The sequence below is a fragment of the Peromyscus maniculatus genome, chromosome 2 (genome assembly GCF_049852395.1).
Source record: "Peromyscus maniculatus bairdii isolate BWxNUB_F1_BW_parent chromosome 2, HU_Pman_BW_mat_3.1, whole genome shotgun sequence".
NCBI classification, from domain to species: domain Eukaryota; kingdom Metazoa; phylum Chordata; class Mammalia; order Rodentia; family Cricetidae; genus Peromyscus; species Peromyscus maniculatus.
In genome coordinates, this window is record NC_134853.1 from 137,866,984 (window position 1) to 138,011,162 (window position 144,179).

The 144,179-nt window shown below is 41.9% G+C and overlaps 2 protein-coding genes, 1 long non-coding RNA gene and 5 pseudogenes across 3 annotated transcripts; 1 reads left to right on the top strand and 7 right to left on the bottom strand.

Moving 5' to 3' along the window:
- Nucleotides 1–12,795: 12,795 nt before the first annotated feature.
- LOC102921037 (olfactory receptor 2A12-like) lies at nucleotides 12,796–16,144 on the bottom strand. The gene is made up of 2 exons (XM_076563572.1): nucleotides 16,129–16,144; nucleotides 12,796–13,734 (listed from the first exon to the last, which is right to left on the bottom strand). Exons 1-2 carry the CDS (start codon nucleotides 16,142–16,144, stop codon nucleotides 12,806–12,808), a joined length of 945 nt encoding a protein of 314 aa, XP_076419687.1. The 3' UTR covers nucleotides 12,796–12,805.
- Nucleotides 16,145–19,291: 3,147 nt separating this feature from the next.
- LOC143271687 (pterin-4-alpha-carbinolamine dehydratase 2) lies at nucleotides 19,292–19,871 on the bottom strand. Its single transcript, XM_076563573.1, has one exon. It carries the CDS (start codon nucleotides 19,869–19,871, stop codon nucleotides 19,473–19,475), a length of 399 nt encoding a protein of 132 aa, XP_076419688.1. The 3' UTR covers nucleotides 19,292–19,472.
- A 27,387-nt stretch (nucleotides 19,872–47,258) lies between these two features.
- On the bottom strand, nucleotides 47,259–48,252 carry LOC102926295 (olfactory receptor 2A12-like; annotated as a pseudogene).
- Nucleotides 48,253–49,342: 1,090 nt separating this feature from the next.
- LOC143271688 (uncharacterized) lies at nucleotides 49,343–50,344 on the top strand. The gene is made up of 3 exons (XR_013048882.1): nucleotides 49,343–49,407; nucleotides 49,825–49,927; nucleotides 50,224–50,344. It is a non-coding gene; the product is annotated as an uncharacterized LOC143271688 (long non-coding RNA).
- A 15,514-nt stretch (nucleotides 50,345–65,858) lies between these two features.
- On the bottom strand, nucleotides 65,859–66,852 carry LOC121827636 (olfactory receptor 2A12-like; annotated as a pseudogene).
- A 14,157-nt stretch (nucleotides 66,853–81,009) lies between these two features.
- On the bottom strand, nucleotides 81,010–82,003 carry LOC121826316 (olfactory receptor 2A12-like; annotated as a pseudogene).
- Nucleotides 82,004–115,213: 33,210 nt separating this feature from the next.
- Nucleotides 115,214–117,183, bottom strand: LOC121826307 (olfactory receptor 2A12-like; annotated as a pseudogene).
- Nucleotides 117,184–140,176: 22,993 nt separating this feature from the next.
- LOC143271690 (olfactory receptor 2A12-like) lies at nucleotides 140,177–141,170 on the bottom strand (annotated as a pseudogene).
- Between the last annotated feature and the right edge of the window lie 3,009 nt (nucleotides 141,171–144,179).

The window sequence follows — 144,179 nt, forward strand, 5'->3', positions numbered from 1 at the left end:
GGTCCGTTGCCTAGATAATGTACAATGACCCAAAAAATCTTAGTGATTTGGCAATGATCACCCATCTAGTGAATGGTAGAACCAACTCCAGGGCCTGCCCACAAACCTTTGGAGTGAGGCTGAATCTGCCATGTCTATAACATGCTTGATTGTTTGAGTTCAAGCTAATGACAGTACCTGTGGTCTAAAAAAAAACCACTCCTGCTCTTCAGAGCTGGGCCTACTCCAAGGAGGTCATGGGACCATCCCAGAGGTCAACATGAAGGGAAAGTCAAACTTTAGAGGTTTCCATCTATACCAGGTGAACCCACAGGCCTAAAGGTGAAGATGGCAAGTTTGGAGGAAGGAGAAGTAGATCCACAGCTCTTACATCCAAGGACTCCTTAATTGGTCCCCCCCATAGGCAATGCTTCATTAATTGATCATGTGAGAACTGGATCATTTGGTAAAATGAATAGTTCACATGGTTTTCTGGTTTTATATCCAGAGAAGGAAGTGAAGATGACCATGACAGTCAGGGAGAGGATGGCCAGGAAAGGGTTGACAGGGTGTCTTCAGAGAATGCCATCCCATCCTCTCACTTCTTCATAGCCTGTCCTTTTAATGACACCCTTTATGAGAATTCACATGGGACAAAAACATCTTCACATTTTTTTGCAATTCCTAAGGTTACCCACAGATCTCTACACACTTATTCTCTCCAATTTTACAATTCTATTCCATGGCTGTTCACAACCATGTAACCAACCCATGGGCTACAATGCACTCACAATTATAGACTCTTAACTAGAAGACATTTCTCCTTCCAAGAAAAGGGATAACCAAATGTCCTGCACAGTGTTCTCTTCCATGGATTGGTTTCTCCTCACCACTGTTTTCAGCATATCCAGAAACAGCACACAGTGCTCTGCTGTCCACTTTCAGGTTTGACAGCCAGGTACACACAACCATAGCATGAGTTTGTTCCTCTTCCTCAATACAGCATAGAGAACTGCCCTTGGGGACCACAGACTCAGGCTGTGGAAAGGATGTAGCCACAGTAAACCACAAGAGCCATTTGCTTGTGTAAGCTACTTGTGCCTTTGTGGACTACTAGAGATTCCTGTGGGTACACACTGACATTGATTATGTCAGCTTTGAGACCCAGTAATTGGGTGCTCAGTTAAGTATGGGTACAGATGGGAAAAAAGAATGATAAAATGAAACATAAGAGTTATGGAACAATCTTTTTAATACTATGAATATTTATTAATCTCATTGCCTAATAAAGAGCTGATGGCCAATACCTAGGCTGGATTTTGGGGCGAGAGAGGATTCTGAGAAGAGAAAGAGTCCAGGAGTCTCAGGAGTCTCATGGAGATGAAGAGGTAACAGGAGATCCATGCTGGGATAAGGTACTGAGCCTCACGATAAAATATAGATAAGAACATGGGTTAATTTAATATGTAAGAGCTACTTAGTAACAAGCCTAAGCTATTTGCCAAGCATTTATAATTAATAATAAATCTTTGTGGTTACTTTGGAGCCAGCTGGTAGACAGAGCTGAACATTGGTCCCAATGAAAAGCTCTACTTACACAGAAGAATTTTCATCCACTAAAATATCTTGTTGTTTTTAATTTATTTTTAAAATTACACTCATGATATTAATCACATTTTTGGTATTCATAAATTACATTCGCAGTATTGATTCAAATATATATATATATAATTTTAAATGTTGAATGTCATTTCTTGAAGGGGTAGGAGGTCTTAATTAGAGGCTTACAGCACAATGGGAGGACCCCAGATGGCAGAAGTTCGCTACTGATGTTTTACAATCTTGCATCTAAGCTGTTAATGCCCATTATTCAGGATACACAGACAAGGAACTTCCCTTAGGCATTCAGGAGGGTGGAACCTGGCAGGGAATTAGCACTGGGAGGATATCAAGTCAAGGTCTGCAAGCAAGGCAACAGTTACCCAAAACGGGGTCAGACCACTGCAGGTCCTCCTTTTATTAAAAAATGAGCTTCTGACTTGGGTCGCGTGGGATGTAAGCAAGTCACCTTACCCGTCATGGAGATGCCTGCCCAGGCCACACAGGTCCTCTGTCTTAGGTTGGTGAGTGCCCCCCAGGCATTACCTGTCTCTGGATCCTCATTATCATACCGGCTCAATCGTGTGTGAGCTGCATGGTTAATTGCTGCCAAAGATCTCAAAGTGACAATGGGCTTGCAATCAGTGTGTTCGATACAGAATAGACCAATAGAGGTCCTATCTCACCCATAGCCAGTAGGGATAGTATCCCAAAATCAACTGGAACTTGAGTTTATAAATTTATAATTTTCAAAGCCAATCAAGATGTATATAATTTAAAAAAATTATATAACTACTGAATTAAATTTATCATCCCCAATAGAATGAAAGATTAACTAACTGTAGTAGCTACTTTTATTGCCAGGGTCTCCACTGTGCTAGCGATAGTAAGCCATTATGAAATGGTAATCCCAGAAACAGTAGCTGTGGTGTGCACCATTGTTATAACAGCAACAGCGCCAGCAGCAATGTCAGATTCTCTTCTGGAATGTGTGGACATCCACTGGCATGGATACAACTCCAGGAACATGAGCCGCCAAGGCCCGTTTTTCTTGATCCGAGCATGACTTTGGCTGGCAGCACTTCTGGAGAATCCAATCTCATGGCTAGAGTACCTAGGCTTACATTAATGCTTGCCAAAGCTGGCCATATTGGGCTCTCAATCTCCATTGGCATCAGAAGGGTAGATTTTTTCATGATGACCCATTAGGTCTCTGTCATGTGGGGCTTCAGCAGCAGCCACAGGGTGCGTTCAGTGCTCAGGAATCTAAAGAGGAACCTCATTGTCCTGAGGAAAGACATAAACCAAACTCCGGGGCCACACCAACACTAGATCTGGTCTCCTCCACGTGCTAGTAGAAAAACCTTCCATTGCTCCAGAGGGTGATTTGCAACAGGAGCTCTCCAGTGCTTATCTGCATCAGATTATCCAGCAGAATCCACCGATAAACTCCAGCAGAATACACCGATAAAAATATTTAAAATATATAAAACAAGGGAAAGAATAGAATGTGGAGAGGAATGATGAGTCCCTAGTTCTCCTTTTTTTAACTTTAGTAAAATGTTTGTTTGTTTGTTTTGTTTAATATTTCAAATAATTCTATTCTATTCATTTTTTATTGTTTAAAATTAATTAATTAATTTATTTTTCTATTATAATCTTGATAGAGTATGTATTCTTATCTTAATGGTGTTTTTTTCTAGTTCCATCCATTTGCCTACAAATTTCATGCTTTCATTGTTTGTCTCTGCTGAGTATTACTCCATTGTGTATATGTATCACATTTTTTTCATCCATTCTTCCATTGACGGGCATCTAGGTTGTTTCTAGGTTCTGGTTATTACAAATAGTGCTGCTATGAACATAGCTAAGCATGTATCTTTATGGTATGAATCAGTATTCCTTGGGTATATGCCCAAGAGTGGGATGGCTGGGTCTTGAGGTTGTTCGATTCCTAATTTTCTGAGAAACCACCATACTCATACTGATTTCCACAGTGGTTGTACAAGTTTACATTCCCACCAACAGTGGAGGAGTGTTCCCTTTGCTCCGCATCCTCTCCAACATTGACTGTCATTGGTGTTTTTGATCGTAGCCATTCTGACAGGTGTAAGGTGGTATCTCAAAGTCATTTTGATTTGCATTTCTCTGATGATTAAGGATGTTGAGCATTTCTTTAAATGTCTTTCAGCCATTTGTAGTTCTTGTTTTGTGAATTCTCCGTTTAGCTCTTTAGCCCATATTTTAATTGGACTGTTTAGTATTTTGATGTCTAGTTTCTTGAGTTCTTTATATACTGTGGAGATCAATCCTCTGTCAGATGTGGGGTTGCTGAAGATCTTTTCCCATACTGTTGGCTGTCTTTTTGTCTTATTGACTGTGTCTTTTGTCCTGCAAAAGCTTCTAAATTTCGAGAGGTCCCATTTATTAATTGTTGTGCTCAGGGTCTGTGCTGTTGGTGTTTTTTTAGAAAATGGTCTCTGGTGCCAATGCATTCGAGAGTGCTTCCTACTTTCTTTTCTATTAAGTTTAGTGTAACTGGATTTATGTTCAGGTCTTTGATCCACTTGGACTTGAGTTTTGTGCATGGTGACAGATATGGATCTATTTGTAATCTTTTACATATTGACATCCAGTTATGCTAGCACTATTTCTTGAAGATACTTTCTTTTTTCCATTGTATAGTTTTGGCTCCTTTGTCAAAAACCAGGTGTTCATATGTGCATGGATTAATGTCAGGGTCTTCAATTCATTTCCATTGGTCCGTATGTTGGTTTTTATACCAGTGCCAAGCTGTTTTTATTACTATAGCTCTATAGTAGAGTTTGAGGTCAGGGATGGTGATGCCTCCAAAGGTTGCTTTATCGTATAGGATTCTTTTAGCTATCCTGGGTCTTTTGTTTTTCCATATGAAGTTGAGTATTTTTCTTTCCAAGTCTGTGAAGAATTGTGTTGGGATTTTGATGGGGATTGCATTGAATCTGTAGATTGCTTTTGGTAAGATTGCCATTTTTACTATGTTAATCCTACCTATCCATGAGCATGGGAGATCCTTCCATTTTCTGATATCTTCTTCAATTTCTTTCTTTAGAGATTTAAATTTCTTATCAAAAAGGTCCTTCACTTGTTTAGTTAGTGTTATCCCAAAGTATTTTACATTATTTGTGGCTATTGTAAAGGGTGATGTTTCTCTGACTTCTTTCTCAGCCCTTTTATCATTTGTGTATAGGAGGGCTACTGATTTTTTTGAGTTGATCTTGTATCCTGCCACTTTACTGAAGGAGTTTATCAGCTGTTGAAGTTCCCTGGTAGAGGTTTTGGGGTCACTTATGTATACTATCATATCATCTGCAAATAGTGAGAGTTTGACTTCTTCCTTGCCAATTTGTATCCCTTTGATCTCCTTTTGTTGTCTTATTGCTCTTGCTAGAACTTCTAGTACTATATTGAATAAATATGGGGAGAGTGGACAGCCTTGTCTTGTTCCTGAATTTAGTGGTATCGCTTTGAGTTTCTCTCCGTTTAATTTGATGTTTGCTGTTGGCTTGCTATATATTGCCGTTATTATGTTTAGAAAGGTTCCTTGTATTTCTGATCTTTCTAAGACCTTTATCATGAAGGGGTGTTGGATTTTGTCAAAGGCTTTTTCAGCATCTAGTGAGATGATCATATGGTTTTTTTCTTTCAGTTTGTTTATATGGTGTATTACATTGACTGATTTTCGTATGTTGAACCATCCTTGCATCCCTGAGATGACTCCTACTTGGTCGTGATGGATAATTGTTTTGATGTATTCTTGGATTCAGTTTGCCAATATTTTGTTGAGTATTTTTGCATCAATGTTCATGAGGGAGATTGGTCTGTAGTTCTCTTTCTTTGTTGCATCTTTGTGTGGTTTGGGTATCAGGGTAATTGTAGCCTCATAAATAGAGTTTGGTAGTGTTCCTTCTGTTTCTATTGTGTGGAACACTTTGAAGAGTATTGGTATTAGTTCTTCTGTGAATGTCTGGTAGAATTCTGCACTGAAACCATCTGGTTCTGGGCTTTTTTTGGTTGGGAGATTTTTGATGACTGTTTGTATTTCTTTAGGGGTTATTGGTCTGTTTAAATGGTTTATCTGGTCTTGGTTTAATTTTGCTATGTGGTATTTATCCAGAAAATTGTCCATTTCTTCCTGTTTTTCCATTTTTGTGGATTACAGGTTTTTTAAGTAGATCTGATGATTCTCTGGATTTCCTCGTTGTCTGTTGTTATGTCTCCCTTTTCATTTCTGATTTTGTGAATTTGGGTGCTCTCTCTTTGCCTTTTGGTTAATTTGGCTAGGGGTTTGTCTATCTTGTTGATTTTTTTCAAAGAACCAACTCTTTGTTTCATTGATTTTTTGTATTGTTTTCTTGTTTTCTATTTTGTTGATTTCAGCCCTCAATTTGATTATTTCCTGGCATCTATTTCTCATGGATGAGTTTGTTTCTTTTTGTTCTAGAGCTTTCAGTTGTGCTGTTAATTCATTGGTATGGGATTGCTCCATCTTCTTTATGTGTGCATTTAGAGCTATAAATTTTCCTCTTAGCACTGCTTTCACAGTGTCCCATAAGTTTGGGTATGTTGTACTTTCATTTGCATTGAATTATAGGAAATCTTTAATTTCTTTATTTCTTCCTTGACCCATTGATGTTTCAGGTGGGCATTATTCAGTTTCCATGAGTTTGTAGGTTTTCTATAATTTTTGTTGTTGTTGAGGTCTAACTTTAAGGCATGGTGGTCTGAAAAGATACAGGAGGTTATTCCAATTTTTTTGTATCTGTTGAGATTTGTTTTGTGTCCAAGCATGTGGTCAGTTTTTGAGAAGGTTCCATGGGGTGCTGAGAAGAAGGTATATTCTTTTGTGTTAGGATGGAATGTTCTGTAGAAATCTATTAAATCCATTTGAGTCATAACATCTGTTAGGTCCTTTATTTCTTTGTTAAGTTTCAGTCTGGTAGATCTGTCTTTTGGTGAGAGTGTTGTGTTAAAATCTCCCACTACTAATGTGTGGGGTTTGATGTGTATTTTAAACTTTAGTAGTGTTTCTCTTATGAATGTGGGTGCTTTTGTATTTGGAGCATAAATGTTTAGAATTGAGACTTCATCTTGGTGGATTTTTCCTGTGATAAATATGTAATGTCCATCCTGATCTCCTTTGATTGATTTTAGTTTGAAGTCTATCTTATTAGATATTAGGATAGCTACACCAGCTTGTTTCTTGGGTCCATTTGCTTGGAAAGCCTTTTCCCAGCCCTTTACTCGGAGGTAGTGTCTCTCTTTGAAGGTGTGTTTCTTGTATATAGCAGATGTAGCCTATTCGGTGTTCTGTAAGTTTCTTGTATCTTCATAGGTATTTCTTTCTTTAGGTTAGGAAAGTTTTCTTCTATGATTTTGTTGAATATATTTTCTTTGCCTTTGAGTTGGTATTCTTCTCCTTCTTCTATCCCTATTATTCTTAGTTTTGGTATTTTCATGGTGTCTCAAATTGTTTGGACGTTTTGTGTTACGACTTTTTTGTCTTTAGTGTTTTCTTTAACTGACCAATCTATTTTCTGTACTGTGTCTTCAGTGTCAGAGATTCTCTGTTCCATCTCTTGCAATCGGTTGGTTATGCTTGTTTCTGTAGTTCCTGTTCGTTTAATCATGATTTCTATTTCCAGCATTCCTTCAGCATGTGTTTTCTTTATTGTCTCAAATTCATTTTTCAGATCTTAGAATGTTTCTTTCATCTGTTGAATTGCTTTTTCTTGGCTTTCTATGATTTCTTCCCATTTGTTGTTCGTTTTTTCTTCCATTTCTTTAAGGGTTTTTTTTTTATTTTCTTTTTAATGGAGTTTTTCATTTCCTCTTTAAGTGGGCATAGTAATTTCACCAATATCAGCTCAGTTGGTAGACCATGAGACTCTTAATCTCAGCTTCCTGGGTTCGTGCCTCATTTTGGTTGCCAGATATTGGTGAAATTATTATGGCCACTCCACATAGTTAAAAGGAAGATTTATTTAGTGGGTAACTTACAAAAAAGGGAAAGGTAGGTGGTGGGGTCTGGGGAAGGTGTATATAAGTCCAGTGGTGTTCTCTGGAGCTTTGCTCGGTCAGCTTCCACCGTTGAGGGTCCAGGAACAAAGAGTGTGCTGGCCCACCTAGATCTCGGTTCTCCCGGCACCTCCCTTGGCCCTGGAGTGTAGTTGTGACAGTTGCTGAAGCCTCAATGGGGGTTTGAATTTCCAGATCAAAGCTGGAATGGCTACCCACTACAAATATTACTTTAAGGTTTATTGATTACCTAGGTTCCAAGGTGGCTTTGTTATGTCCAGCGTGGGATATCAGGGAAAACAATCTACATACACTATATTCTTATGTCTGTTAACTTTATTCCTCTAAGACAAAATTACATCAATTCAGCTATAGTTCCACCAAGTATTCAAGAGAGGAATAACTCTAGACATTACAAGCTCTATATCCATCTACTTTATTTCTCTGGAATGAAATCTTGTCTCCATAACTACAGTTCTTTCTAGTTCCCTAGCTCATAGTCCAGCTAACGACTAACTCCTATGCTTTCAACCTCATCTTCATCCTCTGTATCCTCTTTCTCCATCTCTGCTACTCTCTACTCCTGGCACTCAGAAAACTCTACTCAAGATCTATTTACCCCCTATGGAACTTCTGTCATCCTCTTCTCTCTCCCCATGCTGTTCTCTCTCTGTCTACAGAAAATACCTGCCTTTTCTTTCCCTGGGCACCTTGTTCCCTGCCTCTTCAGGAATGTTGTTTTACCTCTCACCTTGATATGTAAAAACCTCCTTTGTTTTTAGTCAAAGTGCTCTAGAGAACCACTAGGCCTCCTCAAGGGAGGGGATAGTCTGAGCTTCATTAGCACAGGGTTTGTCTCCTGCCAGCTTGTCTCCTAAGCTCAGCAGGGCAGTTAGTAACTTAGTAGGTTAAGCAGATCTGGGGAGCTGAACTGTTTACCAATAGGTCTGGGCACACAAGGATTTCATAGCAGAAGACTGCTGAAATATTAAACGCTGGGTAACACCAAATATTTTAAAATAAATGGCTTTGCCTTTTGACAGACCCTTGGCCAAAGTTCAGCTTTAATACACAGCTGGATCTCTATGATATATTCTTACAGCCTGCAAGAAAGGTTGTTACTGTTGTTTATGTTTCATTCGTTTAACTCTGTGAAACTGTGTTACTGTGCCTGTCTAAAGCACCTGATGGTCTAATAAAGAGCTGAATAGCCAATAGCAAGGCAGGAGAAAGAAATAGATGGGACTGGCAGACAGAGGATAAATAGAAGGAGAAATCTGGGAGAATAAGAAGAAGGAGAGAGAAAAGGAGGAGAAAAATCTAGTGGGCGACCCATCCAGCCACACAGTGAAAGTAAGATATACAGAAGTAAGAAAAGGAAAAAGCCCAGAGCCAAAAGGGAAATGGGATAATTTAAGTTAAGAAAAGTTGGCTAGAAATAAGCCAAGCTAAGGCCTGGCTTTTATAAGTAGTAACAAGACTCTGTGTATTTATTTGAAAGCTGGGTAGAGGGCCCTCAGAGACCAAAGAACAAAGAGCCAAAAGAAAAGAGCAAAAACAAGCAACTACAGTTTTTGTCATTTGATGGGTTGTGGATGTTAATCATTGTTTAGGTGAGTTGGTTGCAAGTTATTGTTGGTCATGGTTAGGATAAAAACTAAAAAACCACAATTAGATTCAGGGATCTCCTTCTGAAAAGATAAAAAAGGGGGACATAGGAATGGTAGAATAAAAAGGTAGATTACTGAATCTACTTTTAAACTAGAAAGCAACTATTAATCACAGATATTTTACATTGGTATGGATTTTTGTATATTGATGTAATTTAAAGTTAGAACATACTGCATATATGTTTCTACTCTTGTTTAAGAGATTTTTGTATATTAAAACAAATTTCAGGTTATTTTGTTTTAACATACTGTATGTATCTACCATTGTTTAAGGTATTGTACCTATGCAGCTCATTAAAAAATGTAATGTATAGTTCAAAACCTTGAATGTTATAACAAACTATTTAAGATACTAATTAAATACAGGTTAGTGGTTACTATCTATAACAATCAAACTTATAGTCATGTTAGGTATGTTTTCAGGGTCAAACAGAGATATATTTTAGATAGGTAAGTGGTCTTCAAACACTTCAAAGACCTACTTAATTTGGCATTTCAGATGTTTTCATAGCATAAGGCTTTTTATAACAAGGAGATATGTCTGCTCCTGGCAGCACCAATCTACTTCAAAAAGGATAATGGGCATTGAAGAACCTCCATATGGATTTTGCTTTCATTGTGGCAAATTTAGCTACTCAGCAAGAAACTTTCCTTGCCTCAATTGCTCAGAGTATGCTGTCCAAATTGGACAAGCAGGACACAAAAGAACGTGACTGACAAACTTTGCCAAGACAAGGTAGGATAGTCCTTCAAAACTTCCTGCTTCACAAAAAAGTTTGTCAGATAGTCTAGGCCTGTAGGCCAAAAATGGATGCCCCAAGGTTGCAGAGGAACCTTGGGTGACTCTCCAGACAGCCAGTGGTCCATGTCATTTCTATAGTTTTAGATATTGTTTGTTCTTCATTTTCTGATTATCAGATAAAATTTTATCTCCCTTGTGTCTCTGATGAGGGTTGAAGACTAGATAGTTACACCTTTGTATTACTAGGTAGTTATACCTATGGTTCCTTTGTTACTATATTCAGAAAAGAAACTTGCAAAAGAGATGCAAAGTTTATGAGGTTGAGAGACTTAAAAGCTCATGTTGTTTTTCTAAGAAAATGGTTTAAGGTCTAAAAAGATATTTTTAGGTAATTCATTATGATAGAAAGTAGTTTAGGTATAAGACTTTGGACTCGTCAAGATAGGATAGATAATGTCTCTGAATTTGCCAAATACTAATGGACTGGACATTGTAAATGTAATTTCATTTAACAATTGTTCTTATTCTATAAAGTTTTATTGTGTTAGAGTTAAACCCTTTCTTTTTCATTTAGGGGGAAATATGGGATATTTGATCGCCTCATATAAAAGGTGCCTTCTGATTGGCTTAATAAAGAGCTGATTTGCCAGTAGTTTGTCAGGGGAAAATTGACAGAACTTCTGGGGAAAGAGAGGAAGTTGGGATGAATCTAGGCTTACGAGGGTGATGCCAGCAAGATGCTGAGCAAGTCTGACATACCAAATGCAAGAGAGGTAAAAACCTCACATGGCAGAGTTTACATTAATAGAATCAATTAATTTAAGCTATAAGAGCTAGTTAAGAACAAACCTAAGCTAAAGGCCAAACTTTCATAATCAGTAATAAGGCTCCATGTCATTGTTTGAGGGCTGGTGGTCCAAGAGAGTCTGAAGAGAAGTCTGACTATGTACACAGATATCCACATAAAAAACGAATGTAAATGGGCCCTTCCCACATATCATACAAAATAATTCATTCAGAAAGGATCAAAATCTAAAAGTAACATATTTTCATGATATTGGATAAAGATATAATTTTTTTAGGTCTATTGTAAAATGACAAGAGACAAAAGTGCTTGGTCAGGTGGTGTGAAGTATGCCTTTAAATCTAGCACTACTAGGTCAGAGATTGGAGGATCTCTGCATTTGATGCCAGCCTGCTCTTCAGTGAGTTCCAGAAGAGATTGGGCTACCTAAGTAAAATCCATCTATATTTTTTTTAAAAGTATATGAATTATATTATATCAAAGTAAAAACTTTTATAACACAAAGGACATCATCAAAGAAGCAAAAATTCTCCTCTGTATGGTGTCCCATCCTATAATCACAGCACTGCAGAGGAGAATAAAGAAAGACTGAAAGTTAAAGGCTATCTTCAGGAATATGAAAAGTTCCTGGATAGTCTAGGAAATGGGAGATTTCTCAAAAAAAAACAAATGTATAAGCCGGGCGATGGTGGCTGATGCCTTTAATCCCAGCACTCGGGAGGCAGAGCCAGGCAGATCTCTGTGAGTTCAAGGCCAGCCTGGGCTACAGAGTGAACTCCAGGGAAGGCGCAAAGCTACGCAGAGAAACCCTGTCTTGAAAAACCAATATATATGTGTGTGTGTGTGTGTGTGTGTGTGTGTGTGTGTGTGTGTGTGTGTGTATAATAGTAATGAGGATAAACTATTAAAAACATATGTGACGCCAGAATAAAACTGGAGGGCCTGAGTCTCCCCTAGGAAAGAATAATTCAGGCACTAAATGAGAGAGGAATCTGCTGATTGGTCAGGTAAGAGCTACTCTGGAGATGAGAGGTAATCCATACCCACCACCAGGAAAGGGTAGAAAGGAACCAGCTGTCATAGTCAACAGTTGGACATGCCCTTGGCTTCTGCCTGTGAGGAGAAAAGTTGGGAAGTCTCTTAGAAGAACCCAGCTTTCTTCATTCTAGAGTGGTCTTTTGACAGATGAGGTCATCATGTTTCCCCATAGACCACACTGAATTCATGTGTGTAGTTTGTTCTCTGAGTTATATTACTGCTGTTCCACAATCTATCACCTTACTTCTGTCATGAAAATACACACTGTGTTAGCATATAGGTCTCAGCCTTCTGCTGTCTCTACTGTCATGTTATCCACAGTTTGCATGTTTTGGGTTGGTTTATAGGTATGCTGTTATTTTCTAAAATATTCCTGGCTACATAATGAATACTACTTGCTGTCTTCTAAGTAGAGCAGCCAACATATCAGACCACGGCCACAGAACTTGAATTACTTCTGTCTAGACAAAAAACTTTCCACCTGCTGCTGTCAGGCTGGACCATACTACATGCTTTGGCCAAAAGAATATGTGGACAGAGAAGCAGGTCACTCTTGGGAGCTGAGTCATTGTGAGTTTGTCCACGGTTCCTCTCCTTCTGTTCTAGGGTGATCATGTTGGATATAACATTCCTACTTCAGGATGGATGTGAGAGGTCAGAATGTCATTCCCAACCTACAGCTAAGATAGAGCAAAAAATGGTTCTTTGCAGCAATGATCGAGTAAGATTACTGAGGTTTTGGAATTGTACCTTAGTGTAGCCTGTCAATCAAGATAGCCACCTTGGTTTCAGAGTGGATTGACCTAGTTATCAAGTGCTATGTTGGTCAAATGCATAGAACAGCTAATTAAATAAAGATGTTGTCCCTTTACCAAAAAGGGATAATCACTCCAACTTCCCCTGGATTGAGGTTAACTAATCTACCCTAACGTGCCCCATCACCTTGAGAAATGCCCTCTTGATGTCTTTGTTTCTCAGACTGTAGACCACGGGGTTGAGCAAGGCTGTAAAGGCATTGTAAAAGAGTGAGACCTGCTTGTCTCGCTCAGGGGAGTAGCTGGAGTTGGGCCTAATGTAGATGTAAGTGGCTGGAACATAGAAGAGTGTGACCACAGTCAGGTGGGAGGCACAGGTAGAAAAAGCCTTACAACGGCCCTGGGTGGACTTGATCTTCATAATTGCCATGGCAATATGAACATAGGAGGCCACAATGAGGGAAATTGGAATAATACCCATAAAAACAGTCAAGAGCTGGTCTACCATCTCGATGATATGGGTATCCATACAAGCCAGGCTGCGCACTGCAGGGCCTTCACAGAAGTAGTGGTTGACCTTGTTGGGCCCACAATATGGCAGACTCATGGTGAAGAAAGTATGTAAAAAAGCAGAAAGAAAACCACAGACCCATGTCCCAGCTGCCAACTGTATGCACAGTCCCCAGTTGAGGATGACAGTATAACGCAGTGGGTAGCAAATGGCCACATATCTGTCATAAGCCATGACAACAAAGAAGATGCACTCAGTTATACCCAGAGCACCAAACACAAACATCTGCAGCCAGCAGCCAGCAAAGGAGATGGTCTGGGATTGAGCAAGAAGATGCACCAACATCTGGGGCATGGTGGTGGTGACATAGCACATATCCAACAGGGCAAGTATACAGAGGAAGAAGTACATGGGAGTGTGCAGCTGTGTGTCCAGGCAGATCAGCATGATGATGAGCCCATTGCCCAGGACTGAGCTCAGGTAGATGAGAAGGAACATAATGAAGAGGATGCTGTTGGTTGTGGGGTCACTGGAGAAGCCAAGCAGGATAAATTCAGAAACCCAGCTTTGGTTCTGCCCTGGAATCATCCACATGGTGGGGCCTGTAAGAGAATCACATTCATCTATGTATCATCTGACACATGGCATCTATAAATGCAGAAAGGGAAGATACAGGCTGGTGAGATTGTTCTGAGTGTAAGAGCACTGACTGCTATTACAGGGAAGCAGCTAGTTCAGAGTTGCCTGTGCCTCCAGTTCCAGGGGATCTGACCCTTTCCTCTCATCTCCACAGGCAAGAGATAGACATGGTGCACAAACATGTATGTAGGCAAAAACTTATACACATCAAATTAAAAAAAAATAATACTTTTTAATTAAAAAAAAAGAAAGGCTGGGATGTGGGTTCTGAGCACACTGTTCAGTTTCCATGTGTACTTCTCAAGTTACTGAATCCCAGTCTCTTCATCTATCAAGTGAGGCTGATGACACCCATGTCTCAGGACTATGATGAATATCTAAAGCCTCTCTCAGAACTCCTGGAAACACCATATAACACATGACATGTTGCATGCAGTCTCACATTCTCATTCCATCCCTGGGAAGGGAGAGAAGAGATCCTCACATTAAGAGGCTCCTAGCTACACCAACTGAAATGAGAAGCTCTGGGGCCAACCGTCTCAATGATTAGGTGAGAGCAATTGAGGAATGATCCCCAATCAGTCTCTGAACACACACACACACACACACACACACACACACACACACAAACATATGCAAAATATAGTAAACATTAGGCCAGGCTGTAGTGGGGCACGCCTATAATCCCAGCACTCAGGAGGCATAGGCAGGCAGATCTTCGTGAGTTTGAGGCCAGTCTGGTCTACAGAGCAAGATCTACGAAAGGTACAATGCAACACGAGAAAATTTGTCTCAAAAAAGGAGAGAGAGAGAGAGAGAGAGAGAGAGAGAGAGAGAGAGAGAGAGAGAGAGAGAGAGAGAAAGCATTAGATGAAGACAGAATACATGTCATTCAGACACAGGCCCTCACACATACAGTCCTATGAGTAATTGATAGGGAATCACAACAGCCCCAATGGTTGGCATGTTTTGCAGACCTCCTTCTCCAAGAAATTATTCCTCGGTTTGGGGTTCCTGCTTCTCTTCAGTCTGACAATGGCCCGGAGTTCACCTCTCAGGTTTCTCAGACACTAGCTAAGGCTCTGAACATTCCTTGGCATTTTCACATCCCATACCAACCTCAATCCTCAGGAAAAATAGAGGGTACCAACCTGTCTTTAAAAACCATTCTTACTAAGATGTCACAGGAACTTCACCTTGACTGGGTAAGATTATTGCCCCTAGCTCTTCTCAGGTTCTGGGCTCTTCCTAAAAAGCCTCTTTCAATTTCTCCATTTGAACTAATGTATGGAAGGCCAGTTCTAATACCAGGTCTTTTATCCGACCCTCCAACTGTTCCAGATAGCCTGTTAACTCCCCTTTTATGTCACCTAAGGTCTATGCTATGGAGCTTTACAGACTGTTCATTACCTCAGCCATGTGACAATAATTGCCTACCTCCAGTCCACATGGGGATCAGGTTCTTCTCTTCCCTCCAGGCCAGCGCCCTTCACCCCTTCCTCCTAAGTGGCAGGGACCCTTCAATGTAATTCTTGTGACTCCTATAGCTGCTAAACTCGAGGGCTTTCCTCACAGGGTCCACCTGTCTCATCTAAAACCTTTTCTCTCACCTCCATCCCAGGAAAATCTCTCTTTATATACAGTAAAACAAGCAGGGCCTTGTACTCTCAAGCTCCAGAGGACCTCAGGAACCACTGCCTTATCACCAATTCCGAGGAATAAGGTATCACCTCTTCCTTTCCCAACTAGGGCCACACAGAGCTGGGGGCAAAAGGACCATCAGAGATATCCAGGCAGTAAGGAAAAATGTAATATAACAGTCTATCATTGTTCAATACTCAGCAACTGATCACATGCGTTTCCTAAATGCTAAACTAATGAAGGGAACAGGTGTCTTAAATAAATTACCTCTAATAAAGCTTGTCTCAGGTAAAAATTAAGTAGAGTACTAAGGCCAGATCTACCTCAGATAAATGTCAACTCCAAAAAAAAGTAATAATGAATCTTTTTTCTCTAAGCTTTTTCTCTGTCACCAGTATCTTGTCAGACAAGAGGCTCCCAGCCACACCACAAAGGATGGACAGCTGCAGAACAAGGGGCTGGCAGAACTTCATTCCAGGACTCCCATCATCATCCCAGGACTTCAGAAGCCACCTTCTCCTTTTCCCCAAGAGCCAACCAACGCCCATCATTCAGCCAGAAGCAGTGTTTGAGAGAACCAACACCCTATCCCCACTCATCTGCTATTTAAAACAAACAAACAAACAAACAAACAACAAACAAACAAACAAACAAACAAACAAGAGTCCGGGATGATAGGGATTCACAACAGCACCCATGGTTGTTCATGTTTGCACATGCCCGGTGGACCTAGTGACTTCTGCCTAGCCATTTCCAGGTCAAAACATTTCGCGGGACCAGGACCCCATGGCTTTTCGTGGTTGCATAAAGCACACAGCCCAACCATGTGATCTACGCGCATGTGTGGAATAGCCACATGGGCCTGTGTGTGCAGGTGTGGCCAGCCTTTATAAGCCTGTGCCATGTTTCCAACTCCATCTTTATTCACATGTCTTTTCACAGGCCTGTCACATCTGTCTCTCTTTCCTATCTCAATAAAATTCTTGTTAGTGGATTCTGTCATGTTTCATGACATTTCCTCGCAGGGTAAGAGCGCTGCCAAATAACTAACAGTAATGACAGAGGTTCACGTGTGCAATGCACTGGAGACACTGGAGTCTTCCCAGGGAAGGCTGATGAACCATGTGGAAAAGGGAGCAGCAACATCATTTCTTCCCTGTTTACTCCTACCTCCCTCTGCACACAGATGATCAATTCTGGGTGTACTGAGGGCTTGAGTTTAATCTAAAGCAATCAATTTTGAAATCAAATTGATAAATATATTTATCATTTTAAGGGAAACAAAGGTAAGACTTCTTTAAAAGAGCACTTTCCTTGGAGGGAAAGATAATAATCTAGCATAAGCAAAGTGAGTACTCAAAATATTTATTCAAAGGATTAGAAAAGCACAAACATAACAACAGATGCTCCAATGGAACAGTGAACAATATTTAAAGGGCATTACACAAGGCAGCTGTCTAGTGAGCACTGATGAGGCTCAGGTCCTCAGCACCATTTCTCATCTGGAAATTGCTGGAGAACACCACAGTGCTAACGCCCAACCTCCTCTTCTCCATCTCACATCCCCACACACCTACCAGCATGGCTACAGTCACAGAGATCTAGTGTTGACGAGAGTAACTGGATCTGATGGGAGAGTAAATTAAAATGATCCCCTTAGTGTGTGCCTGGCTGTGTTCCCTAACGTTGAACACACTTAAGGCATTGCCCAGCAATACATATGTTAACTACAGTTCTGAATCAATGTGTAAAACACAAAGGCACATAGAAACACATGCTCAGGGAAAGACATGTAAAGGAAATTTCCAACCACTATTCACAAAAGTCCAAACTAAGACACCACTCATGCGCTAACCAGCAAGACAATGGTTAAGGTGGGAATTGCTTTTCATGGCAGTAGAAATATGAAAGAGACTTCTAGACATCCTCAGTCTTCTCTTCCCCTGTTTTCATTCCCTCTCCTGACCACTCTACTGCTCATGACCCTGCCCTCTGTCCTTCCTTTCAGCCCAGGTCAGGAGCCCATCATCTCTGCCAGCAGTTCTGCATCAGCATCTCCACCTACTATGGTGGTATTTTATTTGTACTGAAATGTGATTTTAATTGTATGATAATAAAGTTGCCTGGGGTCAGAGCTATTAGAGCCATAGCAAGAGCGAGGCGGTGGTGGTACACGCCTTTAATATCAGCACTTGGTAGGCAGAGCTAGGTAAGTCTCTGTGTGTTCACGGATACAGCCAGCATTGGAGACATATGCCTTTAAACCTGGATGGCTGTACTTACAGGCAGTGATGAATCAGTCATGTGTTTGGGTTTACAACCAATGAGAAGGCAGAACAGAAAGACTATCTAAAGACAAACACACAGGAAGTAGGTCTCTTTCAGAGAGGTAGAGGCACCACAGGAGGAAGGGTAAGATTTTAGCTCTGAGCTCTGACCTCTTGGCTTTCTCTTTTACATAGGTTCTGTGTTTCTTATTTAATAAGATGGTTGGTTACATCTACATTTGGTGCCCAAACTGTTGGCAGGAGTTTCCACCTAAAACCTGAGAAAAGATTCTAAAACGGAGCTAAAAACAGCTTCCTAATTGTCTCTTTCAAATGAGCGGCAGTTGCTGGTTTGAGCTACTGGTGCATTCCTAGCGTGTGTGCTCAATCTGCCTTATGGCAGGAATGAGGCCCCTGCAAGCTGCATGGTGGATTTAGCCTTTGCTAGTAAAAAAAAAAAAAAAAAAAAAAAAAAAAAAAAAAAGAGGATTCTGGGCTACACGCTGCTTGGATAAAAGCATAGACCCACGATAGCTCCCAGAGCTGACGTTAAACTACCACTGCCATGTTGGGAAGCTGAGGTGGGCGGAGCCAGGAGCCATAGTGCTGTTTAGGCTTACAAATGCTGCAGTTTAAAGCAATAGATTCACAATAAGACAGATTCAGATGGAATAAGACTTTAAATGCTTTACAATGTGTGTAAAAACGTACATAGGCTTGGAAGAGAGAGGAAAAGGAACATAGACAGTTATATAAAGAAATAGAAAGTTTTAAAAAAATAAAGTCTTTATAGAGAAAGTAAAAGTAATATAAAAAAAATAAGCTATGTAAAGATGGATATCACACAGAGAGTCTGGATTATATTGTCTTTGAGATTTTTAACTGCAGAAAAACATTTGATCGTAAAAGATGTTGAGTTAAACCAATATGTATATATTAAAGATTCCTTGAATTCAAAATTTGGATATAAGGATGTGTTACTTTGGAAAGGAGACTCTGCTTTTGTTTTCACAGAAAGCAAGAGGCTATGGATTTGTTCCAGATTAAGATACATCAGGTTTGACCAGCCAAGACCCCCTGAAAGGTCTCCGATGACACCATGGCCCAGATGATCCAACATCCAGAACGGACTGAAGGCAATTGGCTCAGACAATACAGCCTCATGGACTATTCTATAATGCTAAAATTTTCTTTGTATTCCCATAAGATACAGCACCCCCCTCCAGCAGGGAGTAGTAAGAAAAGCTACACCCAAATTCCCAAATTATATGTAATTTTACTTTGTTAAGGTTAAAACCTTCTTTTTGAAAAAAAAAAAAAAAGGCGGGGCAGTGCTGTGGATGTTCTATATGTCCTGTGGGAGCCTGTTTTGGGAATCCTTGTACCTTTACCCAGCAGGTCCGAATAGAGGATGATTAGGACCACGGGCCTGAGTGCAGATGTCTGAGATGGTCTGCACTTGGCTGTGCTGTGGGATGGTCTGTATGTCAAGTTGCTCTGATTGGTCAATAAATAAAACCTGACTGGCCGTGGCTAGGCAGGAAGTATAGGCAGGACTAACAGAAAGGAGAAATTTTTTTTTTTTTTTTTTTTTTTTTTTTTTTTTTTTTTTTTTCAGGTTCAAATCATTCTGTATTTAAGCACCAACTATACAAAAATGTATGTATGTAAAAACAAACTAATTTATGACTTAATTTATTCACATAAATGGCCTTCAAAAACACTGCAGACAGTCCAGGTGTTAGATCTTTACGTGCGTTTCAAAGAGATCACAGAGAAGCAGCAGCATTTTCAATGAACTGGGCCAGCTTCACGTCCCGTTTGGTCAAACCTCCACAGTCATGTGAGGTGAGAGTTATCTGGACCTTGTTGTACACGTTGAACCATTCTGGGTGATGATTCATCTTCTCTGCTTGTAGGGCAACCCTGGACATAAAGCCAAAGGCCTGATTAAAATTTTTGAAGATGAACTCTTTGTAGATGGCATCTCTCTCACTTAATTCCGACCATCCTGCTGCTTTCAAGCCAGGAATGAGTTGGTTCCTCTCCTCGGCTGTCAGCCACTGTGCACCTGAAGACATGGCCGCCCGGCTCGCACCCCGGCCGCGCAGCGCCGCCAACCCCCGGAGGACGCCGCTCGCTCCCGCCGCCGCCGCCACCGCCGCCATGGCCCCCCAGAAAGGAGAAATTAAAGAACAGGAAGGCAGAAGGAGTCACTGCCAGCCATCACTCTGACAAACAGCATGAAAAGATGCTGGTAAGCCACAAGCCACATGACAGGGTATAGATTTGTGGGAATGGATTAATTTAAGCTATAAGAACAGTTAGCAAGAAGCCTGCCACAGCCATACAGTTTGTAACCAATAGAAATCTCTGTGTTTACTTGGTTGGGTCTGAGCGGCTGTGGGACTGGCGGGTAACAAAGATTTGTCCTGACTGTGGGCAAGGCAGGAGAACTCTAGCTACAACCTACCCTTTGCCTCTGTTTTTCTCCTCAATACTGTCTTTTCTTTTTTTTTTTTTAATTTTAAAAAATTATTTTCATATAATATAAGTTGAGCATGTCTCTCCTTTCCCCAACTTCTCCCAGACCCTCTCCACTCAATCTCATGCTCTTTTCCCTCCCACACTTTCTTTCAAGACAAAACAAAGCAAAACAAGCTACAGAAACAACAACAACAACAACAAACCTAAGAGAAAGAAATCAAACAAACAAAAAATACCAAACCAAAACCAAATCCATGGAGAAAGTCTCCTGTTGGCCAACTGCTTTCGAGCATGTGGCCAGCCATAGAATGTACCTGATATGTGCAGTGACACTCTATTGAAGAAAACTGTTTTTCCCTTTCCTGATCGGGATCAATTGGAAATAAGTTCTTGTTTAGGGGCAGGACTTTGTGTCCACTTCCCTTTCTCAGTACTGGGCATTTGTCTTCCTCAACATGTTCTTCATGTGAGCCCTGTAGTGGTTTTTTCAAAGTCTTCATATTGTTCCTACTGGTCCCTGCTGAAAGCCTTCTAAGAGCTCCCAAACCCTGTCATTTGAGGCCGGTTCACAGGTCATTCCTAAATCTCCTGCTCTGTGGAGTCTAAGCCTCAGCACACAGCTGTCTCTTCCATCTCCTCTCTCTATGAACAAAATTCCCATCCTTACTCCCAGGATTCTGCATGCCTCTGACTCTCTCATATTAGGAAATTCCTACCTTCTCATCATGGAGGGGGACCACCATGCTCACTGTGGTGCCCAATGGTGGTCACAGCAGGACTCAGACAGACCAGGAAGCCTTCCCTGTTGTGCTACAACCTCCCTCCCCAACACTTGTAGGATACACCCTGCATTTTTTGTTCACTGACTGGCTGCAATTGGAAGAATCCTAGGAGGGTCTGATATCAATTTTGATACCAAAAACACTTGGGCAAACCCTTTGTTTCTCTCTTGTTAACTGAAACCCCACACAACTAAGGAAGAGTTATCTCTGAAGGAATATGGCTGTATGGGAGACTTTCTAACCTTTGTAATAATAAAAAAGAACTAATATTGGCTCAATTGTACATTCAAGCTATTGTTGCACTAACTTTAGTTTAACGTCACAAAAGTTCACTGAAGGAAGTATTCTTACCTGTGTGTTACAGGTGAACACCTAAGGCCTGGAGAGGGAAGTTTGTTTCAGATTGAAAGCTCAGCATGGGAGAAGTGGGGTTGAGAGGTGTGTCCTCAGAGCTGGGCTCTCAGTCACCTTCTCTGCTTCTGGCACACAGGCTCTGAGTGGGGAGGTGAGGAAGGCAAAGTCTACACATTGTCCATGTAGTTGAGTTTATTGAGACTCAGCACAGGCCAGAGCCCTCCTAGGAGAGAGTTGGAAGACTAGCTACAGACCAGCTCTCCTGATGACATTTCCCCTCACGTCTGAATGTGGGAGACCCTGAGATATACTGAAAGTAGAAGGATGCAAGGATAGAGGATTTAGGGGTGATTTCTACCGCATGGGGACAATATTTAGTCACCACAGCCTCTTATTTCTCCCAGCCCAGTGGTCTCTGACTTTGCTTACAGTGTCCCACCAGACCTGCTTGCCCAACTCTGTAAGCCCAACATCACAAACACAGACATCAGGACTGAGTTCCAAGCCAGAAAAGACTACACGTGGGAGTCCAACCTAGGAAGCAGGCACCTGGAAGGTTGAGGATGAGGAGTCCTAGGAAATACTCAGCTGTATAGTGAGTTTAAAGCCAAACTAGGCTACAACAGACGTACACCCCCATAGGAAAAAATCAAAAACAAATCCTTGATTGTTCTGCTCAGAAAGTGCATCAAGCTGTGTCCTGATGGGGTGGGAAGACTCCTTCAAAGACATTAACTGCTCTCTCAGGGATATGGATTTTTGCTTCACATGAGACTTTTCAACTAAGGACTTCAAATCCTTTATTTTTAAACATGTTAGAAAGAATCAAACTCTCCATATATATTTATTAAATTAATAAATAGAGAAAGGAAAAGGAGTTGAGAAGAAAAGAAAAAAGAGCAGGTGATGAGGGAAGAGATCTGTGGAATCTGAGTTGTAACACAAAGGACCTGAGATGGAGGGCTTGACTAATTATTATATCTAGACCCTTTTTCATGAACCTCTCCCACAAGCCAAGCACCAGTGACCATCTTCCTACCTGTAAATCAGGGAATGTGTCACTGAGTGGCTATTATGAGGAAGTCCCATAAAGTAATTGAGTCCAGGGAGTTGGGATTCTAGGCAGCTCAATCTCCAGAAAAATTCCAAGGTGCTGTAGAGTTTGAGGGACTGAATATCTTGCTTCCTCTGCAAGTAGCCCAGCCCTGACTCCTGAAGATGGCATCTATTAAAGCCTGCTTAACAAAGACAAGCTCAGACATCTTCACATCTTCCCATTGGGACCAAAGGCTGAGGTTTTATGGCCCTGCCTCCTCTCTGAGCCTCCCCAGGAGAGCTGGGAAAGGGCCATTTCTGTTCCCAGTAGGGATGCTAAGATGATCCCTGGATGATGTCAACAAGAGCACTTCAGTGAGACCCTTGGGGGCAGAGCAGGAGGAAACAACCCACAGGAGGAGGAGTGGTGACCTGTTCCCTTCTCTAGACTAATTGGGAATAAGAGCAGCTCAGAGAAGGGGAGGTGGGACCTGGTCACCTGAGACACAGGTCAGGGACTTGAGTTCTCATTCTGATTCCTCCTTTACAGCCCAAACCCTGAGCCCTGACACTCATGAGACCATGTTTGAGTTCACACTCCTCTTCCTTCCTCAAGTACCTTGGGGTAGATCTCAGTCCTCTCTTCACTACAGTGTAACACCTGAACATGTTAGGTCTTGTGGAGTAATCTTTTTGTACACTGTGAAGATGTGTCACTCAAACTGAGGTAATGAAAAGCTGAATGGCCATAGCCAGATAGAATATTTTAGGGTAGAGAGGGCACTAGGAAGGAGAAGGATGGAGATGCCAAGAGGTGGAGAACAAGCAAAACATGCGGGAGGGGAGGTAACTGCTAGGACTCACTTGGCAGCATGTAGGTGAAGAGACATGGGTTAATTTAAGGTATAAGGGCTAGGTAGAAACAAGCCTAAGCCTAGGTATTGGCCAAGCTTTCATCATTAATAAAGAGCCTCGGAACCGTGACTTGGGAGCTGGCTGGCAGGACCGAGAAAGAGTTGCAACCGTTACCCGGACACTCTGGAGCTAAGGAAGAGTCAACAACGATGGGGGCTGGGAGGCGGCTGTGAGGAAAAGGGGGTTTGCTGCTCTTGAGGAAGACCCAGTTTGGTTCCCAGTTTGGCAGCTCACAACCATCTCTATCTCCAGTTCTAGAGGATCTGGTGACCTCTGCTGGCCTCCCCAGGAACAAGGCATGCATGTGTTATATATATGCAAAATGTTGATGCACATAAAAAAACAAACAAAAAGAGTCAAGCACTACATACCAACATGGAAGTCAGCAGTGACATCTCATGACAGTAGAGTGAGAAAACTCTCTGAGGGGCTCATGTCTCTTGGATACATATTAGACTTTGGGTCCAAATATCAAGCTCTGGGTGTGCTCTCTTGAGCTTGCTGTATTTCTGCCTCAGTTGCCTCTTCTGTAGAAATCCAATAGGAATCTCTTCCCTTCTAGGCTGGCTAGAGGATAAATGTGACAATGTCAGCACCCTGACACAAGTTCTGGCCAGTGTTCCATGATCTCGAATCTTCATCCCCTTCCTTCTGTCTATGTCTTAGTTTCCAAATGATTCAAAGGAGAAGACGAGACTATAAAGTCTTCCTGCAGAGAGTGATTGATGATAAGGGGTTGGAGTCTGTGAGCTGCTCCTTCAACACAGCCAACAGTAACAGTTCATTATAAAATGACAACTAAATAAATTGTAGGGAAACAAAGGCAGAGTGTCTAGGAATGTGGCTCAGCTGTATAGCACCCGAGTAAATAGAATGCTCGAGGCTAGAGTTTGAGTCACAGCACTAATAAAAGTGAAGCAACACAGGCTCTGAACTCTGCACAGCCTGGTGAGCACCTCATTGTCCTGTGCCCTGTGCTCCAGCAGTTGTTCACTGTGGCGCCTTTGCTGCTGGAAACAATGAGCAATGACATGTGATCTCAACTGCTGTTCAGAGGACTGTGTTGCCACCATGACACTGCCATGATGGGTGGACTTGCACCTTAGTAATTGGCCATCAGCAACAGTCAGAAGCACTTGACACAGCCCTGACCCCTGCAGTGCTGTTTCTCAGCCTTGTCCCACAGCTCTGACCCCAACTCTTCCCACTCCTGCTCTTGGTCCTCATCAGCTCTGGAGAGGCAGTGGAGTCCAGGCAGAAGTTCTTCTCCACCAGCATAGATGAGATAATTAAACAGGTTCAGAGAGAAGCAGACAGAACCCATTGAGTGTCACGTGCAGAATAACACAGTCACCCTGGCTCTGCTGGATTTAGTCTTGGATATTTTATAATAGATTTATTGGTTGGAGCTCCAGAAAGACACACACACACACACACACACACACACACACACACACACACACACACCATTTGAGTTAGACATAGATGTCAGCAACGTGGCAGAAAATAGTCACATGATAGGGACAAATCTTAGAAAAAGTGAAAAAGCCCAAAGTCCCAGAGAAGGCATCTTTGGGATCTGTCAAAAGAAAGAGACGGGGGAGACTGCATACCCTGGTTTTTTTAAATTACTGCAGCTACAAGAGATTGCCAAGCATGGTCCTGCATGCCTATTACACAGATAATGTTCAATGACCCAGAAAATCTTAGTGATTTGACAAAGGTCATCCAACTAGTGAATGGCAGAACCAAATCCAGGGCCTGGCTACTTGCCTCTGGGTTGAGGCTGAATATGCCATGTCTATCACATACTTGATTGTGTGTGAGTTCAAGCTAATGGGTGAACCTGGGCTCTAACAAAAATACTCCTGCTGTTCAGAACTGGACCTACTTCATAGTGGTCATGGGAACACCCCAGATGAAAGCATGAAGGAAAAGTTAAACTCTAGAAATTTCATTCCACACCAGAAGGCCTTACATGCCTAAAGGAGAAGATGGCGAGCTTGGAGATGGGAAAATCCAGCCAATCTACAGCTCTTACATCCAGGGACTCCTTAATTGGCCCCCAGCTTACAACGCCTCATTAATGGACCATGTGAGAAATGGCTCATTTGGTAAAATGTGTAGTTCACATGATTTTGTGGTTTTTGTATCTGGAGAAGAAAATGAAGATGACCATGACAATCAGTGAGAGGATGGCCAGGGAAAGGGTTGACAGGTATCCTCAGAGAATGTCATCCCATCCACTTAATTCTTCATATCTTGTCCTCTTGAGGACACCTTTCATGAGAATTCACATGAGACAGAATTATCTTCACATTCTTTCTGATTTCCAAGAAGGCTACTCACAGATCTTTCCACACTCATTCTATCCAATTTTACAATTCTATTCCATGGATGTTCATGACCATGTAACCGTGGGCCACAATGCACTCATCAAAACAGAATGATACCTGGAAGACATTTCTCTTTCTAAACCAAAGGAGCAATAAATGTGTGGACAGTGTTTTATCCTCTGGAAGTGTTTCTCCCAACTACTGTCTTCAGGCACGTCCTGAAACAGAACACAGTGTTCTGCTGTCCACTTTCAGGTTTGACAGCATGTCACACAGAACCATGTGTAATCAGCACGAGTTTGCTCTTCCTCCTCAACCCACCCTAGGGAACTGCCTATGGGGACCACAAGCTCAGGCTGTGAAAGGGGAGTAACCAGAGTAGACCACCTTGGCCATTTCCTCGTGTAACCTACTTGTGCCTTCATGAACTGCTAGAGATATCTGTGTGTGCACTTTGACATTTGATAATGACAGATTTGACACAACACATTGGGTGCCCAGGTAATTATGAGCATCAGTGAAAAAACAGAATATTAAATGGAAACAAAAAAGCATTTGTATCCATTAAAAATATCCATTAAATGAATAAAAATATATAAGATATATTAATAGATTATATATATCTATATGCACTGAGTTCACATGGTTATTTGAAGACAGGTGGTTTATGTATCAAAAGAACATATTAATAAGATGTCAGTACATATTAAACAGATACTCAGATTCAACAAGCCTCTATCATATTCCTAGCATAGTTCCTCTTTTGAAATTGCCAAATGGATCCTCAAGTTCAGTGGGAAGTGCAAAGGACTAGGAAGAGGCCTGTGGTGGTTTAATAAGGATGGTCTCATAGGCTCTTATATTTGAATGCTTAGTCAGTAGGGAGTGGAACTCTTTGGAAGGATTAGAAGGATTAGGAGGCATGACCTTGTTGGAGGAAGTGTGTCACTGGAGGTGGGCTTTGAGATTTCAAAATTCCATGCCAAGTCCAGTGTCTCTCTGCCTGTGAATCAGGATGTAGCTTTCAGCTACTGCTCCATTTCCATGAGTGTTGCCATACCCCTGCCATGATGATGGACTAAACCTCTGAAGCTGTAAGCAAGCCGCCAATCACATGCTTTCCTCTATAAGAGTTGTGGTGGCCATGGTGATTCCTCAGACAAGTTCAAACAATTTTGTAAAAGAAGAACAAAATGCAAGAACTCATATTTCCCATTTTTGAATCCATCCACAAAACCACCGAAAACAAGAAAAGAATGACACCCGTCTGGGATTGACATAGAATTTAATGGACTAGGATTGTCACTCCAGACCCAAACACTAAACTGTATTGGCTGAAAATTTCAGTTAAAGGCATAAAGATCATTTGATAACATTTTCTAAAAATGTGGATGAGACACATGGGTATCCTCATGAAAAAGAATGTAATTGGGCTCTTGCCACATACTGTAAGACCCAAAATTAACCTCTTAGCCCCACCCATCCAAAGACCAGGTAAATTCCTGGAATGCTGAGAATTGTAGTTCTTGGAAAATATCAAAGCCACATGGGAAAATATGGTAGCTGGATGGCTTTTGTCCTTAAAAGGCTCTACAACGAGTGGTTGGAGCCATTCACTGGAAATCCCAGACAGTGGTCCTGACCAAAGTCCATCTTGGTCAATATTTAATTTAATTTAATTAAAGGTTGCTTCAAATTTGGTTGTGCAACTAGGTTTTCTCTTGTGACTCTCAGGATTAACATTAGAAGCCCCCCCCCCCAGCAAGATAATAAAGGCCATTCCACCCCAAATTCTGGAGCTCAGCTCTTCACTCTGGCTCTAGGGAGCCCCTCACCCCCACCCCACCTTAACACAGAGTTGATGGTTAAAGTCTGAGCATAGTTCATCTAAAATGAACCACAGGACATAATTTTATTTTGGTTTATCAGCAGCATGTGGCCTGCTGCCTTTGGTAGTCACATGATTGGTAGCCATATTTACTAGGGTTGCTTCACTGCCATCTTGATTAATGGCAACTTATGTAAAACAGTGGGAGAGAGACCTTGGTGGGTTGGAGCCAGGCTACCCCATAGTGGATAAGAGACAGAGACATGCCATGCAGACTGCAAAGGTGGAGAGTTTTACTAGTGGTGAAGGGGGAAGGGAGAGGGAGAGGGAAATGGAGCACAGAGCTGCTTCATGGGAAGAGAGAGGGAAAGAGAGTGGGTGGGGCCTGAGCAGAGAAGAGAGAAGAGAGAGAAGGTGGGCAGGACCCCAACCTTTATGAGGGGACTTCAAGCATTCACAGAGAGACCAATATGCACATGATGTTGTCAGGACCCTGAGCAGGCCAAGGTAGTGCCTGCATAGTGGCCAGGTCCCAAGGGACAGGTCTGAATGCTAACATTCCTCCCTTTTGATCATTGTGAAAAGGGTGAGCTATGGATGGGAAGTGGAGCAAGAATGAGAGTCCCCAAAATCTCAAGATGGCTTCTTGTTGATTTGGGACAAAGTGGGGAGGAGAAGTTGGAAGTTGGGGTCACACACATCAAAAGGTGTGAGTGAAAAAGTATTCAGCTAGCTGTCATCCTGAAGACCTCAGACATCTGTTCTTTGAGGGAGCTGAGAAGGCTGGTTGCTAGGAGGAAAAATAGATTGTTATCATCAGCCCTGTGAGAGAGGCTAGCCATGGGAAGAGTGATAACTGCCAAAAAGAATGGAACAGAGAAGTTCCCTGGTTGTACAGAAGAGACAGTTGTGCATTGGGACATCTTGGAAAACCACCTTTCAGTTGCTGGGTAGGTGTCTTCTTGAGCCTGGAAAGGTGGTACCAGCAGTGAAGTCTCAGGAGCTTGGGGAGATGGTATGTCAAATTGAGGGATGGTGTGTCCTTCAGGAGTACCTGAGCCATCACATCTTCTGTTTCCCTGGAGGTTAGGAGTGCATCCGTCCTGTAAAGTGTCAATAAGGATTAGAAGATGGGGAGCCTTATTGTGATTGGACATGTGGGTGAAGTCGACTTGTCAGTGTTCAACCAGTTAGTGTCCTCAGAGCTGGTACAGGGGCTGGTGTATTTGGAGGGCCCCTGTGAGTTTGGCCTTAGCATGAGTCTGGCAGGAGGGATGGAGCTATGAAGGAACCTGCATGTGTCTATAAAACAGCTGGAAAAGATTTATATCTTGGTGTCATAGCAAAAAGCTGGGAGGCTTCCATACCCTCTCTAATGTGGGAGGTGGAGAGCTGTTTACTGGCAAATCTATTAGTACTCTGGCCACCAAACATCTTCAGATCAGAGAAGGATAAGTAAATGAGCAGAAGAGAATCAGCTTTCCTATCTTCACATAATCTTACTTGCTGGCTACCTAGACAGCTGCCCCAGGGTCCTCTGTGTTCACTGAGAGCACAAGTCTCAGGACAACAACATCTGTTCCTTGGCTGCCAAGTCTAGGCCTGCCAGGCCTCAGAAGATCCAACAGTTGTGGAGTAGGAACTTATGGGGCAGACCAGCCTACCTTGTCTAGGCAAAAGTGAGGCAATGGATTCCCTGGAGTCCTGTTGTCTGTGGTCTGAAGAAGGCCCTGGCAGCAGTCAAGACAAAAGGCAGTTTTGCTCAGTGGCTGGAATTGCCATTCTGGAGCAAATTCTTGGTGGAGGTTCTTCTGTGACCATCCATCTTCTTTGGAGGAAATAAGGGTGCTATCAGGAGCTGGCATGTCTCTCTCTCACAAAAAGCTTTTTAATGAAACATTTTAGATACCTTATTCTGCAGATCTCTGAGCATCTGAGGACTGTCTGTCTATTAGATATGAATGACTATCAACAGTCATTCAATATGTTCCCCAACAGTCTACAATATGTTAGCAGCTGTCATAAGACTAGGACTTACATTCCATTTCTGTCAGGGTTAGCCTTAAAAATATGATTTTGAATAAAGAAACCAAAGTAGCCATTTAGTTGGTAAAAATAGAACAAGTTGGTACCAAACAGGAAAAGCTTTCTCCTGAGAAGGCAAGGAAAGTGACATGGGAAACATCATGAGGGCCAAATGGGAACAGGAGACAAGGGGGCTTGTGAGTTGGGGTGTGGCCCAACTCTGAGAAAAGGACCCTCTCAGGAGACCAGAAACTCCATTATAGAATAAATATCTTATTTATAAATATATACCTTATTTATCAAACATATGCCACCATTTATTTGAATTCTCCAGAAGCTTGGTATGAATTTGGCAAAGACATAGGTATGAATCTCTAAGTTAGCTTTTGTTAATCTGAGTAGATCTTTATATCTTTAAATTTCTACTGTCATATAGAGTATACTATAGACCAGAGTTGAATCAAATATAGAAGGAGATAAAATGACAGAGGTCTTTAAACTTAGCAAACTTCGGTAAAAGATGGCTGCCAGGCATGTGGCAGTCTACATCACAATGAAATTGGGGAAAAAATTCAAATGTTATTTATCCTTAACATTGAGAGCATACATAAGTTAAATCTGGACATACAGTTTTCCCAATTAGTTACAGCTTACCAGTACTTGTAAAAGTGAAAATTTAGGCATATATTCTTAAATTGGTCTTAGTTAGTCTGAATAGACCTTAGATAAGGAGAGGCCCTTTATTAGAGTGCATAGATATTATCAAATAGAATATATCAGTCTCTGGTGTTCAGCTGTGGTCTTAAGATATAATAAGGGAAAACCAAGTTTTAACATTGTAAACAATTTAGTTCCTCTAAAAATCAATTATCAAAACCAGCATTGTTTTAAATCCCATCTCTTATATATATATTTTTTTTTAGGACAGGACAGGAATTGTCAGACAGGAATCTATCTGATAAAATGAACAGAGAAGTCTGTAATTTTACTAAACATTGGTCAAGAAGCAACTGCTCATGTGGTTGCCCTTATCAAATATGGCGTTGAAGTCATATGACCTGTCTTTGGCCTTAGTCAAGATAGTGCTTGCCCACATGGTCACATGGTATTTTTCCCCCAAGACATATGGAACACATAATCTGAAGCATTCAAAAATCAGTCAGAAACACAATCATGTAGCCACATCAGTCAGACATTTCCACCTGCACGTATCAAATAGACTTTTGAACAGAAAGACAGACAAAACTTTTCCTGGGAACCTTTCATGCTTCATGACGGGAGCGTGGAGAAGGTGCTGTAGAGAAGTTTAGCAGAGCAGCCAGGCAGGAAAGAGAGAACCCCAGACTGCAGCATGGAGGTAGCAGCAGCAGCAGGAGGGAGCCATTGGACAGAGACAGAACAAATAGAAGAACGGGACATTTTGAGTGAAACCATGAGATGCCAGCAGGTACAGAAGCACGGAGCAGGAGATGAGATGAGGGAGGCATCCAGTGGGCTAGAGCCCAAGCCATGGATCTCCCAGGCTGCTGGGAGAGGAGAGGAAGCAGGACACAGATGACTAACAAGAGCTGCAAAAGTTCTGTGAAATACTAGGGTAAGGTGTGCCAGCAAGCAGCCATTTGCATTTATATCTAAGGGGTATTGGGCAAAAGTGGGTAAGTTTAGGCACATTTTCCATGAGTGAGGTAGAAGTAAGATCCAAGGGCTGAAATCTAGCCCAGAAATTCAGTGAGGACCGAAGGGAAGGCACAAGCTGCTAAGTGATTTGCCTAACATAGAGCAGGAGCCTGAAGGATGCTTGGGTCTGAAAATGAGAAGGCACAAGCTGTCCAGTGTGTCATCATGCAAAAGGCAGGGGCCAAAGGGCTAAGATCCCCAGTGAGACAGTTACCTGGTACCAGGACTTCGAGAAAAGCCAGAAGGCAAGGACTGTGTTCAAGAAACTAAGCCTCGCTTTTGGGAAATGATCAGTAGTGAAGAAAGGCGAGGTGGGGTCAGGTGGGAGGAGAATGAAGGAGGGCTTACCAATTATGCCAGTGTAGAAAAGTGACAGTGTTGGAAGGTTCCAGGGTCCCAGCGTTGTCTCAGAACTGCCAGGAGAACCTGCTGAGTTTTCATGGCACCAATAATGCCAATTATGGGTGTGTTGGAGCCCAGGGGCCCTAAGGGTGGGTGAGAAAGGGACATCAGGTAGGCACAGCAGGTGGCAGTCACAGTGGGTGGGAGCTGCATGAAAAGACACACCATGCAGGTGTCCTTACAAGGAAAGTGTTACTAAGGGAAGGGAAAGGGAGAAGGGTAAGAGAGAAAGAAGGAAGGAGAGAGAGGAAGAGGGGGAAGGGGAGGCTGAGGAGAGAAGAAGAGAGAGAAGGTGGGCAGGGCCCCACCTTTTGTGAGGGGACTTCATGCATGTGCAGAGAGAACAATGAGCACAGGACCCTGAGCAGGCAAGGTAGTGCCTGCACATTGGTCAGGTCCCAAGGGGCGGGTCTGAATGCTAACAGCAACCATGTGGTATGTATGGGCTGACCAAGGACGCACCAGGTCTCCAAAGGTACTTTTGAATTGGGATAGGATTTTTGTACAATAATTCCTCTCCTGTCTGTACAACAAGGGTTAGGGAAGATAGGATTTTAAAACAATGCTTGTTTAATGAGGTATTAAAGCTGTACCTCCATGTGTTTATATACAAAATCATAGCTTGCTGGCAGCCAAACTTAGTAACATGAGAGTCACCTACATGGTATTGGTTTGAGAGACATGGAATTGTTTGCACTGTTGGAGCTTGGTTTTGCCTTCTGCAGGTTACAGTTATGCCCTGTGTCTTCACTCTTGAAATTAAAAAAGAACTTTATTTTGAGAGATTTTAAACTTCTTTAAAAAGAAGTTTTGGTGTTTTACAGAAAATTAAAATTAAAAAAACTGGATGTTTCTAAGGAACAGCTTTTAAAAATATTTAAGTTTGGGACTGGAGAGATGGCTCAGAGGTTAAGAGCACTGACTGCTCTTCCAGAGGTCCTGAGTTCAATTCCCAGCAACCACATGGTGGCTCACAACCATCTGTAAGGAGATCTAGTGCCCTCTTCTGGCCTGCAGTCATACATGCAGACAGAACACTGTATACATAATAAATAAATAAATCTTAAAAAAAAAAACTTAAATAAATCATTAAAAAATTTAAGTTTATAAGGCTATGAGACATTTTAAATTTATAAGCTATTTTATTATAATGTCTTTATTAATATGTGATTATGATAAATAGATAAATATAAGACTAGGAATAGGGCCACAGCTATGAGCACCAAACATTAAACACTAGAGGTTGATGTATTTCTATCTTATGATGCAACAAGATGAAGACCCAAGCAGACTCGAAATAGTTCTACCCTTGCCTAAGGCCTACTCAGGCTAACAGAGACTGATTTAAGAGTATATGCCTAAGGCGAATCTACGAGTTTGAGGCCAGCCTGGTCTACAGAGCAAGATCTACTGAATATTGCATTTATGATATCTAAACTTACTATGACAGACAGAGACTTCCAGATCCTAACAGTGACCGCCCCCAAGTCTTCAAGAAGATAATGGGCACAGTGACAAAGACTCCACCTAGATTGTGGTAGTGCTAACCACTTGGAAAGACTGCCCCAATGCCTTGCCTGCGGCCCGGACCCAGCCCAGACTGTGGACAAGCAGGACACTGGAGAGCTGATTACCCCACTTTGCCTAGACAGTGTAAGGTCAGTCCCTCAAATTTCTTCTCCACAGGAAATCCTCTCATCTTCTGGGCCTGGCAGCCAAAGAATGATACTGCCCTGGTACCTCTGCCCCCAATTCCTCGGAGACCATAGGAGCTCTTGGTCCTCATCAGCTCTGCAGAGGCAGTGGAGTCCAGGCAGAGGTTCTTCTCCACCAGGATAGACGAGGAGACAGGTTCAGAGAGGAGCAGACAGAACCCATTGAGTATCACATATAGAAACAGCCACCTTTCTCTGTTGGGTTTAGTCTTGGATTTTTTATTATAGATTCATAGGGAGGAGCTCAAGGGAGATACACACACACACACACACACACACACACACACACACACACACACACACACACGTTAGATATGGATGTCAGTAACATGGCCAAAAAGCAGTCACAGGATGGGGACAGAATTTGGAAAAATTGAAAAATCCCAAAATCCCACAGAAAGCATATTTGATATCTGGAGAGAGAGAGAGAGAGAGAGAGAGAGAGAGAGAGAGAGAGAGAGAGAGAGAGAGAGAGAGAGAGAGAAGTGAAAACAAAGAACAAAAAACCTAGGGGCAGGGAGGATGTTACACCTTTTAGGTGAAGACTAAAATGATAAGCAGACTTAACAGAGCCTCATTGCTGCCCTAAGAGACTGCAGTACCAAGATGTTTTTCAAACATAGCCCTACAGGTCCGTTGCCTAGATAATGTACAATGACCCAAAAAAATCTTAGTGATTTGGCAATGATCACCCATCTAGTGAATGGTAGAACCAACTCCAGGGCCTGCCCACAAACCTTTTGAGTGAGGCTGAATCTGCCATGTCTATAACATGCTTGATTGTTTGAGTTCAAGCTAATGACAGTACCTCTGGTTGTCATGGGACCATCCCAGAGGTCAACATGAAGGGAAAGTCAAATGTTGCTGGAGGGCTTCTCTCCAGGTTCCACCAAGCCCTGCAGTCCCACAATCCACGTATAAAATAATCACTCAGACGCCTATATTACTTATAAACTGTATGAGAAGGCAGAACAAAAGACTATGAAAAGACTTACACACAGGAAATAGGTCTCTTTTGGGAAGCTAGGACCACCGCAGGAAGAAGGGTGAAATTTTAGCTCTGAGCTCTGACCTCTTGGCTTTCTCTCTTACATTGGTTCTGTGTTTCTTATTTAATAAGACGGTTGGTTACATCCACAGTCAAACTTTAGAGGTTTCAGTCTACACCAGGTGAACCCATAGGCCTAAAGGAGAAAAGGGCAAGTTTGGAGGAAGGAGAAGCAGATCCACAGCTCTTACATACAGGGACTCCTTAATTGGCCCCCCTCTAGGCAATGCTTCATTAATGGACCATGTGAGAAATGGATCATTTGGTAAAATGAGTAGTTCACATGGTTTTCTGGTTTTATATCCAGAGAAGGAAGTAAAGATGACCATGATAATCAGGGAGAGGATGGCCAGGAAAGGGTTGACAGGGTGTCTTCAGAGAAGCCATCCCATCCACTCACTTCTTCATAGCCTGTCCTTTTGATGACACCTTTTATGAGAATTCACATGGGACAAAAACATCTTCACATTTTTTCCAATTCCTAAGGTTATCCACAGATCTCTCCACACTTATTCTCTCCAATTTTACAATTCTATTCCATGGCTATTCACAACCATGTAACCAACCCATGGGCCACAATGCACTCACGAATATAGACTCTTAACTAGAAGACATTTCTCCTTCTAAGCCAAAGGGATAACCAAATGTCCTGCACAGTGTTCTCTTCCCTGGATTGGTTTCTCCTCACCACTGTTTTTAGCACATCCCAAAAACAGCAGACAGTGCTCTGCTGTCCACTTTCAGGTTTGACTGCCATGTACACACAACCATAGCATGAGTTTGTTCCTCTTCCTCAATACAACTTAGAGAACTGCCCTTGGGAACCACAGACTCAGGCTGTGGAAAGGATGTAGCCACAGTAAGCCACAAGAGCCATTTCCTTGTGTAAGCTACTTGTGCCTTTGTGGACTACTAGAGATATCTGTGGGTACACACTGACATTTGATTATGCCAGCTTTGAGACCCAGTAATTGGGTGCTCAGTTAAGTATGGGTACAGATGGGAAAAAAGAATGATAAAATGAAACAGAGGAGTTATGGAACAATCTTTTTAATACTATGAATATTTATTAATCTCATTGCCTAATAAAGAGCTGATGGCCAAAATCTAGGCTGGATTTTGGGGGAGAGAGGATTCTGAGAAGAGAAAGAGAAGAGTCCCAGGAGTCTCAGTAGTCTCATGGAGATGAAGAGGTAACAGGAGATCCATGCTGGGATAAGGTACTGAGCCTCATGATAAAACATAGATAAGAACATGGGTTAATATAATATGTAAGAGCTACTTAGTAACAAGCCTAAGCTATTTGCCAATCATTTATAATGAATAATAAATCTCTGTGGTTACTTGGGAGCCAGCTGGTAGACAGAGCTGAATGTTGGTCCCAATGAAAAGCTCTACTTACACAGAAGAATTTTCATCCACTAAAATATATATATTTTTTAAATTTACTTTTTAAATTACAGTCATGATATTAGTCACATTTGTGGTATTCATAGATTACATTTGCAGTATTCATTCAAATATATATATAATTTTAAATGTTGAATGTCATTTCTTGAAGGAGTAGGAGGTCTTAATTACAGGCTTACAGCACAATGGGAGGACCCCAGATGGCAGAAGTTTGCTACTGATGTTTTACAATCTTGCATCTAAGCTGTTAACGCCCATTATTCAAGATAAACAGACAAGGAACTTCCATTAGGCATTCAGGAGGGTGGAACCTGGCAGGGAATTAGCATTGGGAGGATATCAAGTCAAGGTCTGCAAGCAAGGCAACAGTTACCCAAAACAGGGGTCAGACCCCTGCAGGTCCCTCTTTTATTAAAAAATGAGCTTTTGACTTGGGATGTGTGGGACAACAGCAGGTGACCTTACCCGTCATGGAGATGCCTGCCCAGGCCACACAAGTGCTCTGTCTTAGTTTGGTGAATGCCCCCTAGGCATTACCCATCTCTGAATACTCATTATCATACCGGCCCAATCATGTGTGAGCTGCATGGTTAATTGCTGCCAAAGATCTCAAAGTGACAATGGGCTTGCAATCAGTGTGTTGGATACAGAAAAGACCAACAGAGGTCCTATGTCACCCACAGCCGGTAGGGATAGTATCCCAAAAGTATCTGGAACTTGAGTTTATAAATTTATAATTCTCTAAGACAATCAAGATGTATATAACTACTGAATTAAATTTATCATGCCCAGTAGAATGAAAGATTAACTAACTGTAGTAGCTACTTTTGTTGCCAGGGTCTCCACTGTGCTAGCTATAGTAAGCAATTATGAAATGGTAATCCCAGAAACAGTAGCAGTGGTGTGCGCCATTGTTATAACAGCAACAATGGCAGCAGCAATGTCAGATTCTCTTCTGGATTGTGTGGACATCCACTGGCATGGATACAACTCCAGGAACATGAACCACCAAGGCCCATTTTTCTTGATCCGAGCATGACTTTGACTAGCAGCACTTTTGGAGAATCCAATCTCATGGCTACAGTTCCTAGGCTTACATTAATGCTTGCCAAAGCTGGCCATATTGGGCTCTCAATCTCCATTGGTTTCAGAAGGGTAGATTTTTTCATGATGACCCATTAGGTCTCTGTCATGTGGGGCTTCAGCAGCAGCCACAGGGCACATTCAGTGTTCAGGAATCCAAAGAGGAACCTCATTGTCCTGAGGAAAGACATAAACCAAACTCCAGGGCCACACCAACACTAGATCGGGTCTCCTCCACGTGCTAGTAGAAAAATCCTTCCATCGCTCCAGAGGGTGATTTGCAACAGGAGCCCTCCAGTACTTATCTGCATTGGATCCTCCAGCAGAAGCCACCGATAAACTTCAGCAGAATCCACCGATAAAAATATTTAAAATATATAAAACAAGGGAAATAATAGAATGTGGAGAGGAATGATGAGTCCCTAGTTATCCCTTTTTTTAACTTTAGTAAAATGTTTGTTTGTTTTGTTTAATATTTCAAATTTTTTTATTTTCATTTATTTTTTATTGTTTAAAATTAATTAATTAATCTTTCTATTATCATCTTGATAGAGTATGTATTCTTATCTTTTTTTCTACTTTTGAATTTTATTTATTTGTTTATTGGTTTGTTGTTGTTTTTGATTTTGCTTTTTTTTATATTGTAGGTGACATTTCTTTTTCTTTTTTTTTTTTTTTTTTTGGTTTTTTCGAGACAGGGTTTCTCTGTGTAGCTTTGCGCCTTTCCTGGAACTCACTTGGTACCCCAGGCTGGCCTCGGACTCGCAGTGATCCACCTGCATCTGCCTCCGGAGTGCTGGGATTAAAGGCGTGCGCCACCACTGCCCGGCTTGTTTTTTTTTTGTTTGTTTGTTGTTTTTTTTTGTTTGTTTGTTTATTTTATTTTATTTTACAATACCATTCAGTTCTACACATCAGTCACGGTTTCCCCTATTCTCCCCCCTCCCACACCCTCCCCTTACCCCCAGTACACCCCCCATTCCCACCTCCTCCAGGGCAAATCCTCCCCCGAGGACTGCGATCAACCTGGTTGAATCAGTCCAGGCAGGTCCAGTCCCTTCCTCCCAGACTGAGCCAAGTGTCCCTGCATAAGCTCCAAGTTTCAAACAGCCAACTCATGCAATGAGCACAGGACTTGGTCCCATTGCCTAGTTGCCTCCCAAACTGATCAAGCCAATCAACTGTCTCACCTGTTCAGAGGGTCTGATCCAGCTGGGGTCCCTGAACCTTTGGTTCATAGTTCATGTGTTTCCATTCATTTGGCTATTTTTTTTTTTCAATAACTGAGTAAAACCGAAATTTATTATAAGCCACAGTCATCCTAGGGACCTCCATGCTATATATATATAGCCTCCATGGTTCTATGGGTTGAAGTCTGATTGTTCTTTATTTTACATCTAGAATCCACTTATGAGTGAGTACATACCATGCTGTCTTTCTTGGTTTGGGATACCTCACTCAGGATGATTTTTTCTAGTTCCATCCATTTGCCTGCAAATTTCATGCTTTCATTGTTTGTCTCTGCTGAGTAGTACTCCATTGTGTATATGTATCACATTTTTTTCATCCATTCTTCCTTTGACGGGCATCTAGGTTGTTTCCAGGTTCTGGCTATTACAAATAGTGCTGCTATGAACATAGCTGAGCATGTATCTTTATGGTATGAATCAGCATTCCTTGGGTATATGCCCAAGAGTGCGATGGCTGGGTCTTGAGTTAGTTCAATTCATAATTTTCTGAGAAACTGCCATACTGATTTCCACAGTGGTTGCACAAGTTTACATTCCCACCAACAGTGGAGGAGTGTTCCCTTTGCTCCACATCCTCTCCAACGTTGACTGTCACTGGTGTTTTTGATCGTAGCCATTCTGACAGGTGTAAGGTGGTATCTCAGAGTCATTTTGATTTGCATTTCTCTGATGATTAAGGATGTTGAGCATTTCTTTAAATGTCTTTCAGCCATTTGTGATTCTTGTTTTGTGAATTCTCTGTTTAGCCCATTTTTTAATTGGACTGTTCAGTGCTTTGATGTCTAGTTTCATTTGAGTTCTTTATATACTGTGGAGATCAATGCTCTGTCAGACGTGGGATTGGTGAAGATCTTTTCTCATTCTGTTGGCTGTCTTTTTGTCTTACTGACTGTGTCTTTTGCCCTGCAAAAGCTTCTCAGTATTGAGAGGTCCCATTTATTAATTGTTGTGCTCAGGGTTTGTGCTGTTGGTGTTTTATTTAGGAAATGGTCTCTGGTGCCAATGCGTTCAAGAGTGCTTCCTACTTCCTTTTCTATTAAGTTTAGTGTAACTGGATTTATGTTCAGGTCTTTGATCCACTTGGACTTGAGTTTTGTGCATGGTGACAGATATGGATCTATTTGTAATCTTTTACATATTGAGATCCAGTTATGCCAGCACCATTTGTTGAAGATACTTTCTTTTTTCCATTGTATAGTTTTGGCTCCTTTGTAAAAAACCAGGTGTTCATATGTGCATGGATTAATGTCAGGGTCTTCAATTTGATTCCATTGGTCCATATGTCGGTTTTTATACCAGTGCCAAGCTGTTTTTATTACTATAGCTCTATAGTAGAGTGTGAGTTCAGAGGTGGTGATGCCTCCAAAGGTTGCTTTATCGTATAGGATTCTTTTAGCTATCCTGGGTCTTTTGTTTTTCCATATGAAGTTGAGTATTTTTCTTTCCAAGTCTGTGAAGAATTGTGTTGGGATTTTGATGGGGATTGCATTGAATCTGTAGATTGCTTTTGGTAAGATTGCCATTTTTACTATGTTAATCCTACCTTTCCATGAGCATGGGAGATCCTTCCATTTTCTGATATCTTCTTCAATTTCTTTCTTTAGAGATTTAAAGTTCTTATCAAAAAGGTCCTTCACTTGTTTAGTTAGTGTTATCCCAATATATTTTACATCATTTGTGGCTATTGTAAAGGGTGATGTTTCTCTGACTTCTTTCTCAGCCCTTTTTATCATTTGTGTATAGGAGGGCTACTGATTTTTTTGAGTTGATCTTGTATCCTGCCACTTTACTGAAGGAGTTTATCAGCTGTAGGAGTTCCTGGTAGAGGTTTTGGGGTCACTTATGTATACTATCATATCATCTGCAAATAGTGAAAGTTTGACTTTTTCCTTGCCAATTTGTATCCCTTTGATCGCCTTTTCTTGTTTTATTGCTCTGGCTAGAACTTCTAGTACTATACTGAATAAATATGGGAGGAGTGGACAGCCATGTCTTGTTCCTGAATTTAGTGGTATTGCTTTGAGTTTCTCTCCGTTTAATTTGATGTTTGCTGTTGGCTTGCTATAAATTGCCTTTATTATGTTTAGAAATGTCCCTTATATTCCTGATCTTTCTAAGACCTTTATCATGAAGGGGTGTTGGATTTTGTCAAAGGCTTTTTCAGCATCTAATGAGATGATCATGTTGTTTTTTTCTTTCAGTTTGTTTATATGGTGTATTACATAGACTGATTTTCGTATGTTGAACCATCCTTGCATCCCTGAGATGAATCCTACTTGGTCGTGATAGATAATTGTTTTGATGTATTCTTGGATTCGGTTTGCCAATATTTTGTTGAGTATTTTTGCATCAATTTTCATGAGGGAGATTGGTCTGTAATTCTTTCTTGGTTGCATCTTTGTGTGGTTTGGGTATCAGGGTAATTGCTCCATCTTCTTTATGTGTGCATTTAGAGCTATAAATTTTCCTCTTTGCACTCCTTTCATAGTGTCCTATAAGTTTGGGTATTTTGTACTTTTATTTTCATTGAATTCTAGGAAATCTTTAATTTATTTCTTTATTTCTTCCTTGACCCACTGATGTTTCAGGGGGGCATTATTCAGTTTCCATGAGTTTTTGAGTTTTCTATAATTTTTGTTGTTGTTGAGGTCTAACTTTAAGGCATGGTGATCTGATAAGATACGGGAGGTTATTCCAAATTTTTGTATCTGTTGAGATTTGTTTTGTGTCCAAGCATGTGGTCAATTTGTGAGAAGGTTCCATAGGGTGCTGAGAAGAAGGTATATTCTTTTGTGTTAGGATGGAATGTTCTGTAGAAATTTATTAAGTCCATTTGAGTCATAACATCTGTTAGGTTCTTTATTTCTTTGATAAGTTTCAGTCTGGTAGATCTGTCTTTTGGTGAGAGTGGTGTGTTAAAATCTCCTACTAACAATGTGTGGGGTTTGATGTGCATTTTAAACTTTAGTAGTGTTTCTTTTATGAATGTGGGTGCTTTTGTATTTGGAGCATAAATGTTTAGAATCAAGACTTCATCTTGGTGGATTTTTCCTGTGATAAATATGTAATGTCCATCCTGATCTCTTTTGATTGATTTTAGTTTGAAGTCTATTTCATTAGATATTAGGATATCTACACCAGCTTGTTTCTTGGGTCCATTTGCTTGGAAAGCCTTTTCACAGCTCTTTACTTGGAGGTAGTGTCTGTCTTTGAAGTTAAGGTGTGTTTCTTGTATGCAGCAGATGGATGGGTCCTGTTTTCTTATCTATTCTGTTAGCCTGTGTCTTTTTATAGGTGAGTTGAGACCATTGATATTGATGGATATTAATGACCAGTGATTGTTAATTCCTGTTATTTTTTTTTTTTGTGGTTGTGTTGTGTTGTCCTTCTTTGGTGTATGTTGGTGTGGGATTATCTATTGCTTGATTTTTCATGAATGTGTTTAGCTTCTTTGGCAGGATTTTCCCTTCTAGTGCTTTCTGTAGGGCTGGGTTTGTGGACAGGTATTGATTAAATCTGGTTTTATCCTGGAATATTTTGTTTACTCCGCCTATGGTGATTGAGAATTTTGCTGGGTATAATAGTCTGGGTTGGCATCCGTGGTCTCTTAAGTGTCTGCATAAGATTTGTCCATGACCTTCTAGCTTTCATAGTCTCTATTGAGAAGTCTGGTGGTATTCTGATGGGTCTGCCTTTATATGTTACTTGGTCTTTTTCCTTTGTGGCTCTTAATATTTTTTCTTTGTTCTGTGTGTTTAGTGTTTTGATTATTATGTGGCAAGGGCACATTTTTTTGGCTCCATCCTATTTGGTGTTCTGTAAGCTTCTTGTATCTCATAGGTATTTCTTTCTTTAAGTTAGGAAAGTTTTCTTCTATGATTTTGTTGAATATATTTTCTGTGCCTTTGAGTTGGTATTCTTCTCCTTCTATCCCTATTATTCTTAGGTTTGGACTTTTCATGGTGTCCCAAATTTCCTGGAAGCTTTGTCTTACAACTTTTTTGTCTTTAGAGATGAACCCAGGACCCTGAGATTAAGAGTCTCATGCTCTACCAACTGAGCTGATATTGGTCAAATTACTATGGACACTCACGTAGTTAAAAGGAAGATTTATTTAGTGGGTAACTTATAAAAAAGGACAAGGTAGGTTGTGGGGTCTGGGGAAGGTGTATCTAAGTCCAGCGGTGTTCTCTGGAGCTTTGCTCACTCAGCCTCCACCGTCTAGGTTCCAGGAACAAAGATCGTGCTGGCCCACCTAGATCTCGGGTGTCCTGGCACCTCCCTTGGCCCTGCCTTGTAGGTGTGACAGTTGCTGAAGTCTCAATTGGGGTTTGAATTTCCAGATCAAAGCTGGAATGGCTATTCACTACACATATTATTTAAAGGTTTATTGATTACCTAGGTTCCAAGGGGGCTTTGCTATGTCCAGCGTGGGATATCAGGGAAAACAATCTACATACACTATATTCTTATGTCTGTTAACTTTATTCCTCTAAGACAAAATTACATCAATTCAGCTATAGTTCCACCAGGCATTCGAGGCAGGAAAAACTCTAGACATTACAAGCTCTATATCAGTCTACTTTATTTCTCTGGGATGAAATCTTGTCTCCATAACTACAGTTCTTTCTAGTTCCCTAGCTCATAGTCCAGCTAACGACTAACTCCTATGCTTTCAACCTCATCTTCATCCTCTGTATCCTCTTTCTCCATCTCTGCTACTCTCTACTCCTGGCACTCAGAACACTCTACTCAAGATCTGCTTACCATCTGTGGAACCTCTGTCATCCTCTCTTCTCTCTCCCCATGCTGTTCTCTCTCTGTCTACAGAAAATACCTGCCCTTTCTTTCCCTGGGCACCTTGTTCCCTGCCTCTTCAGGAATGTTGTTTGACCTCTCACCTTGATATGTAAAAACCTCTTTTATTTTCAGTCAAAGTGCTCTAGAGAACCACTAGGCCTCCTCAAGAGAGGGAATGGTCTGAGCTTCATTAGCACAGGGTTTGTCTCCTGCCAGCTTGTCTCCTAGGCTCAGCAGGGCAGTTAGAAACTTAGTAGGTTAAGCAGATCTGGGGAGCTGAACTATTTTCCAATAGGTCTGGGCACACAAGGATTTCATAGCAGAAGATAGCTGAAATATTAAAGGCTGAGTAACACCAAATATTCATAATAAATGGCTTTGCCTTTTGACAGACCCTTGGACAAAGTTCAGCTTTAATACACAATTGGAGTTCTATGATATATTCTTGCAGCCCACAAGAAAGGTTGTTCCTTTTGTTTATGTTGCATTTGTTTGACTGTGTGAAACTGTGTTACTGTGCTTGTCTAAAGCACCTGATGGTCTAATAAAGAGCTGAATAGCCAATATCGAGGCAGGAGAAAGAAATAGATGGGGCTGGCAGACAGAGAGGATAAATAGAAGGAGAAATCTGGGAGAATAAGAAGAAGGAGAGAGAAAAGCAAGAGAGGAAGCCTGGGGGCCAACCACCCAGGCACACAGCCAGCCATGGAGTAAGAGTTTTGAAAGTAAGATGTACAGAAGTAAGAAAAGGAAAAATCCCAGAGCCAAAAGGTAAAGGTAGATGGGATAATTTAAGTTAAGAAAAGTTGGCTAGAAATAAGCCAAGCTAAGGCTGGGCATTTATAAGTAATAACAATACGCTGTGCATTTATTTGAAAGCTGGGTAGAGGGTCCTCAGAGACCAAAAAACAAAGAGCCAAAAGAAAAGAGCAAAAACAAGCAACTACAATTTTTGTCATTTGATGGGTTGTGGAAGTCAATCATTGTTTAGGTAAGTTGGTTGCAAGTTATTGTTGGTCATGGTTAGGATAAAAACTAAAAAAACCACAATTAGATTCAGGGATCTCCTTCTAAAAGATAAAAAAGGGGTACATAGGAATGGTAGAATAAAACGGTGGATTTCTGAATCTACTTTTAAACTAGAAAGCAACTATTAATCACAGATATTTTACATTGGTATGGATTTTTGTATATTGATGTAAATTTAAAGTTAGAACATACTGCATATATGTTTCTATTCTTGTTTAAGAGATTTTTGTATATTAAAACAAATTTCAGGTTATTTTGTTTTAACATACTGTATGTTTCTACCATTGTTTAAGGTATTGTGCCTATGCAGCTCATTAAAAAATGTAATGTATAGTTCTAGTCCTTGAAAATTATTACAAACTATTTAAGATACTAATTAAATACAGGTTAGTGGTTAGTCATCTATAACAATCAAACTTGGAGTCATGTTAGGTATGTTTTCAGGGTCAAACAGAGATACATTTTAGATAGGTAGGTGGTCTTCAAACATTTCAAAGACCTACTGAATTTGGCATTTCAGATGTTTTCATAGCATAAGGCTTTTTATAACAAGGTGATATGTCTGCTCCTGGCAGCACCAATCTACTTCAAAAAGGATAATGGGCATTGAAGAACTTCCATATGGAGTTTGCTTTCATTGTGGCAAATTTAGCCACTCAGCAAGAAACTTTGCTTGCCTCAACTGCTCAAAGTATGCTGTCCAAATTGGATAAGCAGGACACAAAAGAATGTGACTACCAAACTTTGCCAAGACAAGGCAGGACAGTCCTTCAAAACTTCCTGCTTCACAAAAAAGTTTGTCAGATAGTCTAAGCCTATAGGCCAAAAATGGATGCCCCAAGGTTGCAGAGGAACCTTGGGTGACTCTGCAGATAGCCAGTGGTCCATGTCATTTCTATAGTGTTAGATATTGTTTGCTCTTCATTTTCTGATTATCAGATAAAATTTTATCTCCCTTGGGTCCCTGATGAAGGTTGAAAACTAGATAGTTACACCTTTTTATTACTAGGTAGTTATACCTATGTTTTCTTTGTTACTATATACCAAAAAGTAACTTACAAAAGAGGTACAAAGTTTATGAGGTTGAGAGACTTAAAAGCTCATGTTGTTTTTCTAAGAAAATTGTTTAAGTTCTAAAAAGATATTTTTAGGTAATTCATTATGATAGAAAGTAGTTTAGGTATAAGACTTTGGACTCGTCAAGATAGGATAGATAATGTCTCTGAATTTGACAAATACTAATGGACTAGACATTTTAAATGTAATTTCATTTAACAATTGTTCCTATTGTATAGTTTTATTGTGTTAGAGTTAACCCTTTCCTTTTCATTTAGACAAATAGGGGGAAATGTGGGATATTTGAACGCCTCATGTAAAAGGTGCCTTCTGATTGGCTTAATAAAGAGCTGATTGTACAGTAGTTTGTCAGGGGAGAATTGGCAGAACTTTTGGGGAAAGAGAGGAACTTGGGATGAATCTAGGCTCATGAGGGTGATGCCAGCAAAATGCTGAGCAAGTCTGACATACCAAATGCAAGAGAGGTAAAAAAAATTCACATGGCAGAGTTTACAGAATAGAATCAATTAATTTAAGCTATAAGAGCTAGTTAGGAACAAACCTAAGCTAAAGGCCAAACTTTCATAATCAATAATAAGGCTCCATGTCATTGTTTGAGGGCTGGTGGTCCAAGAGAGTCTGAAGAGGAAGTCTGACTGCATACATAGATATCCACATAAAAATGAATGTAAATGGGCCCTTCCCACATATCATACAAAACAATTCATTCAGAAAGGATCAAAATCTAAAAGTAACTTAAAAAAACACCATGGTAGTAAATTTTCATGATATTGGATGAAGAAATAATTTTTTAGTTCTACTTCAAAATGACAAGAGACAAAAGGGCTTGGTCAGGTGTTGTGAAGTATATGTTTAATTCTAGCACTACTAGGTCAGAGATTGGAGGATGCTGCATTTGATGCCAGCCTGGTCTGCATTAAGTTCCAGAAGAGATTGGGCTACCTAAGTAAAATCCATCTTTATTTTTTTTTAAAAAAATTATATGAATTGTATTATATCAAAGTAAAAACTTTTAACACAAAGGACATCATCAAAGAAACAAAAATTCTCCTCTGTATGGTGTCCCATCCTGTAATCACAGCACTGCAGAGGAGAATGAAGAAAGATTGAAAGTTAAAGGCTGTCTTCAGGAATGTGAAAAGTTCCTGATAGTCTAGGAAATGGGAGAATTCTAAAAAAAATATATGTATGTATGTATGTATGTATGAATGTATATATATATATATATAAACAATAGTAATGAGGATAAACTATAAAAAAAAATGTGACCCCAGAATAAAACTGGAGGGCCTAAGGCCCCCTTAGGAAAGAATAATTCAGGCACTAAATGAGAGAGGAATCTGCTGATTGGTCAGGTAAGAGCTACTCTGAAGATGAGAGGTAATCCATACCCACCACCAGGAAAGGGTAGAAAGGAGCCAGCAGTCATAGTCAACAGTTGGACATGCCCTTGGCTTCTGCCTGTGAGGAGAAAAGTTGGGAAGGCTCTGAGAAGAAGCCAGCTTTCTTCATTCTAGAGTGGTCTTTTGACAGATGAGGTCATCATGTTTCCCCATAGACCACACTGAATTCATGTGTGAAGTTTGTTCTCTGAGTTATATTACGGCTGTTCCACATTCTATCAACTCACTTCTGTCATGAAAACACAAACTGTGTTAGCATATAGGTCTCAGCCTTCTGCTGTCTCTACTGTCATGCTGTCCACAGTTGGCATGTTTTGTGTTGGTTTATAGGTATGCTGTTGTTTTCTAAAAATATTCTGGCTACATAATGAATACTACTTGCTGCTTTCTAAGTAGAGCAGCCAACATATCAGACCACGGGCACAGAACTTGTATTACTTCTGTCTAGACAAAAAACTTTCCACCTGCTGCTGTCAGGCTGGACCATACTACTTGCTTTGGCCAAAAGAATATGTGGACAGAGAAGCAGGTCACTCTTGGGAGCTGAGTCGTTGTGAGTTTGTCCACTGTTCCTCTCCTACTGTTCTAGGGTGATCATGTTGGAAATAAGATTTCTACTTCAGGATGGATGTGAAAGTTCAGAAGGTCATTCCCAACCTACAGCTAAGATAGAGCAAAAAATGGTTCTTTGCAGCAAAGATCGAGTAAGATTACTGAGGTGTTTGGAATTGTACCTTAGTGTAGCCTGTCAATCAAGATAGCCACCTTGGTTTCACAGTGGATTGACCTAGTTATCAAGTGCTATGTTGGTCAAATGCATAGAACAGCTAATTAAATAAAGATGCTGTCCCTTGACCAAAAAGGGTTAATCACTCCAACTTCCCCTGGATTGTGGTTAACTAATCTACCCTACCATGCCCCATAACCTTGAGAAATGCCCTCTTGATGTCTTTGTTTCTCAGACTGTAGACCATGGGGTTGAGCAAGGCTGTGAAGGCATTATAAAAGAGTGAGACCTGCTTGTCTCGCTCAGGGGAGTAGCTGGAGTTGGGCCTAATGTAGATGTAAGTGGCTGGAACATAGAAGAGTGTGACCACAGTCAGGTGGGAGGCACAGGTAGAGAAAGCCTTGCAACGGCCCTGGGTGTACTTGATCTTTATAATTGCCATGGCAATATGAACATAGGAGGCCACAATGAGGGAAATTGGAATAATACCCATAAAAACAATCAAGAGCTGGTCTACCGTCTCGATTATGTGGGTATCCATACAAGCCAGGCTACGCACTGCAGGGCCCTCACAGAAGAAGTGGTTGACCTTGTTGGGCCCACAATATGGCAGACTCATGGTGAAGAAAGTATGTAACAAAACAGAGAGAAAACCACAGACACAAGACCCAGCTGCCAACTGAATGCACAGTCCCCAGTTGAGGATGACAGTATAACGCAGTGGGTAGCAAATGGCCACATATCTGTCATAAGCCATAATAACAAACAAGGTGCTTTCAGTAGTAGCCAGAGAACCAAACACATACATCTGCAGCCAGCAGCAAGCAAAGGAGATGGTCTGAGAGTGAGCAAGAAGATGCACCAACATCTGGGGCATGGTGGTGGTGACAGAGCACATATCCAACAGGGCAAGTATACAGAGGAAGAAGTACATTGGAGTGTGCAGCTGTGTGTCCAGGCAGATCAGCATGATGATGAGCCCATTGCCCAGGACTGAGCTCAGGTAGATGAGAAGGAACACAATGAAGAGGATACTGTTGGTTGTGGGGTCACTGGAGAAGCCAAGCAGGATAAATTCAGAAACCCAGCTTTGGTTCTGCTCTGGAATCATCCACATGGTGGGGCCTATAAGAGAATCACATTCATCTATGTATCATCTGACACATGTCATCTATAAATGCAGAAAGGGAAGATACAGGCTGGTGAGATGGTTCCAAAATTAGTAGCACTGACTGTTGTTCCAGGGAACCAGCTAGTTCAGAGCTGCCTGTGCCTCCGGATCCAGGGGATCTGACCCTTTCCTCTCATCTCCACAGGCAAGAGATAGACATGGTGCACAAAGATGTATGTAGGCAAAAACTTATACACATATAATAAAAAAATAATACTTTTTAATTAAAAAAAGAAAGGCTGGGCTGTGGGTTCTGAGCACACTGTTCAGTTTCCATGCACACTTCTCAAGTTACTGAATCCCAGTCTCTTCATCAATCCAGTGAGGCTGATGACACCCATGTCTCAGGACTATGATGAATATCTAAAGCCTCTCACAGAACTCCTGGAAACACCATGTAACACATGACATGTTGCATGCAGTCTCACATTCTCATTCCATCCCTGGGAAGGGAGAGAAGAGATCCTCACAGTAAGAGGCTCCTAGCTACACCAACTAAAATGAGAAGCTCTGGGGCCAACCGTCTCAATGAATGAGGTGAGAGCAATTGAGCAAGGATCCCCAATCAGTCTCTGAACACACACACACACACACACACACACACACACACCACAAACATATGCAAAATATAGTAAACATTAGGCCAGGCTGTAGTGGGGTACGCCTTTAATCCCAGCACTCGGGAGGCATAGGCAGGCAGATCTTCGTGAGTTTGAAGCCAGCCTGGTCTACAGAGCAAGATCTACAAAAGGTGCAAAGCTACACGGAGAAAACTTGTCTCGAAAAGAGAGAGAGAGAGAGTAAGTAAGCATTAGATGAAGACAGAATACATGTCATTCAGACACAGGCCCTCACACATACAGTCCCATGAGGAATTGATAGGGATTCACAACAGACCCCATGGTTGGCATGCTTTGCAGACCTCCTTCTCCAAGAAATTATTCCTCCATTTGGGGTTCCTGCTTCTCTTTAGTCTGACAATGGCCTGGAGTTCACCTCTAAGATTTCTCAGACACTAACTAAGGCTCTTAACATTCCTTGGCATTTTCATATCCCATACCATCCTCAATCCTCAGGAAAGGTGGACACTACCAACCTGTCTTTAAAAACTATTCTTACTAAGATGTCACAGGAACTTCACCTTGACTGGGTAAGATTATTACCTCTAGCTCTTCTCAGGTTCTGGGCTCTTCCTAAAAAGCCTCTTTCAATTTCTCCATTTGAACTAATGTATGGAAGGCCAGTTCTAATACCAGGTCTTTTATCCAACCCTCCAACTGTTCCAGATAGCCTGTTAACTCCCCTTTTATGTCACCTAAGGTCTATGCTATGGAGCTTTACAGACTGTTCATTACCTCAGCCATGTGACAATAATTGTCCACCTCCAGTCCACATTGGGGACCAGGTTCTTCTCTTTCCTCCAGGCCAGTGCCCTTCACCCCTTCCCCCTAAGTGGCAGGGACCCTTCAAGATAATTCGTGTGACTCCTACAGCTGCTAAACTCAAGGGCTTTCTTCACTGGGTCCACCTGTCTCATCTAAAACCTTTTCTCTCACCTCCATCCCAGGAAAATCTCTCTTCATATACAGTAAAACAAGCAGGGCCTTGTACTCTCAAGCTCCAGAGGACCTCAGGAACCACTGCCTTATCACCAATTCCAGAGGAATAAGGTATCACCCCTTCCTTTCACAACTAGGGGCCACACAGAGTCGGGGGCAAAAGGACCATCAGAGATATCCAGGTGGTAAGAAAAAATGTAATATAACAGTCTATCATTGTTCAATACTCAGCAACTGATCACATGCGTTTCCTAAATGCTAAACTAATGTATGGAACAGGTGTCTTAAATAAACTACCTCTAATAAGGCTTGTCTCAGGTAAAAATTAAGCAGAGTACTAAGGCCAGATCTACCTCAGATAAATGTCAACTCCAAAAAAAAGTAATAATGATTCTTTTTTCTCTAAGCTTTTTCTCTGTCACCAGTATCTTGCCAGACAAAAGGCTCCCAGCGACAACACAAATGATGGAAAGCTGCAGAACAAGGGGCCGGCAGAACTTCATTCCAGGACTCCCATCATCATCCCAGGACTTCAGAAACCACCTTCCCCTTTTCTCCAAGAGCCAACCAACGCCCATCATTCAGCTGGCCGGAAGCAGTGTTTGAGAGAAACGACACCCTATACCCACTCGTCTGCCATTTTTTTCTTTAAAAAAAAAAACAAAACAAAAAAAAACAAGAGTCAGGGATGATAGGGATTCACAACAGCCCCCATGGTTGGTCATGTTTGCGCATGCCTGGTGGACCTAGTGACTTCTGCCTAGCCATTTCCAGGTCAAAACGCTTCTCATGACCAGGACCCCATGGCTTTGCATGGTTGTATAAGCACACAGTGCAATCATGTGATCTTCGTGCATGTGTGCACAAGTACAGCTAGCCTTTATAAGCAGGTACCATGTTTCCAACTCCATCTTTATTCACATGTCTTTTCACAGGCCTGTCACATCTGTCTCTCTTTCCTATCTTAATAAAACTCTTGGTTGAATTCTGTCGTGTTTCGTGACATTATCTCACAGGGTAAGAGTGCCGCCAAATAACTAACAGTAATGACAGAGGTTCACGTGTGCAATGCACTGGAGACACTGGAGTCTTCCCAAGGAAGGTTGATGAACCATGTGGGAAAGGGAGCAGGAAAATCATTTCTTCCCTGTTTACTCCTACCTCCCTCTGCACACAGATGATCAATTCTGGGTGTACTGAGGGCTTGAGTTTAATCCAAAGCTTTAAAATCAAATTGATAAATATATTTATCATTTTAAGGGAAACAAAGGTAAGACTTCTTTAAAAGAGCACTTTCCATGGAGGGAAAAATAATAATCTAGCATAAGCAAAGTGAATACTCAAAAAATTTATACAAAGGATTAGAAAAGCACAAACATAACAACAGATGCTCCAATGGAACAGTGAACAATATTTAAAGGGCGTTTCACAAGGCAGCTGTCTAGTGAGCACTGATGAGGCTCAGGTCCTCAGCACCATTTCTCATCTGGAAACTGCAGGAGAACACCACAGTGACAACGCCCACCTGCCTGTTCTCCATCTCACATCCCCACACACCTACCAGCATGGCCACAGTAACAGAGATCTAGTGTTGACGAGAGTAACTCGATCTGATGGGAGAGTAAATTAAAATGATCCCTTAGTTTGTGCCTGGGTGTGTTCCCTAACGTTGAACACACTTAATGCATTGCCCAGCAATACATATGTTAACTACAGTTCTGAAACAATGTTTAAAACACAAAGGCACATAGAAACACATGCTCAGGGAAAGACATGTAGAGGAAATTTCCAACCACTATTCACAAAAGTCCGAATTAGGGCACCACTCATACACTAACCAGCAAGACAATGGTTAAGGTGGGAATTGCTTTTCATGGCAGTAGAAATATGAAAGAGACTTCTAGACATCCTCAGTCTTCTTTCCCCTCTCCCCATCCCCTCTCCTGACCAGTCTACTACTCATGACCCTCCCCTCTGTCCTTCCTTTCAGCCCAGGTCAGGAGCCCATCATCTCTCCCAGCAGTTCTGCATCAGCATCTCCACCTACCCTTTGCCTCTGTTTTTCTCCTCAATACAGTCTTTTCTTTTTCTTTAATTTTAAAAAATTATTTTCATATAATATAAGTTGAGCATGTCTCTCCTTTCCCCAACTTCTCCCAGACCCTCTCCACTCAATCTCATGCTCTTTTCCCTTCCACACTTTCTTTCAAGACAAAACAAACAAAACAAGCTACACAAACAACAACAACAACAAACCTAAGAGAAAGAAATCAAACAAACAAGAAAAATACCAAACCAAAACCAAATCCATGGAGAAAGTCTCCTGTTTGCCAACTGCTCCCGAGCATGTGGCCAGCCATAGAGTGTACCTGATATGGGCAGTGACACTATATTGAAGAGAACTGTTTTTCCCTTTCTTGATAGAGATCAATTGGAAATAAGTTCTTGTTTAGGGGCAGGACTTTGTGTCCACTTCCCTTTTTCAGTGCTGGGCATTTGTCTTCCCCAACATTTTCTTCATGTGAGCCCTGTAGTGTTTTTTTTCAAAGTCTTCATATTGTTCCTACTGGTCCGTGCTGAAAGCCTTCTAAGAGCTCCCAAACTCTGTCATTTGAGGCCAGTTCACAGGTCATTCCTAAACCTGTTCTGTGGAGTCTAAGCCTCAGCACACAGCTGTCTCTTTCATCTCCTCTCTCTATGAACAAAATTCCCATGCTTACTCCCAGTATTCTGCATGATTCTGCCTCTCTCATATTAGGAAATCCCTAGCTCTCATATGGAGGGGGACCACCATGCTCACTGTGGTGCCCAATGGTGGTCACAGCAGGACTCAGATAGACCAGCAAGCCTTCCCTGTTGTGCTACAACCTCCCTCCCTAACACTTGTAGGATACACCCTGCATTTTTTGTTCACTGACTGGCTGCAATCCGAAGAATCCTAGGAGGGTCTGGTATCAATTTTGATACTGAAAACACTTGGACAAACGCTTTGTTTCTCTCTTGTTAACTGAAACCCCACACAACTAAAGAAGAATTATCTCTGAAGGAGTATGGCTGTATGGGAGACTTTCTATCCTTTGCAATAATAAAAAAGAAGTAATATTGGCCCAATTGTACATTCAAGCTATTGTTGCACTAACTTTAGTTTAACAGCACTACAGTTCACTGAAGGATGTTTTTTTTTTTACCTGTGTGTTACAGGTGAGCACCTAAGGCCTGGAGAGGGAGGTTTGTTTCAGATTGCAAGCTCAGCATGGGAGAAGTGGGGATTTAGAGGTGTGTCCTCAGAGCTGGGCTCTCACTCACCTTCTCTGCTTCTGGCACACAGGCTCTGAAGAGGGGAGGTGAGGAAGGCAAAGTCTACACATTGTCCATGTAGTTGAGTTTATTGAGACTCAGCACAGGCCCAAGCCCTCCTAGGACAGAGCTGGATGACTAGCCACAGACCAGCTCTCCTGATGAGATTTCCCCTCCTGTATGAATGTGGGAGACCCTGAAATGTACTGAAAGTAGAAGGATGCAAGGATAGAGGATTTAGGGGTGATTTCTACGGCATTGGCACACCATTTAGTCACCACAGCCTGTCATTTCTTCCAGTCCAATGGTCTCTGACTTTGCTTAGAGTAACCCACCAGGCCTGCTTGCCCAAGTCTGTAAGCCCAACATCACAAACAAAGACATCAGGATTGAGTTCAAAGCCAGAAAAGGCTACACATGGGAGTCCCAACCTAGGAAGCCAGCATCTCGAAGGTTGAGGATGAGGATCCAAGGAAATACTCAGCTGTATAGTGAGTTTAAAGCCAAACTAGGCTACAATAGACTTACACCCCCCAAATGAAAAAATAAAAAACAAAGCCATAATTGCTCTGCCCAGAAAGTGCATCAAGCTGTGTCCCGATGGGGTGGGAAGACTCCTTCAAAGACATTAACTGCTCTCTCAGGGATATGGATTTTTGCTTCACTTGAGACATTTCAGCTCAGGACCCCATATTCTTTATTTTTAAACATGTTAGAAAGAAACAAACTCTCCATAAATATTTGTTAAATTAATAAATAGAGAAAGGAAAAAGGAGTTGAGAAGAAAAGAAAAAAGAGCAGGTGATGAGGGAAGAGAACTGTGGAGTTTGAGATGAAAGAAAGAGAACCTGAGATGAAGGACTTGACTAATTATTATCTCTAGACCCTTTTGCATGAACCTCACTCACAAGCCAAGCACCAGTGACCATCTCCCTACCTGTAAATCAGGGACTGTGTCACTGAGTGGCTATTATGAGGAAGTCCCATAAAGCAATTGAGTCCAGGGAGTTGGGATTCTAGGCAGCTCAATCTCCAGAAAAATTCCAAGGTGCTGTAGAGTTTGAGTGACTGAATATCTTGTTTCGTCTGCAAGTAGTCCAGCCCTGACTCCAGAAGATGGCACCTATAAAACCCTGCTTAACAAAGGCCAGCTCAGACATCTTCACATCTTCCCATTGGGACCAAAGGCTGAGGTTTTATGGCCCTGCCTCCTCTCTGAGCCTCCCCAGGAGAGCTGGGAAAGGACCATTTCTGTTCCCAGTAGGGATGCTAAGATGATCCCTGGATGATGTCAACAAGAGCACTTCAGTGAGACCCTTGGGGGCAGAGCAGGAGGAAACAACCCACAGGAGGAGGAGTGGTGACCTGTTCCCTTCTCTAGACTAATTGGGAATTAGAGCAGCTCAGAGAAGGGGAGGTGGGACCTGGTCACCTGAGACACAGGTCAGGGACTTGAGTTCTCATTCTGATTCCTCCTTTACAGCCCAAACCCTGAGCCCTGACACTCAAGAGACCATGTTTGAGTTCACACTCCTCTTCCTTCCTCAACTACCTTGGGGCAATCACAGTCCTCCCTTCTTTACTGTGTAACACCTGAACACGTTAGGTCTTGTGGAGTAATCTTTTTGTACACTGTGAAGATGTGTCACTCAGACTAAGGTAATGGAAAGCTGAATGGCCATAGCTAGATAGGATTTTCAGGGCAGAGAGGGCACTTGGAAGGAGAAGGATGGAGATGCCAAGAGGTGGAGAACAAGCAAAACATGCGGGAGGGGAGGTAACAGCCAGGACTCACTTGGCAGCAGCACGTAGGTGAAAAGACATGGGTTAATTTAAGGTATAAGAGCTAGGTAGAAACAAGCCTAAGCCTAGGTATTGGCCAAGCTTTCATCATTAATAAAGAGCCTCGGAGCTGTGACTTGGATGCTGACTGGCAGGACAAATATTTGCAACCGTTACCCGGACACTCTGGAGCTAAGGAAGAGTCAACAACCATGGGGGCTGTGAGGCGTCTGTAAGCAAAAGTGGGTTTGCTGCTCTTGCGGATCACCCAACTTGGTTCCAGCACCTACCATGGCAGCTCACAACCATCTCTATCTCCAGTTCTAGAGGATCTGGTGACCTCTGCTGGCCTCCCCAGGGACAAGGCATGCATGTGTTATACATAGATATATATGTATAGGCAAAATGTTAATACACATAAAAAACAAACAAGAAGAGTCAAGCATTACATACCAACATGAAGTCAGCAGTGACATCCCATGACAGTGGAGTGAGAAAACTCTCTGAGGGGCTCATGTCTCTTAGATACATATTAGACTTTGGGTCCAAATATCAAGCTCTGGAGCATGCTCTCTTGAACTTGTTGTTTTTCTGCCTCAGTTGCCTCGTCTGTAGAACTCCAATAGTAGCCTCTTCCCTTCTAGGCTGGCTACAGGATAAATGTGATGATGTCAGCACCCTGACACAAGTTCTGGCCAGTGTTCCATGATCTCGAATCTTCCTTCCCTTTCTTCTGTCTATGTTTTAGTTTCCTAATGATTCAAAGGAGAAGACGAGACTATAAAGTCTTCCTGCAGAGAGTGATTGATGATAAGGGGTTGGAGTCCGTGAGCTGCTCCTTAAACACAGCCAACAGTAACAATTAACTTTAAAATGACAACTAATTAAATTATACAGGAAACAAGGGCAGAGTGTCTAGGAATGTGTCTCAGCTGTATAGCACCCTAGTAAACAGAATGCTCAAGGCTAGAGTTTGAGTCACAGCACTAATAAAAGTGAAGCAACACAGGCTCTGAACTCTGCACAGCCTGGTGAGCACCTGCATTGTCCTGTGTCCTGTGCTCCAGCAGTTGTTCACTGTGGTGCCTTTGCTGCTGGAAACACTGAACACGTGATCTCAACTGCTGTTCAGAGGCCTGTGTTGCCACCATGACACTGCCATGATGGGTGGACTTGCACCTTAGTAATTGGCCATCAACACCAATCAGAAGCACTTGACCCAGCCATGACCCTTGCACTGCTGTTACTCAGCCTTGTCCCACAGCTCTGACCCCAACTCTTCCCACTCCTGCTCTTGGTCCTCATCCGCTCTGCAGAGGCAGTGGAGTCCAGGCAGAGGTTCTTCTCCACCAGGATAGACGAGGAGACAGGATCAGAGAGGAGCAGACAGAACCCATTGAGTGTCACAGAATAACACAGCCACCCTGGCTCTGTTGGACTTAGTCTTGGATATTTTATAATAGATTCATTTGTTCGAGCTCCAGAAAGACACACACACACACACACACACACACACACACACACACACACACACACCATTTGAGTTAGACATAGATGTCAGCAATGTGGCAGATAATAGTCACATGATAAGGACAAATCTTGGAAAAAGTGAAAAAGTCCAAAGTCCCACAGAAGGTATCTTTGGGATCTATCAAAAGAAAAACATGCAGGAGATTAAAAGTACAAGGCTTTTGGGGGAATATTATACCTTTTTGAGTGAAGACATAAAAAGGTAGGCAGACATATTCAAGCCTCATGGCCAACACAAGGGACTGCATACCCTGTTTTTTTAAATTACTGCAGCTACAAGAGATTGCCAAGCATGGTCCTGCATGCCTATTGCACAGATAATGTACAGTGACCCAGAAAATCTTAGTGATTTGACAAAGGTCATCCAAATAGTGAATGGCAGAACCAACTCCAGGGCCTGGCCACTTGCCTCTGGGGTGAAGCTGAAGTTCTGTGAAATACTAGGGTAAGGTGTGCCAGCAAGCAGCCATTTTCATTTATATCTAAGGGGTATTGGGGCAAAGGTGAGTAAGTTTAGGCACATTTTCCATGAGTGAGGTAGAGAAGTAAGATCCAAGGGCTGAAATCTAGCCCAGAAATTCAGTGAGGACCGACTGGGAAGGCACAAGCTGCTAAGTGAGTCACCAAACAGAGCAGGGTGTGGTGGTATTGTGTTCCCCAAAATATTGTGTACTCTAATAAATTTATCTGGGGTCAGAGAACAGACAGCCACTAGATACAAAGGCTAGAAAATGGTGGCACTCACACCTTTAATGCTAGCATTCCAGACTTAGAAATCCCTCTGGATCTCTGTGAGTTCAAGGCCACATTGGAAATAGCCAAGCATGGTGACACACGCCTTTAATCCCAGAAAGCCAGCCTTTAATCCCAGGGAGTGGTGGTAGAAAACAGAAAGATATATAAGGTGTGAGGACCAGAAACTAGAAGATTTTGGCTGGTTAAGCATTCAGGCTTTTGAGCAGCAGTTCAGCTGAGAGCCATTGGGATGAGGACACAGAAGCTTCCAGTCTGAGGAAACAAGACGAGCTGAGAAGTTGACCAGGTGAGGTTAGCTGTGGCTAGTTCTGTCTCTCTGATCTACCAGCATGGACCCCAATAACTTGCCTCGGGTTTGATTTTATTAATAAGAACTTTTGAGATTCCTGCTACATCTGGCGCCCAATGTTCATGTTACAAATTCATGAAAAAGCTGTTTGCCTGTGGCCTTGTGAGCCCCAGCTCAGGCCCAAGCTACACTCAGGCAGTTGTGGTGGCGCACACCGGTAGGATTTGCTGAAGGAGACAGAGGCAGGAGGATCCTGAGTTTGAGGCCGGCCTAGGAGGCTTGGGAGAAGCTTCGGCCCAGACTGAGCCACAAACAGTGGTGGGACCATGGAAGCAGTGGCTACTGCTCCACGTTGCCAGCTCCTTATCATGTTGGTGACTGCGGTGATGCTGCTACCTGGAACAAAGGGTTTACTGCTGCTGGTTCAGAGAAGAATTGCCAGGACCATCGTGTTACAAGAAAGCATCGGCAAAGGTCAGTTTGGAAAAGTTTGGCAAGACAAATGGTGGGGAGAAATTGTGGTGAAGATTTTCTGTTCTAGGGAAGAATGTTCATGGTTCTGAGAGACAGACATTTATCAGACTATAATTGCTCTAAACCACAGAGGAGGCAAAAAAAAAAAAAAAGAAAGAAAGAAAAAAGTCTGCAGGAAACCATGACCATGCCTAACAGTGACTTTGAAATCTTCAAAAAGATGACAGGATCCTACAACGTTGATTCCACATGGACTATGATAAAGCCATTAAGCCGATTAACACCATGGAAGAATCGACTTTGGACTACAAACTGGTCAGGACAATTTCGAGAGAACTAGTTGAGATGATCCAGCCTGACAGACTACTCGAACAAGGACTTGAAACAAGCCCTGAACTTTCCTATTATGCAGAGACTGGACAAATGATACAGGACTTGATGATTAACCCCAAAATTTTCTTTTCAAGATTCCCTAAAGATATCTTCACCCCTAGAAAGCAAAAAGAAAAAGAGAATAAAGATATGAGATAGATCATCGAATCTACTCTGAGAAAAAAGATAAAGAAATAATAGGATAAATAGGTAGATCATTGAATCTACACTGAAGAAAAAGGGGAAGATATAAAAATGACAAAAGGTAGACTACTGAATCTATTATGAATAGAAAAAAGAGAGAATATGGATATAATAAGATAAAAAGGGAGATTATGAGCCAGGCGGTGGTGGCGCATGCCTTTAGTCCCAGCACTCGGGAGGCAGAGGCAGGCGGATCTCTGTGAGTTCGAGGCCAGCCTGGTCTCCAAAGCGAGTTCCAGGAAAGGCGCAAAGCTACACAGAGAAACCCTGTCTCGAAAAACCAAAAAAAAAAAAAAAAAAAAAAAAAAAAGGGAGATTATGGAATCTACTTTTTAAAAGGAACTACTTGTTTTAAATAAGATAAGTAATGAAAATTTTTGGTCTGAGTTTATCAGATATTACTGGACTGGACATTGTTAATATATATAATGGAGTTTTTTGTCTGGATCTGTCAAATGTTAATGGACTAGACATTGTTAATGTAATCTTGACTGTATATTGCATATACTTATTGAAGATAGTTTTTCTTGTATTAGTTATAAGCTTTTTTAATTTTAGACAAAAAGAGAGGAAATGTAGTGGTATTGTGTTTTAAGATTCCTGCTACAGCAGGGGCCTGAAGGATGCTTGGGTCTGAAAATGAGAAGGCACAAGCTGCCCAGTGTGTCATCATGCAAAAGGCAGGGGCCAAAGGGTAAGATCCTGAGTGAGAGAGTTACCTGGTACCAGGACTTCGAGAAAAGCCAGAAAGCAAGTACTGTGCTCAAGAAATTAAGTCTTACTATTGGGAAATGATCAGTGGTGGAGAAGATAGGGTTGGGAGATGGGGGGTGTGAGGTTGTGGGGGGCGTGGGATTTGGGGCGTAGGGGACAATGGAGGGAGGGGGCCTTACCAATTATGCCAGTTAGAAAAGTGACAGTGTTGGAAGGTTCCAGGGTCCCAGTGTTGTCTCAGAACTGCCAGGAGAACCTGCTGAGTTTTCATGGCACCAATTATGCAAAACATCGAGAAAGAGAACTGGGTGGGTTGGAGCCCAGGGGCCCTAAGGTGGTTGAGAAAGGGACATCAGGCAGACACAGCAGGTGGCAGTCACGGTGGGTGGGAGCTGCAGGGAAAGACACACCATGCAGGTGGCCTCAGGAGGAAAGTTTTATTAAGGGAAGGGAAAGGGAGAAGGGTAAGAGAGAAAGCAGGTGGGGACCGAGGAAAGAAGGAGAAGAGAAAGAGAAGGGGGAAGAGAGGAAGAAAGGAGGTGTAGAGTGACCTAGTGGGAAGAGAGAGGAGGGGAGAAGGAAGGAGAGAGAGGAAGAGGGGGGGGAGGCTGAGGAGAGAAGAAGAGAGAGAAGGTGGGCAGGGCCCCACCTTTTGTGAGGGGACTTCATGCATGTGCAGAGAGAACAATGAGCACAGGACCCTGAGCAGGCAAGGTAGTGCCTGCACATTGGTCAGGTCCCAAGGGGCGGGTCTGAATGCTAACAGCAACCATGTGGTATGTATGGGCTGACCAAGGACACACCAGGTCTCCAAAGGTACTTTTGAATTGGGATAGGATTTTTGTACAATAATTCCTCTCCTGTCTGAACAACAAGGTTTAGGAAAGATAGGATTTTAAAACAATGCTTGTATAATGAGGTATTAAAGCTATACCTCCATGTGTTCGTATACAAAATCATAGCTTGCTGGCAGGCAAACTTAGTAACATGAGTGTCACCCACATGGTTTGAGAGACATGGAATTGTTTGCACTGTTGGAGCTTGGTTTTGCCTTCTGCAGGTTACAGTTATGCCCTGTGTCTTCACTCTTGAAATTAAAAAAGAACTTTATTTTGAGAGATTTTAAACTTCTTTAAAAAGAAATTTTGGAGTTTTACAGAAAATTTAAATTAAAAAAAAAACTGGATGTTTCTAAGGAACAGCTTTTAAAAAATTTAAGTTTAAAAGGCTCTGAGACATTTTAAATTTATAAGCTATTTTATTATAATGTCTTTATTAATATGTGATTTTGATAAATAGATAAATATAAGACTAGGATTAGGGCCACAGCTATGAGCACCAAACATTAAACACTAGAGGCTGATGTATTCGTATCTTATGATGCAGCAAGATGAGGACCCAAGCAAACTCGAAATAGTTCTATCCTTGCCTAAGGTCTACTCAGGCTAACAGAGACTGATTTAAGAGTGTATGCCTAAGGCGAATCTATGACTTTGAGCCCAGCCTGGTCTACAGAGCAAGTTCCAGGACACCCAGGGCTACACAGAGAAACCCAGTTTTGAAAAGCAATTGAAACAAATGAGTGTATGCCTAACCTCCTTTTTGCTAACATTGTTAAATTGTAGCTATTCTGGTATGCTGAGTCATACAAGAAACTGTTATATCCTATGATGTAAGGACCAGGAAAATAAAGTTGCCAATCTCCCTATGGCATGTATTCATGATTTGAGCTTCAATTTAGAAGCTGCTATTTTTTTTTATTTTTCAAATTACACTCATGATATTCATTAATTACACTCATGATATTAATCTCACTTGTGGTGTTCATAGATTACATTCGTAGTATTCATTCAATTATATATATATATGTATACATATAAATATATTTTTTTTTCATTTTAAAATGCCGAATGTCATTTATTGAGAGAGGGAGGAGGTCCTAAATACAGGCTTACAGCACAATGAGACAAAATCCGGAGGGCAGAAGTTTGCTACTGATGTTTTACAATCTTGCATCTAAGCTGTTAACACCCATTATTCAGGATACACAGACAAGAAACTTCCCTTAAGCTTTCAGGAGGGTGGAACCTGGCAGAAAATTAGCATAGGGAGGATATCAAGGTCAAGGTCCGCAAGGTAGGCAACAGTTACCCAAAACCGGGACCAGGGACCTACAGGTCCCCCTTTTATTAAAAAATGAGAGAAGCTGTTATTTTGATCATAAACTGTTGAATATGATTAAGTTTTAATATGTCCAGAATTATACTTGTAGTCATGCTAAATGCTAATAGAACTAATTACAGGAAAAAGCTTTATTTATCCTCCTGTATATGTTTTCAAGGTGTAGCCTAAACTACGTAAATAAAAACAGGCAAGGGTTGTTTAACTCAGAAATAGTTAATAGATAATGGTCCTCAAACTTGTCAGAGATCTGCTGAATATGGCATTTATGATGTTTAAACTTACTATGACAGACAGAGACTCCCAGATCCTAACAGTGACCCCCCCCCCCCCCAGTCTTCAAGAAGATAATGGGCACAGTGACAAAGACTCCACCTAGATTGTGGTAGTGCTAACCACTTGGAAAGACTGCCCCAATGCCTTGCCTGCTGCCAGGACCCAGCCCAGACTGTGGACAAGCAGGACACTGGAGAGTTGATTACCCCACTTTGCCTAGACAGTGTAAGGTCAGTCCCTCAAGTTCCTCCTCCACAGGAAAGCCTCTCATCTTCTGGGCCTGGCAGCCAAAGATTGATGCTGCCCTGGTACCTCTGCCCCCAATGCCTCGGAGACCACAGGAGATTGAGATGATCATCTAGGTAATGGACTATGTACTAGTCTCCATCCTTTCAATTGATACATAAGCCATTTGGATTATACTTTCTGCTGTATTTATCCTTCTCAGATATCTGATAACATTAATGTCTAGGCTAACTGTAGCTTTGTCAGCTAGGCAGCAGGAGGCAACCTGCTCCTTCCTCCAAGGCTGCAGCCACCTTGTTAATTCACCTAGAGCTACTAGAGATCCTGTTCAGAAAAGGCAGACAGGGTTGCCTTGATAACAGGCTTCATACTAAAGAACTAGCAGGTTTCAGGTGTAACTTTTCACTAAAGGAACGTGCCTTGCAGTTACTGTTCTCAATAATAGTTACTCATGTCTTTAGTGATTAGATAGAAAGAAAAAGATTTACAGTCCACACAAATTCTGAGGGTCTAAGAAAATGTTCTAAGGTATGTAAAGCTCTGAGGATATAAAAGATTAAGTAAGTTCTGAGGGTCTAGGAAATTATTTTGACATATATAAATGAAAGTTATAAAGGCATTAAAAAAGAGTTAAGGTATGTAAAAATGGGAAATGTTTCAGATTTCATCCCCCACCCCCTTCTATGCTGTTGTTACACTAAGATTTCAAAGATTCAGAATTTTAACATTGATCAGTGGAGTCCTGTAAGTTGGTAGAACACTGACTACTTGCTATTCAGTCACAGGCTCAAGATTTTAAATTTCCTTTGGTTGCCTTCCTAGTATATCCTTAAAGGTGATTTTCACTGGGCTAAAAACATGTCTGTCCAGTCTATATATCTGACTCTCTGTACAGAGGAAAAAATGTTCATGCTTTTTAACCAAAGGCTATAAAGTTTTTGATAGGACCCAAAGGTGTGAGTCTATTCCAGATGTTGTACAATGTGGATTTCAATACAGATTAATGCTAATATATCTAGAAATTTTACTTTTGTGAACTAAAAATTCATGAGTTAAAGAAGTCATAAGAGTTGGATCCACCTGTCTCAGGTCAAATGGACTCCTGATAAGTACAGCCTAATTTTCTCCACCTGTCTATTCCTGAGGAAAGGAACTCTCCCCTGGCCTTGAGACTTCTTCTCTTCCCTAATTACTAGGACGATGGGCCTGAAAGTTACAAATGCAAGATTTTCCTTTAAGTTCTTAAATTTTAACTGCTGTCTCTAGTCTATATTTATCTCAGCAGATTTCCATTTGGCTGTCAGACACCATCCAGGGCTCACTTGCAGATTGCAAATTGCTGAGCTCTGCACTTTCTAAAAGCTGATGTAAACCAGTCCAGTCTTGTGATTACCCCTGTCTTTTCAGCTGGATCAGGGAACCAGATGCTTCTCCTAGCCTTTGACTAGCATTTCAGCTTTCCTGGGCTCTGACAAAGGTACCCTACTTTCAGCTGGAAGTAGTTACAGAGGAGAGTACATCATCTCTCCCTCCCCCACCCCAGCAGGCTGAAATGCTAAGTCAAAAGGAAACTCCTTGGCATAGGGGACAAAAGGCTACCTATAATGCCAATTTGCATGCCAGGAAAATGGGCACAGATTTTTCCACAAGCAGATTCATTAACTAAATTGGTTCTACAATATGATAGGGCATTTGGCCTGCTTTGTACAGAATAAAGAGGTATTATATGTCTTTAAGAGGACATTATTATTTCTACACAAACCATTCAGGATTATAATCTGGATATACAAAAAAAAATTACAAAAAGGAGATGTGAGATGAAATAAATGATTGGTACTTTATCCATTTCCAGGCTCCTTCTAGATAATAACTCTGATATCAGCCATCACAGGGCATTTGGTCCTTCTGTTTTTGCTAAGTACTATTAGATCTTGCATCACTGATACTTTAACTGCATAATATTTTCTGTCTGGGTACCATTAAGCTGATGGTTATTAGATCCTAATATAAAGAAGGACCCATCATAAAATCAAGGATTTGACACAGGATATAACTCAAGGGGGGAATGTAAGACCCAAAGTTAACCTGTAAGCCCCACCTGCTCAAAGACCAGGTAACTTCCTGTAATGTTGGGAGTTGTTGTTCTAGGAAAATATGAAAGCCACATGGGAAACTATGGTGGCCATATGGTTTTGTATTTAAAAGCCCCTACAACAGGTGTCTTGGGGCTACTTGCGGGGAATTCCAGACAGTGGTCCTGACCACAGTCCATCCTGGTCAGTATTTAATTAAAGATTGCTTCAAATTTGGCTCAAAATTGGGAACTGATTTTTCTCATGCAAATTTCAGGATTAACAATACCGTACACAAAGGTAACTCAGAATGGATCAAAACATAAAAGAAACCTTAAAAAAAAAACACAAGAGTGAATTTTCATGATATGGGATCAAGAAACAATTTCTTAGATCTACTGCAAAATAACAAGAAATGAAAGGATTTGGCCAGGAATGGTGGCACACACCTTTAATCCCAGCATGCCTGGTACAGAGGCTGGAGGACCTGTGTGAGTTCAAGGTCAGCCTGGTCAACCTAGTGAGTGCCAGGCCAGGCAGAGCTATATGAAGTGAATCAGTCTAAAAAAAAAAAAAGTCCTGAATTGTATTTAACTAAAGTGACAACTTTTATACTACAAGGGACATCATCAAAGGAATAAACCCTCTCTGAGGTATGGTGCCCCAGCCTATAGTCACAGCACGGGAGGGGTAGAGGCAGGAAGATCAAAAATTCAAGGTTATCTTCAGGAATGTGGAAAGTCCGGGATAGCCCAGGATATGAGAGAATATGAAGGTACCCACTTTCCAAAAATATGTGACCCCAGGATAAAACTGGAGGGCCTGAGGCCTCCTTAGGAAAGAATAGTTCAGAGGCTGAATCAGAGAGGAATTTGCTAATTGGTCAAGTAAGAGCTACTCTGAAGATGAGAGGCGATCCACGCCCACCACCATTAAGGGTAGAAAGGAGCCAAAGTCACACTCAACAGAGGAACCTGCACTCAGGTGCTGCCTGAAAACTGGAGCAGATGTTGGCAGGTTCTGATGAGACCCCAGCTCCCTTCACTTCCAACATTGCACCACTCGGCAGAAAAGGTCATCATGTTTCCCCATAGGCCATACTGAATTTATGTGTGAGGTCTGTTATCTGAGCTGTATTGGTTCTGTTCCACAAACTATCAGCTTACTTCTGTCCTGACAGCACATGCAGTGTTACTTAGCATATACTGCCTCAGCCTTCTGCTGTCTCTACCGTCATGCTATCCACAGTTAGCATGTTTTGTGGTGGTTTATAGGTATGCTGTTGTTTCCTGGGAATTACACCAGATCACATAATGTAGAGTACTTTCTGCCTTCTACATAGAGGAAACAACATATCATCCATGACAACAGAACTAGTATTGCTTCTCTCTACACAAAAATAATATCCACCTCCTGCTGTCAGGCTGATCCATACTACTTGCTTTGGCCAAAAGAATGTTTGGACATAGAAGCAGGTCACTCATGAGAAGCCAAGTCATTATGAGTGTGTCCACTGTTCTTTCCTTCTATTCTAGGGTGCCATGTTGGCTATAAGGTTCCTCCTTCAGGGTGGATGTGAGAGGACAGAAGTTCACTCCCAACCTATAGCAACAAACATGAGTATCAGATAAATCTTTGCAGCTATCGTCCAGTAAGACTGCTGAAGTGTTTGGAATTGTACCATAAAGTAGCCTGTAAATCAAGACAGCCACCTTGGTTGCACAGTGCTTTCTCCCAATCACCAAGTACTGTGTTGGTAGAAATGCACAGACCAATTACATAAATAAAGACACTGTCGCTTTTTCAAAAAATGAATATTCCACTCCAGCTTCTCCTGGATCCTGGTTCGTTAGTCCACCCTACCATGCCCTGTCACCTTGAGAAATGCCCTTTTGATGTCTTTGTTTCTCAGACTGTAGACCACGGGGTTGAGCAAGGCTGTGAAGGCATTGTAAAAGAGTGAGACCTGCTTGTCTCGCTCAGGGGAGTAGCTGGAGTTAGGCCTCATGTAGATATAAGAGGCTGGGCCATAGAAGAATGTGACCACAGTCAGGTGGGAGACACAGGTAGAGAAAGCCTTACAGCGGCTCTGGGTGGACTTGATCTTGAGAATAGCCTTGGCAATACGAATGTAGGAGGCCACAATGAGGGAAATGGGAGTAACAACCACAAAAACACTCAAGACCAGATCTACCATCTCAATGATGTGGGTATCCATACAAGCCAGGCTACGCACTGAAGGACCTTCACAGAAGTAGTGGTTGACCTTGTTGGGCCCACAATATGGCAGACTCATGGTGAAGAAAGTATGTAAAAAAGCAGAGAGAAAACCACAGACACAAGACCCAGCTGCCAACCGAATGCACAGTCCCCAGTTGAGGATGACAGTATACCGCAGTGGGTAGCAAATGGCCACATATCTGTCATAAGCCATGACAACAAAGAAGGTGCATTCAGTTGCAGCCAGAGAACCAAACACAAACATCTGCAGCCAGCAGCCAGCAAAGGAGATGGTCTGAGAGTGAGCAAGAAGATGCACCAACTTCTGGGGCATGGTGGTGGTGACATAGCACATATCCAACAGGGCAAGTATACAGAGGAAGAAGTACATGGGAGTGTGCAGCTGTGTGTCCAGGCAGATCAGCATGATGATGAGCCCATTGCCCAGGACTGAGCTCAGGTAGATGAGAAGGAACACAATGAAGAGGATGCTGTTGGTCGTGGGGTCACTGGAGAAGCCAAGCAGGATAAACTCAGAAACCCAGCTTTGGTTCTGCTCTGGAATCATCCACATGGTGGGGCCTGTAAAAGAATCACGTTCCTTTATGTGTCACCTGACACATGGCAGCTATAGAGGGAGAAAGGGAAGATACAGGCTGGTGACATGGCTCAGAGGTTAGGAGCACTGACTGCTGTTCCAGGGAACCAGCTAGTTCAGAGCTGTCTGTGCCTCCAGTTCCAGGGGTTCTGACTCCCACTTCTAACTCCAAATACACATGGTATACAAGCATGCAGGCAGGCAAAACCCCAACTACATAAAATACAAAAAATAATACTTTTTAATTAAAAAAGAAAGGCTGATGTGGGGTTCTGAGCACACTGTTCAGTTTCTGTGCACAACCTTCACACAGAACTTTGCATGTTGCTGAAACTCCCAGTGCCTCAGTCTCTTCATCTATCAAATGACGTTGATGACACTCCTATCTCAGGATTATGATGAATATCTAAAGCATCTCATAGAACTCTTGGAACACCATGTAATATATGACATGTTGTATGCAGTCTCAAAGTCTCATTCCACTTCTGGGAAGGCAGAGACGGGATCCTCAGAACAGGAGGGCTAGCTACACTACATGAAATGATGAGCACTGGGTTCAACTGAGAGACTCTGCCTCAAGGAATAAGGTGAAGGCAATTGAATAAGAACCCTATGTCATTCTCTCACCAGATACACACACACACACACACACACACACACACACACACACACACACACACACCACAGACATATGCAAAAGAGAGTAAAGAGTAGATAAAGAAGACAGAACACATGTCATTCAGACACAGGCTCTCACACATACAGTTCCATGTGTAATGAAAGAAGTTCACGTGTGCAGTGCACTGGAGACACTGGAGTCTTCCCAGGCAAGGCTGATGGACCGTGTGGATATGGAAGTAGGAAAATCATTTCTTCCTTTTTTACTTCTACCTCCCTCTGCACACAATCAACTCCAGGTGTACTATATGTAGCTTTTTTCCTTTTTTCTCCACCCAAATTCATATTCTTTCATCCCATTTTCTCTTACAAGACAAAACAAAACAAAAATATAGAAATTTAAAAAATAAACTAAAAGAAAGACAATGAAAACAAACAAACAAACAAACACAACCAAATCCATGGAGAAAGTCTCCTGTCGGCCAACTGCTCCCGAGCATGTGGCCAGCCATAGAGTGTACCTGATATGTGCAGTGACACTCTATTGAAGAAAATTGTTTTTCCCTCTCCTGATCGGGATCAATTGGAAATAAGTTCTTGTTTAGGGGGCAGGACTTTGTGTCCACTTCCCTTTCTCAGTGCTGGGCATTTGTCTTCCCCAACAAGTTCTTCATGTGACTCCTGCATTGGTTTTTCAAAGTCTTCAGATTGCTCCTATGTGGCCCCTGCTGAAAGCATTTTACAAGTTCCCATGCCCTATCATTTGAAGTGGGTGCACAGGGCATTCCTAAACCTCCTGCTCTGTGGAGACTCAGCCTCAGCACCCAACAGTCTCTTCCATCTCTGCTCTCTCCACACACAAATCCCCGGGCAAGCACACCCACTGTCCTACATGCCTCTGCCTCTCCCCCTTAAGAAACTGCCTGGCTTTCATCATGGAGGGGAAAACCACCTGCACTGTGTTGTCCACACTGTTGCCACAGCAGGACTCAGCTTAGCCAGAAGCCTTCCCTGTTATGCTTCCACCTCCCACCCCTGACTCTGGTACCTGCTGCACTTCTTGTTCATTGGTCGGTTACAATCTGAAGAATCCTAGAGGGGTCTGATATCAATTTTGACACCAAACAACTTAGACAAAACATTTGTTATTCTTTTGTTAAATGAAACTCCACACAACTAAGGAATAATTGTCTCTGAATGAGTATAGCTGTATAGGAGACTTTCTAAAGTTTGCACTAATAAAAACTAATAAAAACTAAAATAAAAACTAATATTTATTGGGTCAACTGTACATTCTAGCTATCGATGCACCAACTTTAGTTTAACATCACAACAGTTCACTGAAGGAAGTATTCTTACCTGTGTTATAGGTGAACACCTAAGGCCTGGAGAGGGCGGTTTGTTTCAGACTGAAAGCTCAGCATGGGAGAAGTGGAGGTTTAGAGGTGTGTCCTCAGAGCCGGGCTCTCAGTCACCTTCTCTGCTTCTGGCACACAGGCTCTGAAGTGGGGAAGAGAGGAAGACAAAGTCTACACATTGTCCATCTAGTTGAGCTTATTGAGACTCAGCACAGGCCAGAGCCCTCCTAGGACAGAGCTGGATGACTAGCCACAGACCAGCCCCCCTATGAGATTTCCCCTCCTGACTGAAAGTGGGAGACCCTGGGATAACTGATCCAAGAAGAGAGAATTTGAGGGGTGATTTCTATGGCATGGAGACAAGATTAGTGAGTCAAAGCATGGTATTGTTTACTTCTCTTACAGTGTCCAAGTAGGAGAGCAGCTTAATTTTATGAGCCAATGACTCATAGATAAAGACTTTAGGATTTAGTGGCAAGACTGAAAAAGCTACATGTGTTAGCCTCAACCTACAAAATCTGAATCTGGAAGGCTTAAGATCAGGAGTCCTAGCATAAACTAGACTATATAACAAGATTAAGCCCTAGCTAGGCTACAGCAGACTAACCACCCCACCAAAAGAAAAGAAAACAAAAAAGTCATGATTGATCTGCCCACACAGTGCATCAAGCTGTGACTCTGTGGTGTGGAAGATGCCTTCAAAGACATTGACCATCACTGCTCTCTCAGGGACATGGCTTTCTGCTTCACTTGGGATCTTTTAGCTCAGGACTCCATATTATTTATGTCTCAACTTGATTTGAAACAGAAAAACTCTCTGTAAATACTTACTAAATTAATAAATGGACACAGGAAGAAGGAAGTACGAACACAAGGTTGAGAAAGAGAGGAAAGAAGAGCAGGTGATGAGGGAAGGGGACTCCCGAGTTTGAGATGCATGCACAGAGGACCTGAGATGGATGGCTTGACTAATTATTACTTCTAGACCCACAGATGCCTGAACCACAAATACAAGCCAAACACCAGTGACCATCTTACCATTTGTAAATCCAGGGAATGTATCACTGAGTGGCTGTTTCTTGCTCCTACGATGTAGGCCTATAAAACAACTGAATCCAGAGATTGGGATTCTAGGCAGCACAATCTCCAGAAAAATTCCAAGGTACTGTAGAGTTTGAGAGACTGAATATCTCACTTCCTCTGCAAATAGGCCAGCTGGGATCCCTGAAGATGGTCCCTATAAAATCCTGCTTAGCAAAGGCAAGCTCAGACATCTTCACCTCTTCCCAATGGGAACAAAGGCTGAGGTTTTATGACCCTGACTCCTCTCTGAGCCTCTCCCAGAGAGCTGGGAAAGGACCATTTCTGTTCCCAGTAGAGATGCTAAGATGATCCCTGGATGATGTCAACAAGAACCCTGCAGTGAGACACTTGGGGGTAGAGTAAGAGGAAAGAACCCACAGGAGGAGGAGGTTGACCTGTTCCCTTCTCTAGACTAATTGGGAATTAGAGCAGCTCAGAGAAGGGGAGGTGGGACCTGGTCACCTGAGACATAGGTCAGGGACTTGAGTTCTCATTCTGATTCCTCCTTTACAGCCCAAACCCTGAGCCCTGACACTCAATGAGATTATGTTTGAGGTACGCTCCTCTTTCTTCCTCAACCACCTTGGGGCAAATCATAGTCCTCCCTTTTCTGCTGTGCAATACCTGAGCAAGTTGCTCAGCCACTCTGGTGCTAATGAAGAGTCAGCAACTATCGGGTCTGGAGGGTGGGTGTGAGAAAAAGTGGACGTGCTGCTGTTGCAGAACCCTCAGTTTGTTTCCTAGCACACATGTGGCAGCTCACAACCATGTATATCTTCAGTTCCAGAGGATCTGGTACCGTCGTCTGACTCAGGGAGCAGGGGTGGATGTGTTGTTCATACATACATGCAGGAAAAATGGTCATATAAATAAACAAGCAAACAAAAATAGTCAAGCATGGCCACATGCAGGTCAGCAGTGACATCTCATGCCAGTGGAGTGAGTAAACTTTCATATGGCTCGTGTTCCTCAGATGCAAATAATAATTTGGGTCCAAATATCTCAAGCTCTGGAGCATGTTCTGTCTAACTTGCTGTTATTTGTTTTTCTGCCTCAGTTTCGTCTTCTGTAGAATTCCAATAGTAGCCTCTTCCCTTCTAGGATGGCTAGAGGATAAATATGATGATGTCAGGACCCTGCCACATGCTCTGGCCAGTGTTCCATGACCTGGAATCTCTATCCCTGCCTTCTGCCTGTGTCTTTGTTTCCTAAGGATTCAGAAGGAGAAGATGAGACTATGAAGTCTTTCTGAAGAGAGTGATTGATAATAAGGGGTTGGAGTCTGTGAGCTGCTCCTTAAACACAGCCAACAGTAACAGTTCGTTATAAAATGACAACTAAATAAATTGTACAGGAAACAAGGGCAGAGTGTCTAGGAATGTGACTCAGCTGTATAGCACCCGAGTAAATAGAATGCTCGAGGCTAGAGTTTGAGTCACAGCACTAATAAAAGTGACGCAGCACAGGCTCTGAACTCTGCACAGCCTGGTGAGCACCTGCATTGTCCTGTGCCCTGTGCTCCAGCAGTTGTTCACTGTGGCGCCTTTGCTGCTGGAAACACTGAACAATGACACATGATCTCAACTGCTGTTCAGAGGCCTGTGTTGCCACCATGACACTGCCATGATGGGTGGACTTGCACCTTAGTAATTGGCCATCAGCACCAATCAGAAACACTTGACACAGCCCTGACCCCTGCAGTGCTGTTACTCAGCCTTGTCCCACAGCTCTGACCCCAACTCTTCCCACTCCTGCTCTTGGTCCTCATCAGCTCTGGAGAGGCAGTGGAGTCCAAGCAGAGGTTCTTCTCCACCAGGATAGACAAGGAGACAGGTTCAGAGAGAAGCAGACAGAACCCACTGAGTATCACATATAGAAACAGCCACCTTTCTCTGTTGGGTTTAGTCTTGGATTTTTTATTATAGATTCATAAGGAGGAGCTCAAGGGACACACACACACACACACACACACACACACACACACACACACACACACTAAGTTAGATATGGATGTCTGTAGCTAGAGTTTTCCTGCCTTGCCCACAGTCAGGACAAATCTCTGTCACCCGCCAGTCCCACAGCCGCTCAGACCCAACCAAGTAAACACAGAGACTTATATTGCTTACAAACTGTATGGCCGTGGCAGGCTTCTTGTTAACTGTTCTTATATCTTAAAGTAATGCATTTCTACAAATCTATACCTTGCCACGTGGCTCGTGGCTATACCTTGCCACGTGGCTCGTGGCTTACCAGCATCTTCACATGCTGCTTGTCCTGGCAGTGGCTGGCAGCGTCTCCTTCTGCCTTCCTGTTCTTTTATTTCTCCTCTGTTAGTCCCGCCTATACTTCCTGCCTAGCCACAACCAATCAGGTTTTATTTATTGACCAATCAGAGCAACTTGACATATAGACCATCCCCCAGTACAGCCAAGTGCAGACCATCTCAGACACCTGCACTCAGGCCCATGGTCCTAATCATCCTCTATGCAAACCTGCTGGGTAACGCCACAAGGAACCCAAGAAGGGCTCCCACAGGACATACATTAACATCCCACATCAGATGTCAGTAACATGGCCAAAATGCAGTCACAGGATGGAGACAGAATTTGGAAAAATTGAAAAATACCAAAGTCCCACAGAAAGTATATTTGATATCTGGCAAAAGAAAAAGTCAGAAGAGTGAAAACAAAAAACAAAAAACTAGGGACAGGGAGGATGTTACACCTTTTAGGTGAAGATTAAAATGATAAGCAGACTTAACAGAGCCCCATTTCTGCCCTAAGAGACTGCAGTACCAAGATACTTTTCAAACATAGCCCTACTGGTCCATTGCCTAGATAATGTACAATGTCCCAAAAAAATCTTAGTGATTTGGCAATGATCACCCATCTAGTGAATGGTAGAACCAACTCCAGGGCCTGGCCACAAACCTTTTGAGTGAGGCTGAATCTGCCATGTCTATAACATGCTTGATTGTTTGAGTTCAAGCTAATGACAGTACCTGTGGTCTAAACAAAACCACTCCTGCTCTTCAGAGCTGAGCCTACTCCATGGTGGTCATGGGACCACCTCAGAGGTCAACATGAAGGGAAAGCCAAACTTTAGAGGTTTCCATCTACACCAGGTGAACCCACAGGCCTAAAAAGGAAGATTACAAGCTTGGAGGAAGGAGAAGCAGATACACAGCTCTTACATCCAAGGACTCCTTAATTGGCCCCCCCATAGGCAATGCTTCATTAAAGGACTGTGTGAGAACTGGATCATTTGGTAAAATGAGTAGTTCACATGGTTTTCTGGTTTTATATCCAGAGAAGGAAGTGAAGATGACCATGACAATCAGGGAGAGGATGGCCAGGAAAGGGTTGACAGGGTGTCTTCAGAGAATGCCATCCCATCCACTCACTTCTTCATAGTCTGTCCTTTTGATGACACCTTTTATGAGAATTCACATGGGACAAAAACATCTTCACATTTTTTCCAATTCCTAAGGTTACCCACAGATCTCTCCACACTTATTCTCTCCAATTTTACAATTCTATTCCATGGCTGTTCACAACCATGCAACCAACCCATGTGCCACAATGCACTCATGAATATAGACCCTTAACTGGAAGACATTTCTCATTTTAAGCCAAAGGGATAACCAAATGTCCTGCACAGTGTTCTCTTCCCTGGATTGGATTCTCCCCACCACTGTTTTCACCACATCCCAGAAACAGCAGACAGTGCTCTGCTATCCACTTTCAGGTTTGACTGCCATGTACAAACAACCATAGCATGAATTTGTTTCTCTTCCTCAATACAACATAGAGAACTGCCCTTGGGGACCACAGACTCAGGCTGTGGAAAGGATGTAGCCACAGTAAACCACAAGAGCCATTTGCTTGTGTAAGCTACTTGTGCCTTTGTGGACTACTAGAGATATCTGTGGGTAAACACTGACATTTGATTATGCCAGCTTTGAGACCCAGTAATTGGGTGCTCAGTTAAGTATGGGTACATTTGGGAAAAAAGAATGATAAAATGAAACAGAAGAGTTATGGAACAATCTTTTTAATACTATGAATATTAATCTCATTGCCTAATAAAGAGCTGATGGCCAATACCTAGGCTGGATTTTGGGAGACAGAGGAATCTGAGAAGAGAAAGAGAAGAGTCCCAGGAGTCTCAGGAGTCTCATGGAGATGCAGAGGTAACAGGAGATCCATGCTGGGATAAGGTACTGAGCCTCATGGTAAAAGATAGATAAGAACATAGGTTAATTTAATATGTAAGAGCTACTTAGTAACAAGCCTAAGCTATTTGCCAAGCATTTATAATTAATAAAAAATCTCTGTGGTTACTTGGGAGGCAGCTGGTGGATAGAGCTGAACATTGGTCCCATCGAAAAGCTCTGATTACACAGAAGAATTTTCATCCATTAAAATATACTGTTTATACACATACACATACACACACACACACACACACACACACACACACACACACACACACACAAATGGTCCTGGGTTCACATGATCATTAGAAGGCCTGTGGTTCACATTACAGAAGACTATATTGCTAAGATGTCAATACATTCCAAACAGATACACAGACTCAATGTGCCTTTATTGTAATCCTAGGAGTCACACTTTTGAAATTGTCAAATGGATCCTTGAGTTCAAAATGGAAAGTGCAAGGGTACCAGAAGAGGCCTGTGGTGGTCTGAATAAGAATGGCCCCATAGGCTCATATATTGAGCACTTAGTCATCAGACAGTGGAACTCTTTGGAAGGATTAGAAGGATCAGGAGGTGTGGCCTTGTTGGAGGAAGTGTGTCACCTAGGTGGGCTTTGAGGTTTCAAGATTCCATGTTGAGACCAGTGTCTCTCTGCCTGTGGATCAAGATGTAGCAATCATTCTACTCCAGTTCCCATGAGTGTTGTCAGTCTTTCTAGTTAGAATTTCTTTTGGAACTGCCAGCTCCCAAATAATGACATGGAGACTTCTTATTAATTACGAAAGCTTGGCCTTAGCTTAGGTTTATTTCCGAACTAGCACCTATAACTTAAATTAACCCATTTCTTTTTATCTGTTTTGCCATGTGGCTTGTTACCTCTTCTCAGTACCATATGTCTGTCTCCTTCATTGTCTCACTGGTGAATCCCCCACGCCAGATTCTAATACAGACTTCCTGTATCTGCCTGGAAGTCCCACATACCCTCTCCTGCCTAGCTATTGCTCATTCAGCTCTTTATTAAACCAATAAGAATAAAACAGTGACACATTTCATACAATATTTTCAAATATCCTGAACTACTTCCCCTTTTTGTCTAAATAAAAAGGGAAGACTTTAACTCTAACATAGTAAAACTATATACAAGAAGAACAATTATCAGTTAAAATTGCATTTACCATGTCAGTCCATTTGGGCCTGCCTCAATGTGCTATGCCAGCCTGTGTTGAATACCTAAGGGAGGCCTTACCCCCTATAAGGAGTGGGTGGGGGTGGGATGGGGCAGGTAGGGGGGAGCTGAAGAAGGGGAGGGAGGGGGAACAGTGGGCAGTAACATTAAAAAAACATGAAAAACTTTAAATAAGCAAGTAAATCTTTAAAAAAATGGTAATAAAGACCTGATTTGACTGTGAGACATGTCCTGAAAAATCTTGGCTGCAGACATGAAGTAAGAAACCAAGACAAAGTATAAGACAGGTGATGTATAAGCTTATCTCTCGACGTGGGAACAGCTCAAAATGGATGAGATGTGATAAATCTTGTTAGCAAAAGAGCCTTCATGATTTATTATTAGATGCAGTCCTTTCATATGACATTGATGGACATTTATATTACAGTCTGGTTATACAGTCCAAACAGACATATAAAGTTGACAGATGTCTTTTACCTGCTCAAACATAAAACAAAAATCACCTGTAGCTGACTTGTGCATACCACACATTCCATACTTCTTTAATGCAGATATGTATATTACCTTTAAAAGTTTATGTGGAAAAAAAAAAAAGTTTATGTGTTTTCACAACAAAAGGACCAGACCAGATACTGATGAAGAAGACAAGTGGCCCAGGTGATCCACACTCTCATAATGCCTTTGTTGCAGTGTCTTCAAAAATATGCATCCAGAATAACTTTAAAGCTGCTAGCTGAGTGTTCCAGCCTCACAGACTACTCCAATCAGGACTTGAGCTCAGCTCTGCACTCTTTCCCCATCACACAGAGAACAACAAATAAAACAGCTAGTTCTCCCAGGAGTTGACCATTATCTCAATTTTCTCAGGGATCCCTAAAAATGTTTTCACGCCTAGCCAAAATGAAGCAGTCTAGAGAACATGATGCCCACATTCCAAGAGTGAGGGACAGGGTTTTGTTGTAGAATATTATTTTAAGGCTATGTCCAGCGTGGGATATCAGGGAAAACAATCTACATACACTATGTTCTTATGTCTGTTAACTTTATTCTTCTAAGACAAAATTACATCAATTCAGCTATACTTCCACCAGGCATTCGAGGCAGGAATAACTCTAGACATTACAAGCTCTATATCCGTCTACTTTATTTCTCTGGGATGAAATCTTGTCTCCATAACTACAGTTCTTCCTAGTTCCCTAACCCATAGTCCAGCTAATGACTAACTCCTATGCTTTCAGCCTCATCTTCGTTCTCTGTATCCTCTTTCTCCATCTCTGCTACTCTCTACTCCTGGCTCTCAGAAAACTCTAATCAAGATCTGCTTACCCTCTGTGGAACCTCTGTCATCCTCTCTTCTCTCTCCCCATGCTGTCCTCTGTCTGTCTACAGAAAATACCTGCCTTTTCTTTCCCTGGGCACCTTGTTCCCTGCCTCTTCAGGAATGTTGTTTGACCTCTCACCTTGATATGTAAAAGCCTCTTTTGTTCTCAGTCCAAATGCTCTAGAGAACAGCTAGGCCTCCCCAAGGGGAGGGGATGGTCTGAGCTTCATTAGCACAGGGTTTGTCTCCTGCCAGCTTGTCTCCTAAGCTCAGCAGGGCAGTTAGTAACTTTGTAGGTTCAGCAGATCTGGAGAGCTGAACTGTTTACCAATAGGTCGGGGCACACTAGGATTTCATAGCAGAAGACTGCTGAAATATTAAAGGCTGGGTAACACCAAATATTCATAATAAATGGCTTTGCCTTTTGACAGACCCTTGGCCAGTCAAAGTTCAGCTTTAATACACAACTGGAGCTCTATGATATATTCTTGCAGCCCTCAAGAAAGGTTGTTACTTTTGTTTATGTTTCATTTGTTTAACTCTGTGAAGCTGTGTTACTGTGCCTGTCTAAAACACCTGATGGTCTAATAAAGAGCTGAGTAGCCAATAGCGGGGCAGGAGAGAGAAATAGGTGGGACTGGCAGACACAGATGATAAATAGAAGGAGAAATGTGCGAGAATAAGAAGAAGGAGTGAGAAAAGGAGGAGAGAAAGCTAGGGGGTCACCCACCCAGCCACACAGCCAGCCATGGAGTAAGAGTGAAAGTAAGATGTACAGAAGAAAAGGAAAAAGCCCAGAAGCAAAAGGTAGATGTGATAATTTAAGTTAAGAAAAGTTGGCTAGAAAAAAGAAGCCAAGCTAAGGCTGGCCATTATAATTGGTAACAAGAGCCAAAACAACCAAATAAAGTTTTTGTCATTTGATGGGTTATGGATGTTAATCATTGTTTAGGGGAGTTGATTGCAACTTGTTATTGGTCATGGTTAGGATAAAAACTAAAAAACCAAAATTAGATTTAGGAATCTCTTTCTGAAAAGATAAAAAAAAAAGGGGGGCATAAGAATGGTAGACTAAAAAGGTGAATTACTGAATCTACTTTTAAACTAGAAAGCAACTATTAATCACAGATATTTTACATTGGTATGGATTTCTGTATATTGATGTAAATTTAAAGTTAGAACATACTGCATATATGTTTCTACTCTTGTTTAAGAGATTTTTGTATATTGAAACAAATTTAAGGTTATTTTGTTTTAACATACTGTATGTATCTACCATTGTCTAAGGTATTGTACCTATGCAGCTCATTAAAAAATGTAATGAATGTATAATTCTAGTCTTGAACGTTATTATACACTATTTAAGATACTAATTAAATGCATGTTAGTGGTTAGTCATCTATAACAATCAAACTTGGAGTCATGTTAGGTATGACTCAAGGTCAAACAGAGATATATTTTAGATAGGTAGGTGGTCTTCAAACACTTCAAAGACCTACTTAATTTGGCATTTCAGATGTTTTCATAACATAAGGCTTTTTATGAAAAGGTTATTTGTCTGCTCCTGGCAGCACCAATCTACTTCAAAAAGGATAATGGGCATGAAGAACCTCCATATGGAGTTTGCTTTCATTGTGGCAAATTTAGCCACTCAGCAAGAAACTTTCCTTGCCTCAACTGCTCACAGTATGCTGTCCAAATTGGATAAGCAGGACACAAAAGAATGTGACTACCAAACTTTGCCAAAACAAGGTACGATAGTCCTTCAAAACTTCCTGCTTCACAGAAAAGTTTGTCAGATAGTCTAGGCCTATAGGCCAAAAACGGATGCCTCAAGGTTGCAGAGGAACCTTGAGTGACTCTCCAGACAGCCAGTTGTCCATATCATTTCTATAGTTTTGGATATTATTTGCTCTTCATTTTATGATTATCAGATAAAATTTTATCTCCCTTGGGTCTCTGATGAGGGTTGAAGACTAGATAGTTACACCTTTTTATTACTAGGTAGTTATACCTATGTTTTCTTTGTTACTATATTCAGAAAAGAAACTTACAAAAGAGGTACAAAGTTTATGAGGTTGAGAGACTTAAAAGCTCATGTTGTTTTTCTAAGAAAATTGTTTAAGTTCTAAAAAGATATTTTTAGGTAATTCATTATGATAGAAAGTAGTTTAGGTATAAGACTTTGGTCTCGTCAAGATAGGATAGATAATGTCTCTGAATTTGCCAAATACTAATAGACTGGACATTGTAAATGTAATTTCATTTTACAATTGTTCCTATTGTATAAAGTTTTATTGTGTTAGAGTTAACCCTTTCCTTTTCATTTAGACAAATAGGGGGAAATGTGGGATATTTGATCGCCTCATGTAAAAGGTGCTTCTGATTGGCTTAATAAAGAGCTGATTGTACAGTAGTTTGTCAGGGGAGAATTGGCAGAACTTCTGGGGAAAGAGAGGAACTTGGGATGAATCTAGGCTCATGAGGATGATGCCAGCAAGATGCTGAGCAAGTCTAACATACCAAATGCAAGAGAGGTAAAAAACTCACATGGCAGAGTTTACATTAATAGAATCAATTAATTTAAGCTATAAGAGCTAGTTAGCAACAAACCTAATTAAAGGCCAAACTTTCATAATCAATAATAAGGCTCCATGTCATTGTTTGAGGGCAGGTGGTCCAAGAAAGTCTGAAGAGGAAGTCTGACTACATACATAGATATCCACTTAAAAACGAATGTAAATGGGCCCTTCCCACATATCATACAAAATAATTCATTCAGAAAGGATCAAAATCTAGTAAATTTTCATGATATTGGATCAAGAAATATTTTTTTAGGTCTACTGCAATATGACAAGAGACAAAAGTGCTTGGTCAGGTGGTGTGAAGTATGCCTTTAATTCTAGCACTACTAGGTCAGAGATTGGAGGATGCTGCATTTGATGCCAGCCTGGTCTGCAATAAGTTCCAGAAGAGATTGGGCTACCTAAGTAAAATCTATCTTTATTTTTTTAAGTATATGAATTGTATTATATCAAAGTAAAAACTTTTATAACACAAAGGACATCATCAAGAAGCAAAAATTCTCCTCTGTATGATGTCCCATCCTGTAATCACAGCACTGCAGAAGAGAATGAAGAAAGATTAAAAGTTAAAGGCTATCTTCAGAAATGTGAAAAGTTCCTGGACAGCCTAGGAAATGGGAGAATTCTAAAAAAAAAAAAAAAAATTATACACACACTCACATACACACACATACACACACACACACACACACACACACACACACACACACACACACACACACACTAATAATGAGGATTAACTATAAATGAAAGGTACCCATTATCCAAAAATATGTGACCCCAGAATAAAAATGGTGGGCCTGAGGCTCCCTTAGGAAAGAATAATTCAGGCACTAAATGAGAGAGGAATCTGCTGATTGGTCAGGAAAGAGCTACTCTGGAGATGAGAGGTAATCCATACCCACCACCAGGAAAGGGTAGAAAGGAGCCAGAAGTCATAGTCAACAGTTGGACATGCCCTTGGCTTCTGCCTGTGAGGAGAAAAGTTGGGAAGGCTCTGAGAAGAACCCAGCTTTCTTCATTCCAGAGTGGTCTTTTGACAGATGAGGTCATCATGTTTCCCCATAGACCACACTGAATTCATGTGTAAGTTTGTTCTCTGAGTTATATTACTGCTGTTCCACAATCTATCAGCTCACTTCTGTCATGAAAACACACACTGTGTTAGCATATAGGTCTCAGCCTTCTGTTGTCTCTACTGTCATGCTCTCCACAGTTAGCATGTTTTGTATTGGTTTATAGGTATGCTGTTATTTTCTAAAAATATTCCCGGCTACATAATGAACACTACTTGCTGCCTTCTAAGTAGAGCAGCCAACTTATCAGACCACGGCCACAGCACTTGTATTACTTCTGTCTAGACAAAAAACTTTCCACCTGCTCCTGTCAGGCTGAACCATACTACTTGCTTTGGCCAAAAGAATATGTGGACAGAGAAGCAGGTCACTCTTGGGAGCTGAGTCGTTGTGAGTTTGTCCACTGTTCCTCTCTTTCTGTTCTAGGGTTATCATGTTGGAGATAAGATTTCTACTTCAGGATGGATGTGAAAGTTCAGAAGGTCATTCCCAAATTACAGCTAAGATAGAGCAAAAAATGGGTCTTTGCAGCAATGATCAATTAAGATTACTGAGGTGTTTGGAATTGTACCTTAGTGTAGACTGTCAATCAAGATAGCCACCTTGGTTTCACAGTGGATTGACCTAGTTATCAAGTGCTATGTTGGTCAAATGCATAGGACAGCTAATTAAATAAAGATGTTGTCCCTTTACCAAAAAGAGATAATCACTCCAACTTCCCCTGGATTGTGGTTAACTAATCTACCCTACTATTCCCTGTCACCTTGAGAAATGCCCTCTTGATGTCTTTGTTTCTCAGACTGTAGACCATGGGGTTGAGCAAGGCTGTGAAGGCATTGTAAAAGAGTGAGACCTGCTTGTCTCGCTCAGGAGAGTAGCTGGAGTTGGGCCTAATGTAGATGTAAGTGGCTGGAACATAGAAGAGTGTGACCACAGTCAGGTGGGAGGCACAGGTAGAGAAAGCCTTGAAACGGCCCTGGGTGGACTTGATATTCATAATTGCCATGGCAATATGAACATAGGAGGCCACAATGAGGGAAATTGGAATAATACCCATAAAAACAGTCAAGAGCTGGTCCACCATCTCAATCATGTGGGTATCCATACAAGCCAGGCTACGCACTGCAGGGCCCTCACAGAAGTAGTGGTTGACCTTGTTGGGCCCACAATATGGCAGACTCATGGTGAAGAAAGTATGTAACAAAACAGAGAGAAAACCACAGACACAAGACCCAGCTGCTAACCGAATGCACAGTCCCCAGTTGAGAATGACAGTATAACGCAGTGGGTAGCAAATGGCCACATATCTGTCATAAGCCATGACAACAAACAAGGTGCATTCAGTAGTAGCCAGAGAACCAAACACATACATCTGTAGCCAGCAGCCAGCAAAGGAGATGGTCTGAGAGTGAGCAAGAAGATGCACCAACATCTGAGGCATGGTGGTGGTGACATAGCACATATCCAACAGGGCAAGTATACAGAGGAAGAAGTACATGGGAGTGTGCAGCTGTGTGTCCAGGCAGATCAGCATGATGATGAGCCCATTGCCCATGACTGAGCATAGGTAGATGAGAAGGAACACAATGAAGAGGATGCTCTTGGTCGTGGGGTCACTGGAGAAGCCAAGCAGGATAAACTCAGAAACCCAGCTTTGGTTCTGCTCTGTAATCATCCACATGGTGGGGCCTGTAAGAGAATCACATTTATCTATGTATCATCTGACACATGGCATCTATAAACGCAGAAAGGGAAGATACAGGCTGGTGAGATGGTTCAAAAGTTAGAAGCACTGACTGCTGTTCCAGGGAATCAGCTAGTTCAGAGCTGCCTGTGCCTCCAGTTCCAGGGGATCTGACCCTTTCCTCTCATCTCCACAGGCAAGAGATAGACATGGTGCACAAACATGTGCGTAGGCAAAAACGCGTACACATAAAATAAAAACAATAATCCTTTTTAATTAAAAAAAAGAAAGGCTGGATATTGGTTTCTAGCACACTGTTTAGTTTCCATGCACACTTCTCAAGTTGCTGAACCCCAGTCTCTTCATCTATCAAGTGAGGCTGATGACACCCATGTCTCAGGACGATGATGAATATCTAAAGCCTCTCACAGAACTCCTGGAAACACCATGTAACACATGACATGTCGCATGCAGTCTCACATTCTCATTCTATCCCTGGGAAGGGAGAGAAGAGATCCTCACATTAAGAGGCTCCTAGCTACACCAACTAAAATGAGAAGCTCTGGGGCCAACCGTCTCAACGAATAAGGTGAGAGCAATTGAGGAAGGATCCCCAATCAGTCTCTGAACACACACACACACACACACACACACACACACACACACACACACACAGCACAAACATATGCAAAATACAGTAAACATTAGGCCAGGCTGTAGTGGGGTACGCCTTTAATCCCAGCACTCGGGAGGCAGAGGCAGGTGGATCTTCGTGAGTTTGAGGCCAGTCTAGTCTACAGAGCAAGATCTAGGAAAGGTGCAAAGCTACACAGAGAAAACTTGTCTTGAAAAACCGAGAGAGAGAGAGAGAGAGAGAGAGAGAGAGAGAGAGAGAGAGAGAGAGAGAGAGAGAGAGAGAGAGAGAGAGAAGAGAGAGAGAGTAAGCATTAGATGAAGAGAGAATACATGTCATTCAGACACAGGCCCTCACACATACAGTCCCATGAGTAATTGATAGGGATTCACAACAGACCCCATGGTTGGCATGTTTTGCAGACCTTCTTCTCTAAGAAATTATTCCTCGGTTTGGGGTTCCTGCTTCTCTTCAGTCTGACAATGGCCCGGAGTTCACCTCTCAGATTTCTCAGACACTAGCTAAGGCTCTTAACATTCCTTGGCATTTTCATATCCCATACCATCCTCAATCCTCAGGAAAGGTGGACACTACCAACCTGTCTTTAAAAACTATTCTTACTAAGATGTTAGAGGAACTTCACCTTGACTGGGTAAGATTATTACCTCTAGCTCTTCTCAGGTTCTGGTCTCTTCCTCAAAAGCCTCTTTCAATTTCTCCATTTGAACTAATGTATGGAAGGCCAGTTCTAACACCAGGTCTTTTATCCGACCCTCCAACTGTTCCAGATAGCCTGTTAACTCCCCTTTTATGTCACCCAAGGTCTATGCTATGGAGCTTTACAGACTGTTCATTACATCAGCCATGTGACAATAATTGTCCACCTCCAGTCCACATGGGGATCAGGTTCTTCTCTTTCCTCCAGGCCAGCGCCCTTTCCCTTTCCCCCTAAGTGGCAGGGACCCTCCAAGGTAATTCTTGTGACTCCTACAGCTGCTAAACTCAAGGGCTTTCCTCACTGGGTCCACCTGTCTCATCTAAAACCTTTTCTCTCACCTCCATCCCAGGAAAATCTCTCTTCATATACAGTAAAACAAGCAGGGGCTTGTACTCTCAAGCTCCAGAGGACCTCAGGAACCACTGCCTTATCACCAATTCCAGAGGAATAAGGTATCACCTCTTCCTTTCCCAACTAGGGCCACACAGAGCCGGGGGCTAAAGGACCATCAGAGATATCCAGGTGGTAAGAAAAAAATGTAATATAACAGTCTATCATTGTTCAATACTCAGCAACTAATCACATGCGTTTCCTAAATGCTAAACTAATGAAGGGAACAGGTGTCTTAAATAAACTACCTCTAATAAGGCTTGTCTTGGGTAAAAATTAAGCAGAGTACTAAGGCCAGATCTACCTCAGATAAATGTCAACTCCAAAAATAAAGTAATAATGATTCTTTTTTCTCTAAGCTTTTTCTCTGTCACCAGTATCTTGTCAGAGAAGAGGCTCCCAGCCACACCACAAAGGATGGACAGCTGCAGAACAAGGGGATGGCAGAACTTCATTCCAGGACTCCCATCATAATCCCAGGACTTCAGAAGCCACCTTCCCCTTTTCCCCAAGAGCCAACCAATGCCCATCATTCAGCCGGAAGCAGTGTTTGAGAGAAACGACACCCTATACCCACTCATTCACAATTTTTTTCTTTAAAAAAAAAAAACAAGAGTCCAGGATGATAGGGATTCACAACCACCCCCATGATTGGTCATGTTTGCGCATGCCCAGTAGACCTGGTGACTTCTGCCTAGCCATTTCCAGGTCAAAATGTTTCGAGTTACCAGGACCCCATGTCTTTGCGTGGTTGTGTAAAGCACACAGCGCAACCATGTGATCTAAGCTCATGTGTGGAATAGCCACATGGGCCTGTGTGTGCAGGTGTGGCCAGCCTTTATAAGCCTGCGCCATGTTTCCAACTCCATCTTTATTCACATGTCTTTTCACAGGCCTGTCACATCTGTCTCTCTTTCCTATCTTAATAAAACTCTTGGTTGAATTCTGTCGTGTTTCGTGACATTTCCTCGCAGGGTAAGAGAGCCGCCAAATAACTAACAGTAATGACAGAGGTTCACGTGTGCAATGCACTGGAGACACTGGAGTCTTCCCAGGGAAGGCTGATGAACCATGTGGGAAAGGGAGCAGCAACATCATTTCTTCCCTTTTCACTCCTACCTCCCTCTGCACACAGATGATCAATTCTGGGTGTACTGAGGGCTTGAGTTTAATCTAAAGCAATCAATTTTGAAATCAAATTGATAAATATATTTATCATTTTAAGGGAAACAAAGGTAAGACTTCTTTAAAAGAGCACTTTCCTTGGAGGGAAAAATAATAATCTAGCATAAGCAAAGTGAGTACTCAAAATATTTATACAAAGGATTAGAAAAGCACAAACATAACAACAGATGCTCCAATGGAACAGTGAACAATATTTAAAGGGCATTACACAAGGCAGCTGTCTAGTGAGCACTGATGAGGCTCAGGTCCTCAGCACCATTTCTCATCTGGAAATTGCAGGAGAACACCACAGTGCCAAATCCCACCTGCCTGTTCTCCATCTCACATCCCCACACACCTACCAGCATGGCCACAGTCACAGATATCTAGTGTTGACGAGAGTAACTGGATCTGATGGGAGAGTAAATTAAAATGATCCCTTAGTGTGTGCCTGGCTGTGTTCCCTTACGTTGAACACACTTAATGCATTGCCCCTCAATACATATGTTAACTACAGTTCTGAAATAATGTTTAAAACACAAAGGCACATAGAAACACATGCTCAGGGAAAGACATGTAAAGGAAATTTCCAACCACTATTCACAAAAGTCCGAACTAAGACACCACTCATACGCTAACCAGCAAGACAATGGTTAAGGTGGGAATTGCTTTTCATGGCAGTAGAAATATGAAAGAGACTTCTAGACATCCTCAGTCTTCTCTTCCCCTGTCCTCATCCCCTCTCCTGACCAGTCCACTGCTCATGACCCTGCCCTCTGTCCTTCCTTTCAGCCCAGGTCAGGAGCCCATCATCTCCTCCAGCAGTTCTGCATCAGCATCTCCACCGACTATGGTGGTATTTTATTTATACTGAAATGTGATTTTAATTGTATGATAATAAAGTTGCTTGGGGTCAGAGCTATTAGAGCCATAGCAAGAGCGAGCCGGTGGTGGTGCACGCCTTTAATCCTAGCACTTGGTAGGCAGAGCTAGGTAAATCTCTGTGTGTTCAGGGATACAGCCAGCATTGGAGACATACGCCTTTAAACCTGGATGGCTGTACTTACAGGCAGTGACGAGGCAGTCAACGTGTTTGGGTTTACAACCAATGAGAAGGCAGAACAGAAAGACTATCTAAAGACAAACACACAGGAAGTAGGTCTCTTTCAGAGAGGTAGGAGCACCACAGGAGGAAGGATAAGATTTTAGCTCTGAGCTCTGATCTCTTGGCTTTCTCTTTTACATAGGTTCTGTGTTTCTTATTTAATAAGACGGTTGGTTACATCTACATTTGGCGCTCAATGTGTTGGCGAGAGTTTCCACCTAAAACCTGAGAAAATATTCTAAAACAGAGCTAAAAACAGCTTCCTAACTGTCTCTTTCAAATGAGTGGAGGTTGCAATTTGAGCAACTGGTGCGTTCCTAGTGTGTGTGCTCGATCTGCCTTATGGTGGGAATGAGGCCCCTGCAAGTGGCACATTAAGCTGCATGGTGGATTTAGCCTTTGCTAGCACAAAAAAAAAAAAAAAAAAAAAAAAAAAAGAGGTTTGTGGGCTACATGCTGCTTGGATAAAAGCATAGACCCACGATAGCTCCCAGAGCTGGCGGTAAACTACCACCGCCATGTTGGGAAGCTGAGGTGGGCGGAGCCAGGAGCCATAGTGCTGTTTAGGCTTACAAATGCCACAGTTTAAAGCAATAGATTCACAATAAGACAGATTCAGATGCAATAATACTTTAAATGCTTTACAATGTGTGTAAAAACGTACGTAGGCTTGAAAGAGAGAGGAAAAGGAACATAGACAGTTATATAAAGAAATAGAAAGTTTTAAAAAAAATAAAGTCTTTATAGAGAAAGTAAAAGTAACATAAAAAAATAAGCCATGTAAAGATGGATATCACACAGAGAGTCTGGATTATATTGTCTTTGAGATTTTTAACTGCAGAAAAACATTTGATCGTAAAAGATGTTGAGTTAAACCAATATGTATATATTAAAGATTCCTTGAATTCAAAATTTGGATATAAGGATGTGTTGCTTTGGAAAGGAGACTCTGCTTTTGTTCCCACAGAAAGCCAGAGGCTATGGATTTGTTCCAGATTAAGATACATCAGGTTTGACCAGCCAAGACCCCCTGAAAGGTCTCCGATGACACCATGGCCCAGATGATCCAACATCCAGAATGGTCTGAAGGCAACTGGCTCAGACAATACACCTCATGGACTATTCTATAATTCTAAAATTTTCTTTGTATCCCCATAAGATACAGCACCCCCCTCCAGCAGGGAATAGTAAGAAATGCTACACCCAAATTCCCAAATTATATGTAATTTTACTTTGTTAAAACCTTCCTTTTTGGAAAAAAAAAAAAAAGAGGGGGGGGAGTGATGTGGGATGTTCTGTATGTCCTGTGGGAGCCCGTTTTTGAGTTCCTTGCAGCTTTACCCAGCAGGTCCGCATAGAGGATTATTAGGACCACGGGCCTGAGTGCAGGTGTCTGAGATGGTCTGCACTTGGCTGTGCTGTGGGATGGTCTGTATGTCAAGTTGCTCTGATTGGTCAATAAATAAAACCTGACTGGCCGTGACTAGGCAGGAAGTATAGGCAGGACTAAGAGAGAGGAGAAATAAAAGAACAGGAAGGCAGAAGGAGTCACTGCCAGCCATCACCCTGACAAGCAGCATGAAAAGATGCTGGTAAGCCACAATCCACATGGCAGGGTATAGTTTTGTGGGAATGGATTAATTTAAGCTATAAGAACAGTTAGCAAGAAGCCTGCCACAACCACACAGTTTGTAACTAATAGAAGTCTCTGTGTTTACTTGGTTGGGTCTGAGCGGCTGTGGGACTGGCGGGTGACAAAGATTTGTCCTGACTGTGGGCTACAACCTACCCTTTGCCTCTGTTTTACTCCTCAATACAGTCTTTTCTTTTTCTTTAATTTAAAAAAATTATTCTCATATAATATAAGTTGAGCATGTCTCTCCTTTCCCCAACTTCTCCCAGACCCTCTCCACTCAATCTCATGCTCTTTTCCCTCCCACACTTTCTTTCAAGACAAAACAAAGCAAAACAAGCTACAGAAACAACAACAACAAACCTAAGAGAAAGAAATCAAACAAACAAAAAAAAATACCAAACCAAAACCAAATCCATGGAGAAAGTCTCCTGTTGGCCAACTGCTCCCAAGCATGTGGCCAGCCATAGAATGTACCTGATATGTATAGTGACACTCTATTGAAGAAAACTGTTTTTCCCTTTCTTGATAGGGATCAATTGGAAATAAGTTCTTGTTTAGGAGCAGGAATTTGTGTCCACTTCCCTTTCTCAGTGCTTGGCATTTGTCTTCCCCAACAAGTTCTTCATGTGAGCCCTGTAGTGGTTTTTTCAAAGTCTTCATATTGTTCCTACTGGTCCCTGCTGAAAGCCTTCTAAGAGCTCCCAAACCCTGTCATTTGAGGCCGGTTCACAGGCCATTCCTAAACCTCCTGCTCTGTGGAGACTCAGCCTCAGCACACAGCTGTCTCTTTCATTTCCTCTCTCTATGAACAAAATTCCCATGCTTACTCCCAGGACTCTGCATGCCTCTGCCTCACTCATATTAGGAAATTCCTACCTTCTCATCATGGAGGAGGACGACCATGCTCACTGAGGTGCCCAATGGTGGTCACAGCAGGACTCAGATAGACCAGGAAGCCTTCCCTGTTGTGCTACAACCTCCCTCCCTAACACTTGTAGGATACACCCTGCATTTTTTTGTTCACTGACTGGCTGCAATTGGAAGAATCCTAGGAAATCAATTTTGATACCGAAAATACCTGGGCAAACTCTTTGTTTCTCTCTTGTTAACTGAAACCCCACACAACTAAACAATTATCTCTGAAGGAGTATAGCTGTATGGGAGACTTTCTAACCTTTGCAACAATAAAAAAGAACTAATATTGCCTCAATTGTACATTCAAGCTATTGTTGCACTAACTTTAGTTTAACATCACAACAGTTCACTGAAGGAAGTATTCTTACCTGTGTGTTTCAGGTGAACACCTAAGGCCTGGAGAGGGAGGTTTGTTTCAGATTGCAAGCTCAGCATGGGAGAAGTGGGGATGAGAGGTGTGTCCTCAGAGCTGGGCTCTCAGTCACCTTCTCTGCTGCTGGCACACAGGCATTGAGTGAGAAGGTGACGAAGGCAAAGTCTACACATTGTCCATCTAGTTGAGTTTATTGAGACTCAGCAAAGGCCAGAGCCCTCCTAGAAGAGAGCTGGATGACTAGCCACAGACCAGCTCTCCTGGTGAGATTTCCCCCTCCTGTCTGAATGTGGGAGACACTGAGATTTACTGAAAGTAGAAGGATGCAAGGATAGAGGATTTAGGGGTGATTTCTACGGCATTGGCACACTATTTAGTCACCACAGCCTGTTATTTCTCCCAGCCCAGTGGTCTCTGACTTTGCTTACAGTGTCCCACCAGGCCTGCTTGCCCAAGTCTGTGAGCCCAACATCACAAACAATGATATCAGGATTGAGTTCCAAGCCAGAAAGGCTACACATGGGAGTCCCAACCTAGGAAGCCAGCATCTGGAAAGCTGAGGATGAGGAGTCCAAGGAAATACTCAACTATATAGTGAGTTTAAAGCCAAACTAGGCTACAACAGACTTACACCCCCCATAGGAAAAAATAAAAAACAAAACCATGATTGCTCTGCCCAGAAAGTGCATCAAGCTGTGTCTCCGTGGGGTAGGAAGACTCCTTCAAAGACATTAACTGCTCTCTCAGGGATATGGATTTTTGCTTCACTTGAGACTTTTCAGCTCAGGACCCCATATCCTTTATTTTTAAACATGTTAGAAACAAACAAACTCTCCATAAATATTTATTAAATTAATAAATAGAGAAAGGAAAAAGAGTTGAGAGGAAAAGAAAAAAGAGCAGGCGATGAGGGAAGAGATCTGTGGAGTCTGAGATGTACACAGAGGACCTGAGATGGAGGACTTGACTAATTATTATCTCTAGACCCTTTTGTGTGAACCTCACCCTCAGGCCAAGCACCAGTGACCATCTTCCTACCTGTAAATCAGGGACTGTCACTGAGTGGCTATTATGAGGAAGTCCCATAAAGCAATTGAGTCCAGGGAGTTGGCTTTCTAGGCAGCTCAATCTCCAGAAAAATTCCAAGGTGCTATAGAGTTTGAGTGACTGAATATCTTGCTTCCTCTGCAAGTAGGCCAGCCCTGACTCCTGAAGATGGCACCTATAAAACCCTGCTTAACAAAGGCCAGCTCAGACATCTTCACATCTTCCCATTGGGACCAAAGGCTGAGGTTTTATGGCCCTGCCTCCTCTCTGAGCCTCCCCAGGAGAGCTGGGAAAAGACCATTTCTGTTCCCAGTAGGGATGCTAAGATGATCCCTGGATGATATCAACAAGAGCACTTCAGTGAGACCCTTGGGGGCAGAGCAGGAGGAAACAACCCACAGGAGGAGGAGTGGTGACCTGTCCCCTTCTCTAGACTAATTGGGAATTAGAGCAGCTCAGAGAAGGGGAGGTGGGACCTGGTCACCTGAGACACAGGTCAGGGACTTGAGTTCTCATTCTGATTCCTGCTTTACAGCCCAAACCCTGAGCCCTGACACTCATGAGACCACGTTTGAGTCACACTCCTCTTTCTTCCTCAACTACCTTGGGATAGATCACAGTCCTCTCTTCACTACAGTGTAACACCTGAACACGTTAGGTCTTGTGGAGTAATCTTTTTGTACACTATGAAGATGTGTCACTCAGACTGAGGTAATGAAAAGCTCAATGGCCATATCTAGATAGGATTTTCAGGGCAGAAAGGGCACTAGAGAGGAGAAGGATGGAGATGCCAAGAGGTGGAGAACAAGCAAAACATGCGGGAGGGGAGGTAACAGCCAGGACTCACTTGGCAGCATGTAGGTGAAAACACATGGGTTAATTTAAGGTATAAGGGCTAGGTAGAAACAAGCCTAAGCCTAGGTATTGGACAAGCTTTCATCATTAATAAAGAGCCTCTGACCATGACTTGGGAGCTGGCTGGCAGGACAGAGAAAGAGTTGCAACCATTACCCGGACACTCTGGAGCTAAGGAAGAGTCAAAAACCATGGACGCTTGGAGGTGGCTCTGAGCAAAAGTGGGTTTCCTGCTCTTGCAGAACACCCAGCTTGGTTCCCAGCACCTACCATGGCAGCTCACAACCATCTCTATCTCCAGTTCTAGAGGATCTGGTGACCTCTGGTGTCTTCCCCAGAGACAAGGCATGCATGTGTTGTACATAGATATATATGTATAGGCAAAATGTTGATACACATAAAAAACAGACAAAAAGAGTCAAGCATTACATACCAACATGGAAGTCAGCAGTGACATCCCAGGACAGTGGAGTGAGAAAACTCTCTGAGGGGCTCATGTCTCTTAGATACATATTAGACTTAGGGTCCAAATATCAAGCTCTGGGTGTGCTCTCTTGAGCTTGATGTTTTTCTTCCTCAGTTGCCTCTTCTGTAGAAATCCAATAGTAGCCTCTTCCCTTCTAGGCTGGCTAGAGGATAAATGTGAGGATGTCATCACCGTGACACAAGTTCTGGCCAGTGTTCCATGATCTCGAATCTTCATCCCCTGCCTTCTGTCTATGTCCTTGTTTCCTAATGATTCAAAGGAGAAGATGGGACTATAAAGTCTTCCTGCAGAGAGTGATTGATGATAAGGGGTTGGAGTCTGTGAGCTGCTCCTTAAACACAGCCAACAGTAACAGTTCATTATAAAGTGACAACTAAATAAATTGTACAGGAAACAAGGGCAGAGTGTCTAGGAATGTGGCTCAGCTGTATAGCATCAAGTAAATAGAATGCTCGAGGCTAGAGTTTGAGTCACAGCACTAATAAAAGTGAAGCAACACAGGCTCTGAACTCTGCACAGCCTGGTGAGCACCTGCATTGTCCTGTGTCCTGTGCTCCAGCAGTTGTTCACTGTGGTGCCTTTGCTGCTGGAAACACTGAACAATGACACGTGATCTCAACTGCTGTTCAGAGGCCTGTGTTGCCACCATGACACTGCCATGATGGGTGGATTTGCACCTTAGTATTGGCCATCAGCACCAATCAGAAACACCTTGACACAGCCCTGACCCCTGCAGTGCTGTTACTCAGCCCTGTCCCACAGCTCTGACCCCAACTCTTCCCACTCTTGCTCTTGGTCCTCATCAGCTCTGCAGAGGTAGTGGAGTCCAGGCAGAGGTTCTTCTCCACCAGGATAGATGAGAAAATTAAACAGGTTCAGAGAGAAGCAGAAAGAACCTATTGAGTGTCACATGCAGAATAACACAGTCACCCTTGCTCTGCTGGATTTAGTCTTGGATAATTTATAATAGATTTATTGGTTGGAGCTCCAGAAAGACACACACACACACACACACACACACACACACACACACACACACACACACACACACACGATTTGAGTTAGACATTGATGTCAGCAACGTGGCAGAAAATAGTCATATGATAGGGACAAATCTTGGAAAAAGTGAAAAAGCCCAAAGTCCCACAGAATGCATCTTTGGGATCTGTCAAAAGAAAAGGACACAGGAGATTAAAAGTACAAGGGAGTTGGGGGAATATTACACCTTTTTGAGTGAGGACATAAAAAGGTAGGCAAACATATCCAAGCCTCATGGCCGACACAAGGGACTGCATACCCTGTTTTTTTTTAATGACTGCAGCTACAAGAGATTGCCAAGCATGGTCCTGCATGCATATTGCACAGATAATGTACAATGACCCAGAAAATCATAGTGATCTGGCAAAGGTCATCCAACTAGTGAATGGCAGAACCAACTCCAGGGCCTGGCCACTTGCCTCTGGGGTGAGGCTGAATCTGCCATGTCTATCACATACTTGATTGTGTGAGTTCAAGCTAATGCATGTACATGGGCTCTAACAAAAATACTCCTGCTGTTCAGAACTGGACCTACTTCATAGTGGTCATGGGAACACCCCAGACATCAGCATGAAGGAAAATTTAAACTCTAGAAATTTCATTCCACACCAGAAGGACTCACAGGCCTAAAGGAGAAGATGGTGAGCTTGGAGATAGGAAAATCCAGCCAATCTACAGCTCTTACATCCAGGGACTCCTTAATTGGCCCCCAGCTGACAATGCCTCATTAATGGACCATGTGAGAAATGGCTCATTTCGTAAAATGAGTCGTTCACATGGTTTTGTGGTTTTGTATCTGGAGAAGAAAATGAAAATGACCATGATAATCAGTGAGAGGATGGTCAGGGAAAGGTTTGACAGGTATCCTCAGAGAATGTCATCCCATCCACTTAATTCTTCATATCTTGTCCTCTTGAGGACACCTTTCATGAGAATTCACATGAGACAGAATTATCTTCACATTCTTTCTGATTTCCAAGAAGGCTACCCACAAATCTTTCCACACTCATTCTATCCAATTTTACAATTCTATTCCATGGATGTACATGACCATGTAACCATGGGCCACAATGCACTCATCAAAATAGAATGTTAGCTGGAAGACATTTCTCCTTCTAAACCAAAGGAGCAATAAATGTGTGGACAGTGTTTTATTCTCTGGAAGGGTTTTTACCAACCACTGTCTTCAGGCACGTCCTGAAAAAGAACACAGTGCTCTGCTGTCCACTTTCAAGTTTGACAGCATGTCACACAGAACCATGTGTAATTAGCCTGAGTTTGCTCTTCCTCCTCAACCCACCCTAGGGAACTGCCTATATGTACCACAGGCTCAGGCTGTGAAAGGGGAGTAGCCAGAGTAGACCACCTTGGCCATTTCCTCATGTAACCTACTTGTGCCTTCATGAACTGCTAGAGATATCTGTGTGTGCACTTTGACATTTGATAATGAAAGATTTGACACAGCACACTGGGTGTCCAGGTAATTATGAGCATCAGTGAAAAAACAGAATAATAAAAGGAAACAAAAAAGCATTTGTATCCATTAAAAATATCCAAGGGACAGGTCTGAATGCTACCATTCCTCCCTTTTGATCGTTGTAAAAAGGGTGAGCTATGGATGGCAAGTGGGGCAAGAATGAGAGTCCCCAAAATCTCAAGACGGCTTCCTGTTGATTTGGGACAAAGTGCGGATAGAAGTTGGAAGTTGGGGTCACATACAGCAAAAGGTGTGAGTGAAGAAGTATTCAGCTTGCTGTCATTCTGGAGACCTCAGGCATCTGTTCCTTGAGTGAGCTGAGAAGACAGGTTGCTAGTAGAAAAAATAGATTGTTATCATCAGCCCTGTGAGAGGGGCTAGCCATGGGAAGAGTGATAACTGCCAAAAAGAATGGAACAGAAAAGTTCCCCAGTTGTACAGAAGAGACAGTTGTACATTGGGACATCTTGGAAAACCACCTTTCAGTTGCTGGGTAGGTGTCTGCTTGAGTCTAGGAGGTGGTACCAGCAGTGAAGTCCCAGGAGCTTGGGGAGATGGCATGTCAAATTGAGGGATGGTGTGTTCTTCAGGAGTACCTGAGCCATCACATCTTCTGTTTCCCTGGAGGTTAGGAGTGCATCCATCCTGTAAAGTGTCAATAAGGATTAAAAGATGGGGAGCCTCATTGTGATTGGACATGTGGGTAAAGTCAACCTGTTACTGTTCAACAAGTTAGTGTCCTCAGAGCTGGTACAGGGGTGGTGTATTTGGAGGCCCCTGTGAGTTTGGCCTTAGCATGAGTCTGGCAGGAGGGATGGACCTGTGAAGGAACCTGCCTGTGTCTATAAAACAGCTGGAAAAGATTTATATCTTGGTGTCATAGCAAAAAGCTGGGAGGCTTCCATACCCTCTCTAATGTGGGAGGTGGAGAGCTGTTAACTGGCAAATCTATTAGTCCTCTGGCCACCAAACATCTTCAGATCTGAGAAGGATAAGTAAATGAGCAGAAGAGTCAGCTTTCCTATCTTCACATAAGCAAACGTTAAAGCACCTTCTTTTTATCTAATTCACCAGGAGATACAGATGGCTGACCAGTGAGAGCAGTCACATCTCTCTTTTGAGTCTGGTAGCAAGGTGAACTGTGTCTAGACCTAGCATTAGCTCTAAGAGAGTGAGGCCTGTGGATTTTACACAGAGAACTGAGAAAGTAGCCGAAGCCTTGGTTGCTGCTGTTGAACTGACAAAGTCTGATCATCAAATGTCATCAGAGCCCTGAGAAGGATAATTTTTACCTTAGTTAGCAATTGAAGATCACAAATTTTACTTGCTGGCTACCTAGACAGCTGCCCCAGGGTCCTCCATGGTCACTGAGAGCACAAGTCTCAGGACAACAACATCTATCCTTGGCTGCCAAGTCTAGGCCTGCCAGGCCTCAGAAGATCCAACAGTTGTGGAGTAGGAACTTGTGGGGCAGACCAGCCTACCTTGTCTAGGCAAAAGTGAGGCTATGGATTCCCTAGAGTCCTGTTGTCTGTGGTCTGGCAGCAGTCAAGACAAAAGGCAGTTTTGCTCAGTGGCTGCAAAGGGTGCTGCCAGGAGCTGGCATGTCTCTCTCTCACAAAAAGCTTTTTAATTAAACATTTTAGATACCTTATTCTGCAGATCTCTGAGCATCTGAGGACTGTCTGTCTATTAGATATGAATGACTATCAACTTGTGTTCCCCAACAGTCTACAATATGTTAGCAGCTGTCATAAGACTGGGACTTACATTCCATTTCTGTCAGGGTTAGCCTTAAAAGTATGATTTGAATAAAGAAACCAAAGTAGCCATTTAGTTGGTAAAAATAGAACAAGTTTGTACAAAACTGGAAAAGCTTTCTCCAGAGAAGGCAAGGAAAGTGACATGGGAAAGATCATGAGGGCCAAATGGGAACAGGACACAAGGGGGCTTGTGTGTTGGGGTGTGGCCCAACTCTGAGAAAAGGACCCTCCCAGGAGACCAGAAACTCCATTATAGAATATATATCTTGTTTATAAATATATACCTTATTTATCAAACATATGCCACCATTTATTTACATTCTCTAGAAGCTTGGTGTCAACTTGGCAAAGACATAAGTATGAATCTCTAAGTTAGCTTTTGTTAATCTGAGTAGATCTTTATATCTTTAAATTTCTACTGTCATATAGAATATACTATAGACCAGAGTTGAATCAAATATAGAAGGAGATAAAATGACAGAGGTCTTTAACCTCAGTAAACCTTAGTAAAAGATGGCTGCCAGCCATGTGGTAGTCTACAACACAATGAAATTGGGGGAAAAATCAAATGTTATTTAGGCTTAAAATTGAGAGCATACATAAGTTGAATCTGGACATACAGTTTTCCCAATTAGTTACAGCTTACCAGTACTTGTAAAAGTGAAAAGGTTAGGCATATATTCTTAAATTGGTGTTAGTTAGTCTGAATAGACCTTAGATAAGGAGAGGCCCTTTATTAGAGTGCATAGATATTATCAAATAGAATATATCAGTCTCTGGTGTTTAGCTGTGGTCTTAAGATATAATGAGGCAAAACCAAGTTTTAACATTGTAAACAATTTAGTTCCTCTAAAAATCAATTATCAAAACCAGCATTGTTTTAAATCCCATCTCTTATATAACTTTTTTTTCTTTTTAGGACAGGACAGGAATTGTCAGACAGGAATCTATCTGATAAAATGAACAGAGAAGTCTTGAACTTTACTAAACATTGGTCAAGAAGCAACTGCTCATGTGGTTGCCCTTATCAAATATGGCGTTGAAGTCAGATGACCTGTCTTTGGCCGTAGTCAAGATGGTGCTTGCCCACATGGTCACATGGTATTTTTCCCCCAAGACATATGGAACACATAATCTCAAGCATTCAAAAATCAGTCAGACACACAATCATGTAGCCACTTCAGTCAGACATTTCCACCTGCACGTATCAAATAGACTTTTGAACAGAAAGACAGACAAAACTTTTCCTGGGAACCTTTCATGCTTCATGACGGGAGCGTGGAGAAGGTGCTGTAGAGAAGATTAGCAGAGCAGCCAGGCAGGAAAGAGGGAACCCCAGGCTGCAGCATGGCAGTAGCAGCAGCAGCAGCAGCAGCAGCAGCAGGGAGTCAGCGGACAGAGACAGAACAAATAGAAGAACAGGACATTTTGAGTGAAAGCATGAGATGCCAGCAGGTACAGAAGCTGGGAGCAGGAGATGAGATGAGGGAGGCATCCATTGGGCTAGAGCCCAAGCCATGGATCTCCCAGGCTGCGGGGAGAGAAGAGTAAGCAGGACACAGATGGCTAACATGAGCTGTGAAAGTTCTGTGAAATACTAGGGTAAGGTGTCCCAGCAGGCAGCCATTTGAATTTATATCTAAGGGGTATTGGGCGAAAGTGGGTAAGTTTAGGCACATTTTCCATGAGTGAGGTAGAGAAGTAAGATCCAAGGGCTGAAATCTAGCCCAGAAATTCAGCGAGGACCGACTGGGAAGGTACAAGCTGCTAAGTGAGTCACCAAACAGAGCAGGGGCCTGAAGGATGCTTGGGTCTGAAAATGAGAAGGCACAAGCTGCCCAGTGTGTCATCATGCAAAAGGCAGGAGCCAAAGGGCTAAGATCCCCAGTGAGACAGTTACCTGGTACCAGGACTTCGAGAAAAGCCAGAAAGCAAGGACTGTGCTCAAGAAACTAATCCTTGCTTTTGGGAAATGATCAGTGGTGGAGAGAGGCGGGGTGGGGTCAGGTGGGGTGGAGGGGAATGGAGGAGGGCTTACCAATTATGCCAGTGTAGAAAAGTGACAGTGTTGGAAGGTTCCAGGGTCCCAGTGTTGTCTCAGAACTGCCAGGAGAACCTGCTGAGTTTTCATGGCACCAATTATGCAAAATACCGAGAAAGAGAACTGGGTGGGTTGGAGCCCAGGGGCCCTAAGGTGGGTGAGAAAGGGACATCAGGCAGACACAGCAGGTGGCAGTCACGGTGGGTGGGAGCTGCAGGGAAAGACACACCATGCAGGTGTCCTCACAAGGAAAGTGTTACTAAGGGAAAGGAAAGGGAGAAGGGTAAGAGAGAAAGCAGGTGGGGGCCCAGGAGAGAAAAAGAAGAAGAGAAAGAGAAGGGGGAAGAGAGGAAGAAAGGAGGTGTAGAGCAGCCTAGTGGGAAGAGAGAGGAAGAGAGAAGGAATGAGAGAGAGGAAGAGGGGAGAGGGGAGGCTGAGGAGAGAAGAAGAGAGAGAAGGTGGGCAGGGCCCCACCTTTTGTGAGGGGACTTCATGCATGTGCAGAGAGAACAATGAGCACAGGACCCTGAGCACATTGGTCAGGTCCCAAGGGGCGGGTCTGAATGCTAACAGCAACCATGTGGTATGTATGGGCTGACCAAGGACACACCAGGTCTCCAAAGGTACTTTTGAATTGGGATAGGATTTTTGTACAATAATTCCTCTCCTGTCTGAACAACAAGGTTTAGGAAAGATAGGATTTTAAAACAATGCTTGTTTAATGAGGTATTAAAGCTGTACCTCCATGTGTTCATATACAATATCATAGCTTGCTGGCAGCCAAACTTAGTAACATGAGAGTCACCCAGATGGTATTTGTTTGAGAGACATGGAATTGTTTGCACTGTTGGAGCTTGGTTTTGCCTTCTGCAGGTTACGGTTATGCCCTGTGTCTTCACTCTTGAAATTAAAAAAGAACTTTATTTTGAGAGATTTTAAACTTCTTTAAAAAGAAGTTTTGGTGTTTTACAGAAAATTAAAATTTAAAAAACTGGATGTTTCTAAGAAACAGCTTTTAAAAATATTTAAGTTTGGGACTGGAGAGATGGCTCAGAGGTTAAGAGCACTGATTGCTCTTCCAGAGGTCCTGAGTTCAATTCCTAGCAACCACATGGTGGCTCACAACCATCTGTAACGAGATCTAGTGCCCTCTTCTGGCCTGCAGTCATACATGCAGACAGAACACTGTATACATAATAAATAAATAAATCTTAAAAAAAACTTAAATAAATCATTAAAAAAATTTAAGTTTATAAGGCCATGAGACATTTTAAATTTATAAGCTATTTTATTATTATGTCTTTATTAATATGTGATTTTGATAAATAGATAAATATAAGACTAGGATTAGGGCCACAGCTATGAGCATCAAACATTAAACACTAGAGGTTGATGTATTTCTATCTTATGATGCAACAAGATGAGGACCCAAGCAGACTCGAAATAGTTCTATCCTTGCCTAAGGCCTACTCAGGCTAACAGAGACTGATTTAAGAGTGTATGCCTAAGGCGAATCTACGAGTTTGAGGCCATCCTAGTCTACAGAGCAAGTTCTAGGACATCCAGGGCAACACAGAGAAACTCTGTCTTGAAGAGCAATTGAAACAAATGAGTGTATGCCTAACCTCCTTGTTTTTGCTAACATTGTTAAACTGTAGCTATTCTGGTACACTGAGTCATACAAGAAATTGTTATATCCTATGATGATACCATATGTAAGGACCAGGAAAATAAAGTTGCCAATCTCCCTATGGCATGTATTCATGATTTGAGCTTCAATTTAGAAGCTGTTATTTTTAATCATAAACTGTTGAATATGATTAAGTTTTAATATGTCTAGTATTATACTTGTAGCATGCTAAATGCTAATAGAACTAATACAGGAAAAAGCTTTATTTAGCCTCCTGTATATGTTTTCAAGGTGTATCCTAAACTACATAAATAAAAAACAGGCAAGGGTTGTTTAACTCAGAAATAGTTAATAGATAATGGTCCTCAAACTTGTCAGAGATCTGCTGAAAATGGCATTTATGATATTTAAACTTACTATGACAGACAGAGACTTCCAGATCCGAACAGTGATCCACCCCCCCCCCAAGTCTTCAAGAAGATAATGGGCACAGTGACAAAGACTCCACCTAGATTGTGGTAGTGCTAACCCACTTGGAAAGACTGCCCCAATGCCTTGTCTGCTGCCCGGACCCATCCCAGACTGTGGACAAGCAGGACACTGGAGAGCTGATTACCCTACTTTGCCTAGACAGTGTAAGGTCAGTCCCTCAAGTTTCTCCTCCATAGGAAAGCCTCTCATCTTCTGGGCCTGGCAGCCAAAGAATGATGCTGCCCTGGTACCTCTGCCCCCAATGCCTCGGAGACCATAGGAGCTCTTGGTCCTCATCAGCTCTGCAGAGGTAGTGGAGTCCAGGCAGAGGTTCTTCTCCACCAGGATAGACGAGGAGACAGGTTCAGAGAGGAGCAGACAGAACCCACTGAGTGTCACGTATTGAAACAGCCACCTTTCTCTGTTGGGTTTAGTCTTGGATTTTTTATTATAGATTCATAGGGAGGAGCTCAAGGGAGATACACACACACACAAGTTAGATATGGATGTCAGTAACATGGCCAAAAAGCAGTCACAGGATGGGGACAGAATTTGGAAAAATTGAAAAATCCCTAAGTCCCACAGAAAGCATATTTGATATCTGGAGAGAGAGAGAGAGAGAGAGAGAGAGAGAGAGAGAGAGAGAGAGAGAGAGAGAGAGAGAGAGAGAGAGAGAAAGTGAAAACAAAAAACCTAGGGGCAGGGAGGATGTTACACCTTTTAGGTGAAGACTAAAATGATAAGCAGACTTAACAGAGCCTCATTGCTGCCCTAAGAGACTGCAGTACCAAGATGCTTTTCAAACATAGTCCTACAGGTCCGTTGCCTAGATAATGTACAATGACCCAAAAAAATCTTAGTGATTTGGCAATGATCACCCATCTAGTGAATGGTAGAACCAACTCCAGGGCCTGACCACAAACCTTTTGAGTGAGGCTGAATCTGCCATGTCTATAACATGCTTGATTGTTTGAGTTCAAGCTAATGACAGTACCTGTGGTCTAAAAAAACCACTCCTGCTCTTCAGAGCTGGGCCTATTCCATGGTGGTCATGGGACCATCCCAGAGGTCAACATGAAGGGAAAGTCAAATGTTGCTGGAGGGCTTCTCTCTAGGTTCCAGCAAACCCCGCAGTCCCACAATCCATGTATAAAATAATCACTCAGACGCCTATATTACTTATAAACTGTATGGCCATGGCAGGCTTCTTGCTAACTGTTCTTATATCTTAAATTAACCTATTTCTATAAATCTATACCCTGCCACGTTGCTTGTGGCTTACCAGCGTCTTTACATGTTGCTTGTCCTGGCGGTGGCTGCAGTGTCTCCCTCCCCTTCCTGTTTCCCCAATTCTTCTCTCTCCTTGTCCCGCCTATATTTCCTGCCTGGTCACTGGCCATCAGTGTTTTATTTATATAGAGCGATATCCACAGCACTTCCCCTTTTCTTCTTCTTCTTCTTTTTTTTTTTTTTTTTTTTTTTTTTGGTTTTTCAAGACAGGGTTTCTCTGCATAGTTTTGCACCTTTCCTGGAGCTCACTTGGTAGCCCAGGCTGGCCTCGAACTCACAAAGATCCGCCGGGCTCTGCCTCCCGAGTGCTGGGATTAAAGGCGTGCGCCACCACCGCCCGGCTTCTTCTTTTTTTTTTTTAAAGGAAGGTTTTAACTTTAACATGGTAAAATTACATATAACAAAACAATTATCAAGCAAGATTTACAGTTACAATATTGAAGAAGATATCATATCTATCTTATATTTGTGAGTTTAAGGTTTTATATCTAGCTTATCTTTTATCATAACTAAGGAAAATTGTAAGTATCTCATCTTTAACCACATCAAAGACCTCAGAAAGATATAATACTACCTGAGAAATGAGAGAAGGATGCAAGCAACTTTCAGGAGTCTTGCAGGGTAGAAAGAGACAGCTGACAGCCTGGACAGTTATCTAAAGTTCTCTTGTAAAGTTGGGGCATTTGTCTTCAGCCCACAGGCCTAGAGCCTCTCATTTACTTTTTTCTGTGTCCTATAGAATGTCTGGCAGTTTCCTCTGTGAAGCAGGAACCTGAAGGACCATTTTATCAAGCAAAGTTCAGTGGTCACCTTCCTATGGTTCCTGCATGTCCAGTTGATCAAGCAGTCCAGGCAAGAACTGTTTCTTGCCCAAATGGCTATTTTTGCCAAGGTGAAGATAAACTCCATATGGAGTTTCTTTGATGCCCATCCTCCTCCCTGAAGTAAATCCAGTGCTGTCAGGAGCAGACATGTCTCACTTTCCAGAATGTCTAAATTTTTTAAACATTTTAAATGCCATATTCTGTAGGTATTTGAAGTGTTTAAAGACTACCTATCTATCTGAAATATATCTATGTATACCTAGAAGACTTAACTAACATGGCTATAAATATGATTATCATAGATGACTAATTATTAATCTATTTCTTAATTATCCATTGCAATTTTAAATGAGTTACATAAACATAATACCTCAAACGAGAATATATATATATATATACATATATATATATATATATATATATACAGTATAACAAAATTAACTTCAAGTTTGTATCAATAAACTAAAATTTATACCAATGTAAAATATTTTAAACATAAACTAAAATCTATACCAATGTAAAATCCTGAATCATGACATGACGCTATTGGAACTCAGGTGTTTCTGGTACGTGGACTGCTCTCACTCAATGTGAGGTTGAACTGTTGACCTTGTGTACATCCTACTTCACAAATGAGTCTGTCAGATACACTAAGCCTATAGGCTGAAGATGATGCCCCAACACTGCGGAGAAATCTCAGGTGACTGTCCAGGCAGCTGGCTGTTTCTGTCAACTCACAAATTTTTTGGAAGTTGCTTGCATGCACTTCCTGTTTTTATTTTTGTTAGCTAATATTAATTCCTTCTTGGATCTCTGAGGGAGTTGAAGATTAGTTAGTTTTAGTTGAAAATTAATTAGGATAGAAACTGAATTAGTACATCTTGGATTTACCAAAATAGGATAGATAATGGAATTATTTTCTCTGATTTGTCCAATACAAATGGACTTGACATTGTTTAGGTATTTATTACTTGTATATATTGTATACAGTTATTGTACTTTTATATATAGTTTTTCTTATGTTAGTTATAACCTTTTACTTTTTTTCTTTTTATTAAAATAGAAAAGGGGAAATGTGGTGGTATTCTAATTGTACTGAAATGTGATTTTGATTATATGTTAATAAATAAAGTTGCCAGGGGGTCAGAGCTATTAGAGCCATAGCAAGAGTGTGGCGGTGGTGGCACATGCCTTTAATCCCAGCACTTGGTAGAAGAGCTAGGTAGATCTCTGTGTGTTCAGGGATATAGCCAGCATTGGAGACATATGCCTTTAAGACCTAGGGGGCTGTACATACAGACAGTGATGAGGCAGTCACATGTTTGGGTTTACAACCAATGAGAAGGCAGAACAAAAGACTATGAAAAGACTTACACACAGGAAATAGGTCTCTTTTGGGAAGCTAGGACCACCGCAGGAGGAAGGGTGAGATTTTAGCTCTGAGCTCTGACCTCTTGGCTTTCTCTTTTACATTGGTTCTGTGTTTCTTATTTAATAAGATGGTTGGTTACATCTACAGTCAAACTTTAGAGGTTTCCATCTACACCAGGAAAACCCATAGGCCTAAAAGAGAAGATGGCAAGTTTGGAGGAAGGAGAAGCAGATCCACAGCTCTTACATACAGGGACTCCTTAATTGGCCCCCCTATAGCCAGTGCTTCATTAATGGACGATGTGAGAACTGGATCATTTGGTAAAATGAGTAGTTCACATGGTTTTCTGGTTTTATATCCAGAGAAGGAAGTAAAGATGACTATGATAATCAGGGAGAGGATGGCCAGGAAAGGGTTGACAGGGTGTCTTCAGAGAAGCCATCCCATCCACTCACTTCTTAATAGCCTGTCCTTTTGATGACACCTTTTATGAGAATTCACATGGGACAAAAACATCTTCACATTTTTTCCAATTCCTAAGGTTATTCACAGATCTCTCCACACTTATTCTCTCCAGTTTTACAATTCTATTCCATGGCTGTTCACAACCATGTAACCAACCCATGGGCCACAATGCACTCACGAATATAGACTCTTAACTAGAAGACATTTTTCCTTCTAAGCCAAAGGGATAACCAAATGTCCTGCACAGTGTTCTCTTCCCTGGATTGGTTTCTCGTCACCACTGTTTTCAGCACATCCCAAAAACAGCTGACAGTGCTCTGCTGTCCACTTTCAGGTTTGACAGCCAGGTACACACAACCATAGCATGAGTTTGTTCCTCTTCCTCAGTACAACTTAGAGAACTGCCCTTGGGAACCACAGACTCAGGCTGTGGAAAGGATGTAGCCACAGTAAACCACAAGAGCCATTTGCTTGTGTAAGCTACTTGTGCCTTTGTGGACTACTAGAGATATCTGTGGGTACACACTGACATTTGATTACGTCAGCTTTGAGACCCAGGAATTGGGTGCTCAGTTAAGTATGGGTACAGATGGGAAAAAAGAATGATAAAATGAAACAGAAGAGTTATGGAACAATCTTTTTAATACTATGAATATTTATTATTCTCATTGCCTAATAAAGAGCTGATGGCCAAAACCTAGGCTGGATTTTGGGGGAGAGAGGATTCTAAGAAGAGAAAGAGAAGAGTCCCAGGAGTCTCAGGAGTCTCAAGGAGATGAAAAGGTAACAGGAGATCCATGCTGGGATAAGGTACTGAGCCTCATGATAAAACATAGATAAGAACATGGGTTAATATAATATGTAAGAGCTACTTAGTAACAAGCCTAAGCTATTTGCCAAGCATTTATAATTAATAATAAATCTCTGTGGTTACTTGGGAGCCAGCTGGTAGACAGAGCTGAACGTTGGTCCCAATGAAAAGCTCTACTTACACAGAAGAATTTTCATCCACTAAAATATCTTGTTGTTTTTAATTTATTTTTAAAATTACATTCATGATATTAATCACATTTGTGGTATTCATAGATTACATTCACAGTATTCATTCAAATATATATATATATATGTATATATATATATATGTATATATATATATATGTATATATTTTTAAATGTTGAATGTCATTTGTTGAAGGAGTAGGAGGTCTTAATTACAGGCTTACAGCACAATGGGAGGACCCCGGAGGGCAGAAGTTCGCTACTGATGTTTTACAATCTTGCATCTAAGCTGTTAACGCCCATTATTCAGGATAAACAGACAAGGAACTTCCCTTAGGCATTCAGGAGGGTGGAACCAGGCAGGGAATTAGCTTTGGGAGCATATCAAGTCAAGGTCTGCAAGCAAGGCAACAGTTACCCAAAAGAGGGGTTAGACCCCTGCAGGTCCCCCTTTTATTAAAAAATGAGCTTCTGAATTGGGTTGCGTGGGGCGACAGCAGGTCACCTTACCCGTCATGGAGATGCCTGCCCAGGCCACACAGGTCCTCTGTCTTAGGTTGGTGAGTGCCCCCCAGGTAATACCCATCTCTGAATACTCATTATCATACTGGCTCAATCATGTGTGAACAGCATGGTTAATTGCTACCAAAGATCTCAAAGTGACAATGGGCTTGCAATCAGTGTGTTTGATACAGAAAAGACCAACAGAGGTCCTATCTCACCCATAGCCAGTAGGGATAGTATCCCAAAAGTAACTGGACCTTGAGTTTATAAATTTATAATTCTCTAAGACAATCAAGATGTATATAACTACTGAATTAAATTTATCATGTCCAGTAGAATGAAAGATTAACTAACTGTAATAGCTACTTTTGTTGCCAGGGTCTGCACTGTGCTAGCTGTAGTAAGCAATTATGAAATGGTAATCCCAGAAACAGTAGAAGTGGTGTGCGCCATTGTTATAACAACAACAGCGGCGGTAGCAATGTCAGATTCTCTTCTGGATTGTGTGGACATCCATTAGCATGGATACAACTCCAGGAACACGAACCGCCAAGGCTCATTTTTCTTGATCCGAGCATGACTTTGGCTGGCAGCACTTCTGGAGAATCCAATCTCATCGCTAGAGTTCCTAGGCTTACATTAATGCTTGATAAAGCTGGCCATATTGGGCTCTCAATCTCCATTGGTATCAGAAGGGTAGATTTTTTTTCATGATGACCCATTAGGTCTCTGTCATGTGGGGCTTCAGCAGCAGCCACAGGGCACATTCAGTGTTCAGGAATCCAAAGAGGAACCTCATTGTCCTGAGGAAAGACATAAACCAAACTCCGGGGCCACACCAACACTAGATCGGGTCTCCTCCACGTGCTGGTAGAAAAATCCTTCCATTGCTCCAGAGGGTGATTTGCAATGGGAGCCCTCCAGTGCTTATCTGCATAAGGTCCTCCAGCAGAATCCACCAATAAACTCCAGCAGAATCCACCGATAAAAAGCTACACAGAGAAACCCTGTCTTGAAAAAAACCAAAATAAATAAATAAATAAATAAATAAAAAATAAAATAAAATATATAAAACAAGGGAAAGAATAGAATGTGGAGAGGAATGATGAGTCCCTAGTTCTCCCTTTTTTTTTTAACTTTAGTAAAATGTTTGTTTGTTTGTTTGTTTTGTTTAATATTTCAAATTTTTCTATTTTTATTTTTTATTGTTTAAAATTAAATACTTAATTAATCTTTCTATTATCATCTTGATAGAGTATGTATTCTTATCTTTTTTTTCTACTTTTGAATTTTATTTATTTATTGGTTTGTTGTTTTTGATTTTTCATTTTTTATATTGTAGGTGATATTTATTTCTTTTTTATTTTGTTTTGTTTGTTTGTTTATTTTATTTTATTTTACAATACCATTCAGTTCTACATATCAGCCATGGGTTCCCCTATTCTCCCCGCTCCTACACCCTCCCCTTACCCCCAGCACACTCCCCATTCCCACCTCCTCCAGGGCAAATCCTCCCCCGAGGACTGCGATCAACCTGGTAGACTCAGTCCAGGCAGGTCCAGTCCCTTCCTCCCAGACTGAGCCAAGTGTCCCTGCATAAGCTCCAGGTTTCAAACAGCCAACTCATGCAATGAGCACAGGACTTGGTCCCATTGCCTAGTTGCCTCTCAAACTGATCAAGCCAATCAACTGTCTCACCTATTCAGAGGGTCTGATCCAGCTGGGGGCCCCTCAGCCTTTGCTTCATAGTTCATGTGTTTCCATTCATTTGGCTATTTTTTTTTCAATAATTGAGTAAAACTGAAATTTATTATAAGCCACAGTCATCCTAGGGACCTCCATGCTATATATATAGCCACCATGGTTCTATGGGTTGTAGTCTGATTGTTCTTTATTTTACATCTAAAATCCACCTATGAGTGAGTACATACCATGATTGTCTTTCTGGGTTTGGGTTACCTCACTCAGGATGAATTTTGCTAGTCCCATTCATTTGCCTGCAAATTTCATGCTTTCATTGTTTGTCTCTGCTGAGTAGTACTCCATTGTGTATATGTACCACATTTTATTCATCCATTCATCCGTTGACTGGCATCTAGGTTGTTTCTAGGTTCTGGCTATTACAAATAGTGCTGCTATGAACATAGCTGAGCATGTATCTTTATGGTATGAATCAGCATTCCTTAGGTATATGCCCAAGAGTGGGATGGCTGGGTCTTGAGGTAGTTCAATTCCTAATTTTCTGAGAAACCGCCATACTGATTTCCACAGTGGTTGTACAAGCTTACATTCCCACCAACAGTGGAGGAGTGTTCCCTTTGCTCCACATCCTCTCCAACGTTGACTGTCATTGGTGTTTTTGATCGTAGCCATTCTGACAGGTGTAAGGTGGTATCTCTGAGTCATTTTGATTTGCATTTCTCTGATGATTAAGGATGTTGAGCATTTCTTTAAATGTCTTTCAGCCATTTGTGATTCTTGTTTTGTGAATTCTCTGTTTAGCTCTTTAGCCCATTTTTTAATTGGACTGTTCAGTATTTTGATGTCTAGTTTCATTTGAGTTCTTTATATACTGTGGAGATCAATGCTCTGTCAGATGTGGGGTTGGTGAAGATCTTTTCCCATTCTGTTGGCTGTCTTTTTGTCTTATTGACTGTGTCTTTTGCCCTGCAAAAGCTTCTCAATTTTGAGAGGTCCCATTTATTTATTGTTGTGCTCAGGGTCTGTGCTGTTGGTGTTATATTTAGGAAATGGTCTTGGTACCAATGCATTCAAGAGTGCTTCCTACTTTCTTTTCTATTAAGTTTAGTGTAACTGGATTTATGTTCAGGTCTTTGATCCACTTGGACTTGAGTTTTGTGTATGGTGACAGATATGGATCTATTTGTAATCTTTTACATATTGAGATCCAGTTATGTTAGCACCATTTGTTGAAGATCCTTTCTTTTTTCCATTGTATAGTTTTGGATCCTTTGTCAAAAACCAGGTGTTGATATGTGCATGGATTAATGTCTGGGTCTTCAATTCAATTCCATTGGTCCATATGTCGGTTTTTATACCAGTGCCAAGCTGTTTTTATTACTATAGCTCTATAGTAGAGTTTGAGTTCAGGGATGGTGATGCCTCCAAAGGTTGCTTTATTGTATAGGATTCTTTTAGCTATCCTGGGTCTTTTGTTTTTCCATATGAAGTTGAGTATTTTTCTTTCCAAGTCTGTGAAGAATTGTGTTGGGATTTTGATGGGGATTGCACTGAATCTGTAGATTGCTTTTGGTAAGATTGCCATTTTTACTATGTTAATCCTACCCATCCATGAGCATGGGAGATCCTTCCATTTTCTGATATTTTCTTCAATTTCTTTATTTAGAGATTTAAAGTTCTTATCAAAAAGGTCCTTCACTTGTTTGGTTAGTGTTATCCCAAGGTATTTTATATTATTTTTGGCTATTGTAAAGGGTGATGTTTCTCTGACTTCTTTCTCAGCCCTTTCATCATTTGTGTATAGGAGGGCTACTGATTTTTTTGAGTTGATCTTGTATCCTGCCAGTTTACTGACGGAGTTTATCAGCTGTAGGAGTTCCCTGGTAGAGGTTTTGGGGTCGCTTATGTATACTATCATATCATCTGCAAATAGTGAAAGTTTGACTTCTTCCTTGCCAATTTGTATCCCTTTGTTCGCCTTCTGTTGTCTTATTGCTCTAGCTAGAACTTCTAGTACTATATTGAATAAATATGGGAGGAGTGGACAGCCTTGTCTTGTTCCTGAATTTAGTGTTATCGCTTTGAGTTTCTCTCCATTTAATTTGATGTTTGCTGTTGGCTTGCTATTAATTGCCTTTATTATGTTTAGAATGGTTCCTTGTATTTCTGATCTTTCTAAGACCTTTATCATGAAGGGGTGTTGGATTTCGTCAAAGGCTTTTTCAGCATCTAATGAGATGTTCATGTGTTTTTTTTCTTTCAGTTTGTTTATATGGAGTATTACATAGACTGATTTTCGTATGTTGAACCATCCTTGCATCCCTGAGATGAATCCTACTTGGTTGTGATGGATAATTGTTTTGATGTATTCTTGGATTCGGTTTGTCAATATTTTGTTGAGTATTTTTGCATCAATGTTCATGAGGGAAATTGGTCTGTAGTTCTTTCTTGGTTGCATTTTGTGTGGTTTGGTATCAGGGTAATTGCTCCATCTTCTTTATGTGTGCATTTAGAGCTATAAATTTTCCTCTTTGCACTCCTTTCATAGTGTCCCATAAGTTTGGGTATGTTGTACTTTTATTTTCATTGAATTCTTTCTTTCTTTATTTCTTCCTTGACCCATTGATCTTTCAGGTGGGTATTATTCAGTTTCCATGAGTTTTTGGGTTTTCTATAATTTTTGTTGTTGTTGAGGTCTAACTTTAAGGCATGGTGATCTGATAAGATACAGGAGGTTATTCCAATTTTTTTGTATCTGTTGAGATTTGTTTTGTGTCCAAGCATGTGGTCAATTTTTGAGAAGTTTCCATGGGGTGCTGAGAAGAAGATATATTCTTTTATGTTAGGATGGAATGTTCTGTAGAAATCTATTAATTCCATTTGAGTCATAACATCTGTTAGGTCCTTTATTTCTTTGTTAAGTTTCAGTCTGGTAGATCTGTCTTTTGGTGAGAGTGGTGTGTTAAAATCTCCCACTACTAATGTGTGGGGTTTGATGTGCATTTTAAACTTTAGTAGTGTTTCTTTTATGAATGTGGGTGCTTTTGTATTTGGATCATAAATGTTTAGAATCAAGACTTCATCTTGGTGGATTTTTCCTGTGATGAATATGTAATGTCCATCCTGATCTCTTTTGATTTATTTTAGTTTGAAGTCTATTTTATTAGATATTAGGATAGCTACACCAGCTTGTTTCTTGGGTCCATTTGCTTGGAAAGCCTTTTCCCAGCTATTTACTTGGAGGTAGTGTCTGTCTTTGAAGTTAAGGTGTGTTTCTTGTATTCAGCAGATGGATGGGTCCTGTTTTCTTATCCATTCTGTTAGCCTGTGTCTTTTTATAGGTGAGTTGAGACCATTGATATTGATGGATATTAATGACCAGTGATTGTTAATTCCTGTTATTTTTTTGTGGTTGTGTTGTGTTGTCCTTCTGTGGTGTATGTTGGTGTGGGATTATCTATTGCTTGATTTTTCATGAATGTGTTTAGCTTCTTTCGGTTGGATTTTCCCTTGTAGTGCTTTCTGTAGGGCTGGGTTTGTGGACAGGTATTGATTAAATCTGGTTTTATCCTGGAATATTTTGTTTACTCCGCCTATGGTGATTGAGAGTTTTGCTGGGTATAATAGTCTGGGTTGGCATCCGTGGTCTCTTAGTGTCTGCATAAGATTTGTCCATGACCTTCTAGCTTTCATAGTCTATATTGAGAAGTCTGGTGGTATTCTGATGGGTCTGCCTTTATATGTTACTTGGTCTTTTTCCTTTGTGGCTCTTAATATTTTTTCTTTGTTCTGTGTGTTTAGTGTTTTGATTATTATGTGGCAAGGGGACATTTTTTTGGCTCCAGCCTATTTGGTGTTCTGTAAGGTTCTTGTATCTCATAGGTATTTCTTTCTTTAAGTTAGGAAAGATTTCTTCTATGATTTTGTTGAATATATTTTCTATGCCTTTGAGTTGGTATTCTTCTCCTTCTAGCCCTATTATTCTTAGGTTTGGACTTTTCATGGTGTCCCAAATTTCCTGGAAGCTTTGTCTTACAAGTTTTTTGTCTTTAGAGATGAACCCAGGACCCTGAGATTAAGAGTCTCATGCTCTACCAACTGAGCTGATATTGGTGAAATTACTATGGACACTCACGTAGTTAAAACGAAGATTTATTTAGTGGGTAACTTACAAAAAAGGACAAGGTAGGTTGTGGGGTCTGGGGAAAGTGTATCGAAGTCCAGTGGTGTTCTCTGGAGCTTTGCTCAGTCAGCTCCAACGTCTAGGGTCCAGGAACTAAGAGCGTGCTGGCCCACCTAGATCTTGGGTGTCCTGGCCCTTGGTCCTGCCTTGTAGGTGTGACAGTTGCTGAAGCCTCAATGGGGGTTAGAATTTCCAGATCAAAGCTGGAATGGCTATTCACTACACATAGTATTTTAAGGTTTATTGATTACCTAGGTTCCAAGGGGGCTTTGCTATGTCCAGCGTGGGATATCAGGGAAAACAATCTACATACACTATGTTCTTATGTCTGTTAACTTTATTCCTCTAAGACAAGATTACATCAATTCAGCTATAGTTCCACCAGGCATTCCAGGCAGGAATAACTCTAGACATTACAAGCTCTATATCAGTCTACTTTATTTCTCTGGGATGAAATCTTGTCTCTATAACTACAGTTCTTTCTAGATCCCTAGCTCATATTCCAGCTAATGACTAACTCCTATGCTTTCAACCTCATCTTCATCCTCTGTATCCTCTTTCTCCATCTGTGCTACTCTCTACTCCTGGCACTCAGAAAACTCTAATCAAGATCTGCTTACCCTCTATGAAACCTCTGTCATCCTCTCTTCTCTCTCCCCATGCTGTTCTCTTTCTGTCTACAGAAAATACCTGCCCTTTCTTTCCCTGGGCACCTTGTTCCCTGCCTCTTCAGGAACGTTGTTTGACCTCTCACCTTGATATGTAAAAACCTCTTTTATTTTCAGTCCAAATGCTCTAGAGAACCACTAGGCCTCCTCAAGAGAGGGAATGGTCTGAGCTTCATTAGCACAGGGTTAGTCTCCTGCCAGCTTGTCTCCTAAGCTCAGCAGGGCAGTTAGTAACTTAGTAGGTTAAGCAGATCTAGGGAGCTGAACTATTTTCCAATAGGTTTGGGCACACAAGGATTTCATAGCAGAAGACAGATGAAATATTAAAGGCTGGGTAACACCAAATATTCATAATAAATGGCTTTGCCTTTTGACAGACCCTTGGCCAGTCAAAGTTCAGCTTTAATACACAACTGGAGCTCTATGATATATTCTTGCAGCCTGCAAGAAAGGTTGTTACTTTTGTTTATGTTTCATTTGGTTAACTCTGTGAAACTGTCATTGTGCCTGTCTAAAACACCTGATGGTCTAATAAAGAGCTGAATACCCAATAGCGAGGCAGGAGAGAGAAATAGATGGGGCTGGCAGACAGAGAGGATAAATAGAAGGAGAAATTTGGGAGAATAAGAAGAAGGAGAGAGAAAAGGAGGAGAGGAAGCCTGGGGGCCAACCACCCAGCCACACAGCCAGCCATGGAGTAAGAGTGAAAGTAAGTTGTACAGAAGTAAGAAAAGGAAAAAGCCTAGAGCCAAACGGTAGATGGGATAATTTAAGTTAAGAAAAGTTGGCTAGAAATAAGCCAAGCTAAGGCCTGGCATTTATAAGTAATAACAAGACTGTGCATTTATTTGAAAGCTGGGTAGAGGGTCCTCAGAGACCAAAAAACAAAGAGCCAAAAGAAAAGAGCAAAAAAAACCAACTACAATTTTTGTCATTTGATGGTTTGTGGATGTTAGTCATTGTTTAGGGGAGTTGATTGCAAGTTATTGTTGGTCATGTTTAGGATAAAAACTAAAACACCACAATTAGATTCAGGGATCTCCTTCTAAAAAGATGAAAAAGGGGGACATAGGAATGGTAGAATAAAAAGGTGGATTACTGAATCTACTTTTAAACTAGAAAGCAACTATTAATCACAGATATTTTCCATTGGTATGGATTTTTGTATATTGATGTAAATTTAAAGTTAGAACATACTGCATATATGTTTCTATTCTTGTTTAAGAGATTTTTGTATATTAAAACAAATTTCAGGTTATTATGTTTTAACATACTGTATGTATTGTACCATTGTTTAAGGTATTGTACCTATGCAGCTCATTAAAAAATGTAATGTATAGTTCTAGTCCTTGAAAGTTATTACAAATTATTTAAGATACTAATTAAATACAGGTTAGTGGTTAGTCATCTATAACAATCAAACTTGGAGTCATGTTAGGTATGTTTTCAGGGTCAAACAGAGATATATTTTAGATAGGTAGGTGGTCTTCAAACACTTCAAAGACCTACTGAATTTGGAACTTCAGATGTTTTCATAGCATAAGGCTTTTTATAACCAGGAGATATGTCTGCACCAATCTACTTCAAAAAAGATAATGGGCATTGAAGAATCTCCATATGGAGTTTGCTTTCATTGTGGCAAATTTAGCCACTCAGCAAGAAACTTTGCTTGCCTCAGCTGCTCACAGGATGCTGTCCAAATTGGATAAGCAGGACACAAAAGAATGTGACTACCAAACTTTGCCAAGACAAGGCAGGACAGTCCTTCAAAACTTCCTGCTTCACAGAAAAGTATGTCAGATAGTCTAGGCCTGTAGGCCAAAAATGGATGCCCCAAGGTTGCAGAGGAACATTGGGTGACTCTCCAGACAGCCAGTTGTCCATGTCATTTCTATAGTGTTAGATATTGTTTGCTATTTATTTTCTGATTATCAGATAAAATTTTATCTCCCTTGTGTCTCTGATGAGGGTTGAAGACTAGATAGTTACACCTTTTTATTACTAGGTAGTTATACCTATGTTTTCTTTGTTACTATATTCCAAAAAGAAACTTAGAAAAGAGGTACAAAGTTTATGAGGTTGAGAGACTTAAAAGCTCATGTTGTTTTTCTAAGACAATTGTTTAAGTTCTAAAAAGATATTTTTAGGTAATTCATTATGATAGAAAGTAATTTAGGTATAAGACTTTGGACTTGTCAAGATAGGATAGATAATATCTCTGAATTTGCCAAATACTAATGGACTGGACATTGTAAATGTAATTTCATTTAACAATTGTTCCTATTGTATAAAGTTTTATTGTGTTAGAGTTAACCCTTTCCATTTCATTTAGACAAATAGGGGGAAATGTGGGATATTTGATTGCCTCATGTAAAAGGTGCCTTCTGATTGGCTTAATAAAGAGCTGATTGTACAGTAGTTTGTCAGGGGAGAATTGGCAGAACTTCTGGGGAAAGAGAGGAACTTGGGATGAATCTAGGCTCATGAGGGTGATGCCAGCAAGATGCTGAGCAAATCTGACATTCCAAATGCAAGAGAGGTAAAAAACTCACATGGCAGAGTTTACATTAATAGAATCAATTAATTTAAGCTACAAGAGCTAGTTAGGAACAAACCTAAGCTAAAGGCCAAACTTTCATAATCAATAATAAGGCTCCATGTCATTGTTTGAGGGCTGGCGGTCCAAGAGAGTCTAAAGAAGAAGTCTGACTACATACATAGATATCCACATAAAAATGAATGTAAATGGGCCCTTGCAATATATCATACAAAATAATTCATTCAGAAAGGATCAAAATCTAAAAGTAACTTAAAAAAAAAAACACCATGGTAGTAAATTTTCATGATATTGGATGAAGAAATAATTTTTTAGTTCTACTTCAAAATGACAAGAGACAAAAGGGAGTGGTCAGGTGTTGTGAAGTATATGTTTAATTCTAGCACTACTAGGTCAGAGATTGGAGGATGCTGCATTTGAGCCAGCCTGGTCTGCATTAAGTTCCAGAAGAGATTGGGCTACCTAAGTAAAATCTATCTTTATTTTTTTTTAAAGTATATGAATTTTATTATATCAAAGTAAAAACTTTTATAACACAAAGGACATCATCAAAGAAACAAAAATTCTTCTCTGTATGGTGTCCCAACCTATAATCACAGCACTGCAGAGGAGAATGAAGAAAGATTGAAAGTTAAAGGCTGTCTTCGGGAATGAAAAGTTCCTGGATAGTCTAGGAAATGGGAGAATTCTCAAAAAAAAAATATATGTATGTATGTGTGTGTGTATATATATATGTATATATATACATATATATGTATATATATACATACATATATATATGTGTGTATATATATATATATATATATATATATATATATATATATATATATATATATATATATATATACACACACACATAATAGTATTGAGGATAAACTATAAAAAAAAATGTGACCCCAGAATAAAACTGGAGGGCCTGAGGCCCCCTTAGGAAAGAATAATTCAGGCACTAAATGAGAGAGGAATCTACTTATTGGTCAGGTAAGAGCTACTCTGAAGATGAGAGGTAATCCATACCGACCACCAGGAAAGGGTAGAAAGGAGCCAGCAGTCATAGTCAACAGTTGGACATGCCCTTGGCTTCTGCCTGTGAGGAGAAAAGTTGGGAAGGCTCTGAGAAGAATCCATCTTTCTTCATTCTAGAGCAGTCTTTTGACAGATGATCATCATTTTTCCCCATAGACCACACTGAATTCATGTGTAAGTTTGTTCTCTGAGTTATATAACTGCTGTTCCACAATCTATCAACTCACTTCTGTCATGAAAACACACACTGTGTTAGCATATAGGTCTCAGCCTTCTGTTGTCTCTACTATCATGCTGTCCACAGTTAGCATGTTTTGTGTTGGTTTATAGGTATGCTGTTATTTTCTAAAAATATTCCCGGCTACATAATGAGTACTACTTGCTGCCTTCTAAGTAGAGCAGCCAACATATCAGACCACGGGCACAGAACTTGTATTACTTCTGTCTAGACAAAAAACTTTCCACCTGCTGCTGTCAGGCTGGACCACACTACCTGCTTTGGCCAAAAGAATATGTGGACAGAGAAGCAGGTCACTCTTGGGAGCTGAGTCATTGTGAGTTTGTCCACTGTTCCTCTCCTTCTGTTCTAGAGTGATCATGTTGGATATATGATTTCTACTTCAGGATGGATGTGAGAGGTCAGAAGGTCATTCCCAACCTATAGCTAAGATAGAGCAAAAAATGGGTCTTTGCAGCAATGATCGAGTAAGATTACTGAGGTTTTTGGAATTGTACCTTAGTGTAGCCAGTCAATCAAGATAGCCACCTTGGTTTCACAGTGGATTGACCTAGTTATCAAGTGCTATGTTGGTCAAATGCATAGGACAGCTAATTAAATAAAGATGTTGTCCCTTTACCAAAAGGGATAATCACTCCAACTTCCCCTGGATTGTGGTTAATTAATCTACCCTACCATGCCCTGTCACCTTGAGAAATGCCCTCTTGATGTCTTTGTTTCTCAGACTGTAGACCACGGGGTTGAGCAAGGCTGTGAAGGCATTGTAAAAGAGTGAGACCTGCTTGTCTCGCTCAGGGGAGTAGCTTGAGTTGGGCCTAATGTAGATGTAAGTGGCTGGAACATAGAAGAGTGTGACCACAGTCAGGTGGGAGGCACAGGTAGAGAAAGCCTTGAAACGGCCCTGGGTGGACTTGATCTTCATAATTGCCATGGCAATATGAACATAGGAGGCCACAATGAGGGAAATTGGAATAATCGTCATAAAAACAGTCAAGAGCTGGTCCACCATCTCAATGATGTGGGTATCCATACAAGCCAGGTTACGCACTGCAGGGCCCTCACAGAAGTAGTGGTTGACCTTGTTGGGCCCACAATATGGCAGACTCATGGTGAAGAAAGTATGTAACAAAACAGAGAGAAAACCACAGACACAAGACCCAGCTGCCAACTGTATGCACAGTCCCCAGTTGAGGATGACAGTATAACGCAGTGGGTAGCAAATGGCCACATATCTGTCATAAGCCATGACAACAAACAAGGTGCATTCAGTAGCAGCCAGAGAACCAAAAACATACATCTGCAGCCAGCAGCCAGCAAAGGAGATGATCTGAGAGTGAGCAAGAAGATGCACTAACATCTGGGGCATGGTGGTGGTGACATAGCACATATCCAACAGGGCAAGTATACAGAGGAAGAAGTACATGGGAGTGTGCAGCTGTGTGTCCAGGCAGATCAGCATGATGATGAGACCATTACCCAGGACTGAGCATAGGTAGATGAGAAGGAACACAATGAAGAGGATGCTCTTGGTCGTGGGGTCACTGGAGAAGCCAAGCAGGATAAACTCTGAAACCCAGCTTTGGTTCTTCTCTGTAATCATCCACATGGTGGGGCCTGTAAGAGAATCACATTCATCTATGTATCATCTGACACATGGCATCTATAAATGCAGAAAGGGAAGATACAGGCTGGTGAGATGGTTCCAAAGTTAGAAGCACTGACTGTTGCTCCAGAGAATCAGCTAGTTCAGAGCTGTCTGTGCCTCCAGTTCCAGGGGATCTGACCCTTTCCTCTCATCTCCACAGGCAAGAGATAGACATGGTGCACAAACATGTGCATAGGCAAAAACCCATACACATAAAATAAAAAAATAATACTTTTTAATTAAGAAAAGAAAGGCTGGGTGTGGGTTCTGAGCACACTGTTCAGTTTCCATGCACACTTCTCAAGTTACTGAACCCCAGTCTCTTCATCTATCAAGTGAGGTTGATGACACCCATGTCTCAGGACTACGATGAATATCTAAAGCCTCTCACAGACTCCTGGAAACACCATGTAACACATGACATGTCATATGCAGTCTCACATTCTCATTCCATCCCTGGGAAGGGAGAGAAGAGATCCAAACATTAAGAGGCTCCTAGCTACACCAACTAAAATGAGAAGCTCTGGGGCCAACCGTCTCAATGAATAAGGTGAGAGCAATTGAGGAAGGATCCACTATCAGTCTCTGAACACACACACACACACACACACACACACACACACACACACACACAGACACACACACACACACACACACACACACACACACACACACACACAGCACAAACATATGCAAAATATAGTAAACATTAGACCAGGCTGTAGTGGGGCACGCCTTTAATCCCAGCACTCGGGAGGCATAGGCAGGTGGAACTTCGTGAATTTGAGGCCAGTCTGGTCTACAGAGCAAGATCTAGGAAAGGTGCAAAGCTTCACGGAGAAAACTTGTCTCGAAAAACCAAGAGAGGGAGAGAGGGGGGGGGGAGAGTAAGCATTAGATGAAGACAGAACACATGTCATTCAGACACAGGCCCTCACACATACAGTCCCATGAGTAATTGATAGGGATTCACAACAGACCCCATGGTTGGCATGTTTTGCAGACCTCCTTCTCCAAGAAATTATTCCTTGGTTTGGGGTTCCTGCTTCTCTTCAGTTTGACAATGGCCTGGAGTTCACCTCTCAGATTTCTCAGACACTAACTAAGGCTCTTAACATTCCTTGGCATTTTCATATCCCATACCATCCTCAATCCTCAGGAAAGGTGGACCCTACCAACCTGTCTTTAAAAACCATTCTTACTAAGATGTTACAGGAACTTCACCTTGACTGGGTAAGATTATTGCCTCTAGCTCTTCTCAGGTTCTGGGCTCTTCCTAAAAAGCCTCTTTCAATTTCTCCATTTGAACTAATAATGTATGGAAGGCCAGTTCTAATACCTTTTATCTAATACCTATTTTAAATACCTATTTTTATTTAAAATAATAATTAGGTATTACCTAATATCTTTTATCCGACCCTCCAACTGTTCCAGATAGCCTGTTAACTCCCCTTTTATGTCACCTAAGGTCTATGCTATGGAGCTTTACAGAATGTTCATTACCTCAGCCATGTGACAATAATTGTCCACCTCCAGTCCACATGGGGGATCAGGTTCTTCTCTTTCCTCCAGGCCAGTGCCCTTCATCCCTTTCCTCTAAGTGTCCCTTCAAGGTAATACTTGTGACTCCTACAGCTGCTAAACTCAAGGGCTTTCTTCACTGGGTCCACCTGTCTCATCTAAAACCTTTTCTCTCACCTCCATCCCAGGAAAATCTCTCTTCATATACAGTAAAACAAGCAGGGCCTTGTACTCTCAAGCTCCAGAGGACCTCAGGAACCACTGCCTTATCACCAATTCCAGAGGAATTAGGTATCACCTCTTCCTTTCCCAACTAGGGCCACACAGAGCCGGGGGCAAAAGGACCATCAGAGATATCCAGGTGGTAAGAAAAAATGTAATATAACAGCCTATCATTGTTCAATACTCAGCAACTGATCACATGCGTTTCCTAAATGCTAAACTAATGAAGGGAGCAGGTGTCTTAAATAAACTACCTCTAATAAGGCTTGTCTCAGGTAAAAATTAAGCAGAGTACTAAGGCCAGATCTACCTCAGATAAATGTCAACTCCAAAAAAAAGTAATAATGAATCTTTTTTCTCTAAGCTTTTTCTCTGTCACCAGTATCTTGTCAGAGAAGAGGCTCCCAGCCATAACACCAAGGATGGAAAGCTGCAGAACAAGGGGCCGGCAGAACTTCATTCCAGGACTCCCATCATCATCCCAGGACTTCAGAAGCCACCTTCCCCTTTTCCCCAAGAGCCAACCAACGTCCATCATTCAGCCGGAAGCAGTGTTTGAGAGAAACAACACCCTATCCCCACTCATCTGCCATTTAAAAACAAACAAAAATCAAGAGTCCGGGATGATAGGGATTCACAACAGCCCCCATGGTTGGTCATTTTTGCCCATGCCCGGTGGACCTAGTGACCTCCGCCTAGCTATTTCCAGGTCAAAACGTTTCGCAGGACCAGGACCTTGTGGCTTTGCGTGGTTGTGTAAACACACAGCACAACCATGTGATCTAAGCACATGTATGGAATAGCCACATGGGCCTGTGTGCTCAGGTGCAGCCAGCCTTTATAAGCCTGCGCCATGTTTCCAACTCCATCTTTATTCACATGTCTTTTCACAGGCCTGTCACATCTGTCTCTCTTTCCTATCTTTTTTTTTTTTTTTTTTTTTTTTTTTTGGTTTTTCGAGACAGGGTTTCTCTGTGTAGCTTTGCGCCTTTCCTGGAACTCACTTGGTAGCCCAGGCTGGCCTCAAAGTCACAGAGATCCGCCTGGCTCTGCCTCCCGAGTGCTGGGATTAAAGCCGTGTGCCACCACCGCCCGGTTGTCTTTCCTATCTTAATAAAACTCTTGGTTAAATTCTGTCATGTTTCATGACATTATCTCGCAGGGTAAGAGTCCCCCAAATAACTAACAGCAATGACAGAGGTACACGTGTGCAATGCACTGGAGACACTGGAGTCTTCCCAGGAAAGGCTGATGAACCATGTGGAAAAGGGAGCAGGAAAATCATTTCTTCCCTTTTCACTCCTACCTCCCTCTGCACACAGATGATCAATTCTGGGTGTACTTAGGACTTGAGTTTAATCTAAAGCAACCAATTTTTGAAATCAAATTGATAAATATATTTATCATTTTAAGGGAAACAAAGGTAAGACTTCTTTAAAAGAGCACTTTCCATGGAGGGAAAAATAATAATCTAGCATAAGCAAAGTGAGTACTCAAAATATTTATACAAAGGATTAGAAAAGCACAAATATAACAACAGATGCTCCAATGGAACAGTGAACAATATTTAAAGGGCATTTCACAAGGCAGCTGTGTAGTGAGCACTGATGAGGTCAGGTCCTCAGCATCATTACTCATCTGGAAATTGCAGGAGAACACCACAGTGCCAATGCCCACCTGCCTCTTCTCCATCTCACATCCCCACACACCTACCAGCATGACCACAATAACAGATATGTAGTGTTGATGAGAGTAACTGGATCCGATGGGAGAGTAAATTAAAATGATCCCTTAGTGTGTGCCTGGCTGCATTTCCTAAATTGAACACACTTAGTGCATTGCCCCTCAATACATATGTTAACTACAGTTCTGAAACAATGTTTAAAACACAAAGGCACATAGAAACACATGCTCAGGGAAAGACATGTAAAGGAAATTTCCAACCACTATTCACAATAGTCCGAACTAAGACACCACTCATACTCTAACCAGCAAGACAATGGTTAAGGTGGGAATTGCTTTTCATGGCAGTAGAAATATGAAAGAGACGTCTAGACATCCTGAGTCTTCTCTTCCCCTGGTGTCATTCCCTCTCCTGACCAGTCTACTGCTTATGACCCTGCCCTCTGTCCTTCCTTTCAGCCCAGGTCAGGAGCCCATCATCTCTGCCAGCAGTTCTACATCAGCATCTCCACCTACTATGGTGGTATTTTATTTGTACTGAAATGTGATTTTAATTGTATGTTAATAAATAAACTTGCCTGGGGTCAGAGCTATTAGAGCCATAGCAAGAGCGAGGCAGTGGTGGTGCACGCCTTTAATCCCAGCACTTGGTAGGCAGATCTAGGAAAGTCTCTGTGTGTTCAGGGATACAACCAGCATTGGAGACATAAGCCTTTAAGACCTGGATGACTGAACTTACAGGCAGTGACGAGGCAGTCACTTGTTTGGGTTTACAAACAATAAGAAGGCAGAACAGAAAGACTATCTAAAGACAAACACACAGGAAGTAAGTCTCTTTCAGAGAGGTAGGAACACCACAGGAGGAAGGGTAAGATTTTAGCTCTGAGCTCTGACCTCTTGGCTTTCTCTTTTATATAGGTTCTGTGTTTCTTATTTAATAAGATGGTTGGTTACATCTACATTTGGCGCCCAAGGTGTTGGCAAGAGTTTCCACCTGAAACCTGAGAAAAGATTCTAAAACGGAGCTAAAACAGCTTCCTAATTGTCTCTTTCAAATGAGCGGCAGTTGCCAGTTTGAGCTACAGGCAGGTTCCTAGCATGTGCGTTCGATCTGCCTTATGTCGGGAATGAGGCCTCTGCAAGTGGCACATTAAGCTGCATGGTGGATTTAGCCTTTTATAGTACAAAAAAATAAAAAATAAAAAATAAAAAAAAAAAGAGGATTCTGGGCTACACGCTGCTTGGATAAAAGCATAGACCCACAATAGCTCCCAGAGCTGGCGGTAAACTAAAGCTGAGGTGGGCGGAGCCAGGAGCCACAGTGCTGTTTAGGCTTACAATTGCCACAGTTTAAAGCAATAGATTCACAATAAGACAGATTCAGATGGAACAAAAGTTTAAATGCTTTACAATGTGTGTAAAAATGTACATAGGCTTGGAAGAGAGAGGAAAAGGAATATAGACAGTTATATAAAAAAATAGAAAGTTTAAAAAAAATAAAGTCTTTATAGAGAAAGTAAAAGTAATATAAAAAAAAGCCATGTAAAGATGGATATCACACAGAGAGTCTGGATTATATTGTCTTTGAGATTTTTAACTGCAGAAAAACATTTGATCAAAAAGATGTTGAGTTAAATCAATATGTATATATTAAAGATTCCTTGAATTCAAAATTTGGATATAAGGATGTGTTACTTTGGAAAGGAGACTCTGCTTTTGTTTTCACAGAAAGCAAGAGGCTATGGATTTATTCCAGATTAAGATACATCAGGTTTGACAAGCCAAGACCCCCTGAAAGGTCTCCGATGACACACACCATGGCCCAGATGATCCAATATCCAGAATGGACTGAAGGCAATTGGCTCAGACAATACAGCCTCATGGACTATTCCATAATGCTAAAATTTTCTTTGTATCCCCATAAGATACAGCACCCCCCTCCAGCAGGGAGTAGTAAGAAAAGCTACACCCAAATTCCCAAATTTTATGTAATTTTACTTTGTTAAGGTTAAAACCTTCTTTTTTGAAAAAAAAAGGGGGGGGAGTGCTATGGGATGTTCTGTATGTCCTGTGGGAGCCTGTTCGTGGGATCCTTGTACCTTTACCCAGCAGGTCCGAATAGAGGATGATTAGGACCACGGGCCTGAGTGCAGGTGTCTGAGATGGTCTGCACTTGGCTGTGCTGTGGGATGGTCTGTATGTCAAGTTGCTCTGATTGGTCAATAAATAAAACCTTTCCGGCCGTGGCTAGGCAGGAAGTATAGGCAGGACTAACAGAGAGGAGAAATTAAAGAACAGGAAGACAGAAGGAGTCACTGCCAGCCATCACCCTGACAAGCAGCATGAAAAGATGCTGGTAAGCCACAAGACACATGACAGGGTATAGATTTGTGGGAATGGATTAATTTAAGCTATAAGAACAGTTAGCAAGAAGCCTGCCACAGCCATTAAGTTTGTAACCAATAGAAGTCTCTGTGTTTACTTGGTTGGGTCTGAGCGGCTGTGGGACTGGCGGGTAACAAAGATTTTTCCTGACTGTGGGCAAGGCAGGAGAACTCTAGCTACAACCTACCCTTTGCCTCTGTTTTTCTCCTCAATACAGTCTTTTCTTTTTCTTTAATTTTAAAAAATTATTTTCATATAATATAAGTTGAGCATGTCTCTCCTTTTCCCAACTTCTCCCAGACCCTTTCCACTCAATCTCATGTTCTTTCCCCCCCCCACACTTTCTTTCAAGACAAAACAAAGCAAAACAAGCTACAGAAACAACAAGAACAACGAACCTAAGAGAAAGAAATCAAACAAACAAAAAAAATACCAAACCAAAACAAATTCCATGGAGAAAGTCTCCTGTTGGCCAATTGCTCCCGAGCATGTGGCCAGCCATAGAGTGTACCTGAGATGTGCAGTGACACTCGATTGAAGAGAGCTGATTTTCCCTTTCCTGATAGGGATCAATTGGAAATAAGTTCTTGTTTAGGGGCAGGACTTTGTGTCCACTTACCTTTCTCAGTGCTTGGAATTTGTCTTTCCCAACATGTTCTTCATGTGAGCCCTGTAGTGGTTTTTTTCAAAGTCTTCATATTGTTCCTACTGGTCCCTGCTGAAAGCCTTCTAAGAGCTCCCAAACCCTGTCATTTGAGGCCGGTTCACAGGTCATTCCTAAACCTCCTGTTCTGTGGAGTCTAAGCCTCAGCACACAGCTGTCTCTTCCATCTCCTCTCTCTATGAACAAAATTCCCATGCTTACTCCCAGGATTCTGCATGCCTCTGCCTCAATCATATTAGGAAATCCCTAGCTTCTCATCATGGAGGGGGACCACCATGCTCACTGTGGTGCCCAATGGTGGCCACAGCAGGACTCAGATAGACCAGGAAATCTTCCCTGTTGTGCTACAACCTCCCTCCCTAACACTTGTAGGATACACCCTGCATTTTTGTTCACTGATTGGCTGCAATCTGAAGAATCCTAGGAGGGTCAGGTATCAATTTTGATACCAAATACACTTGGACAAACCCTTTGTTTCTCTCTTGTTAACTGAAACCCCACACAACTAAACAATTATCTCTGAAGGACTATGGCTGTATGGGATACTTTCTAACCTTTGCAATAATAAAAAAGAAGTAATATTGGCTCAAATGTACATTCAAGCTATTGTTGCACTAACTTTAGTTTAACAGCGCAACAGTTCACTGAAGGAATTATTCTTACCTGTGTGTTATAGTTGAGAACCTAAGGCCTTTAGAGGGAGGTTTGTTTCAGATTGGAAATTCAGCATAGGAGAAGTTTGGGTTTAGAGGTGTGTCCTCAGAGCCTGGCTCTCAGTCATCTTCTCTACTTCTGGCACATAGGCTCTGAGTGAGAACGTGAGGAAGGCAAAGTCTATACATTGTCCATGTAGTTGAGCTTATTGAGACTCACCACAGGCCAGAGCCCTCCTAGGAGAGAGGTAGATGACTAGCCACAGACCAGCTCTCCTGATGAGATTTCCCCTCCTGGCTGAATGTGGGAGATTCTGAGACCTACTGAAAGTAGAAGGATGCAAGGATAGAGGATTTAGGGGTGATTTCTACGGCATTGGCACACCATTTAGTCACCACAGCCTGTAATTTCTTCCAGCCCAGTGGTCTCTGACTTTGCTTACAGTGTCCCACCAGGCCTGCTTGCCCAACTCTGTAAGCCCAACATCACAAACAAAGACATCAGGATTGAGTTCCAAGCCAGAAAAGGCTACACATGGGAGTCCCAACCTGGGAAGCCAGATTCTGGAAGGTTGAGGATGAGGAGTCCAAGGATGGAGTCCAAGGAAATACTCAACTATATAGTGAGTTTAAAGCCAAACTAGGCTACAACAGACTTACACCCCCCAAACGAAAAATAAAAAACAAAACCATAATTGCTCTGCCCAGAAAGTGCATCAAGCTGTGTCTCCGTGGGGTGGGAAGACTCCTTCAAAGACATTAACTGCTCTCTCAGGGATATGGATTTTTGCTTCACTTGACTTTTCAGCTCAGGACCCCATATCCTTTATTTTTAAACATGTTAGAAACAAACAAGCTCTCCATATATATTTATTAAATTAATAAATAGAGAAAGGAAAAAGGAGTTGAGAGGAAAAGAAAAAAGAGCAGGCAATGATGGAAGAGGTCTGTGGAGTTTGAGATGTAACACAGAGGACCTGAGATGGAGGACTTGACTAATTATTATCTTTAGACCCTTTTTCATGAACCTCTCCCACAAGCCAAGCACCAGTGACCATCTTCCTACCTGTAAATCAGGGACTGTGTCACTGAGTGGATATTATGAGGAAGTCCCATAAAGCAATTGAGTCCAGGGAGTTGGGATTCTAGGCAGCTCAATCTCCAGAAAAATTCCAAGGTGCTGTAGAGTTTGAGCGACTGAATATCTTGTTTCTTCTGCAAGTAGTCCAGCCCTGACTCCAGAAGATGGCACCTATAAAACCCTGCTTAACAAAGGCCAGCTCAGACATCTTCACATCTTCCCAGTGGGACCAAAGGCTGAGGTTTTATGACTTTGACTCCTCTCTGAGCCTCCCCAGGAGAGCTGGGAAAGGACCATTTCTGTTCCCAGTAGAGATGCTAAGATGATCCCTGGATGATGTCAACAAGAGCACTTCAGTGAGACCCTTGGGGGCAGAGCAGGAGGAAACAACCCACAGGAGGAGGAGTGGTGACCTGTTCCCTTCTCTAGACTAATTGGGAATAAGAGCAGCTCAGAGAAGGGGAGGTGGGACCTGGTCACCTGAGACACAGGTCAGGGACTTGAGTTCTCATTCTGATTCCTCCTTTACAGCCCAAACCCTGAGCCCTGACACTCAAGAGACCATGTTTGAGTCACACTCCTCTTCCTTCCTCAACCACCTTGGGGTAATCACAGTCCTCCCTTCACTATAGTGTAACACCTGAACACGTTAGGTCTTGTGGAGTAATCTTTTTGTACACTGTGAAGATGTGTCACTCAGACTGAGGTAATGAAAAGCTGAATGGCCTTAGCCAGATAGGATTTTCAGGGCAGAGAGGGAAGTAGGAAGGAGAAGGATGGAGATGCCAAGAGGTGGAGAATAAGCAAAACTTGTGGGAGGGGAGGTAACAGCCAGGACTCACTTGGCAGCATGTAGGTGGAAAGACATGGGTTAATTTAAGGTATAAGAGCTAGGAAGAGACAAGCCTAAGCCTAGGTATTGGACAAGCTTTCATCATTAATAAAGAGCCTGGGAACTGTGACTTGGGAGCCGGCTGGCAGGACAGAGAAAGAGTTGCAACCATTACCCGGACACTCTGGAGCTAAGGAAGAGTCAACAATGATGGGGGCTGGGAGGCGGCTTTGAGCAAAAGTGGGTTTGCTGCTCTTGAGGAAGATCCAGTTTGGTTCCCAGCTCACAACCATCTCTATCTCCAGTTCTAGAGGATCTGGTGACCTCTGCTGGCCTCCCCAGGGACAAGGCATGCATGTGTTGTACATAGATATATATGTATAAGCAAAATGTTGATGCACACAAAGAAAACAAACAAAAAGAGTCAAGCATTACATACCAACATGGAAGTCAGCAGTGACATCCCAGGACAGTGGAGTGAGAAAACTCTCTGAGATGCTCATGTCTCTTAGATACATATTAGACTTAGGGTCCAAATATCAAGCTCTGAGTGTGCTCTCTTGAACTTGCTGTTTTTCTGCCTCAGTTGCCTCTTCTGTAGAATTCCAATAGTAACTCTTCCCTTCTAGGCTGGCTAGAGGATAAATGTGATGATGTCAGCACCCTGACACATGTTCTGGCCAGTGTTTCATGATCTCGAATCTTCATCCCCTTCCTTCTGTCTATGTCTTAGTTTCCAAATGATTCAAAGGAGAAGACGATACTATAAAGTCTTCCTGCAGAGAGTGATTGATGATAAAAGGCGGAGTCTGTAAGCTGCTCTTTAAACACAGCCAACAGTAACAGTTCATTATAAAATGACAACTAAATAAATTGTACAGGAAACAAAGGCAGAGTGTCTAGGAATGTGGCTCAGCTGTATAGCACCCAAGTAAATAGAATGCTCGAGGCTAGAGTGTGAGTCACAGCACTAATAAAAGTGAAGCAACACAGGCTCTGAACTCTACACAGCCTGGTGAGCACCTGCATTGTCCTGTGCCCTGTGCTCCAGCAGTTGTTCACTGTGGCGCCTTTGCTGCTTGAAACAATGAACATGACACGTGATCTCAACTGCTGTTCAGAGGCCTGTGTTGCCACCATGACACTGCCATGATGGGTGGACTTGTACCTTAGTAATTGGCCATCAGCAGCAATCAGAAGCACCTTGACACAGCCCTGACCCCTGCAGTGCTGTTGTTACTCAGCCTTGTCCCACATCTCTGACCTCAACTCTTCCCACTCCTGCTCTTGGTCCTCATCAGCTCTGGAGAGGCAGTGGAGTCCGGGCAGAGGTTCTTCTCCACCAAGATAGATGAGATAATTAAACAGGTTTAGAGAGAATCAGACAGAACCCATTGAGTGTCACAGAATAACAAAGCCACCTGGCTCTGATGAATTTAGTCTTGGATATTTTATAATAGATTTATTGGTTCGAGCTCCAGAAAAACATACACACACACACACACACACACACACACACACACACACACACACACACACCATTTGAGTTAGACATAGATGTCAGCAACGTGGCAGAAAATAGTCACATGATAAGGACAAATCTTGGAAAAAGTGAAAAAGCCCAAAGTCCCACAGAAGGCATCTTTGGGATGTGTCAAAGGAAAAAGACACAGGAGATTAAAAGTACAAGGGAGTTGGGGAAATATTACACCTTTTTGATTGAAGACATAAAAAGGTAGGCAGACATATCCAAGCCTCATGGCTGACACAAGGCCCAGCATAGCCTGGTTTTTTTTAAATGACTGCAGCTACAAGAGATTGCTAAGCATGGTCCTGCATGCCCATTGCACAGATAATGTACAACGACCCAGAAAATCTTAGTGAATTGGCAAAGGTCATCCAACTAGTGAATGGCAGAACCAACTCCAGGGCCTGGCCACTTGTCTCTGGGGTGAGGCTGAATCTGCCATGTCTATCACATACTTGATTGTGTGAGTTCAAGCTAATGGGTGTACCTGAGCTCTAACAAAAATACTCCTGCTGTTCAGAAATGCACCTACTTCATAGTGGTCATGGGAACACCCCAGACGTCAGCATGAAGGAAAAGTTAAACTCTAGAAATTTCATTCCACACCAGAAGGACTCACAGGTCTAAAGGAGAAGATGGTGAGCTTGGAGATAGGAAAATCCAGCCAATCTACAGCTCTTATATTCAGGGACTCCTTAATTGGCCCCCAGCTGACAATGCATCATTAATGGACCATGTGAGAACTGGCTCATTTGGTAAAATGAGTCGTTCACATGGTTTTGTGGTTTTGTATCTGGAGAAGAAAATGAAGATGACCATGACAATCAGTGAGAGGATGGCCAGGGAAAGGGTTGACAGGTATCCTCAGAGAATGTCATCCCATCCACTTAATTCTTCATATCTTGTCCTCTTGAGGACACCTTTCATGAGAATTCACATGAGACAGAATTATCTTCACATTCTTTCCCATTTCCAAGAAGGCTACCCACAAATCTTTCCACACTCATTCTATCCAGTTTTACAATTCTATTCCATGGATGTACATAACCATGTAACCATGGGCCACAATGCACTCATCAAATTAGAATGTTAGCTGGAAGACATTTCTCCTTCTAAACCAAAGGAACGATAAATGTGTGGACAGTGTTTTATTCTCTGGAAGGGTTTTTACCAACCACTGTCTTCAGGCACGTCCTGAAAGAGGACACAGTGCTCTGCTGTCCACTTTCAAGTTTGACAGTATGTCACACAGAACCATGTGTAATTAGCCTGAGTTTGCTCTTCCTCCTCAATCCACCCTAAGGAACTGCCTATGGGGACCACAGGCTCAGGGTGTGAAAGGGGAGTAGCCAGAGTAGACCATCTTGGCCATTTCCTCATGTAACCTACTTGTGCCTTCATGAACTGCTAGAGATATCTGTGTGCACTTTGACATTTGATAATGAAAGATTTGACACAGCACACTAGGTGTCCAGGTAATTATGAGCATCAGTGAAAAAACAGAATAATAAAAGGAAACAAAAAAGCATTTGTATCCATTAAAAATATCCAAGGGACAGGTCTGAATGCTACCATTCCTCTCTTTTGATTGTTGTAAAAAGGGTGAGCTATGGATGGCAAGTGGGGCAAGAATGAGAGTCCCCAAAATCTCAAGACGGCTTCCTGTTGATTTGGGACAAAGTGGGGATAGAAGTTGGAAGTTGGGGTCACATACAGCAAAAGGTGTGAGTGAAGAAGTATTCAGCTAGCTGTCATTCTGGAGACCTCAGGCATCTGTTCCTTGAGTGAGCTGAGAAGACTGGTTGCTAGTAGAAAAAATAGATTGTTATCATCAGCCCTGTGAGAGGGGCTAGCCATGGGAAGAGTGATAACTGCCTAAAAGAATGGAACAGAGAAGTTACCCAGTTGTACAGAAGAGACAGTTGTACCTTGGGACATCTTGGAAAACCACCTTTCAGTTGCTGGGTAGGTCCCTTCTTGAGTCTAGAGAGGTGGTACCAGCCGTGAAGTCCCAGGAGCTTGGGGAGATGGCATGTCAAATTGAGGGATGATGTGTACTTCAGGAGTACCTGAGCCATCACATCTTCTTTTCCCTGGAGGTTAGGAGTGCATCCATCCTGTAAAGTGTCAATAAGGATTAGAAGATGGGGAGCCTCATTGTGATTGGACATGTGGGTGAAGTCAACCTGTCACTGTTCAACCAGTTAGTGTCCTCAGAGCTGGTACAGGGGCTGGTGTATTTGGAGGCCCCTGTGAGTTTGGCCTTAGCATGAGTCTGGCAGGAGGGATGGACCTGTGAAGGAACCTGCCTGTGTCTATAAAACAGCTGGAAAATATTTATATCTTGGTGTCATAGCAAAAAGCTGGGAGGCTTCCATACCCTCTCTAATGTGGGAGGTGGAGAGCTGTTCACTGGCAAATCTATTAGTCCTCTGGCCACCAAACATCTTCAGATCTGAGAAGGATAAGTAAATGAGCAGAAGAGAGTCAGCTTTCCTATCTTCACATAAGCAAACGTTAAAGCACCTTCTTTTTATCTAATTCACCAGGAGATACAGATGGCTGACCAGTGAAAGCAGTCACATCTCTCTTTTGAGTCTGGTAGCAAGGTGAACTGTGTCTAGACCTAGCATTAGCTCTAAGAGAGTGAGGCCTGTGGATTTTACACAGAGAACTGAGAAAGTAGCTGAAGCCTTGGTTGCTGCTGTTGAACTGACAAAGTCTGATCATCAAATATCATCAGAGCCCTGAGAAGGATAATTTTTACCTTAGTTAGCAATTGAAGATCACAAAAACTTACTTGCTGGCTACCTAGACAGCTGTCCCAGGGTCCTCTGTGGTCACTGAGAGCACAAGTCTCAGGACAACAACATCTGTCCTTGGCTGCCAAGTCTAGGCCTGCCAGGCCTCAGAAGATCCAACAGTTGTGGAGTAGGAACTTGTGGGGCAGACCAGCCTACCTTGTCTAGGCAAAAGTGAGGCAATGGATTCCCTGGAGTCCTGTTGTCTGTGGTCTGAAGAAGGCCCTGGCAGCAGTCAAGACAAAAGTCAGTTTTGCTCAGTGGCTGTAATTGCCATTCTGGAACAAATTCTAGGTGGAGGTTCTTCTGTGCCCATCCATCTTCTTTGGAGGAAATAAGGGTGCTGCCAGGAGCTGGCATGTCTCTCTATCACAAAAAGCTTTTTAATGAAACATTTTAGATGCCTTATTCTGCAGATCTCTGAGCATCTGAGGACTGTTTGTCTATTAGATATGAATGACTATCAACTTGTGTTCCCCAACAGTCTACAATATGTTAGCAGCTGTCATAAGACTAGGACTTACATTCCATTTCTGTCTGGGGTATCCTTAAAAATATGATTTTGAATAAAGAAACCAAAGTAGCCATTTAGTTGGTAAAAATAGAACAAGTTGGTTCCAAACAGGAAAAGCTGTCTCCTGAGAAGGCAAGGAAAGTGACATGGGAAAGATCATGAGGGCCAAATGGGAACAGGAGACAAGGGGGCTTGTGAGTTGGGATGTGGCCCAACTCAGAGAAAAGGACCCTCTCAGGAGACCAGAAACTCCATTATAGAATATATATCTTGTTTATAAATATATGCCTTATTTATCAAACATATGCCAGCATTTATTTAAATTTCTAGAAGCTTTGTATCAACTTGGCAAAGACATAGGTATGAATCTCTGTTAACTTTTGTTAATCTGAGTAGATCTTTATATCTTTAAATTTCTACTGTCATATAGAGTATACTATAGACCAGAGTTGAATCAAATATAGAAGGAGATAAAATGACAGAGGTCTTTAACCTTAGTAAACCTTAGTAAAAGATGGCTGCCAGCCATGTGGTAGTCTACATCACAATGAAATTGGGGGAAAAATCAAATGTTATTTAGGCTTAACATTGAGAGCATACATAAGTTAAATCTGGACATACAGTTTTCCCAATTAGTTACAGCTTACCAGTATTTGTAAAAGTGAAAAGGTTAGGCATATATTCTTAAATTGGTGTTAGTTAGTCTGAATAGACCTTAGATAAGGAGAGGCCCTTTATTGGAGTCCATAGATATTTTCAAATAGAATATATCAGTCTCTGGTGTTTAGCTGTGGTCTTAAGATATAATAAGGCAAAACCAAGTTTTAACATTGTAAACAATTTAATTCTTCTAAAAATCAATTATCAAAACCAGCATTGTTTTAAAACCCATCTCTTATATATCTTTTTTTTTTTTTTAGGACAGGACAGGAATTGTCAGACAGGAATCTATCTGATAAAATGAACAGAGAATTCTTTAACTTTACTAAACATTGGTCAAGAAGCAACTGCTCATGTGGTTGCCCTTATCAAATATGGCATTGAAGTCAGATGACCTGTCTTTGGCCTTAGTCAAGATGGTGCTTGCCCACATGGTCACATGGTATTTTTCCCCAAGACATATGGAACACATAATCTCAAGCATTCAAAAATCAGTCAGAAACACAATCATGTAGCCACATCAGTCAGACATGTCCATGTGCACCTATCAAATAGACTTTTGAACAGAAAGACAGACAAAACTTTTCCTGGGAACCTTTCATGCTTCATGATGGGAGCGTGGAGAAGGTGCTGTAGAGAAGTTTAGCAGAGCAGCCAGGCAGGAAAGAGGGAACCCCAGGCTGCAGCATGGAGGTAGCAGCAGCAGCAGCAGCAGCAGCAGCAGCAGCAGCAGCAGCAGCAGGAGGGAGCCAGCAGACAGAGACAGAACAAATAGAAGAACAGAACATTGTGAGTGAAAGCATGAGATGCCAGTAGGTAAAGAAGCTGGGAGCAGGAGATGAGATGAGGGAGGCATCCATTGGGCTAGAGCCCAAGCCATGGATCTCCCAGGCTGCTGGGAGAGAAGAGTAAGCAGGACACAGATGGCTAACATGAGCTGTGAAAGTTCTGTGAAATACTAGGGTAAGGTGTCCCAGCAGGCAGCCATTTGCATTTATATCTAAGGGGTATTGGGGCAAAGGTGAGTAAGTTTAGGCACATTTTCTATGAGTGAGGTAGATAAGTAAGATCCAAGGGCTGAAATCTAGCCCAGAAATTCAGCGAGGACCGAAGGGAAAGCACAAGCTGCTAAGTGATTTGCCTAACACAGATCAGGGGCCTAAAGGATGCTTGGGTCTGAATATGAGAAAGCACAAGATGCCCAGTGTGTCATCATGCAAAAGGTAGGTGATAAAGGGTAAGATCCTGAGTGAGAGAGTTACCTGTACCAGGACTTCGAGAAAAGACAGAAGGCAAGGACTGTGTTCAAGAAACTAAGCCTTACTATTGGGAAATGATCAGTGGTGGAGAAAGTAGGGTCGGGGGATGGGAGTGGGAGGTTGGGGGGGGGGTGGGGTTTGGGGAGTAGGGGAGAGTGGAGGGAGGGGGGCTTACCAATTATGCCAGTTAGAAAAGTGACAGTGTTGGAAGGTTCCAGGGTCCCAGTGTTGTCTCAGAACTGCCAGGAGAACCTGCTGAGTTTTCATGGCACCAATTATGCAAAATACCGAGAAAGAGAACTGGATGGTTTGGAGCCCAGGGGCCCTAAGGTGGGTGAGAAAGCGACATCAGGCAGACACAGCAGGTGGCAGTCACGGTGGGTGGGAGCTGCAGGGAAAGACACACCATGCAGGTGGCCTCACAAGGAAAGTTTTATTAAGGGAAGGGAAAGGGAGAAGGGTAAGAGAGAAAGCAGGTGGGGACTGAGGAAAGAAGGAGAAGAGAAAGAGAAGGGGGAAGAGAGGAAGAAAGGAGGTGTAGAGTGACCTAGTGGGAAGAGAGAGGAGGGGAGAAGGAAGGAGAGAAAGGAAGAGGAAGGAGGGAAGGCTGAGGAGAGAAGAAGAGAGAGAAGGTGGGCAGGGCCCCACCTTTTGTGAGGGGACTTCATGCATGTGCAGAGAGAACAATGAGCACAGGACCCTGAGCACATTGGTCAGGTCCCAAGGGGCGGGTCTGAATGCTAACAGCAACCATGTGGTATGTATGGGCTGACCAAGGACACACCAGGTCTCCAAAGGTACTTTTGAATTGGGATAGGATTTTTGTACAATAATTCCTCTCCTGTCTGAACAACAAGGTTTAGGAAAGATAGGATTTTAAAACAATGCTTGTATAATGAGGTATTAAAGCTATACCTCCATGTGTTCATATACAAAATCATAGCTTGCTGGCAGGCAAACTTAGTAACATGAGTGTCACCCACATGGTTTGAGAGACATGGAATTCTTTGTACTGTTGGAGCTTGGTTTTGCCTTCTGCAGGTTACGGTTATGCCCTGTGTCTTCACTCTTGAAATTAAAAAAGAACTTTATTTTGAGAGATTTTAAACTTCTTTAAAAAGAAATTTTGGAGTTTTACAGAAAATTTAAATTAAAAAAAAACTGGATGTTTCTAAGGAACAGCTTTTAAAAAATTTAAGTTTAAAAGGCTCTGAGACATTTTAAATTTATAAGTTATTTTATTATGATGTCTTTATTAATATGTGATTATGATAAATAGATAAATATAAGACTAGGATTAGGGCCACAGCTATGAGCACCAAACATTAAACACTAGAGGCTGATGTATTCGTATCTTATGATGCAGCAAGATGAGGACCCAAGCCGACTCGAAATAGTTCTATCCTTGCCTAAGGTCTACTCAGGCTAACAGAGACTGATTTAAGAGTGTATGCCTAAGGCGAATCTATGACTTTGAGCCCAGCCTGGTCTACAGAGCAAGTTCCAGGACACCCAGGGCTACACAGAGAAACCCTGTTTTGAAAAGCAATTGAAACAAATGAGTGTATGCCTAACCTCCTTTTTGCTAACATTGTTAAATTGTAGCTATTCTGGTACACTGAGTCATACAAGAAACTGTTATATCCTATGATGTAAGGACCAGGAAAATAAAGTTGCCAATCTCCCTATGGCATGTATTCATGATTTGAGCTTCAATTTAGAAGCTGCTATTTTTTTTTATTTTTCAAATTACACTCATGATATTCATTAATTACACTCATGATATTAATCTCACTTGTGGTGTTCATAGATTACATTCGTAGTATTCATTCAATTATATATATATATATATGTATACATATACATATATTTTTTTTTCATTTTAAAATGCCGAATGTCATTTATTGAGAGAGGGAGGAGGTCCTAAATACAGGCTTACAGCACAATGAGACAAAATCCGGAGGGCAGAAGTTTGCTACTGATGTTTTACAATCTTGCATCTAAGCTGTTAACACCCATTATTCAGGATACACAGACAAGAAACTTCCCTTAAGCTTTCAGGAGGGTGGAACCTGGCAGAAAATTAGCATAGGGAGGATATCAAGGTCAAGGTCCGCAAGGTAGGCAACAGTTACCCAAAACCGGGACCAGGGACCTACAGGTCCCCCTTTTATTAAAAAATGAGAGAAGCTGTTATTTTTATCATAAACTGTTGAATATGATTAAGTTTTAATATGTCCAGAATTATACTTGTAGTCATGCTAAATGCTAATAGAACTAATTACAGGAAAAAGCTTTATTTATCCTCCTGTATATGTTTTCAAGGTGTAGCCTAAACTACGTAAATAAAAAACAGGCAAGGGTTGTTTAACTCAGAAATAGTTAATAGATAATGGTCCTCAAACTTGTCAGAGATCTGCTGAATATGGCATTTATGATGTTTAAACTTACTATGACAGACAGAGACTCCCAGATCCTAACAGTGACCCCCCCCAAGTCTTCAAGAAGATAATGGGCACAGTGACAAAGACTCCACCTAGATTGTGGTAGTGCTAACCACTTGGAAAGACTGCCCCAATGCCTTGCCTGCTGCCAGGACCCAGCCCAGTCTGTGGACAAGCAGGACACTGGAGAGTTGATTACCCCACTTTGCCTAGACAGTGTAAGGTCAGTCCCTCAAGTTCCTCCTCCACAGGAAAGCCTCTCATCTTCTGGGCCTGGCAGCCAAAGAATGATGCTGCCCTGGTACCTCTGCCCCCATTGCCTCGGAGACCACAGGAGCTTGAGATGATCATCTAGGTAATGGACTATGTACTAGTCTCCATCCTTTCAACTGATACATAAGCCATTTGGATTATACTTTCTGCTGTATTTATCCTTCTCGGATATCTGATAACATTAATGTCTAGGCTAACTGTAGCTTTGTCAGCTAGGCAGCAGGAGGCAACCTGCTCCTTCCTCCAAGGCTGCAGCCACCTTGTTAATTCACCTAGAGCTACTAGAGATCCTGTTCAGAAAAGGCAGACAGGGTTGCCTTGATAACAGACTTCATACTAAAGAACTAACAGGTTTCAGGTATAACTTTTCACTAAAGGAACGTGCCTTGCAGTTACTGTTCTCAATAATAGTTACTCGTGTCTTTAGTGATTAGATAGAAAGAAAAAGATTTACAGTCCACACAAATTCTGAGGGTCTAAGAAAATGTTCTAAGGTATGTAAAGCTCTGAGGATATAAAAGATTAAGTAAGTTCTGAGGGTCTAGGAAATTATTTTAACATATATAAATGAAAGTTATAAAGGCATTTAAAAAAAGTTAAGGTATGTAAAAATGGGAAATGTTTCAGATTTCATCCCCCACCCCCTTCTATGTTGTTGTTACACTAAGATTTCAAAGACTCAGAATTTTAACATTGATCAGTGGAGTCCTGTAAGTTGGTAGAACACTGACTACTTGCTATTCAGTCACAGGCTCAAGATTTTAAATTTCCTTTGGTTGCCTTCCTAGTATATCCTTAAAGGTGATTTCCATTGGGCTAAAAACATGTCTGTCCAGTCTATATATCTGACTCTCTGTACAGAGGAAAACATGTTCATGCTTTTTAACCAAAGGCTATAAAGTTTTTGATGGGACCCAAAGGTGTGAGTCTATTCCAGATGTTGTACAATGTGGATTTCAATACAGATTAATGCTAATATATCTAGAAATTTTACTTTTGTGAACTAAAAATTCATGAGTTCAAGAAGTCATAAGACTTGGATCCACCTGTCTCAGGTCAAATGGACTCCTGATAAGTACAGCCTAAGTTTCCCCACCTGTCTATCCCTGAGGAGAGGAACTCTCCCCTGGCCTTGAGACTTCTCCTCTTCCCTAATTACTAGGACGATGGGCCTGAAAGTTACAAATGCAAGATTTTCCTTTAAGTTCTTAAATTTTAACTGCTGTCTCTAGTCTATATTTATCTCAGCAGACTTCCATTTGGCTGTCAGACACCATCCAGGGCTCACCTGCAGATTGCAAATTGCTGAGCTCTGCGCTTTCTAAAAGCTGATGTAAACCAGTCCAGTCTTGTGATTACCCCTGTCTTTTTAGCTGGATCAGGGAACCAGATGCTTCTGATGAATGCCCCATTTCCTAGCCTTTGACTAGCATTTCAGCTTTCCTGGGCTCTGACAAAGGTACCCTACTTTCAGCTGGAAGTAGTTACAGAGGAGAGTACATCATCTCTCCCTCCCCCAACCCAGCAGGCTGAAATGCTAAGTCAAAAGGAAACTCCTTGGCATAGGGGACAAAAGGCTATCTATAATGCCAATTTGCATGCCAGGAATGGGCACAGATTTTTCAACAAGCAGATTCATTAACTAAATTGGTTCTACAATATGATAGGGCATTTGGCCTGCTTTGTACAGAATAAAGAGTTATTATATGTCTTTAAGAGGACATTATTATTTCTACACAAACCATTCAGGATTATAATCTGGATATACAAAAAAAATACAAAAAGGAGATGTGAGATGAAATAAATGATTGGTACTTTATCCATTTCCAGGCTCCTTCTAGATATCACTCTGATATCAGCCATCACAGGGCATTTGGCCCTTCTGTTTCTGCTAATTACTATTAGATCTTGCATCACTGATACTTTAACTGCATAATATTTTCTGTCTGGGTACCATTAAGCTGATGGTTATTAGATTCTAATATAAAGAAGGACCCATCATAAAATCAAGGATTTGACACAGGATATAACTCAATGGGGGAATGTAAGACCCAAAGTTAACCTGTAAGCCCCACTGTGGTGATATTTTATTTGTACTGAAATGTTATTTTAATTTTATGTTAATAAATAAAGTTGCCCTGGGGTCAGAGCTATTAGAGCCATAGTAAGAGCGTGGTGGTTAGAAGAGCTAGGTAGATTTCTGTGTGTTCAGGGATACAGCCAGTATTGGAGACATACGCCTTTAAGACCTGGAGGGCGGTACTTACAGGCAGTGATGAGGCAGTCATGTGGTTGGGTTTACAACCAATGAGAAGGCAGAACAGAAAGATTATTTAAACAGGGACACAGGAAGTACCTCCCTCTCTCGGGGAAGCTAGGAGCACTGCAGGAGGTAAGATTTTATCTGACCTCTCGGCTTTTCTCTTTTACCTTGGCTCTGTGTTTCTTATTTTAATAATACGATCGGTTACATCTACACCCCACCTGCTCAAAGACCAGGTAACTTCCTGTAATGTTGGGAGTTGTTGTTCTTGGAAAATATCAAAGCCACAAGGGAAACTATGGTGGCCATATGGTTTTGTATTTAAAAGCCCCTACAACAGGTGTCTTGGGGCTACTTGCGGGGAATTCCAGACAGTGGTCCTGACCACAATCCATCCTGGTCAGTATTTAATTAAAGATTGCTTCAAATTTGGCTCAAAATTGGGAACTGATTTTTCTCATGCAAATCTCAGGATTAACAATACCATACACAAAGGTAACTCAGAATGGATCAAAACATAAAAGAAACCTTAAAAACAAAACACAAGAGTGAATTTTCATGATATGGGATCAAGAAACAATTTCTTAGATCTACTGCAAAATAACAAGAAATGAAAGGATTTAGCCAGGAATGGTGGTGCACACCTTTAATCCCAGCATGCCTGGTACAGAGGCTGGAGGACCTGTGTGAGTTCAAGGCCAGCCTGGTCAACCTAGTGAGTGCCAGGCTAGGCAGAGCTATATGAAGTGAATCAGTCAAAAAAAAAAGTCCTTAATTGTATTTAACTAAAGTGACAACTTTTATACTACAAGGGACATCATCAAAGGAATAAACCCTCTCTGAGGTATGGTGCCCCAGCCTATAGTCACAGCACGGGAGAGGTAGAGGCAGGAAGATCAAAAATTCAAGGTTATCTTCAGGAATGTGGAAAGTCCGGCATAGCCCAGGATATGAGAGAATATGAAGGTACCCACTTTCCAAAAATATGTGACCCCAGGATAAAATTGGAGGGCCTGAGGCCTCCTTAGGAAAGAATAGTTCAGAGGCTGAATCAGAGAGGAATTTGCTAATTGGTCAAGTAAGAGCTACTCTGAAGATGAGAGGCGAACCATGCCCACCACCATTAAGGGTAGAAAGGAGCCAAAGTCACACTCAACAGAGGAACCTGCACTCAGGTGCTGCCTGAAAACTGGAGCAGATGTTGGCAGGTTCTGATGAGACCCCAGCTCCCTTCACTTCCAACATTGCACCACTCGGCAGAAAAGGTCATCATGTTTCCCCATAGACCATACTGAATTTATGTGTGAGGTCTGTTATCTGAGCTGTATTGGTTCTGTTCCACAAACTATCAGCTTACTTCTGTTCTGACAGCACACGCTGTGTTACTTGGCATATACTGCCTCAGCCTTCTGCTGTCTCTACCGTCATGCTATCCACAGTTAGCATGTTTTGTGGTGGTTTATAGGTAGGTATGCTGTTGTTTCCTGGGAATTACACCAGATCACATAATGTACATTACTTTCTGCCTTCTACATAGAGGAAGCAACGTATCATCCATGACAACAGAACTAGTATTGCTTCTCTCTACACAAAAATAATATCCACCTCCTGCTGTCAGGCTGATCCATACTACTTGCTTTGGCCAAAAGAATGTTTGGACATAGAAGCAGGTCACTCTTGAGAATCAAGTCATTATGAGTGTGTCCACTGTTCTTTCCTTCTATTCTAGAGTGACATGTTGGCTATAAGGTTCCTCCTTCAGGGTGGATGTGAGAGGACAGAAGTTCACTCCCAACCTATAGCAACAAACATGAGTATCAGATAAATCTTTGCAGCTATCGTCCAGTAAGACTGCTGAAGTGTGCCGGGCGGTGGTGGCGCACGCCTTTAATCCCAGCACTCGGGAGGCAGAGCCAGGCGGATCTCTGTGAGTTCGAGGCCAGCCTGGGCTACCAAGTGAGCTCCAGGAAAGGCGCAAAGCTACGCAGAGAAACCCTGTCTCGAAAAACCAAAAAAAAAAAAAAAAGACTGCTGAAGTGTTTGGAATTGTACCATAAAGTAGCCTGTAAATCAAGACAGCCACCTTGGTTGCACAGTGCTTTGTCCCAGTCACCAAGTACTGTGTTGGTAGAAATGCACAGACCAATTACATAAATAAAGACACTGTCGCTTTCTCAAAAAATGAATATTCCACTCCAGCTTCTCCTGGATCCTGGTTCGTTAGTCCACCCTACCATGCCCTGTCACCTTGAGAAATGCCCTTTTGATGTCTTTGTTTCTCAGACTGTAGACCACGGGGTTGAGTAAGGCTGTGAAGGCATTGTAAAAGAGTGAGACCTGCTTGTCTCGCTCAGGGGAGTAGCTGGAGTTAGGCCTCATGTAGATATAAGAGGCTGGGCCATAGAAGAATGTGACCACAGTCAGGTGGGAGACACAGGTAGAGAAAGCCTTACAGCGGCTCTGGGTGGACTTGATCTTGATAATAGCCTTGGCAATACGAATGTAGGAGGCCACAATGAGGGAAATGGGAGTAACAACCACAAAAACACTCAAGACCAGATCTACCATCTCAATGATGTGGGTATCCATACAAGCCAGGCTACGCACTGAAGGACCTTCACAGAAGTAGTGGTTGACCTTGTTGGGCCCACAATATGGCAGACTCATGGTGAAGAAAGTATGTAAAAAAGCAGAGAGAAAACCACAGACACAAGACCCAGCTGCCAACCGAATGCACAGTCCCCAGTTGAGGATGACAGTATAACGCAGTGGGTAGCAAATGGCCACATATCTGTCGTAAGCCATGACAACAAAGAAGGTGCATTCAGTTGCAGCCAGAGAACCAAACACAAACATCTGCAGCCAGCAGCCAGCAAAGGAGATGGTCTGAGAGTGAGCAAGAAGATGCACCAACATCTGGGGCATGGTGGTGGTGACATAGCACATATCCAACAGGGCAAGTATACAGAGGAAGAAGTACATGGGAGTGTGCAGCTGTGTGTCCAGGTAGATCAGCATGATGATGAGCCCATTGCCCAGGACTGAGCTCAGGTAGATGAGAAGGAACACAATGAAGAGGATGCTGTTGGTCGTGGGGTCACTGGAGAAGCCAAGCAGGATAAACTCAGAAACCCAGCTTTGGTTCTGCTCTGGAATCATCCACATGGTGGGGCCTGTAAGAGAATCACGTTCATTTATGTGTCTCCTGACACATGCCAGCTATAGAGGGAGAAAGGGAAGATACAGGCTGGTGACAAGGCTCAGAGGTTAGGAGCACTGACTGCTGTTCCAGGGAACCAGCTAGTTCAGAGCTGTCTGTGCCTCCAGTTCCAGGGGTTCTGACTCCCACTTCTAACTCCAAATACACATGGTATACAAGCATGCAGGCAGGCAAAACCCCAACTACATAAAATACAAAAAATATTACTTTTTAATTAAAAAAGAAAGGCTGATGTGGGGTTCTGAGCACACTGTTCAGTTTCTGTGCACAACCTTCGCACAGAACTTCGCATGTTGCTGAAACTCCCAGTGCCTCAGTCTCTTCATCTAACAAATGACGTTGATGACACTCCTATCTCAGGATTATGATGAATATCTAAAGCATCTCATAGAACTCTTGGAACACCATGTAATATATGACATGTCGTATGCAGTCTCAAAGTCTCATTCCACTTCTGGGAAGGCAGAGACGGGATCCTCAGAACAGGAGGGCTAGCTACACTACATGAAATGATGAGCACCCGGTTCAACTGAGAGACTCTGCCTCAAGGAATAAGGTGAAGGCAATTAAGGAAGAACCCTATGTCATTCTCTCACCAGATACACACACACACACACACACACACACACACACACACACACACACACACCACAGACATATGCAAAAGAGAGTAAAGAGTAGATGAAGAAGACAGAACACATGTAATTCAGACACAGGCTCTCACACATACAGTTCCATGAGTAATGAAAGAAGTTCACGTGTGCAGTGCACTGGAGACACTGGAGTCTTCCCAGGCAAGGCTGATGGACCTTGTGGATATGGAAGTAGGAAGGCATTTCTTCCTTTTTTACTTCTACCTCCCTCTGCACACAATCAACACCAGGTGTACTGTATGTAGCTTTTTTCCTTTTTTCTCCACCCAAATTCATATTCTTTCATCCCATTTTCTCTTACAAGACAAAAAAAACAAAAATATAGAAATTTAAAAAATAAACTAAAAGAAAGACAATGAAAACAAACAAACAAACACAACCAAATCCATGGAGAAAGTCTCCTGTCGGCCAACTGCTCCCGAGGATGTGGCCAGCCATAGAGTGTACCTGATATGGGCAGTGACACTTTATTGAAGAAAACTGGTTTTCCCTCTCCTGATCGGAAATAGGTTCTTGTTTAGGGGCAGGACTTTGTGTCCACTTCCCTTTCTCAGTGCTGGGCATTTGTCTTCCCCAACAAGTTCTTCATGTGACTCCTGCATTGGTTTTTCAAAGTCTTCAGATTGCTCCTATGTGGCCCCTGCTGAAAGCATTTTACAAGTTCCCATGCCCTATCATTTGAAGTGGGTGCACAGGGCATTCCTAAACCTCCTGCTCTGTGGAGACTCAGTCTCAGCACCCAACAGTCTCCTCCATCTCTGCTCTCTCCACACACAAATCCCCGGGCAAGCACACCCACTGCCCTACATGCCTCTGCCTCTCCCCCCTTAAGAAACCGCCTGGCTTTCATCATGGAGGGGGAAAAGCACCTGCACTGTGTTGCCCACACTGTTGCCACAGCAGGACTCAGCTTATTCAACTGATATTCAACAAAATCATAGAAGAAAACTTTCCTAACCTAAAGAAAGAAATACATATGAAGATACAAGAAGCTTACAGAACACCGAATAGGCTGGATCCAAAAAAAAAGTCCCCTCGCCACATAATAATCAAAACACTAAACACACAGAACAAAGAAAAAATATTAAGAGCCGCAAAGGAAAAAGACCAAGTAACATATAAAGGTAAACCCATCAGAATAACACCAGACTTCTCAATAGAGACTATGAAAGCTAGAAGATCATGGACAAATCTCATGCAGACACTAAGAGACCATGGATGCCAACCCAGACTATTATACCCAGCGAAACTCTTAATCACCATAGGCGGAGTAAACAAAATATTCCAGGATAAAACTAGATTTAATCAATACCTGTCTACAAACCCAGCCCTACAGAAAGCACTAGAAGGGAAAATTCAACCCAAAGAAGCTAAACACATCCATGAAAAATCAAGCAATAGATAATCCCACACCAACATACACCACAGAAGAAACAAGCTGGTGTAGCTATCCTAATATCTAGAGAAAAAGGATGTTTCAAAAGAGAAGAAGTCTTGTGGCAATGCCTCAGTGGTCCAGGTAACTACCAGAAAAGTTGGTTGAATTTGGGATTGACTGGGAGGCCAAAGATTTAAAAAGCAGAAGATTCTCTCAAGACACAAGTTGTGTGATAATAGTGTGTTTTGTGTGTGTGAATGAGAATTTGTAAATGTTGAATTCTAGGCTTCGACAATCATTGTCAGTGCAGATTAAGCTGCAAGTATTTATGCTTTAAAACTTAAATTATAAAGCTAGTTACGTCTTTCTAACAACTAGTTTTAATGTTTATGAGCATATTTTACCTACATTACCTTTTCAGGATGTTGAGAAAGATGCATCACAAGCAAAGGCTGGAGGCTGGGGCCTAGATGGTTTTGAGGAAGAGGTCTTGGTGGACTCTTTCATAGAGCAAAGGGAAGCAATGCCTTCTGGGAAATGAGCTAAGTTTTAATCTAGTCTTTAGGATTAGAAGTCAAAAACAAAAATATTAAGGAAAGGAAAACCTAATTGATCTTTGAAGTATTGTTATATGGAATGGAGTGGGACTTTTGAGGCCTTTCTTCCAGAAAACAAGGACTTGGTTGTCAGGCCTATATTAGGCCTAAACCTTGGTGTCATGTAGTTGTACTTAAATCATTTCAATGGAAAGTGTCTTAGTGATTGGAACTTCTAGTGCAGTTTGGAGTTCTTCCATTTGAAAAATGTGATATTTGCATGGGATTGTTTGAATCTTGTTTTCTAGTCCCTCCCCATCACCACCCTCATAGTCTGAAGGTAGATTTTCTCTTGATAAAGGAACAAAAAAGATGAACATCTTGTTTGTAAATAGGTATCTAGTAACTAGTGGTAAACTTGAAATGGTAGAATTCT

Bases quoted from the DNA above. Each gene is read 5' to 3' on its own strand.
- LOC143271687 (XM_076563573.1), bottom strand. From the start codon at position 19,871: ATGGCGGCGGTGGCGGCGGCGGCGGGAGCGAGCGGCGTCCTCCGGGGG.